The sequence below is a fragment of the Malus domestica genome, chromosome 11, assembly GCF_042453785.1.
Source record: "Malus domestica chromosome 11, GDT2T_hap1".
Lineage (NCBI taxonomy): Eukaryota > Viridiplantae > Streptophyta > Magnoliopsida > Rosales > Rosaceae > Malus > Malus domestica.
Genome location: NC_091671.1, coordinates 30,217,146 through 30,361,324, shown reverse-complemented (window position 1 = coordinate 30,361,324; position 144,179 = coordinate 30,217,146). Strand labels below are relative to the sequence as shown.

The 144,179-nt window shown below is 37.2% G+C and overlaps 6 protein-coding genes, 5 long non-coding RNA genes and 1 other non-coding gene across 23 annotated transcripts in view; 3 read left to right on the top strand and 9 right to left on the bottom strand.

The window, feature by feature from the left end:
* Positions 1–810, bottom strand: part of LOC103448408 (protein METABOLIC NETWORK MODULATOR 1) — a 4,196-nt gene extending 3,386 nt beyond the window's left edge. Inside the window, exons 1-2 of one of the 5 annotated variants that reach the window (XM_029088920.2) lie at positions 584–756; positions 15–100 (exon numbers count right to left, since the gene is read on the bottom strand). The gene's annotated coding sequence lies outside the window, so the exon portion shown is untranslated. Of the gene's footprint in view, positions 1–14; positions 101–583 lie in introns of all 5 variants that reach the window. The other 4 variants (XM_008387668.4, XM_008387669.4, XM_070808557.1 and 1 more) reach the window with 4 other exon arrangements.
* Positions 811–3,187: 2,377 nt separating this feature from the next.
* On the bottom strand, positions 3,188–4,789 carry LOC114819627 (uncharacterized). Its single transcript, XR_011573567.1, has 3 exons — positions 4,596–4,789; positions 3,852–4,474; positions 3,188–3,552 (listed from the first exon to the last, which is right to left on the bottom strand). It is a non-coding gene; the product is annotated as an uncharacterized lncRNA (long non-coding RNA).
* Positions 4,790–12,120: 7,331 nt separating this feature from the next.
* LOC114819626 (uncharacterized) lies at positions 12,121–13,821 on the bottom strand. The gene is made up of 2 exons (XR_003766917.2): positions 13,689–13,821; positions 12,121–12,834 (listed from the first exon to the last, which is right to left on the bottom strand). It is a non-coding gene; the product is annotated as an uncharacterized lncRNA (long non-coding RNA).
* A 1,257-nt stretch (positions 13,822–15,078) lies between these two features.
* On the top strand, positions 15,079–21,216 carry LOC103430042 (heat shock 70 kDa protein 16-like). Its single transcript, XM_008368177.4, has 10 exons — positions 15,079–15,333; positions 15,669–16,909; positions 17,420–17,632; positions 18,279–18,374; positions 18,502–18,660; positions 18,888–19,088; positions 19,625–19,771; positions 19,852–19,980; positions 20,061–20,191; positions 20,590–21,216. Exons 2-10 carry the CDS (start codon positions 15,740–15,742, stop codon positions 20,675–20,677), a joined length of 2,334 nt encoding a protein of 777 aa, XP_008366399.2. The 5' UTR covers positions 15,079–15,333; positions 15,669–15,739; the 3' UTR covers positions 20,678–21,216.
* A 51,454-nt stretch (positions 21,217–72,670) lies between these two features.
* LOC103413199 (protein MLP1) lies at positions 72,671–76,915 on the top strand. Its single transcript, XM_008351685.4, has 3 exons — positions 72,671–73,282; positions 73,985–74,107; positions 75,015–76,915. Exons 1-3 carry the CDS (start codon positions 72,881–72,883, stop codon positions 76,551–76,553), a joined length of 2,064 nt encoding a protein of 687 aa, XP_008349907.2. The 5' UTR covers positions 72,671–72,880; the 3' UTR covers positions 76,554–76,915.
* Positions 76,916–77,563: 648 nt separating this feature from the next.
* On the bottom strand, positions 77,564–81,867 carry LOC114819625 (OVARIAN TUMOR DOMAIN-containing deubiquitinating enzyme 2). Of its 3 annotated transcripts, none has more exons than XM_029088916.2 (9): positions 81,642–81,867; positions 80,650–80,734; positions 80,498–80,543; positions 80,234–80,342; positions 79,788–79,879; positions 79,629–79,691; positions 78,757–78,872; positions 77,995–78,070; positions 77,564–77,869 (listed from the first exon to the last, which is right to left on the bottom strand). In XM_029088916.2, exons 2-9 carry the CDS (start codon positions 80,712–80,714, stop codon positions 77,813–77,815), a joined length of 624 nt encoding a protein of 207 aa, XP_028944749.1. In that variant the 5' UTR covers positions 80,715–80,734; positions 81,642–81,867; the 3' UTR covers positions 77,564–77,812. The 3 variants fall into 3 exon arrangements, with proteins under 3 accessions (XP_028944749.1, XP_028944748.1, XP_028944750.1); XM_029088915.2 differs by having other exon boundaries at positions 81,363–81,664; XM_029088917.2 differs by lacking the exon at positions 81,642–81,867 and adding an exon at positions 81,496–81,630.
* A 13,618-nt stretch (positions 81,868–95,485) lies between these two features.
* LOC139189736 (uncharacterized) lies at positions 95,486–143,552 on the top strand. The gene is made up of 2 exons (XR_011573608.1): positions 95,486–95,746; positions 142,332–143,552. It is a non-coding gene; the product is annotated as an uncharacterized lncRNA (long non-coding RNA).
* Positions 96,391–100,448, bottom strand: LOC103448406 (uncharacterized). Its single transcript, XM_070808903.1, has 5 exons — positions 100,417–100,448; positions 99,263–99,497; positions 99,016–99,152; positions 98,836–98,868; positions 96,391–97,619 (listed from the first exon to the last, which is right to left on the bottom strand). The coding sequence occupies exons 2-5, from the start codon at positions 99,477–99,479 to the stop codon at positions 97,194–97,196; spliced, it is 813 nt and encodes a 270-aa protein (XP_070665004.1). The 5' UTR covers positions 99,480–99,497; positions 100,417–100,448; the 3' UTR covers positions 96,391–97,193.
* Positions 107,153–109,040, bottom strand: LOC139189737 (uncharacterized). The gene is made up of 3 exons (XR_011573610.1): positions 108,775–109,040; positions 108,228–108,665; positions 107,153–108,121 (listed from the first exon to the last, which is right to left on the bottom strand). It is a non-coding gene; the product is annotated as an uncharacterized lncRNA (long non-coding RNA).
* On the bottom strand, positions 120,424–122,750 carry LOC103413196 (reactive Intermediate Deaminase A, chloroplastic-like). 5 transcript variants are annotated; one of them, XR_011573606.1, is made up of 7 exons: positions 122,440–122,718; positions 122,146–122,261; positions 122,007–122,051; positions 121,674–121,761; positions 121,338–121,416; positions 121,181–121,230; positions 120,424–120,713 (listed from the first exon to the last, which is right to left on the bottom strand). XR_011573606.1 is itself a non-coding variant. In XM_008351682.4 (6 exons), the coding sequence occupies exons 1-6, from the start codon at positions 122,621–122,623 to the stop codon at positions 120,619–120,621; spliced, it is 564 nt and encodes a 187-aa protein (XP_008349904.2). In that variant the 5' UTR covers positions 122,624–122,740; the 3' UTR covers positions 120,424–120,618. The 5 variants fall into 5 exon arrangements, 3 of the variants coding, with proteins under 3 accessions (XP_008349904.2, XP_070665006.1, XP_070665005.1); XR_011573605.1 differs by having other exon boundaries at positions 121,343–121,416; XM_008351682.4 differs by lacking the exon at positions 121,674–121,761 and having other exon boundaries at positions 121,343–121,416; positions 122,440–122,740.
* LOC108172804 (uncharacterized) lies at positions 127,022–130,961 on the bottom strand. 2 transcript variants are annotated; one of them, XR_011573609.1, is made up of 5 exons: positions 130,531–130,961; positions 129,967–130,037; positions 129,449–129,533; positions 129,007–129,257; positions 127,022–127,334 (listed from the first exon to the last, which is right to left on the bottom strand). It is a non-coding gene; the product is annotated as an uncharacterized lncRNA (long non-coding RNA). The 2 variants fall into 2 exon arrangements; XR_001789381.3 differs by having other exon boundaries at positions 129,007–129,533.
* LOC114819856 (5S ribosomal RNA) lies at positions 136,791–136,910 on the bottom strand. The gene has a single exon (XR_003767156.1). It is a non-coding gene; the product is annotated as a 5S ribosomal RNA (ribosomal RNA).
* Positions 143,553–144,179: the final 627 nt, after the last annotated feature.

The window sequence follows — 144,179 nt, the reverse complement described above, 5'->3', positions numbered from 1 at the left end:
AAAAATAGACACACCTGAAGCAACAGACAAAATAAAATCCAGGCAACAGAAGCTTTTCGATCCTTATTATTCACCTTCAAATTTCAGCAACAAGTCCGAACTGAATACAGATGGTAATTTCAAAATAATACTGAAGATTCAACCAAAAAAAATCATAAATATTTTATTTTATCTTATTTATAAAAAAAAGCTAATATTCCACCTGGTTGCCGAGAAATGTTATAAATATTTCCTAACTTTTTCACAAATGGGGTCAACAAAAGCAAATAACTCCACTCACTCACCTGAACAACCACACTTTCGTATTTATTCTGCTTTATCTGTTTTCTTTTCTTCTTTTTTTCAGGTCAAATTTGAGCATAATAGCAACTTAGAATATAGATAAACCAAATTAAAATTTTTATCTTTATTTTTTACTTGATACCCAACAAAACTTGGATATTAACTTTGCTATTAAACCCAAGGAAAAGTTTTGAGCTTTGATTACATTTAAGTGAACCCAAGTAAAAAAAAAAAAAAAACAAACAAACAAACAAAGCTGAGGTAGGGGATTGAGAGAGGCTGGGGAAGAAACTGGCAGTACCTTCTCCAAGTGTTGCAACGACGTCGTGGAGCGGAGAACCAAAAGCTTCAATGGTTGATGCTATCTGGGAATTTTGAGGCCTTGGGTTTTGTTTTGTATGGGGCGGAAGGGACGAGGTGGGGAAACTAAGATTCTAGAGAAACACAAAAATTGAGTTCGGAGAAAATGTGGTTGTTTGGTTCACTTTCGATGCTGAAATTATATTATTAATTAATTAATTAATTACCGTGGGAGGATGGAAAGTTGACAGGTATGATATGTTACATTGTACGATGTAACAGTGCGGTGACACATAAAAGTGGGTTGTTACTTGTTCTTATCCTCCCTAATTCTCTCACTTTCTTTCACAAAGATAATGTGATGCTTATAAAGATCTGAATTTAAATTTGAATTCGATTAAAACTGTTGAATCGAGATAAATTTGCTAAGAAAAATTTAAATGGACAAGATTTAGCTCACTTACCATTAACATATAGTTTGGTCACTTATCTTGTACTCTCCTAATTTCACATTTTCATTCTAACCATAACAGTTCAATGAAATTCATTTATCGTAATTCAAATATATGTTTAAGTATGAAATGTATATTCGAACACATCTAGAGAGGCTAGTAATTGTGTGTCACCTATGACATCCAGATTGAATCTATAAATGTTATCATTAAGCAGCATGCCAAATTGATTATTAAGACCATATAACTAAAAGGTTTAAAAAAACTAGTCATAAGAATTAGGTTAGAAGCTGACTGAGTGCCCAACCGTGCCACGATTGAATATGTACTAGCAACAATTTAAAGAATTTGTCTTAGAACTTAACAAAGTCCGACTAAAACCGATTCGCTTTCTATAAAGTTTGGAAGGACCCACATGGTCCCTTGTGCACAAAACATTCAAGGCCCCAAGGAATGTGACGCTCACCTTCAACGCATCATTAACGCTTACCTTCTACGAGTTATTAGCGTTCATCTTTTACATCAATATCAAGAAGATCCAAAAAAGCATTAACCAAGAAAATGGTGAACATCTAATGTTAACATTCTTAAAATGACCGAGTCACGTTAAATGTTTTACTTTAAATGATCAAAAGTCAACCATTAAATCACAAGTTGTCGCATCAACACGAACCTATTTTTCCGGCATAAATGACCAGAAAAATAGGAAAGAATCTTTGAACCTAGATAAACCTTGATGTACTTTAGCATCCAACTTAACTTAAACTTGCTTCTTAAAGATGAATTTTGTTTGCCTTTGAATAAAATTCAAATTTAGGAATCAAAGAGCAGTTGACCGATATCACATCGAAACCATTATTCGATGGCCCTTTTGTCTCCTGTGAGGTGTCTACAAAGTAGAAGTTCAACTCAACCACTCTAAATTGGAAGGAAAAAGAAGACTCTTAAGTGATCCAACCGTACACGACACGCACAAGCATTCGTGCTTGGGCTACACTTTGGGGTACGAGAAAGTTCGAACTATAATCTTTGAGGACATATGTTTTCCACAACTCTTTAATTACAAATCTCCCAACATAAGCCTTCGTTATGTACAATATGTCAATTTGCAATGTACTTATTGGTCTACTTTTTAATACTCATATCAAGAAGCAGAAGACTTGTAACTCAAGTAATTAAACATTTACGTTTGCATTCAAGTTCATGTCTACTCTACCTTTTAATACTCATAAAAAAACAGAAGACTTGTAACTCAAGTAATTAAAAACATTTACATTTGCATTCAAGTTCATGTCTACTCAATTCTCTCTCTCTCTCTCTCTCTCTCTCTCTCTCTCTCTCCACCAAGATTCCAAAACTGTTACTGTTACACAACTGAGTTAATGGTGTCACCGTTGCATGTTTTCTTGATCTTCTGCTTCTCTAGTATCAAAATCTGCTTATATTTGTTGCTTGAGATCCCTCTGAAGCTCCTTTAAGTTCTTACTCTGCCCAGCTATACATTCTCACCAATAACGAATCCGAAAAATTGCTCAAATTAATGTCATGTGATGAAAATCAGAACACAATGGTAGGAGAGACAATTTCCTTACGTATGATAATGCCTTATCTATTCTTCCCTCAACAAACAGATACTTTTACATTTTAAAAATAATTCTATACAATCAATGTTGGGGGAGGGGGAGTCGAACTTAGGACCTTAGTGTCGGGTTATTGCTCTTAATCGATTGAGCTACAAGCCCCTCGCCATTTCGAAACTAATTGAGTTACAATTAATAGGGAATTGTAATTTAAAGAATGGATGATTACTAAAAAATGTACCACAGCCTCCACAACTACGACTTTGTACCATTCGTGAATTCTTCTAAGAGCAACTCCAGCCTTGCTGGTTGCTCGGGCGTCAGGCGAGGAGAAAGGGCCCTCGGGCCGGTGGGAGCAAATCCAGCGGGGAAGGGCCCGAGTGAGGGTGGGAGGTCGAGCGAAGGGGGGGTGGGGAGTCGACGGGCCTGTGGCCCGAGGGTTTTGTATTTTTTTATTTTTTTTGTGTCAGAGAGAGAGAGAGAGAGAGATAGCTTTTGTAATTTTTTATTATTTAAACAAACATAAAAAACTATTATTTTTATTGCTTATTGCCAGGGGGAGGGTTCTAAGGGTGGAGATGTAAATGGCAATTACTTTTCATTAATGATAATTACTATTCATTTAAGGCAGTTACTGTTCAATAGGGTGGATTGAATAGTGGATTGCCAGGGGGGAGGGCTCCATGGGTGGAGTTGCTCTAACACAAGAGGCTTCTGTGACTGTGGAAGGTGTATTGGACATACAAGTCATGTACCATTTTAATATGTTCGTCAATCTTGTCAGCTGTCCAACCATCAGTTTTTATCGGAGGAGGATACTTTACGCTTAGAGATGCTGGCCGAACATGTAAGCTACCCTTCCTCCATGCTTGATGGGTACCCGTCAGGACCATGGGAACTATTGGGAGACCTGTTTGCAATGCCAGATGAACAAAGCCCTGCAAAGAAAAGTTACAGAACTTATATTATATACTTGAATGCAGAAGACAAGTAAAGAAATTGAATTTCTGTACGAAAGTTAATGCCTAACGACGAACAAGATTATTCAAGAAGTATGATCAGTACATAAGAGTGATTGCAGAACACAATCCATTAGAGGTTACCCATGTTTCCTCAACTTTTTAAGTAAATGTGTTGCACCAAATGCATGAGATATCGACAAGGATAACTATCGAGGAGGCCAGGAGGTGTCATTCCACTCTATGACCGATCGGTATTAACAAGTTGTTGAAATTACCTTTTTGAAGGGGAGCAGTCGTCCATCTCTTGACCTGGTGCCCTCAGGAAATATGAGCAAAGAAACTAGAAAGAGATCATAGGTACAACCGTACAACGAGCTTGGCATGAATCACAGGCTGAAGGAGAGCTTACCATCAATCTACCAGTAACGTGTCCATAAACATTTCCTTGCTTAATCCTCTCATAAGGCCATGGTATGAGCACAACCATGATCACTGCCCATATCACAGTTAAAACCATCACCGTTATAAAACATGTGGCCATTCTACCACAAGATATCAGTGTGGATCCCCAACCGTCCTCACCGACACAAACATCATGCCTCAGCGTTTGTCCTACTTTTTTCACCGGAATTTTCGGTGTTCCTCTCACTCCTGGACCAGAGCTTGTGCTCAAAAAGCTCCCCAACCTTCTACTTCTTAAAAGAGGACTAGTTCCAGTGTTTTCCATTAACCAAAGGTTCATAGAAGTGAAAACAGAAGCTGTCTGGACAGATAGAACAGAATATGCAATCAAACTCAAAATATACTAGAAAACAAGTTGTTATTCAAAAATCTTCCCTTTATATATTTTTGCTTGTATCAATTTCTGAGCAACCAAACAAGTCCTGTAATCGGAACCCTGTCAAAACGAATAATTTTTTAAGGAATAATATTCTAGAAACAAAACAGATAGAAAAGTAATAATATGAAAACAAAACAATGCAGATGCAGATGCTTCAAAGAAACGTCTAAACTCTTACTAGTTCGAATCTGGGCAGATAACAAAACTGATTGAAAGTATAACAGCTTCAAAACAATCTGAAACTCCTCGAACTTTTATTCGGGCTGTGAGTGCTTAACATGCGTGCGTTTCATTTCAAAGAAAAATTGTTTTGTGTTGTCGTGGAAGCCAAACAGAGCACTCGGAGTTTAGACAAATACCCACCAAACGTTCTCACCAAAGAACTTGCTGCACACTTTTGTGGTCGAGAAATTGCTGCACAGAACGTGCAAGAAAAAAGGAGATGACGTAGAAAGATGTATGAAAATAAGATTTATGGGTCTGTGGATACAAGGACAAAAGAACATGACAATAAACTTGTGATGGTGGCGCTAACAATGGGAGAGGGAGAGAGAGACAGAGCATCTCAACTTCTTCTTTTTCTTTTCTTTTTTTTCTTTTTTTTTTAATTTTTTTTATTTTATATTTAAGTATGAGAATTAAAGTGGTGAGTCCAAAAAAACCCTTTTTGGGAAAAAAAAATTAAAATGTTAGAATCAAATTTTAAAAAGAGCATTCTCACACTCATTTTCACCTCCACACACTTATGTTAATTTTTTTCCACTAATCTTCTTCAATTCATTCGATTTGACGGTCGAAAAGTGAAAGTGTTATATGAGAAGTAAAAATACATGTGTGGGTAGCACTACCTTTTAAAAATTGATATGTTTAATACGAGCAGGGTAAGGATTACAATACTTGGGTCATGACTAGTCTTACTCATCATATTTCAGGAAGACATGTTGTAACTTACAACCACTACTTACAATATTTTGGTCGTTGGATATTGTGGTTGTTGGAGATCCAAAGGCCTATAGTGCACCACGTGTAATTTTGCATTGTAGTTGGAGATTCAACCAATTGCTCTCCTGGGCGTGTTTTTTATGCACTCAGTTGAAGAAAAAAAAATGTAACAACCCATCCCTAATTATTATGCTTTTTATAATTTTAATACGCAAATTTATGAAAATGCCCTTCAAGGCCAAACGTCGACTTTTGTTGACCGTCTCATCGTGTCACGTAAGATCCATTTCCTTGGCGTTTTCTTGTAGTACTTAGCGTTACGGACACGTGGGCACAAGCAGAGTCGAATTTGGAGTTATAACGAATGAAGTTAAGGGCAAAATGGTCATTTGACCATAAATCTAGAAGGCTCCAGATTTTATGGAAGCATCAAACTGGTGCCACGTGTGTGGCTATGATGGAAAGAAGAGGAGAGAAATAAGGGGGGTAGCTGCCCAATCGGGAAGAAAGGAGGAAAATGAACCAATGGGAGATGAGAGAAAGAAAGGAAAGGAGGGAACGGAGGAACTAGCCAACCCGAACCTCCTTTCGACCCAAACCCCTCAACCCGTTTCCAATCACAACCCGGTCTCTGACCCGATGTTTTGTTGCTTTTTTGATGCCTTTCACAGCGTTTTCCCAGCTTTTCATGGCCAGCCACCACCTGTAAACATCACCACGGTATCCCTCATGTGATTTCCACCCAAAACTCGACAAGTTTTGGCCACATTTCGTGGTGCACAATACCTACAGGTTCAAGAACCCTTCGTCGATGATCGACCATTTCTGAAGCTTATTCTTTCCACCACCACCACTAATGGACCTCCTTAAACCCCAAGAACAAGCCCGAAACAAGATTGGGGGCGTCAGAGTTCGTTTTGAGGCAAATCAACGAATACGCATTTCTAGGGTTCCAACGGATTAAGGGTGATTTGAGGTGTTTTTCGGCCGAATTGGACTTCGGCCCAGGTGCATCGCTGGAAAGTGACTCTATCCTCGCTAGCTCGAGCAGTTCCCAAGCAACAAAAAATTTGTGAATAGACCCCTTCTGAACTTGCATGTTTTTACAAAATATTAGGTTTGCATGCATTTCATATTTCATGGTTTGAGTATGTTTTCCATTATGTTTTATGGATTGCTATATTTATGCTTTACGGAGAATTTATGATTTATTCAAATAGCTTTTATGAAATATTTATGATTTATCGAATTTAAGAAAGATTATGAATCATTGGATTCTCGTATATGAAATTTTATGGCTTCCAAATATGATTTATATTACGAAATTATGAATATGGATTTATGAGATGAGATTTTGAGATATGATTTCGGTGCTTATCTAGCAGGTTATCATACAACACATCCACATAACACGGTTATGTAGACGTCTATGGCTATAAGACATAGTTGAGGATATCTATGTATATATTTCTTCTCCGGCGTAACCCAGAGTCGTACATGTAACATCCCACATCGACCAACGGAGAGGGGGTGATGTGTCTTATATGTACATGCCCACCTCCATATAGCACGAGGCATTTTGGGAGCTCACTGGCTTTAGGTTCCATCGGATCTCTGAAGTTAAACAAGTTCACGCGAGAGCATTCCCAGGATGGGTGACCCACTGGGAAGTTGCTCGTGAGTTCCCAAAAACAAAACCGAGAGGGTGTGACTGAGGCCCAAAGCAGACAATATCGTGTTACGGCAGAGTCAAGACTGGAATGTGACAGTACAGTTTCACCTTTGGGTAATGAGGCCTACCATGTTTCTTCACTAGCGTAACCCAGTGTTGTACAACTTCACCTTCGGGTGATGGACAAGTATTGCCTTCGGGCGAATGAGGAGTTAATGATATTGATGACATACCCCTAGCTTTACTGGCTAAACCAATGTCGGACAACTTCATTAGCCATGGCTAGTGTCAATGTGTAATGTTATATGTTTCTTCTCTGGCGTAACCCAGAGTCGTACAGCTTCACCTTAGGGTGATGGGGCATTCCTTATTTCTTTACTGGCGTAACCTAGTGTCGTACAACTTCATCTTCCAAGGATGGACAGGTACTGCCTCTGGGTGACTATGATACCCCTAGAGAGAGTACAATATTTATGAGATTTAAGATTTTCCCTCAGGCGGCGATAGCATCATTATTGAGCATGGTTTTGCATATACATGTTTTACGAACGTTTTCATTGCATGCTAGAGTTTTCTGAAAAACTATTAAGTAGTACTATATATGTTTTCAAAAGTAGAGGTTAGTATGTTCAGAAATATATCGGTTTTTCGTATTATTAGTATTATTATAAACTTTGGTCCACTCACATTTTCTGTTTTTGCGCCCCCTCAAGAGGTAGATTTGAGGCACACAGTCCCGACATCAGGACACTTCCGCTTTGGCATCTTCGAGTCTCCTATATGTAGAACCCATTCCTCGGCTCGTATCTTTCTATCATAATTCTTTCTCACTATTCTTGAGTAGTTGTATGCTTAGAACACCATTCTGCATTGGTTTATGTCTTTCTAGTTCCATATTTTTATTCGTATGCATGTTTTAAATGGCTTTGTCACCCTCGGGTGTCGACCAAAACATGCCTACCCTAATATTAGAGATATCGGAGTTGGGTCGTGTAAAAAAAAAATTTAATTAACATGGTTAACATCGTCCTCATGTCAGCCTGACATCAATCCACTTGGGTAGAAGCCCATGCAAGATATGCCTCGTCTCCAAGTCGAGCCAAGGCTGGCCTTCTCTTACCTAGGCTGTTTTTGACACAGCCTGAACATGATGTTCAATTGGCACTGAAATTAAGGCGTGCTATCCATCACCCAGATAGGTGACGAAGCCATGATATGCATAAAAAAATAACTAATGTTTTCAACTATTAACCGAAAATTCTGCAGAACTTCCCCTAAAATAAGGATAAGCCCAAATTAAGACACCTACAAGTAATCACAATTATTTCAACACATCTCTAAAAGACAACTCTAATGGGTCTCTAACTCTCTATTACATGTTTGACAATATGTTTAGAGCATAGTTGCCTAATACTAGTTCTACGGATAAATTGGAGTATATAACCTACTCGATAAAGTTATGTCAAAGCCTGAGAAGATGCCTCAATGCCAAATATGCTCACAGCAACTGCTACTGATTTCGATGGTATAGGATACAATATCATCCACTAGCCATAGCTAGTGGAAGCTGGATAATATAATCATGTCATTACTGAATAGTCTCGAAGTAATGACAAGCTAAGTATATGACCACATAATCATGTCATTACAGAGTACTCTCGACATAATGACGCGTTTGTAATAATGAGTACTATAAGAATATACTAATCCTTACGTCAAACGCGCCACGAAAGACAGTCAACAAAAGTCAATGCTCACCATTTTAGGGACATTTTGGTCATTTTCCACTAGTGAGAACAAAATTATACGAAAATTAGGGGCCGGTCGTAAAAATTTTGGATGGTGGGGATGGATTTTTGGTTTCTTAGGGTGGTTTTGTGAAGATCAGTGTTTTTAAAAATATGCATATTTCTTTTTATTAGAGTGATAGCGTTAGTGAGTTAATTAGTATTGTGGGATATATGTTTGTAACAGTAACGAAATTTGTTATAATGAAGGACTGTGCAAGACATCCTCAACTTGACAATGGTCATAATCTACCTTTCATGATTGTAGTATCCTTCACAATAAATCTTCATTGTCGGAAAACCCTAAACAAGATGGAATGAAAATGTGGCAACTCGATTTTGGAAGAGTAAGATGAGAGTAACTTTGTCACACCCCGATTTCGAGATACCTCAAAAACTGACATGTGATGTCGGGTTGTAACTGTACCACAACACGTTTCACTCCCAAGGTATAACCAAATCAACCCAATCGTTCAACAATGACTATAATTTCATGACGATCTAATGGTCGGATTGCTGCCTACTACAAAGGTCAAGTGGTGGCCACTTACGAAACTAGGTTCCTAAGGTCGAATCTTGTCAAACAATTATCAAAAACGGATTATAGGCATCAAAACCTAGAAAGACAAAGTAGGTCATCGAGGTTGCGTGCTGCCACACGCAACGACTAGCGGGCGGGATCTCGCTAGAAATTCGACAACACCAAATTGGCTCAAAATATACCACATTAAGAGTCACGAACATTGGAGCATTTTTTCATAAATTCACCAGAGTTCAAAACTGACCAGTTGACAGCAAAAATCGTCATGGAAGTCACTAATTGGTCGGAATTTCATGGCATGGCTGCACCTAAGAGTGATGGGATCCAGAGATTTATTATTGGGGTTAAGAGTTGTCTACTGTGGTGGTGGGTGGTGTCGGGGTGAACAAAAACAACAAGTTTGTCATTAGGGAGCTAGGAGTGTCGAGCTCCACCTCACCTAAAAATGTGGTCAAACGAGACAAAAATTGATTGAGTTATATTTGTTGGAATAGTGGTGGTGGCGATGAGGCTCATTGTCGAAGCTTGCTGAAAAAAACCATAAAAAAACTAGCCAGTCTCGAGTCGAGTTACAGACGAAACAAATTATAGAGTCGATCTCACTGGTCGGCCTTTCTAGAAATATAAAGCCGACTCCCACAATCTAGGATCTACTATATATAGATGTGTAGTTGACAAAAATGCCATTGCCTTTACTTGCTTATTTCTCCTTCGTTACGACTTTGATTTGCTAATGGTTTTCACATATATGCTTGTGAGATCGAGCTCTACTCAAAATACTAAGAGTGACCCCACAAGGTTTACAAGTTTTTAATGATAATTGTGACAAAACTAAACCTTAAATGAGAAATCCAAAATCTAAAATTAACAAAATTAAAATAATTTTAGAAGACGAAAAAGGAGAATATGGAGACGCCAAAACAAGAAAGAGAAAAACACGTGAATAAGAAGTTCACGAGATATAGATATCTCATTAATAAAATAACAGGTTTTTATCATAAATGTCGGTGAAATTGACCCACCTCATCAAGATGATCCCTGAAATTGAAAATTGATTAATGTAGTCCCTGAAATTGGTTGTCGCGTATTAATGTGGTATTTCCGTGTTGCGAAATTTAAACTAACCAAAATTAGCCCAACTTAGTTCCCAATTTTATGCTCGCAAGAGTACGAATCATTTGATAGTATAGAATGCAAGCACTTAATATCGTCCCTCATAAAATGATTTAATTCTTATCAACTAATTTAAATCCAATTACAACGAAGTAAAATTAGCAAAGATTGGTGAAAGATGGATTTGAGAATTGAAACTAATAGTAAAAACAAATGAAAACAAGAAAGTTTGATCACAATGCAAAAAGAGGCAGCCAAGTACATAAATTGTAATTCAGTCGAGTAAAACACTACAACATCTGACTCACCATAACCAATCAAACTTATCTTCTGCAGTGAACTATTAACAAGTACTCAACCTCATTGATAGTCAAATCTCCTTAATGCATGTAATATCTATGGCATCTAGACTATTACGTATATCCCAATTTGCAACCATCCATGGCATATGGAATAGTTTAACATCATGAAACTCATTACGATAAGTGGAAATTTATATAAAGACTACACAAATCCTAGAGTATGACATCTACTACTAGGTAATTCATGGTATCTGTTTGCACTCAAAATATACCCATTTTTACTTATTTGGGCAATTTGGGTAAAATATGGCATTTGGAGGATTAATATGCAAGAAAGCTGACTTGGAAAGATATTTAGATGCAAGTAGAGGGGTTGGACACTATAATATTGTTCTTCCAATTTGTTTTGGTGGTGGAGATTTGTCAAGCATTGTTTAATCAAGATACATGCATCCTTGCAAATGGATTGGAAGGCAACATAGGGGTGTGGATGCAAAGAAAATGTGAAAGAATCCAACTTGCTTATTTTAAATGTTAGTTTATTACAAGTGGGAAAACATGTGCTAAAAACATGTGGTGGAGATGCAAATTCCCCTTTTAATATTGTTTCTACATGCAAGTTGGCAAAAGCAATGCAAGCTACCCAAGTAAGGAAATGCAAGCTGCCCAAGCTTCTTTCGGGCAAGTACAAAACCTCAGCAGGAGGGTTTCATCCAGACCTCTATAAAAAGGAGCAGATGCACAAGGATTATGGACACTCAAACAAACAAACAAAAGCACAAACTCTGCTCAAACCAGATTTGCCAAAAGCCTTCTTTTATCTAGTTTATTAGCTCTGCTGCTCACTTGCGGTATCGATCTCATTTGTAGCTTTTATGTACTCATTTCCAGCTATATAAATTACAAGCAATCTGCAATTTTAGTCACTTTCCTCTGTCATTTATATTTCCAAGCAACCTTATCATTTACATATTGTTCTATCTCTCTATATAAGTAAAGTCCTTATTTTTAAGGCAAACAAAGAACCTTAATTTGAGCAACTCCCACTCAATGGCACAATCTCTTGGTTCGAAGTCAAACTCAGGCGCAACCTCAATCATTCAAAACTCGTCTACTAGCGGCATCTAGTAGTGGCACGCCCGCACCCACCAATCTCGTATGTGCAGTAAATCCCCGACTTGCCCGCAAGGCCCTATGGCGGATTTAGGGAGCAAACAGTATCTATTTGCAAGAAGCTCAAGTTGAAAACATGGCATTTGCACAACTTGCATCAAATTTACCAAGTAAAAGTTAAGATGGTAGCTAATCACCAAGACTAAAACCAAGCATATAAACACAACAAACGATACTCAATGAAACTGAAAACTTGAAATAATTCACTTGAGAATATAAGCATTCATAGTCATGGCTACATCGTAGCCCTAGTTAAGGAGTCCCAAAACATAATCGAAAATATTATTTAATTCATAACAAATGTGAGAAGAAAATTGAGTTTAGAAAAAACGCTGAAAAATCCTTGTGCTCTGCTGCTGCTGTTGTCTTTTGTATGTCCCTTGCTGCTTCTGTAGAATAATTGATTAGTCCCCTTTTCTTTTTCCTCTTCTATTTTATCTTGATTACTTTCTCCATTTGCCAACATTTTCCCTTGCTCTTTTGGTCTACTTGCTGCCGCAAACCCCCTCTGTGCCTTCTTTAATTATCCGCTCAATTCCAATCGAAGTCTCATCTCCAAATAGATATCCATCATAGCTGATCAGACTTACTCTGCAATTGAACAGATTGTGCAACCAAATATCCCAAATTTATGCTTTTGGCAAAGACCCATGAATTTGAAATTGCTTTGTGTAGGTGATTTACCATATTTCTCTCCAATTTAACTTCACTAAGATTTCTCTTTATTCTGGTTTCGTATGGAGGCTAACCTTGAAAAATGGGAGAGGAAATATGCAGCTTTCTTTTGTTTTTCTTTCTTTTCCTTGTCGGTTCAGTTTTGCATAGACTTGTGATCTATGAAATAAACACGTGGTGAAGGCTTCTCCAATTCCAACAAGTGACATGCACTGCACATAAATCAAAGGAAAATGAATGTAGACCACAAGTATATTATAAAGTCAAATAGGTAGACACTTAAATCATAACAGACCACTTGGTTTAATTAAAAATAAGGAATTATAACATGATATTTTCCTCCACCTCATTAATATAACTATAAAAGCACAACACTATGTACTTCCTTTCATTTAAGTCCAAAATATCACAAGAAAATGTAGCTTTCGGGAGAAAATAAATAGTAAAATATGCCCTCATCATCCCATCACAATTTTGTAAAAAAATTCGTTATGTGCTGATGTGGCACACAAATGGATCCTACAATGTAATTAAATATTGCCATGTGGATTAAAAATATTTAAAAAATTTATTTTATACAATTGAAAACAATAAAAAAAAGGAAAAAAAGAAGAAGATGATGACTGTTCATCATCTTCTTCCCCTCCTTCCCAGCGACCCGCCATTCTCCTCCAATTGAAACGGCACCGTCGCACCCGGTTCCTGCGGTCCTCGTGTTCGCAGGTGATGATAATTCGAAATGGAACCTCCCCGATGTTGATCGACCCGGATGTGCAGGCTGGGGGAGTGGGGCTGAGAATTGGTGACGACTCCGGCATCCCCTTCCCTTGCCGCGGCTTCCCACTCCCTTGCCGCCTGACCAATATTAACCAATCCAAGCCTTACCCTATTTCTATCGTCTCTTTTTTTTTTCAGTGACATTTTTTGTGAAGGTCGCTTTTTTCTCTTCAACCATTTTCTTATTATGCAGATTAATGGAAACCCAGATGTTAAAAATTGAAAATTACAGGTTAATTTGATTTGCGGACACGAAACTAAGGTATTTTACCAAGAGTTTTGGGCTCACCAGATGTGTATATGTAAAGATTGTCCCTATGCATTGTCACTCAGTGGAATGGTGGCCATATCAGGATTTTCAAGATCTGAAAACCTTTCAAGAGCATCATTTCTAATACCAGAAATTTCATCGCAGGTTTCCTTCACCGATTTGCAAGAGGATCCAACATGCTCTGTATCATTTTCTAGAGTACCTGAACATCTAAAATAATCACTTTGTCTGAGCTACAATTAAAGTGTGGATGAGGACATGAAATCTTGCCGAAATATGACAACAAGTGATTCCATTTGTAGTGGTTGCTCGGTGCGAGGCGAAGAAGAAGATGAACTGTCCATCTTCTTCTTGTTTTTTTCTTTTTTAAGTTATTTATTATATAAAAATAAAAATTGTTTTTTATTATTTAAATATCTTTAATCTATATAAAAATATTTAATTAGATTTATGGAACTCAATTATGTGATACGTCATCACATAACATAAATTTTAATAGAATTATGATGGAATGACTATATTAACTTGCCACACTGATTTTTAAGTACTACATTGATCTATTTTCGATTTTCAATAATCATTTGTGATAAAAATTCTAAAATAATTAATTAAGAAGATAAAGTAAACTATCGGTCAACATAATATGTTGAATTTAATCAATGGTCTAAGATAATCTTTAACTTTTATTGAAACAAATTGTATTTAACGATCACGACAATTCGTTAAACTTAATTAATGCTCTCAGGTAATTCTCAACTTTTATTAAATTAAACGGTACATAAAGGTACCGTAGAATCCTTAAAAAAAATATGAAATATATTCATTTTCATATATGTATGATAAAAAAATTGGAGCGTCCTTGATGCAGGATCTTGAACGGTTGGTAATTGCACTTGAAGTACTTGCTCTTGAGTAACTCCAACTTTGACAAGTTTCCCCTGAAAACGTGATATAGGTTAAAGGAATCTTAGCCCTGTTTCACCAAGAAGAAATTTCATCAGGCACTACTTCTTAGTCTCTTATTTTGTTTTTTTTTTGAGAATTTTAACGAAAAGTTTCTGGTACTGTTCATTTTAATGAAAAATCACATTTTTACATTAAAAAGTCAATCATGATACTATTCACTTTACTCTTTATTTTGTTCTTATCGATAAAACTCAAAGTTTTCAAACCATTTTCATTAGTTTTTTTTTTTTTTTTCTAAGCTTTTTTGGGCTATACATAGTTTGGTAGAAAACTAATTTTAATTTTATAGAAATCAGACTTCAGAATGTGCAAGAAATATTAAGTTAATGGTTATAACTCACATTTATCAAACTCGCACCAATATAATAATAATGTTATAGAAATTAAACTCAAAGTGTATAATTCCTACATATTGAAATCAAACACACACGAATTATTGTGAACGATAAAAGAACTTTGAGAAAAAAAAAGGAAATATAATGGTGGTGTTTTCAAAATACGAAAAATAGAAAGGCAGTCCGACAAATATTATTAATTTCAAACAGACCCCCGTAGAATGCAACAATTTTATGAAGGAGAAATATGACGCTGTATATTTTGCAGTGCGAGCAAAGGGCAGAGGTTTTCTCTCGACCAGACTCTTCCTCTCTTTGAAATTGTTCTTCGAATTGTTTCCGGAACGTCGTTTCTCAAACAGGTACTGCAATCACTTTCCTCACCTGCTTTATTGATCATCTTTTTATCAGATTTCGTTCAAGTACGGATTTGCTTTTGAAATATTGAACATTTGAATTTTGTTTGGTTTCTGGGAAAATCGAAGGAAATTAAATATCCTGGTGTGATTTTGAGTTTCTGGGTCCTCATATTTGAAAATTGAAATGTACCGATGGCTAAATTTAGCTGCGTTTAGGAATTTGATTAACGTATAACAGCAATTATTAAAAAATAAAAAAATTGATTAAGCATTTGTTAGTGAAAGCTTGTTTGAAGTAAATTGAATTCACATTTCTGTTTTTCTTTGCTTGTCTGCAGTTTTTGGATCAAATTATAGGTTTTGTGGAACTGAATTGGTGTGTTGGTTTGGTGTCGAAATTTTGTTAAAAATGAGTGTGGTGGGGTTTGATGTTGGAAATGAGAATTGTGTAATTGCGGTGGTGAAGCAACGGGGAGTTGATGTTTTGTTGAATGATGAATCGAAACGTGAAACCCCAGCTGTGGTTTGTTTTGGTGAGAAACAGAGGTTTCTGGGGTCTGCTGGTGCTGCTTCTGCAATGATGAACCCGAAATCTACGGTGTCTCAGGTGAAGAGACTGATTGGTAGAAAATTTACTGAGCCTGATGTTCAACGTGACCTTCGAATTTTGCCCTTTGAAACTTCTGAAGGCCCAGATGGTGGCATTTTGATTCATTTGAAGTACTTGGGTGTGACTCATACATTTACGCCGGTTCAAGTTACGGCAATGCTTTTTGCACATTTGAAAGATCTAATAGAGAAGAATCAGGAAATGCCTATTTCAGATTGTGTGATTAGTATTCCGTCGTACTTTGCAGACTTGCAAAGACGTACATATTTGGATGCTGCCACAGTTGCTGGGTTGAAGCCTTTGAGATTGATGCATGATTGTACTGCAACTGCTCTTAGTTATGGGATTTACAAAACAGATTTCTCAACTTCCGGTCCAACTTATGTGGCATTTGTTGACATTGGTCACTGTGATACACAGGTCTCTATTGCATCATTTGAGGCTGGGCAAATGAAGATCCTATCTCATACTTTTGACAGAAGCTTGGGAGGGAGAGACTTCGATGAGGTCTTGTTTAATCATTTTGCTGCACAGTTCAAGGAGCAGTACAGAATTGATGTATACTCTAATGTCAAGGCAAGTATCAGGCTACGGGCAGCATGTGAGAAGCTGAAGAAAGTTTTGAGTGCGAATGCTGAGGCACCTCTTAATATTGAGTGCTTAATGGATGAGAAAGATGTAAAGGGTTTCATTAAAAGGGAAGACTTTGAGATGCTGGCTTCAGGTTTATTGGAGAGGATTTGTGTTCCTTGTAGCGAAGCTCTAGCTGATGCAGGTTTGACCGCTGATAAGATTCATTCTGTGGAGCTTGTCGGGTCAGGGTCTAGGATCCCAGCGGTTGCTAGAATATTGGCTTCTGTGTTCAAGAATGAACCCCGCCGGACACTGAATGCAAGTGAGTGTGTAGCACGTGGATGCGCTCTTCAATGTGCAATGCTGAGTCCTGTTTTTCGAGTCAGAGAATATGAGGTTTGTATTTTGAAACAATTTTTCATATCTTAATCACAAAATACAGTGCTTTATTTCAGTTAAGAATACTATGACATATTGGTTCATATGCAATGCATCACTGTGCTGTTGTATGCAATGCCCTGTATACAACAAGAAATGAGTTTGTTTTCCCCCCCTTCCCTATTTCGGTTCGGGTTTTTGAAATTTGAGAGTATGAAAAGTCCTATCACAAAGCTTAAGCTTAGGGACCACCTTAAAAAAGGATTAATTTTCAGTTCTGTACATTAGTAGCACCTAAGAAGGAAGAAAGCATAATAATCCGTTAAAGATGTTTGCTTGATTTTGATTTTATTGGTTAAGGGTAACAACAGCACTTGCTGTGGATATGATGTGCATTCCGAAAATCCCTACTAGACTCAAAGGGATTAAAGCCTTTAATTATAAAATGTACATGCATATGTAACATGTCTTTCTTATCTGGATAGTTGCCCACAATGTGCGTAATGGTTTTCCCGGATCTATATGCAGGTTCAAGATTCAATTCCTTTCTCTATAGCATTCTTAATAGATGAGGCTCCAATTTGCCCAGGGACAAATGGCATCCTGTTTCCAAAAGGGCAACCCATTCCAAGTGTTAAAGTACTGACGTTTCGACGAAGCAGTTTATTTCATTTGAAAGCATTCTACGCTAATCCCACTGAAGTCCCTGCCGGTGTATCTTCTGATATTTGTTGTTTTACGGTAATATATTATGCTCTTCATTCCCCCTTTTCCCGTGGGTTGGGAGAGGGAATATGTGACACTGAGCACTGAGAATTTCATTGGTGGAGGTGCATGAAAAAATGTGAATAAAGGATGACTACATGGGAGAATTGAAGGTAGATCAAAGACAAACATGCTACCACTGAACACTAAGTTCAATGTCTAATCTTTGAGGGGAATATGTGACACTGAGAATTTTATTGGTGGAGGTGCATGAAAAAATGTGAATAAAGGATGACTACATGAGAGAAGTGAAGGTGAATCAAAGGCAAACCCACGTTACCACTGAACGCTAAGTTCAATGTCTAATCTCTGAAGTCTTGATAAGAATCTAGGATGATGCCATGATGGAAATCCCTTTTTTTTTTTTTTTGTTGGACAATTTATCGAACACTTGGGGGTGACAACCTCAGTTTTTGACATGTTAAACAATTCATCTGTTTAAAATTTAAATGTTTTTGTGTCGGCATGAGAGGGAAAGGAATGCCACCAAAAATGCTATTAAAAATATTTACTATGCAAATTCCAGTTAGATCCTTTTAGTTTTTAAGCTTACCTAGCAATGAAAATACCTGTTATTACTGGATTACTGTTACTTTGAAACTAATGACTGCTGTTTATGTAGATTGGCCCTTTCCAATGCTCCCATAGCAAAAAAACAAGGGTTAAAGTTAAAGTTGTTTTAAACCTCCACGGTGTTGTCTCTGTTGAATCAGCTATGGTAAGTAAATATTTTTTTTTCTGACACTACTAACTTTGTCATCTACTGGTTTCCTTCCTAGGATCTTTGTTTTGTGGCATTTTTTATGGTCAAAATTTTTGTGGTATAAATCTTATAATGGCTTCAGGTGATGGAAGAACACGGAGATGACTCTTCTACAAGGGGTCTTGCCGATTCAAAAATGGATCCAATGGACATTGATTATGTAACTGCTTCTGGTTCTACTGAGGCAGTTGCAGATGGATTTGAAAAAAGTAGTATACAGCACAACTCTTCACATACTAGTGTAAGTTTGTTTTCAACTCTTCCCTTATTTCATGCTGGAAGAACTAGAGATAAATCTGAGTCTTGAATAAATGCGATAATTCCCTTGTAATTAATCTACAGTAATCTTGTTGCTTGTACTTAATCTGCAATGCATACTTATTTGGTTTTGCAAAGTTCTTGTCAAATTCGGTTCTTTAAAGTTTCTGGAGCAGATGTAAACTTATTGAAAGGTATCCGCTTTTCCAGGGTGATCCTGAAAGAAACAATAAAGCTAGCAGGAGGCTAGAGATACCTGTTAGTGAAAGTATGTATGGTGGAATGACAAAGGCTGAACTTTCAGAAGCTCAAGACAAAGAGCTCCAATTAGCTCAACATGACAGAATTATGGAACAAACCAAAGACAAAAAGAATGCATTGGAGTCTTATGTCTATGAGATGCGGAATAAGGTATAGCCTGTATTATTGTTTCGTCACGTTTTCTTTGGCTTTGTGATTCAACCTCCTAAAACACTTTGCATTGTTTTGGCATTTACCTGTTCTGAAGCAGCATAAGGACTTAACACTAACATTCTACTTCCAGCATTGGAATCTGTATTTGTTTATGAGGCCAATTGTTTTAATCCCTACATAGCCTGGGTTTAATATATTGCAACTCAAGAGATTAGTTTTCATGTTGTATGCGATGAAGATCGAAATACATAATGTTGAGATTGCTGTCTAGAAACTTTAGGATTCATGCTTTGAGACTAAGAATTGCCTTTAAGCAAACAAATTTTTGAACTGTCTTATAGTATGGAATGATCGCCAGTTCTATGTATCATTGGGCCAAATATCAGCCTCTTATTGTTGTATCTCTATTCATCTCATCATCCATACCTGAGCATGTTTGACTGTAGCTTAGTCAGACTCTCGTAGATCTTTTAGTTCATGCTGCCACTTTTTGTCATAGGCTGGCTTTTAACATAAGATATGCATGTGAATAGCTCTTCAACACATATCGAAGCTTCGCAAGTGATCAAGAGAGGGAGGGCATTTCCAGGAGCCTACAGCAGACAGAGGAATGGCTTTATGATGATGGAGAAGATGAAACAGAAAATGCTTATACTTCAAAGCTGGAAGATCTTAAGAAGGTTTTCTCCACTTCCTGAAATTTGAGAATTTAAGTTCCCGTTACCTTTCTCCATTCTTGATGTCTATTTGATTATTCTAGCTGGTAGATCCAATTGAGAACCGATATAAGGATGAGGAAGCAAGAATGCAAGCTACAAGAGATCTATTAAAGTGCATTGGGGATTACCGGATGGCTGTGAATTCACTTCCACCCATGGATAGAGAATCCGTACGACAATTCAGTTAGTTACTTATGCCTCGTATAAATATGACTATTTTATTTTCAGCGATTGAATTTTCATGTTTCAGGTTGTTAATGAGTTCTATAAAGTGGAGCAGTGGCTTAGGGAAAAAACCCAACAACAAGACTCGTTGCCAAAGAATGTTGACCCAGTCTTATGGTCAAGTGATATAAAGAGCAGGAATGAGGAATTGAACTCGTAATTCTCTTGCACTTCCTAGTTTCCAACTTTACTATAAATATAATGCTCCATGTTCGTTTTAATGTTCTTTTTTTTTTCTGTCAACGTGGTATGTGAAGACCTTTTAAATGTAGGACTGCAAGTCCAATAAGTTGTTTGGCCAGCCAAATCAATCCTTTCTGAAAATTTATCTAAACAGGTGGTAGCATGTAATATATCACACCTTGATGGGTTAAATAAGAAACAAATGACATGGGGGGTAATTATTGTGATTGGAGTAACTCGCTCCCTTGTATGCACTACACGCATTTCCCTAGTTTCCTGCTGGTTTCTCGATTCACTTAATTCCATCTGTGTTGTTACTGTTACATTTGTTTTTCAATCTCTAGAATTTAATCATGCTCTAATCATTTCAGGATGTGCAAACACATATTCAGATCCAGGGCTCCTAATCGAGAGGACCACAAGGGATCTAACCAGCAGAACACTTCTGATTACAAATGAGTGCAACGATGCAGGATGCATGCTAAGTTTAAGGGCTTAGTTTCTTGTTTGTTCTGACAACTGTACATCTTTTGTAGTCACGTTTTACGCCTTTGAATGGATGGGCAGCGGGTCGCTACACAAGAACATGTTAGTCAATAATGGACCAAGTTTTTTGGCTTGTCCTTCCACCGAAGACCTATGTCATCGACTTGAGCAAACTGATGAGGTCTCACAAAGTGATACGGAGCATAGGTGCTGAAGCCTGTGAAGGAGTCATTGGAACGTTTTGTTGCAAACATTATCATCTGACCGTGTTGGAGAGTGAATTTGTTTTCGAGCATAAAATGTTGCGTAAGAGGTTGTCTTCGGGGGGCTGTTCGTTTTTCATTTCTGGGTTTTAACATTGTGGGAAATGACAGTATTCCGAAAGCGAGAACCGAAAATGATCTCCCTTGTACCGGATGAATTGTTTTTGTATGTGGTTTTGTTATGTAGCTAATAAATTACTTTGTACCTCCGTGATTGGAAAAGCTTGAGGTTGTGAATCTTTCATCAAATGTAGCCTGATACATTCTCATAACATCTTTGAACTTTCTTTAGGTTAGTTTTGATCGATTCTCGCGTAGTGAGTATGCAGCTGCGGACTTGGCGATCGAAGACGGTGATGGGTCCATTTTAGGGGCAGAAATGAGTAGGTTAGAAGGCTCTTCGAGTTTCAACATTGTAAAACGATTCACACCTTTTTTCCATCACACACTCCTGTTAATTTTTATTCGTTGATTCTTATTTTATTACTCAATCGTTGATTCTTATTGTATTACTCAAATTAAAGGTTGGAAATAAAGGTGTGCATATAAGAACAACGAAATTGCAACGAATATTAACCCTGGGTTAACGACATTCATACTATATAGATATTTCACTGATATTAGATAATTATTATTGATATGACGTTGATATTTAGTATCAATACGTTAAGATAATTATTATTCATGTCGTTTGCTTGTGCTGCTTACAAACAGCTAACAATCCCCACTATTTAACAAAACCCACTGCTCAACCAAAAATTTACCAAATTAAATCCCTATTTGTGCTGCTGTCCCTAAAAGTCCTCTCAATTCAACCAGAATTACCCATTTTCCCATCTCAAATTTCACACTGCACATAACTCTAATACCCAGATCACCAAAAAGTATTAGTTTTGCAAAATGGCCCCTTATCACATTAATAAACCCATGACATTATGCAAATCTAACAAAGAAAATACTACTTTCTTCTAGTTAACAACTTCCTAAATTACATTCCATGTTTGTTCCTTCGAAATCTATTTTTATTTTTTTTAACAAACGATATTTATCTATACTAGGAGAGGTGGTGGGCTTAACCTTATAATAGACAGCAATAATCTGGTTCAAATTCGTTTTAGGCAAGAAACGAAGCAATGACCTCCTATTTACAAGTGAAGAGGAAAACCACTAGACCGTAGTATTAAGTGGTCATTCGAAATCGATTTTGGGTCTTGAAATTTGGAGGGAGAGGGAAAATGAGCGAAACTAAAAGAGTGGGATTTATGGGGCGGGATTTGATTTGGAAAAACTGGAGGGATTCCAAAATAAAACTTCCTTTTTGTCTGTACAAGTTTTTGTTTTTGGCGGGCTGACAAGTTGTATTTTGAGCGGCGTGATGGGGGAGGAATCAGAAGATCATCACTTTTTGGGCTAGGGTTCTGACTGGGTCCTTTGAATATTTATTTGGGCCAATTTTATATGTTTACAAATCTTCATACTCAATCTGAGTTTTGAGATTTTAATTTTCTCGTACATAATGAGGTTTTTATAATGTATCAGTTTATGTTTTTTTGTATATTAAATTGTCTGGTCTGTTGTTTAATTAATGACGTGATAAGTATTTTACTTTTTTTTTTAAGTTTATAAACCACATTTGCACTACATGAATCATGACTAATATTCATAATGTTTCGGTTTCTTTTTAATCAATACTTCGTATCTCCAAATTATCAAAGCGATAGTGAATGGTATAGTTTGAGCGATGAGACAGTGGAAATAGAAGAAAATGTGGTACAGGCGACCGGATTGTAAGGGATGGTTGGTTCTTTTGATGAGTTTCGTGATTTTTTGTTGTTGGATAAATTGAACTAGCACTTAGCATTTCTAACAATCTCTTCAAATACAAGTTTGTTAACATACGTGATAGTTTGAAGGCTAAAATTTGCTACTTTACAATTTTGGAATTGTTATAAAATCGACGGCGTGTGTAGCGGAATAAATAAATAAGACACAAAATTTATGAGGCTCTTCTACAGTCAGTGTGACTGGAGTACGTCCTAGGGGCAGCAGTGGTGCTTTCATTATAATATGAAATAATAAGAGTACAAAGATAACTCTTTCTATTATCTCATCTCCTCTTCCTCTCTTTTCTCTCTTCCTTTCTTCCTTCCTATCTCTCCCATGAACCTCTCAATTTCATTTTTTTTTTTTTTGTTGTGTTCCATAAGACTTGCTTTTAGAGAAGCAAATCACAAGCAACATAGTGAAATGCTTACTATATGCATGTGAGTATTTACTATACACATGTGGTACTTTACTATACACATTACTATACACATGTGGGCAAACATACCTACTATTTACAACACTCCCCCTTTGATGCCCACATAAGTCTTCAATTGACTCGTTAAGATCTTGATCTGTTTTGGATGCTCCCCTTGATGAGTATCTCTCCTTAATTTCAAATTATTTAGGCTAATCGCTGATCATTCTGCTTTAGTCTCTTAGTAAGAAGAGTTGCCGAAAGAGATGTTTTACTTGTTGTTAACTTTCCACAGACTTGTTCTTGAACTGGGCTGGAGGGCTTTTTGCTAGACCTGGTCCAAAGGTCTTAATTTACTTCTTTTATTTGGAGCTAAATTTAATTCAAGGGTGGTGAACACTTGATCTTGAATCAAACTTGTGATTTCTTCAACGACCTTCGAGGCTTGATCTTGAATGAAGTTGTACTGTGAGGAGCTTCACGTGGCAAGTGATCTTCGGCTTTGTCGGGGATGAATCAGCACGTGTTTGTTGCGCTTGTCTCCACATGCTTCAATATATCATTTTCACTTGCCTTACTTGTTCCCCTTGCATAAGTGGTATTTTCCTTGGTTTTCCCCTTACATATGTGGCATCTTCTCTTGTAGGATTTGTCCCCTGATGCAGGAGTGGAATGTAAACCCTTGCATTTGAATGGTTCATCACTTCTGGGTGACTAGAGACCCAGCTCCAACAACAGTTGAAGATGACTACTCTTGCCCTCGTCCCTAAAGATATGAGATAATCTTGCTCTGGTGTGACTTGTTTGAAGATGTATTCTCGGAGATGAAGAAAAATGAGTATTTTGAGATGCTTTGTTGAAGATGCATTCTCGGAGATGAGGAAGAGTTGGACATTCTTGCAGGTTTGCCTTGTTATGGAGAATGGAGGTTGACATATATAGAGATTTCCCAATAACATGTAGTAGTGCTCTGCCTTTACTCTTGTCAGCAACTGTGGTGTAATTAGAATAGTAAGATTTACGTGTTTTCAACTTTGTCAAAGATCTTTGACAAAGTTGCACGCGATATCCAAAAAAGCTGATATTGCGTCTGAAAAACACCATCGAACTTTATTCAGGAAAATCTGGCTTTTGAAATTCAGAGAGCGGTGCCTTTTCGATCTCTGAACAAGTGGCTATGTTGCCTTTTCTTTTATAGAGACATCAATTGTGTTCAAGAGTATGCTCAGAAAGTTGTTGCCTGTAGAAATTTCCCCCATCTTGCACTTCTGAAATTTTATTTGACCTTTTTTTTTTCCTTTATCATTTCTGAAAATGACTTGCCCATCTAACATTTGCTTAGATTTGAGTCTTAGGAGTGATACAGACAAACAGCGTTAGGATAATATATGGCGTCCGTCATTCTTATCTTCTAATGGTCATTTTACAGTTGGGGACTTTGTGATGAAGAATAACATAACTGCTACTGTGGTAGCTAGGAATGTTCTTACTCCAAAGGATAACAGGATCCTTTCAAAACGGTCTGATGAGTCGGCCGTTCAAGACTCATTGGCTCTCAGTGTTCAATGTGCGGGCTCTGTATCCAACATGGGCCAACGTTTACTTGCTCAAACTTGCCAAGTTGAATCATGGATGGCTGAGGTGGCAAGTCTTAAACAAGAGATCAGAGGGCTCAAGCACGAGAATAGAGTGTTACACGTGCTTGCGAATAATTACTCTACGAGCATGAAAAGAAAGCTCAACCAGCTGCAGGAATTTGAAAGTTGGATTCAAAGTGATCACCAGATGTTCGTTGCTAGATTCCGAAAGCAACTGATGCCTTCCTCTTCTGGTGTTTTGCTAAGCACTAGGGTGCCACATGATCAATTTCCAGTGCCTCCCCCTTTTGGGGTACTTCCGAGTACTGAGGCTTCACATGAGTAACCTTTGTGAGGGCTCCATCCTATTTGATTATTTTAACTCATGTCATGGTATTAAATATCGTTAATATCGGCGATATTTCGCCGATATTATCGTTTTTCAGAGGCTTCGATATTTTCCCACATATCCGTCTCATTATCGTCAAAATATCGCGATATTATCGATAATATCGCGATATTTTCGATATTATCGAAAAAAGTCGTCGTGGATCCGTCGTCGGAAAGGCAGCCGAGGCTGCGTCGTCCCCCCAGCTGCCCAAATCTCTCTGCAATCCATGCTCAAACCTAAGATCTGCGCCTCAACGACGTCGATTCCCCCGCCGTTGTCGAAGTCGCGGCGAAAGAGCTCGCAGAACGGATTGAAGCAGCTCTTGGGTTGAAGCAGGCGTAGATCCACAACTCCAGAACGGATCGAGCTTGCAGTTGTAGATCCACAAATCGTGGTCTGTCCCCACGGTGAAGCAGGCATGGTCTTGGGTTGAAGCAAACGTGGAACAGAGACGGAGGCGAGCGCGGCGCCGGCGAGGCGGTCTCCGGGGGGAGGAAGAGAATGGGTGGTTGTTGTGGAGGTTGAGGTTGGGGTTTGGGGGCGATTGGGGGTCGTGGTGGTCGTCGCTGGAGTCAACGACAAAGGTGGGGTTGTTATCAGTGGGATCGGTGAAGAAAGCGGAGAAGGATCAAGAGAACTCAGAGTTCCTGGGTTCGTCGACGAGGCGGAATACGCGGACGAGGAGGAAGGCGATGGAGGAGGAGAATGCCATGTGGAAGAAGGATCGAGAAAGGTCTCTGTGCGTGTGTATGGGAAAAGGGAAAAGAGAGAAGGATCGAGAATTCGAGAGATCTGTCGATCTATGTGTGTGTTTGTGGGAGAAGGGAGAGGGAGAAGAGAGAAGGATCCAGAGACAAGTCGTGTGTGCGTGTGTGGTGGCGTGTGTGATCCCTGTGTGTGCGTGTGTGTGTGTGTCGGTGGCGTGTGTGTGTAGGTGGTGTGTGACGGTGTGAGAAAAGAAAAGCATGGTAAATAATTCAACTTTTACATCTTTTAGGAATGGTACAATGTATAAAGCGTAAAATATTGTACTAATTTATTATATATAAATGATTATGGTGTGTTTAAACTTTTTTCATTAATTACTACATATTTTCTACACTCACAATGTTTGCCAGCTCGCTATATAATCAACTTGATAATGTTAAATCCATCATGCAATGCATTTCCTTCCAATTTTTTATGATAAACTAATAGATAATTGACTAAATAAACATCCTGGAAAGTTTCAATAAAAATTTCCAAGTTTTTCTTACAATTTCCGTGGTTTCCATGTAATTTTTATCGGTATCGATATTATCCCGATATTTCCATCGATATTTCCGTGTTTTCGGACTACCGATATTTCCGATATTACCGATATTTTCTTCCTTGACTTATGTGTATGTACATATCTGTAATTTCTTGGAGATATTAATAGATAAGCTTTATTTCATTCAATGTATTGTGCAAAATACAATAAAGCATATACTTCACTAAGATGTCTTCTGGACCAAATATTAATTTATCTTTACCCTCACGAAGATAAATGATTATTCTTAGTGTCTACATTATTTGAGTATTCAACTCATAATCTTCAATCCATATGGTTCTTTTAATATCATAAACATCATGGATAAGATTCGTGTTGGTAGATTGTTCGATTTGCAGCTCGAGACAATAATTCTCTCAACACTTTATAATCTTTCTTGACTCTTCAGGAGTCTCAATTTAATATCATCAACTCTTCAAGAGTTCTAATTTAATTTCATTGACTCTTGCAAGAGATTTTAGTATGTTGCAACAATATCATAATGATAGTACTTACTAAGGTAATTTGTACCATCCATTGGTATTGAGTACATATTTTATGCTTTACCCTTCGGGGGCTTACCATTTGAATCCTTCAGGGATTTCTACACTTCATGACATATTTTCCTTTGGAATTTATACAGAGCAATTTGCTCCCATGTATACTTGAGAGATTTACTTATAGAGATATGATGTGGGCAACTCACAACCCTTCGTATATAATTCTCCATTTATATGAACTCTTTTACAAGAGTATAATTTCAGGTTTCAATTAGTAATCTTGTGTCATATCATATGAGTGTATTACACTGTATTACAAGTGCCCATATGTAACCTCCTTGGTTCAACATCTTTTGGCTATTTGTATTGTATTCAAATATATAGGTCCATTTTTTCACGTTCTTGCAAAATTGTAATGAAATTGCCTTTCTCCATTTTTGGCTAATAATTTTCCTTTTGTCGACGAACAAAAGAACGTGACTCAATATTAACACAACTCATTGATGAATTTAGTAGCTACTTGTAAAAACCAAAATTATTATTGGTTATCATCAATTCGTGATCCCATATTCTCATATGCATGCGCATGCATAAAAGCTTTTCATTTTTTGGATATCCATTGCCTCTTCAAAGGCATGACACTATCTCTTCCAGGATAGTCATAATTTAGAGAATATGGATCATAACATCATTTTGAGCGTTATAGAGCTTTGATTTTAATCTCCACTTCCGGGGAGTTGAGTCATTGGAACCTATACGTCTATCATGCTACATGCATGAGACATCAATATTCCCATGTCAGTGGATTGTTTTACCTAGGATGTGTATCCATGCAGCGACTGTCATGCAACAGTTATGCTTCGGGAACACAATAGTTTAGTAATGCCATATTCTTCTTCTTTCGAATGAATGAACCTTTTGAGTCTAAGGGTCTGCCACGCTTCAGGCATGCAACAGATAAATCATTTACTGCCATATTATTTTGTCCAACAGGGACATCAATTCTTCTAGGCACATGTGCTTGTCCAACAGGGATATCAATTCTTGTAGGCACATGTGCAGCAAGTATATATGATTTTATCACTTCCGTTGCATCATTCAATTATTCTTACTTCATTTTCATATTGATTACTTCGTGAATCAAAATAAGACAAATTCTCTTTGTTCTTCTGGAACGGTCTTTTCTCATCATTCTTCTGGAATGATATTTTCTCATTGTTCTTTTAGAACGATATTTTCTCCCTCTAACAGCGGGAAAATTGTCTTATCAAAATGACAGTCCGCAAACCATGCGGTAAATATATCCCTAGTGAAGGGTTCTAAATATTGAATGATAGATGGTGATCAACATCAATGCCCAATCAGCGATGATTCCTCATTTTAGTGCGTTGTGGCAGTGCAATAGGCACATAGATAACACAACCAAAAACTCGTAAATGTGTAATGTTGGCTAGTGCCTAAACACGAGTTGTACTGAAAAAAATATCGATGGTTGGTAACTGGTCTCAACCAAACTTAATAGTGAATTATGTAAAATGACATGTCCCCATGTCAAAACTGGCAATTTCGTTTTCATGAGCAGAGCGCGGGTAATCAATTTCATCCTCTTAATAAATGCTTCTGCTAAACCATTTTGAGTATGGACATAAAGAACTTCTGGTCCTTATTAAATAGTCTGTAGACTGAGACTCTTATGGCTTTTATTACAATTAAGTTGAGGCACTGCGGCACTTCAAACTTACGATACTCATCAAGTAATTTCATGTCCTGATCTTCAGGATTAAGGGACTTCATACTTGATTTTTTTTTGCATGATGGAACTTCCAATCATTTTATACGATGAGGATCAAGAAACTTCAGGTTCTGATCTGATCAAGGAAGTTCAATTCCAGTATGTACTTATAGTAACAAAAATACATATAATAAATAAATTAAAGCAATAGGCAGTAATTCCAGCCATAGTAAATAAATTGCATTTAAGTAAATAAAGCTTGTGACAAGGGCTTTAATTCAGCACCATTCACATAAATCAAAACTTAAAACAGTAGGCGGTAAAACCGTCCATGGTAAATTGCTTTAAAGTTGTTGATGCACAAAACCGGAGGGGTCTTGGAACAACGTAAATCCGACCATGAATCTGCAAGAAATGTAAATAACACAAGATGTATCATGGTTCACCCCAAGGTTTGGGCTACGCCCACACTGATATTGTATTTCTAAAAATGAGAGAGCTCTGAATATGAGAGTGAGAGCTTTGAGAGAGCTTGATGTGAGGAGGCTTAATAAATGGCATCTGAGGGTGAGAGTGAGGCCCTCTTAATGAGGAGAGTGAGGGGTCCTTTTATAGAATAAGGGCTCATTACTTATTACATATTTGCCCCTCCATTTATTACATAATTACATTTGAGTCCCCCGAGTATTTATACGAGGTCTAAATACGGAGGCCCTAAGTATGGTATAAACAGTAGTCCCCCAAGTCTTCAGTCGAGAGAGTCTTTTGGCTAGAGACTTGAAATTCAGTCTATATGTGGGCCGAAGTAACTAGGTGTAGTCTAGAATTGATACTCGATATGAGGCGGTGTTCAATCTGAAGTGATGCTCAACTAGAAGTAGCACATGTTGCGAGGCTGCTCGGTTTGTGGCTTATGTTGCCTTGGTTGGCTCGGCTTGTGGTGTTGAAGGTGAGGAAGTCCCTTTTATAGAATAAAGGCTCGCTCCTCAATACATAAATGGTGGGCTAGAGTTGATGCTCGCGGTGAGGCGGTTGCTCAGTAGGCGGCGATGCTCTCTAATGATGGTGAGGGAGTCCATTTTATAAGATAAGGGCTCGCTCTTCAATACATAAATATGGGCTAGAGTTGATGCTCGTTGATGCTCGTGGCGAGACGATTGCTCATTAGGCGACGATATTCTCTAATGATGGTGAGGGAATCCCTTTTATAAAATAAGGGATCGCTCATCAATACATGAATAATGGGCTAGAGTTGATGCTCTCTAATGATGGTGAGGGAGTCCCTTTTATAAAATAAGGGTTCGCTCCTCAATACATAAATATAGGCTAAGTCCCCTAAGTGTTTTTCATGAGGCCCAGTTGATGCCCAATATATGGTACCTAATGTAGTCCCCCAAGTCTTCAGTCAATAGAGTCTGTTGGCTGGAGATTTCAAATTCAAACCATGTACGGGCCGAAGTGGCGGTTTGTTCGAAGGCGGTATTTGTATATCCTGCACTGAAACTTTGTAGGTGAAGCTTTGCAAGTGAAGCTTTGAAGCTGAAGCTCTGTAAATGAAGCTTTTGAAGCTAGAGCTTTTGTAAATGAAGCTTTTGAAGATAGAGCTCTGTAAATGAAACTTTTGAAGCTAAAGCTTTTGTAAATGAAGCTTTTGAAGCTAGAGCTCTGTAAATGAAGCTTTTGAAGATAGAGCTTTTGTAAATGAAGTTTTTGAAGCTGGAGCTCTGTAAATGAAGCATTTGAAGCTAGAGCATTTATAAATGAAGCTTTTGAAGCTAGAGCTTTTGTAAATGAAGCTTTTGAAGCTAGAGCTCTGTAAATGAAGCTTTTGAAGCTGATTGACATGAGTGATGCTCATGAATGTTTATGTTGATTGACATGAGTGATGCTCATGGATGTTGACATGAGTGATGCTCATGAATGTTGACATGAGTGATGTTCATGAATGTTTATGTATGATTAACATGAGTAATGCTCATGTATAATTTGAAGTACTGAGCGTACTTTTGATCACCTGGTTGGTGATAATAGCGGCAGACTGCCGAATAATTTGCAGTACTGGGTGTACTTTTGATCACCTGGTTGGTGATAATAGCGGCAGGTTGCCGAATAATTTTGGGGTACTGGACGTACTTTTGATCACCTGGTTGGTGATAATAGCGGCAGGTTGCCGAATAATTTTGGAGTACTGGGCGTACTTTTGATCACCTGGTTGGTGATAATAACGGCAGGGTGCCGAATAATTATGGAGTCATAGGGCTTGGCTCTTTTGGGCATATGGGCCTTGATCCTCCACATAACATTCCAGCCCATTATTTTGGGCTTGCCCTTTTTTTATTTTTTTTAACCATCTGACGGGGTTTATACAGATGTCTTTGAAAGATAAGAAAAATAAATAACATCATTCAAAAACAAGAAAAGTAAATCACATCATTCTGGTGGGATGTTTATTCCTTGCTTTTGCAGTGTGGGTGTTTTTTCCTTACTTTTGCAGATTTACGTGCCTGCCCTCCATAGCTTTCCTGTGTGTGGTCGACAAAATAAAGAAAGCACCAACTGCTATTATTGAATTGCTTCGGCTTTCAACTAAAGATTTCTTTTCTCTTTTCCTTTTTGCTTTCCACTGCATCTCTTTCTCTATCCACCTCCACCCTCTCTGGCAGACTTGCTTTTGCTTTTGCAGACTTGTTTTGTTGCTGTTAGGACCTTGTAGTGGGATGGCATGTGAGGAAAGCCTCCATTTTCTTTTTCTTGCACTCCATGATTCATGAGTCATAACTTGTTATCTACATGCACTCTTGATTCAACAGTTGTTGCGCCAGATGCTAATTGCTCCTTAAAGGTGGAGAACAAATTGCTTTCAGTCCATTCAACATAACTTTGATCGATGGAATGCTGCAAAAGAAAAGGGTGAAGAGAGAGGTTTATATTCTCGATACTTTGTGTCTTCAAGCACGATGCACATGCTATCTGGTATGCATGGGCAGCTCCAAAAAGAGCTAATCGGCATGGGTTTATTCCCGAGGATGTATCAAGATGTAGCTTGAATGAAAGGAACCCAAGTATACTCCGTGGTGTTCTTGTGGCCGGTTTGTATCCAATGGTGGGTAGATTGCTTCCTCCAAATCAGCAGTCGAGTTTTTACATAGCTCAGCTTTCCTGATCGGCCAGCCCAGCATCGGCGGCGAAGATCGTTTTTTTCGCTTCAGTTCCTCACCGGGAGTCTCGGAGCTCGATTGGCTCGTATTGCTAGTCTCTCTCGAGTAACCGCTACTCAAATCGGTGAGCGACTCGCTTCCTCCGCCGCCATTGTTAGCTAAAGACTTGACGGACCCAGTTCTTTTCTTCTGCAAATTCTCCATTTTTCTTGTTAAAGACTTCATCTTTTGAACTTCTAAAAACGCCTGAGCTGCTGCATTTTACTGAAACCAGTAGCTTTCTCTTCTCTTCAGAAACAACATGAAATCATAGCAACTTCACAAATCTTCTTCAAATCCACACCGAACAGGAAACACATAGTGCGTTTGGCAGAAAATGGCGATTTCCCAAGAAACCCAAGCTTTGGATTGGCAATTTCCTTCTTACGGAGGCCATTGGATTGGTCGAGATTTGGGGCTGCCGCTGCTCAGTCGATTGGTAAGAGAAAGAGCGAGAGAGAGAAAGAGAGACCTATGGGCTAAGAGGAAGCAAAGGTGTTGTTCATGTCGACGTCTGCCTTCTTGCAGACAATGTTAGCGAAACGGCGGCCGATACCTTTGTTGGAGGTCAGGGCAAACATAATCTTCTGCTTCTTACTTTAAACTGGTAGGCCCAATCGGAGCCCATTGCTTGAAATGGCAGGCCCTGCCGTCGGTGGTAGCTCCGAATTTAACGGCGGATTTTAAAGCGACGACGTTTGATGCAGATACCGAAGCCATGGAAGCTCTGGAGAATTGAAAAATGTAAAAGGGAGAAATGAAAAGCTCGAAAAGCGAGGAATTGGCGATCAGCTTTTATAAAATGAAGGCGTTTTGGTAAGGTTATGCTCTGCGTTGAAATGCTTTGGGTTGTTGGGTTTTTGCAGATTCACAGTGGTGAGGTTTAATGAAAAAATGAAAGAGAACCGACATAGTTTTTTTGTGTCGATTCCCACAGACGGCGCCAAATGTTGATGCACAAAACCGAAAGGGTCTTGGAACAACGTAAATCCGACCGTGTATCTACAAGAAATGTAAATAACACAAGATGTATCGTGGTTCACCCCAAGGTTTGGGCTACGTCCACATTGATATTGTATTTCTGAAAGGGAGAGAGCTCTGAATATGAAAGTGTGAGCTTTGAGAGAGCTTAGAGCTTAGGGGATGTGAGAGGCTTAAGAAATGGCCTCTGAGGGTGAGAGTGAGGCCCTCTTAATGAGGAGAGTGATGGGTCATTTTATAGAATAAGGGCTCCTTACTTATTACATATTTCCCATCCATTTATTACATAATTACATTTGAGTCCCCCCAAGTATTTATACGAGGTCTAAATACGGAGGCCCTAAGTATGGTATAAACAAAAGTAAATAGAACTTGTGACATGGGCTTTAAACCAACACCATGCACATAAATATCAAAGCTTTAAAACAAAGGGTAATAATTCTACCCACTGTAAATAAATTGCTTTAAATAAATAGAACTTGTGAAAGTGTTTTAAGCCAACACCATTCACATAAATATATATATTTTTTCTTCTTTCTTTTCAGATGGTGTAACACCATCCAAAAACCTTTACCCTTTTTTTATTATTATTTTTCTTATTCATTCACATTCTACACCATTCCAAAAAAAAAAACTTTGCCTTTTTCTTTCATTTTACATGGTGCAACGCACCTTTCCAAATCTTTGGCCCCATTTCCTTTTTTATTCTTTTTTGTGCACAATTCCAACACATCAAAGGAACTCTTCTAGAGCTTCATGGCGCTGTCTTTTCTTTGCCCTGAGCAGAAACCATCCTACTTAATTATCTTTCAACTTCTTGTAGGTAACAGAGAGCTCTGAGGATTTTCAAGCTTAATTCAAACAGAGAGAGAATTATAGGGTCTGAAACACCAAGCCTTATTTCAGAGGACTACAACGCCATCAAAAGACGGTGGCCATGGGTGCCAGGCTGAGCAGTGTAAAACTCAAGGCTAGAATTATTGTGAGTCATCGAGATCCGTCGAGAATGACGCGATCTGGGTTTCCAAGTCTGATGAGATTCTTCTGGATCTTTGGAAACCAATTGTCAGGTACGAGTTTTCTTATCTCGTGACGACTTCAGGTCATTGTAAATTTCAATTCGCATCGGAATTCGATGGGGCGCTTCTGGCGTGGTGGGAAAGACGAAAAATGGACATACCTTTTATTCTGTGAGATTTTTGGCTAGCAGAGGTAGGAGGTAAGTAATGTTTCACCGGATTTATGGCGTGTGCTTTCCACTAACATGAGAGCTTCTCGTGCTGATAATGTGTTGTAAAATCGACGGCGTGTGCAGTGGAATAAATAAATAAGACACAAAATTTACGAGGTTCCTCTACAGTCAGTGTGACTGGAGTACGTCATCGGGGCAGCAATGGTGCTTTCATTATAATATGAAATAATAAGAGTACAAAGATAACTCTCTCTATTATCTCTTCTCCTCTTCCTCTCTTTTCTCTCTTCCTTTCTTCCTTCCTATCTCTCCCATGAACCTCTCAATTTCATTTTTTTTTTTTGTTCCATAAGACTTGCTTTTATAGAAGCAAATCACAAGCAACATAGTGAAAGGCTTACTATATATGCATGTGAGTATTTACTATACATATTACTATACACATGTGAGCAAACATACCCACTATTTACAACAGGAATCTAATAAATTCATAAGTTGAATTATAATATTATTTCCCATCCAATATGAGGCAAGTTGGTCCCATGTTTATTTTTTGTTATTGGATAAATGAAGGAGATTGTGGACAAGACACATTAATATAATAAAAGGAGTATTTGTGGGTGGTGTCGAGTCCATAGATATAGAGAGTGAACTCAAGATCCCAAATTTAATAAAGATTTTTTTTTATCTCAAATGATCTATGAGATTGACATAACTCTACACTTTAATAATTTATAATGAAAATCGATAGAAGTTCATGAGTTTGTCTATTGTAAATCGATTTGGTCCTTCCGTGAAATTTTTTGTTAATATCCTCGTTAAATTGTCATGGGAGCAATCATTGGGATCACCTTTTTCAACGTATTTTTGTCAAACCGACTCCTATCCTTTACAAGAATATTAATAGATTTTCATGGAATAACCAAAATGATTTACGATGGACAAACTTAGAGACCATTTCTATTGATTTCATTGTCACATAGCAAAATGAGGAGTTATGTCAATCTCAGGAATCGTTTTGGTTAGAATCTTTAATAATTTTGTTAATTGAGTCTGTTGAAACTAATTTATCTTATGTGGCTCTTTACATATCTAGCAACACATACCATTTGGCAAGTGTCGAGCTTGAGGAGCATCTTTGTCTAAAAACAATCAACAAAGCTTATACGTTAAATAAAACTTGAGGTCAATAAGCTAAAGAAAGTTTTTTCACATTAAACGATTGTGAACCCATTCAATGTAAGATTAGATTCATTTCTAACCGTTTCATTATATAAAAGAGGCTCCTCTTAATTATAAAAGGGACCCAACAACTACCTTTGCTACAAGAGCATTGTTGTTTCTTAATCAAATTAGTGTTTTCGTTGTACAAGTTTAGTAATAGGTTTGATAAGGAACCATATACTTGGTGTTGGGGATCATCTTGGGCCGTTTGGTACTCTTCGTTTTAAACAAGCTTCTTTAATCTTTTTTTGGGTTTTATCTTTACCAATCTGTTGAGGAGCTTTACCACATTAAGAAAATACTCACAGGTCGCAGCCACCAGCTCTTGTAGCAAAGGTAGTTGTTGGGTCCCTTTTATAATTAAGAGGAGGCTCTTTCTTAAAATAAAATGACTAGAAAAGTAATTATAGCTATATCTAGGGATGAGAATGATTTACAATGAATGAGTTCACCCTCATTGTGGTGTTTTGATATAATAATTCAATGTTATGTGTAAGTTTTCTTTAAATATTGTATTATTAGATCCGATGACCCTAATAATAATGAACTCGTTGCATGTAAGTGACTCTTCCATATTGAGGTAGAGCTTGAGAAGAGCGGACTGGGGCCACCCTCCTCCCTGTGTCACCAAGAGAGAGAGAGATCTAGAGAGAGGCAAAACAAAATTTGGGGCTTTTCTTTTCTTTCTGAACTCTAGAGTATGTACATTAATATTGAACAAAATATGTTTAGAAAGCTAATTACTCTTCCCCATATTAACAACAAAAACCCGATATATATAGAAAAGGAAAAATTAATTGACCTCAGGAATGCTTTGAAGAGCAGGCCTCCAAGACCTTTGCAACTGGGTCTCAAAGCCATCGCTAACCCTAATCAGCTGAGCCAAAACCTGCTGAGCTGACATTTGCTTATACTCCACCTTACCCAACAACTCCTCCAACTGCTTCTTTGTGATCTTGATCTTCACCTCTGTTGCTGCACCAACTTTACTACTACTACTTGTTGTTGCTGTTGTTGTAGAACAAAATGAATCCATCTGGCTTGCTTCTGCAATCTTCTTGTTGTTCTTCTTCATGATCTTTACGTCCGTTTGATCGCGATAATCGTCACCCTTCATTCCATCTGCTAGACAACCCCAATCATCTCCTGCCCATTTCATGGACGAATCATGCCTCATGCAATTTCCCATCTTTTCCTTGTTTTTCTTTTGTATGAACGGAATAATATTGGAGAGCAAATGCAGAGATGTAGTTTGTGTTATATATACACCGCAAGGGGGTGAGGATTGGAGAGGGAAATTAATTATTAACAGCGTCGTGAGGGGGAAGGTGGTAAGGTAATGGGAAAATGGAAAAGTTTTATGAGAGGAGAGTCAAACCTAATTTGTTGCCACGTCGGATGACATGTCCTACGTGGCTAGTAGTGGGAGTTTGACCTCTTCAGCATCATCATCCATCGGACGTGGGTCCTTTTTTGGGATCCGTTCCAACTGAAAGATATAGGCTGATACGATCACCAATCCGCGTCAATTAATAACAAACGAGTGATGCTATTCACACCCGTATTTATTTGTTTTTTTTGTTAATTTAAGTTCGTTGAAATTTTTAAATTCATCGATCTAATAATCGAAAATTAAATAAGATATATGAGAAGTAAAATTGAATGTGTGGATAGCTCACTCATAACAAACAATAGAATGTATTTACTTACAAAAGTAGATCAAAATTATGGTGCAATTCATTTGGCATTATCAGAGATAAGAATGGGGAGAGCGTTTAGTTCAATTGGTAGATCATTTGTTATATTTGTCATTTACTTATTGCACGATAAGAGTTTGATTCTGATTTATTTTTTTCTTAAATAAGTCAAAGATAAGATTAATCTTATTCATCGGCTTATCTTGCGCACGTCGGCAATATTGCTAATATTTATTTTAAGAGTCAATTTTAACAATTGTGGCAACATCGCTAATATATTAGTTAAACTTCAATTAAAACGTACATCAATTAGCTAGATTGTAAAGGTTAGATTTAACAATCAAATCTGTCATATGACCAAATAATGATTTTCCAAACTTGATATAACAAATCACTTGAAATTTAATTGATATGAAAAATTAAGAAAGAAGTATAAGTTCATTTTACATTTCAAAAACTTTCCATAGTAGTAAAATGTTACCATATAAATATCAAGTATAATTAGCATGCTATGTTACCTGTAATAATCATGAGCTTGAACTGCCACCAAACTAAATGAGAAAATCAGGTGTGAAAAGGATTTTGGATGGGATCTACCCATTAAAGTAGGTGTGAACACAAAGAGCTAAGGGAATCTTTTCAATCTAGGTGTTACCGCTCTTCCACGTGCACTTCCTTACTTTGATTATCTCCTTACTCTTTTAATCATTATCCAATTATTGACTAATTTAATCTTATCTGTAGAGAAAATTTTAATTGTGACGGAAACATAAGTGGTACATAAATGTGTTTTAATATAAGTAGTGGGAAATTTTATTTTTTAAGTTATTAACATTTTAGCACACATATCACACTATTTGTATAATGACACGTGATGTACCATCTCGTGTACTGAACACATTGAAAAATCTCTCTTATCTGTGAGCTTTGTTTACCTTTTCATGCAGGGAATTCAAAAATATAATACTATAATCACTTAGTACTAACGTCATTTAGCGTTATTTCTCTTTATTAGTAATGTTATGGCCTTTTTTATTTTATATACTTCCTCTACTTTTTCTATAGTTTTTGTTTCTTTCTTTAAAATGTTTCATTTAAATATGTGGATAGAGTTTGGCTCCTTAAGATTGAGAATAAGTTCCTCCTTGAGATACTTTGTGACCGATTCATGAAATTTCACACTTATAATCGAAACCGGTTATATTATAAATCATTCTATAAAGATTATCTAAGCAAAAAATCAATTAAAACTAAAGTTGTTTAGTCAGTCAATTATTGTAAATAGATAGACAATTCATAATACTTCTACTGATACTGACGAATTGGTTTTATACTATTCAATAATTAAGCAATCTTTTTTTAGAAATGATCTTTAGATAGTGATTAATGGTATGATCGGTTTTGATCATAAGCATGACATTCCGTAAATTAATCACAAGGTATCTTGAGGAGGAGTTTCTCATAAATTCTTGATGAGCCAAGACTTTTCCTAAATATATTCGAACTAGGGTTTTTTACTTTTTATTGCTAGGTTTTTCCTTTCTTGATCTTTGTCCTTATGATGATATAGAAACACCAGATGGCATGACAAACGGAAGTTCGTGTTGAGCTAACCCACATAGAATGATCCAGAAGTCTAACGTACTGAAAGATGTTAGACCGAGTTATCTATTGCTAATTAATTTTGAGACGGATGCTCACATTCAAATAAAAAATAGTTTCGTTGTAACTTCGTTTTTTTTTTTTTTAAATGGTGGACATGCTTGGGGTGAAAATACAGTCGTAAACCAAAACCAAAAAGGTCATTCTATGGCAATTTTTTAAATTTTAATTAGGTCAAATTATATGCTATACCTCAAATCATTCATCACTTGTCAACCTTATTAGTATTTTTAAATTTTAAACATACTCAAATACATTTGTATATTATCTTAAGCTAGTGTCTTACATTTGATACATGGTCACTTTGATGGGCTTAGGAAGAGGGTGGTACTCAAATCAGTTGAGCAGAAAATTTAATTATTATTACAAAATAGGCTTCAAAAGTTTCAAAATTAGTGCATGGCAGTACCAACGGTAGTTGTATATGGTTGGTTGGTGAGTCTAATAAAGTGGTTTTCTTGACCAACCCACTTCACGTTCAAAAAACAACCGCCTCTGTCGTCGCGTCCCCATGCTCCAAAACCCTAAAAAGCTCTTTGGCTCAACCACGAACGACTCACATGATTCCAGGGTTTTTTTTTTTTTTTTTTTTTTTTGGGGGGGTGGGGGGGTGTCTGCACTCAATCTGCAGTAGCACACCTAATATATATAAACTGTCATCGTCATCCACAGTAATATCTCCTCTCGTTACACCTCACAAGCAATTTTGATGGCTGAGAAGACCTAATAAAAAGGGACTGCTCGTACTGTTTAGTCATCTCACTTGACTTGAGTGCATGCGTAATTTGCAAATACTCATCAGTCATCACCAGAGTTATAAATGGGTCTTATAATGTCAATCATGGGTCACACTTGAATGAAGAATTGTGTTGGAAATGAAACATTTAGGCGATAACTACTTTGTTTTTATCTTTTGGTTTTTACTTTTTATGTTAGTGATAATGTGACAGAGGGGAAATACATACCCAAAAGAAGGGTGAAGAATAGTGTGTGAAGGTTGTGTTGAAGAACGTAATTTCACATTAGAAACTTCACAGGATATATTACAATTAATATGGTATTGTTCCCATCATTTTCGTAATAAAACCTAATAATTGTCGGACTATGTCGATGGTTAGGACATATCAGTGTGATTAGTAATAGACCATTGACTTGATACTGAAGTCTTGACATCATATGGTATCAGAGTGGTTCACTTTGACCTGAACCTGACGACCATTCCAATTGTGAGCAGGACCATAACCGCGACCATTTCAATTGTGAATAAGACCTTAGCTTGACGAAGAATCTTCCGTTAATTACTTAAAAGATCTTACGGATGTGGAATCAGTTGCACATGCGACCCATGAAAGACGTGGTCCCACATGAAGGGCAGTGTTGACATAATAAATTACAACTTAAATGAATTATTACACTCATAATGTGAAAGGCCCTTTATGATGAAACCTAACACCTACTAGGTGCATGCAGTGGCGAAGCTACATAGGAGTAAGGAGGGGGGGCTGCCCTTCCGGTCGTGGGAAATGGTCATTGAGAGTGAAGATTCTGCCCCTCCAATCTTATGAACCTGCTGGTATTTGGGGTTGGTGCATGTGCTACTGGGTTTTAATGTTTTCAAGGGAAGAAGACGACTTAAAACCAAACGGCGTCGTTTACTTTGTTTTGTGCTATTAGTTATAACTCTTTTCCTTTAAATGAAACGGTGTGGTTTGGTGGTTGGCTCCTTTAAGGTGCGTTTGTTACGCCGGACTATCTTAGACTAGACTAGGTTAAGAGACTAAGCTAGACTAGCTTAGACTAGACTAAACTGGACTAATTTAGTGTAGCGTTTGGTGCAAAGTCGGACTAATAAACAAAATAATTAAATAATAAAAAATAGTTCTCTTTTTTTTTTCCCCTTGTCTTTTTATTTTTCTTTCTCCTTTTTCTAGACAACTCCATTCCTTCTCTCGAAAACAAAGGAATATATAATTGTGCACCAAATGGATCAAAAAAAAAAAAAATATATATATATATATATATATATAATAAAAAAAAGAGATCATGCCCAAAAATTTCCCTATCTAGAACCTATATCTCTCTCTCGAAAGTTGCAGAAGGAATTTGGTTTGCAAAGCACCCTTAGTTTTAGTTATTTCCTTTTGAATTTGAGGCCACAAAATTTTCCTATCAAATATGGGTTTTGCAGAGCTTAAAACAAACTTGGTTTTGCAATTCGAATCTGGGATTTACAATTCGGGTCTGGGTTTTGCAATTCGAATATGGGTTTCGCAATCTCAACAAATCTGAGTTTTGTGATTCGAGCAGATTTGCGAAGATGTGCAGATGTGTGTAGAGAGAGGACTTTATGGTTGCATAGAAGATGAAGTTGTGGTCGCAGAGAAGATGAAGATGTGGTTGCAGAAAGGACACCAGCAGAGCAACGAGAGCATGATGAAGCAGGTTTTAGCTAGTCCTGTGGTTTTCAGGGACCTTTGCTAAGAACTGCTAGCGATGCCGTTAGTCTGGGCATAGTTCCAACTAATCTCATTAATATTAGTCCCTTGTGACAACAAACGTTGGACTACATTAAGAGTTAGTTCAGTCTAGTCAAGTGAAACTTAATAAAACCAAACAAACAGGCCCTTAGTTTCTTCTTTATTTTCTAATTTTACTGATGTGGGCTTCTTTTCCAATCGCACCATGGTTTAGTTGATTAAACATGATTTCTCAAAGAAACCATCCCACCATTTCAATTTTCTCTTCTCTCTCTCATTTGTTTAAGACTAAAGAAAAACAAAAGGTTGATGTTTGTTATTATTTTTTTCAATTCTTGATATTTTTCCATAATTTAAAATTATTTTATCTTATTTTCTTTTAATGTTTAGAGATGATGACTTTGATGACTAGTTTCTTCATGTACAAAAGTTTGTGAGGAAAATGATATTAATGTTTCTAACATGGAGGATTTTTATTTCGTACTCGAAAATCAGAGCATAAAGCTCTAAGACTCACAAATTTCCATTACTATCGTGTACCTCTATTTTTAAGTTCTTGATATACAACTCAAAGAATTGAATGATCGCTTCAATGAGGTAAACACCGAGTTGCTTCTTTGTATGTATTTTTGAGCCCAGTGAATAATTGTTGCACTTTTTTTACCAATAAAAATAGTTCATTTTGCCCAATTTTATTCTCAAGATTTTAATGGAGAGAGATATTTTTGCTTTTATTGATAACGAGCCTATTTGTGATGTTTCATGACATGAAACTTCGTCAACTACAATTGTAACTTGTTTGTATTGATAAATTATCAAAGATGTATAAAAGGTTGGCTACATTTTTTTGGGACCGTTTATGCTTTTAGATTTCGTCCCTTCTCCCGCCAATTCCTAGCTTCGCCACTGAATTCATGTAGTTTAGTTGAGACAACAATATTGATGTGATTAGTAGTGAATCACTAGCCTAACTCTAAAATCTTTACAGGTTTGTTTATAACATATTTAGGGCCTCGTATTTAGACCTCGTATAAATACTCGGGGAATTTAAATGTAATTATGTAATAAAGGAAGGGGCAAATATGTAATTAGGGGAGGAGCCCTTATTCTATAAAAGGGCCTCCTCACCCTCACAAACCCTAGGCCTCCTCACATCCCCTAAGCTCTAAGCTCTCTCTTTCTCCCTTTTCAACAGAGAAATACAATAATCAGTGTGGATGTAACCCAAATATTGGGGTGAACCACGATACATCTTGTGTTATTTACATTACTTGCAAATTCACGGTCGGATTTACGTTGTTCCAAGATCTCCGATTTTATGCATCAACATTTGGGGCCGTCTGTGGGAAACGATACTAAAAGTTATGTCGGTTCTCTTTCATTTTTTCACCTCAATCGTGAATTTGCAAAAACCCAAACTCAAAATATCTCGCGCTCTCTTTGTCTCTCTGTCTCTCTCTTACAGCCTACAGGCACTAGTCATGGCTGAAAACGGGCACAAACTACAACAAACAACAACTAGAAGAAAAAAAATATATATCATTCTGGAGAGAGAGAAAGCAGACGACGACGTATAAGACTGTCCAGAATGATCTCCTCTGTCACCTCCTCCTTGTCCTGCCAGACGACGACGTGTCGCACTCATCTCCAACCAACAGTTAATCCCATCATCATCACCTAGAGGAATTTCATCTCCCACACTAAACCATCATCTTTTCCCCTCAAACATTCAATCTCCATGAACAAGCAATATCTCTCTACCCTTTCCAACTCCAGGTCCGACAATGGAACATCCCTTGATCCTCCATATCCAAACAAAGATCGCTCAGAATTCTGATGTGAGCAACCTCATTGCCTCATCGCCTTCGTCTTCTCTGGATATTGCATCTGGGTTCAGACTCTCTTCTAGCACCCCAAAATCGATCAGGTCGAGCTCGTCCAGCAGAGCATGGTGGTTCGACGACGTGGCCGTTCTGCCACCAAATATCATTGCAAAACTACCCCAGATTTTAGGTGTTTACGGACCCAAAAACAACAGCCTGATCCTCACCAGATTCCTCCTCCACTCCGGCGTCCTCTTCAAAAACTCCGACTCCCAGCAGGAGCAAAAGCAAGAAGCCGAAGCACAAATCTCCGGCGGCTACTCCGACTTCGGATATGGCCAGCCCATCGATGCCAAAGGGACCAGATGCTTCATCCCCGATGCTTCGTCTTCGGGTCCTTTTACAGCAGCTGTAAGCTATTCTCAAATTGGCAGGCGTGGGTCTGCAGCTGCTCATCCTCTTTGTTTTGGAAGATTTACATATCAGCAGCTACTTTAGGAGCGCATTTGTTGCTGACCAGGGTTGCGAAACTATTTAATTTTTCTGCGAGCTAGAGTTTTTAAGAAATTGGGAAATTTGAGGAAGATCAGTGGGTCGGAGATGGCGGAGCTGTCGATGGAATTGTTGCCGTTAGGGTTCCGGTTCAGGCCCACGGACAATTAGCTCATCAACAACTACCTGCGGCTGAAGATCAATGGCCGTGATTCTAAGGTTCGAGTCATCCCGGAAATCGATGTTTGCAGATGGGAGCCTTGGGATTTGCCAAGCCATGGTGTTCTTCGGCTTGAAGTTTCCAAGTTATCCATAAACCTACAAAGCAGCAGAAAAAGAGAAAGGGCAAAAAGTGAAAAGAAAAAAGCAAAAGCAAGTTTGTGCAGGTGAAGATGTCTGTAGGTGGAAAAGAAAAAGAGACTCAGTGAGAGTGGTGCGGTGGAAAAGAGGAAAAAGCAAAAGGAAAAAGAAAAAGGAATAGGAAGAAGATCAAGATAAAGAAAAAGCAGACTAGTGATGGCATAGTTATGGGCGTGACCCATTGAGCAAGCCCTGCCCTTCGCAAGCACATGTTATCCCACTATCCAACCATCTGCCATACCCACATTTGGCAGCAACTTTTTTATTTTAGAATGATGTAATTTATTTTTCTTATCTTTCGGAAACATCTGTATAAACCCCATCAGAGGGTAATATGTATAAACCCCATCAGAGGGTAAAAAAAAATGCCCAAAATAATGGGTTGACATGTTGTGGAGAGCAAAGGCCCATAAACCCAAAATAGCACCAACTAGGTCATCAAAAGTACGCATAGTACTTCCTAATTATTCTGCAACCCGCCGCTATTACCACCAATCAGGTGATGAGATGTACAACCCGTACTCTAATTTGGTAACTAGCCATTCATGCCACCAACTAGGTGATCAAAAGTACGCCTAGTACTCCAAATTATACATGAGCATTACCCATGCCATTCATACATAAACATTCATGAGCATCACTCATGACAATCAGACACAAACATTCATGACCATCATTCATGTCAACATTCATGAGCATCACTCATGACAACATTCATGGGCATCACTCATGACAACATCCATGAGCATCACTCATGTCAATCAACATAAACATTCATAAGCATCACTCATGTCAATCAGCTTTAAAAGCTTCATTTACAGATCTCTAGCTTTAAAAGCTTCATTTACAAAAGCTCCAGCTTCAAAAGCTTCATTTACAGAACTCTAGCTTCAAAGCTTCACTTGCAAAGCTTCACCTACAAAGCTTCAGTGCAGGGTATACAAATACTGTCTCCGAACAACCGCCACTTCGGCCCATACATGGATTCAATTTGAAGTCTCCAGCCAACAAACTCTATTGACTGAAGACTTAGGGGACTACATTATGTATCATATATTGGGCCTCAACTGGGCCTCTTGAAAAATACTTGGGGGACTTAGCCCATTATTTATGTATTGAGGAACGAGCCCTTATTCTATAAAAGGGACTCCCTCACTTTCATTAGAGAGCACTCATTATTTATGTACTGAGGAGCGAGCCCTTATTCTATAAAAATGACTCCCTCACCTTCATTAGAGAGCAACGCCGCCAGCTGAGCAACCGTCTCGCCGCGAGCATCACTCATAACCCATCACTTATGTATTGAGGAGCGAGCCCTTATTCTATAAAAGGGACTCCCTCACCTTCATTAAAGAGCAACGCCGCCAGCTGGGCAATCGCCTCGCCGCGAGCATCACTCCTAACCCATCACTTATGTATTGAGGAGCAAGCCCTTATTCTATAAAAGGGACTCCCTCACCACCATTAGAGAGTATCGCCGCCTACTGAGCAACCGTCCCACCGCGAGCATCAACACTAGCCCATCATTTATGCATTGAGGAGCGAGCCCTTATTCTATAAAAGGGACTCCCTCACCTTCAACACCACAAGCCGAGCCAACCAAGGCAACATAAGCCATGAGCCGAGCAGCCTCGTAACGTGTGCTACTTCTGGTGGAGCATCATTTCATATTGAGCACTGCCTCATTTCGAACATCAGTTCAAGACAACATCTAGTTACTTCGGCCTACACATGGACTGAATTTCAAGTCTCCAACCAAAAGACTCTCTTGACTGAAGACTTGGAGGACTACTGTTTATACCATATTTAGGGCCTCATATTTAGAACTCGTATAAATACTTGGGGGATTTAAATGTAATTATGTAATAAAGGAAGGGGCAAATATGTAATTAGGGGAGGAGCCCTTATTCTATAAAAGGGCCTCCTCACCCTCACAAACCCTAGGCCTCCTCACATCCCCTAAGCTCTAAGCTCTCTCTCTCCCTATTCAACAGAGAAATACAATAATCAGTGTGGACGTAGCCCAAACATTGGGGTGAACCACGATACATCTTGTGTTATTTACATTACTTGCAGATTCACGGTCGAATTTACGTTGTTCCAAGATCTCCGGTTTTGTGCATCAACAAGGTTAAATGTAGAAGAAACATCCAAGGAAAGACAAAATAAAATCCACAAACTATCAAAGAATGACCGACGAACAACATAGTCAGAAGCAGCGAAAAGTCCTTTGTGAAACAATGCATGCATTGCAGTCACTACCTGGAATGTACAAAAGGCAAAATGAACTTGTAGCAGCATCATCATCCAAGTAGAGAAGTCTTTCAAACCTTGCTCACTCATATGTCTCACAAACTATTCACAGTTTATGATAAAACTAATGAGCTTGTGTGAGGAAAGAGATACAATGGAATATATACACAATTTGTTTCAAGGAAACTCCCTCACACTCCTTTCTCCCACATGACCTTAATTCTAACAAGAAAATTAAAATTAAAATGGTTATCAAATTAAGCATCACACATAACATTCAGTTGTTAATAAATATACTATTACTTCATTTAGACGTAGACAATATAATTGATTAATTTCTTCTCTCACATGACATCCTTGCCCACATTTCGGCTACTAATAAGTAAATTAAGAAGATGGAGAATGCTTCTTTCCCTAAATAAGTTATAATTAAGCTAGTTGGGATTAAGCTTCTTTAGACTAACTAGAAAGAAGATTGTGTCATATATAGAGGTTGCAATTGATGAGCTGAAATTGGAATATCAAATTGTGAATATACACATGTGCTTGTTTATTATTAATTTGACCGGCCAATATATAATTAGAGTATGGAACTTGCAAAGTCAATCAAAATAAGCCTACAAGAATAGATCATAGTTGAAAGTGTCTTCTTAGTTATAGAAGTATATTCTTTGTGGTACAGTGCTTAATTACTGTAGAAACATAATCTATAAGTGCTTTAGTACAGGAATATGCTTTAAAATTCTTAATTAGTAACAAGAGATTATATGCATTCTAACAAAAGCACTATCAAGTATCAACCAAAAATTATACTATAGATAAAAGTGCTTGTAATAAAAGCATTCCCAAATAAGTTGTGCGTTAGTGGTTACTGCATTTGTAAGCATACTGATTATCGTAAACTGTCATATCTGTCATTCTAATTCTTCTTCCTTCTGTATCAGTTTCGGTCATGACATCAAAATTCAGGGATGAACATCCTTCAAAGTGGCATCGATCTTCTGGAACTGTTTGGGAGTTAAAACTTTGTTCTTCAATTCCTACCAATACAGCCATCTCAGGTTCTGGTTTGACATGTTTCCTGGTTTTGGTACGTATGGATACACATGCAATCTGCTACCAGAAACTTAAAATTAGCTTCACTGGAAAAAGGGCCATAGTAGTGTTGCAAGTGGTTCTTTACCACAGTGGTAGAAAGGAGTTGAGCCCTTGCATGATGGGGTACGAATCCCGTCGTTGGCTAATTTAACATTTAATCTAACAAAATCTATCGTTTGACAAAAAAAAAAAGAAAAAAAAAAAGGGGGCCATGCTGTTGTCGTCCACCCAATCTCTATGGTGACAAGTTTATACTTTAATTAGGGTATAGTTTAAAAAATATGCACGGTTTATAACACTGATCGAATGATAGTACGCCAGTGAACAACCACTTTAAAACTTTGCTTGGACATGTTATTTCGTTATTTTTTTATTACCTTGGAATTGTTACAAATTAACCTTTTCGGAAATTATATTAATCAATGAGTAATCAAAATAAAATTAAGATTATAAAACTGATATCATTAATTAATTAGGAGAATCGTTTAGCAGTCCAAAATAATGATCATGCTCTCTATTGTTTTTTTTTTGCTGAAAATGAATGCATGAAGATTTTTTTCGTAGTTACAAATCTCTCAATTTATTGTACGTCAGTTAGTAGGATTAGGTCAATATCTATATATTTTTCATGATTATCCTTAAGATGTATAAAAAAAGATTATCCTGAAGATTATGATGATTAAGTACCAAAGTGACGATTAAGTTTGACATTGATACGACGATTTTTAAGTTAATTATGGGCCGGCTTCGTCTGTTGTATCTTTATCTAATAATTTGATGATTACATACGTGCGAACTTCATATTTGAAGAATTTCATTTCCTAAAATACTGATATCGACAGCTTAATTACAGAAAGTTCAAATTAGTGCAACATAAAAATAAGAAAACATAAATTTGCCGGCCTTCCATTTAGCACACTCGGTCGTCCAAAACATAAAAGTGGGCTAAATTTCAACAGATGTGTTATATGCCTTTCTAGGTTTTCTGGGCTTGACATTGAACTGCCAAAACATGCGGGAAATACAATATATGAAGTCATGATCAGAGGCGGCGTTGAGGGGGAGCGAAAGGTGCAATCGCATAGGGCCCCTAAATTTGAAGGGCCCCCAAAAAATTTTGGTATCTTATATTTATATGTAATAATGTTATATATTAAAAATATACTTTTATTAGCACTTTAAAATCTTATAGTGTACTTTTTATAAGTGTAAATTTTTTTTTCTTTCTAAATACAAAAATTTAGAGTGCACAATGAGATAGTAGGAGTCCCAATTGTTAAGCAAGAATGATCTGTTGTAGTAGAGAAGATGAATACAGAGACACAGAGAGAGAGAGAGAAAGAGAAAGAAAGAGAGAACTTAGAGAGAGAAGTAATCTTGTTTGTATTAATCTTTTTACACACATTACTCAGTACATTTACATTGTAGTATATATATGTGTAACTAAGGTAGCTTACAGACTAAGCTAACAGATATAACAAACCCTTAACTAATTACCTAATCTTATGACACATGTCAAGGGAATGTCCCTTAGATTGACTACTCCTTACATCTCCCCTCAAACTCAGGGACAGTGAAACTGAGTCTGAGATTGTCACAATGAGTCTTGAACAAAGGTGCAGACAAGCCTTTAGTGAATATGTCAGCAAACTGCTCAAGTGAAGAAACAAATTGGACCAACAACACCTGTTTTACCACCCGTTCCCACACAAAATGAACATCAATTTCAATATGTTTTGTGCTCTGATGTTGGACAGGATTACGTGTAAGAGCAATGGCTGAGAGATTATCACAGTATAGAGTAGATGGTCCAGAAACAGGAACGTGCAGAAACTGTAACAATTGTTTAATCTAATCAATCTCAACAGTCGTTGTAGACAGTGCGCGATATTCAGCTTCAGTAGAAGAGCGAGAGACAGTATGTTGTTTCTTGGAGGACCATGAAATGGGGTTTGAGCAAAAAAAAACAACTAGCCCTATCGTGGATCTCCTGTCATCGGGATCTCCTGCCCAATCAGCATCACTGAATGCTTGTAAATCCAATCCTCCTTTGATGTAATGAAGGCCGCACCCTTTAGTAGCCTTGAGATACCTCAGAATTCGTTTAACTGCCACAAAGTGAGCTTCCATAGGACACTGCATGAACTAACAAACCTGATGCATAGCGAATGCAATATCAGGTCGAGTAAAGGTGAGGTATTGGAGTGCGCCTACAAGGCTTCTATATAAAGCTGGATTATTGTAAGGTTTCCCATCATCCTTCAACAACCTATTGTAAGGTAGGCAAGGAGTAGCACACGATTTAGACAACTTCATTCCAAACTTAATAAGCAAATCAGTAACATATTTGTCCTGAGAAAGGAATAAACCATCATTCTTATGCACAACCTGAATACCAAGGAAGTAATGCAATGGTCCGAGGTCCTTGTTATCAAACTCTTGACTAAGAGCATGTATAACATCTGATATTGCTTAAGTTGCATTCCTCGTGATGATAATGTCATCCACATATAAGAGGAGAATCACAATTGTACCATTCACAGCTTTAACAAATAAAGAGGAATCACTATAGGTGGATTGAAAACCCAAAGTCAAACTAGTGAATCTGTCATTCCAAGCCCTTGGGGCTTGCTTGAGACCATATAGGGACTTATGTAACTTACAAACATAGTCACTATGAGTGGAATTAAGAAAACCAGGAGGTTGAGCCATATAGACTTCCTCTTGTAAGACACCATGCAGAAAAGCGTTTTTCACATCAAGTTGTCGAAGACCCCAATTAAAATGAGCAGCCAAAGCAAGCACTAACCTCACAGTGGTTGGTTTAACCACGGGACTAAATGTCTCGCCATAGTCTATACCTTCCTCTTGATTGAACCCCTTTGCAACCAAACGAGCCTTATACCTCCCTATAGAACCATCTGCATTCTTTTTAATCTTGAACACCCACTTACAGCCTACCAAGTTTTTATGAGGAGGAAGAGGTACAAGAGACCAGGTTCCTTGTGTATGAAGAGCACTCAACTCATCTTGCATTACTGCCAACCATACTGGAGATTTGAGTGCTGATTTATATGTGGCAGGTTCTACTTGGGTAAGATCAGTACCCCCATTTTCATGAACAAAAGCTAGTAGAGCAATCTTTTTAGAAATGCCATTCTTGGACCGAGTCTGCATAGGATGATTGTTTAATGGTGGTATGGACAAAACCACTTGAAGTTGTTCTCCCTGAAATTCAAGAACCACAGGTAGGGAATGAGATGATTGTTGTGCAGTGCCAGTCATGGGTGGAATGTCCGTAGATAAACTGGAGCTTGAATCATGTACCGTAACAGAACTGTGAACATGCAAATCTGTAGAACTAACAACAGCTGATAGAGGCACAGAGGCTAGGCTTGGTGTATGAGAGACTGATGGTATAGTAGGCACAGAGTTAGACTAAGGTGTGACAAGAACATTATTAAGATTTGGGGTGAACACAGGTGTGGATGTGAAACCGATGGGCAATGAAGTAGATACTTTGGAGTATTGAGAAACCAGAGTGATGTATGGAAATTCTGTCTCATCAAATAGAACATGACGAGATATAAACACTCTTCTTTTGTGAACCTCAAAACAGATATAACCCTTATACTTTGAAGCATACCCCAAGAAAATACATTTGGAAGTTCGAGGTTGCAGTTTAGTATGATTATAAGGTCTAAGCAAAGGATAGCATGAACAACCAAATACTCTAAGATGATTAATCTCAGGAATGGAATTAAACAAGACCTCAAAAGGTGATTTATTTTCCAAAGTTGAAGAAGGCATCCTATTAATGAGATAGACCGAAGCTTGACAAGCATAGGACCAAAATGAATGTGGTAAAGAAGCTGTTCGTAATAAGGTAATGGATGTCTCAATAATGTGTCTATTTTTCCTCTCGGCAAACCCGTTTTGCTCTGGGGTATGTGGACAAGACATGTGGTGAATAATGCCTTTGTCTACCAAAAAATTTTGAAAGGATTTGCCTATATATTCCCCTCCACCATCACTCTGAAACATTTTAATAGAAGCATTAAATTGGTTGACAACAAAGTGATAGAAAGAGACAAAAGTAGTGCTAACTTCACTTTTATTGCATATTGGGAAAATCCAACAAAACCTAGTACACTCATCTATAAAAGTAACATAGTATTTGAAGCCTTCAATAGAAATACAAGGAGCCGGGCCCCAAACATCACTATGTATTATCTCAAAAGGTTTTGCAGATTTGGATGAAGATACGGGAAAGGGAAGTTTACTAAATTTGCCTTCTAGACATGGAGAACAAACAATAGGTAAAGAATTAGGGGTATGAGAGACATTGGATTTTCTAAGAATCTGAGATACAATGGTATTAGAGGGATGACCTAATCGGTGATGCCAAAGTCTGGATGTAACTTGTTGTCCAAGATATGCGGCCACATAAGCCTTTTGTGTTGAAACTGGATTTGATGGAGAAATGATCGGATATAACCCATCACGGCACTGCCCTTTGTACAAAATCCTCCCTGTGGTTTTGTCCTGAATCTAGAAACAAAAGGCATAAAAAATTAACCAGCAATTATTATCCAAACATATGCTATGGACAGATAGCAAATTTTATGTCAACTTCGGAACATAGAGAACAAATTTTAATTGAAATGACTGCAGTGGAGTTTGAAGAGTGGAAGAGCCAATATAAGAGATGGATAAACCTTCACCATTGGCTGTGTGAATAGTCTTATGAGATGGATATGATGTAGCGAGAGAAAGATTATTCAAATCGGTGGTCATATGATTTGTAGCACCCGTATTAGTAATCCAAACTTGTGGAGGTGGGGCAGAGGGCAATGGAGTTGATATTGAATTCCCAGAAGCATTGTTGACATACATTGCAGTCATTGGAGAATATCCTTTCTGAAAACAGAACTCAGCACTATGATTTGGATTCCCACATATTTGACAACCATGAGATTGAGATGCATCTCTGAATCTACAAGTAGCAGCCATGTGATTGTTCTTGCCACAAATTTGACACCCTTGAGATACATTTCTGAATCGACAAGTATCAGCCAAATGATTTTTTTTCCCACAAATTTGACAAGGGATGACAGGAGGATGGCCAAACTGTGGAGCAGCACCAAGGATTCCAGAAGCAGGATTACCATTATTGAAAGCTTGCTTTGAGTGGTTGAACCTGTTATTCGAATTAAATCTGCCCTTGTTCTTATTGGTGAAAGATTTGTAACCAAAGTTGGAGTTATAGGAAGTGTATGGCCGACCAGATTGCGCCTGAGATTGAACATTGGAAGGTCTCTGAGTAAAATTAGGTGAATGAGCCACTAATGCATTAAGCATTTGAGCAGGATGAAGAGTCTCAATCATCACTTCTTCAGTAAGCAATTGTGACCAAAGATCTTTCAGAGAAATAACAGATTCAAGCCCCCTTATCACAGACCTGATTGTATTATACTCGGATGGTAGACCATTAAGTGTAAGGATCACAATATCATCATCTTCAAAATAGACACCAGCAGCAGACAAATAATCCCTAGCTTCTTTAATTCGTTAAAGATACACATTAATGGAATCAGTACCTTTCTTGATAGTTTGCAACTCAGATTTCATCTGAAATATGCTTGTCCGAGTAACAGTAGAAAATTGTTCCTTGAGACGAGTCCACAAATCCTGAGCACTTGTGCTTCCAATGGCACAGGAAATGGCTGGTGGTGATAGAGTAGCCGTGATAAGCTACATCAATGCTCTATCATGCATCCTCCAAACCATATATTCATCATATTCCTTGCAAGCACAAGACTGATCAAACTATTGTCCAGGAGAAAGTTCAGTATCACCAGAATTTGGAGTAAGAAACCGAGATGGACATGGTGTTGAACCACTGACAAACCCCATAATTCCATGACATTCCAGTAAAAGTTGCATTTGGAAATGCCAAGTCAAGTAATTGGTATTATCCAATTTCATGGTTACAGAGATTGAGACCGATGAAATTAGAGAAGTAATAGGATATTGCAATATCTGTAACTGATTGGCGGTCACCATTGTTGAATCTTCAAGAAAATGATGTATAGAGAACAAAACACAAACAGTTGGTGTGCACAACTTGCAACGAAGAAAATATCCTAAAATTAGAGATACAGAACCCTAAAGCAGAAAGAAAGAACCTGCGATCGAAGAACAAGAAGAGAACACGAGAAGATTGAAGTAATAGCGGAAGCAAAAATTCCAAGATCGAAGAACCGTCAAGTCTATACGCTTGTAAGGTGAGAGAGCTGATGAAGCTTAAATGGCGATTGATACCATGTTAAGCAAGAATGATCTGTTGTAGTAGAGAAGATGAATACAGAGACAGAGAGAGAGAGAAAGAGAGAACTTAGATAGAGAAGTAATCTTGTTTGTATTAATCTTTTTACACACATTACTCAGTACATTTACATTGTAGTATATATATGTGTAACTAAGGTAGCTTACAGACTAAGCTAACAGATATAACAAACCCTTAACTAATTGCCTAATCTTATGACACATGTCAAGAGAATATCCCTTAGATTGACTACTCCTTACACCAATAATAACACATTAAAAAACGATTTCTTTCAATTTTATTATATAATAATGCTATATATTCAAGGGAAACTTTAAAGTTAGAGTTTTTTTAGCTTTTTAATAATGCTATATCTTATAGTGTACTTTTTATAAGTGTAAATTTTTTTTTCTTTCTAAATACAAAAATTTAGAGTGCACAATGAGATAGTAGGAGTCCCAATAACAACACATTAAAAAACGATTTTCTTTTCAATTTTATTATATAATAATGCTATATATTCAAGTGAAACTTTAAAGTTAGAGTTTTTTTAGCTTTTTTTTCTTTATTTGGTTGCTTAAGATTACTGCTTTTGATTATTTAGTGAACATTATGACTGTAACTCTTTTTACTTATTTAATGACATTTGTAAACTTACAATCAGTGAGTCCTAAATGTTGTTTTGATTTAAGTTATTATTTTCTAGTACCAATATATTGTCCTACTTTTAAAAAAATAAAAACTATCTTAAAAAGGGGCATGTGGAGCCAAATATAATCACAAGCCGACATGTGGATTTTTGGTTAAAAGGACAAAGTTACCCTTAAGACACACCGGTTGTCCTACGTGCGAGCAGTGGACAATCATTCTTTAATCAAGCCAAGAGTGTCCAAAAAAGGTAACCAATTCCAAATTATCTCATCCATCCTCATCTTAGGTAATTACTTCATAACCTACAAATTATTCCATATAAATGGAGATTAATTGGCTAATTAATGGATTAATTCCTAATTAATCCATTAATCACCAATTAAATCACCCATTTTCACACAAAAAACCTCTAAGGGCCGGCCACCTCCATTCCCTATAAATATGACCCTATTTTTTTTTTCTAAAAAGGGAGGTCCACACTCTTGCAAAACTCCCAAAAACTCTCCAAACACTTTTCTCTCTAAATACTAACTTTGGCATTGGAGGTTTTTCAGCCAAAGCCCCCCCCATTCATCGTGGGCGCGTGAGGCTCTTAGCCTTGACCAAATGTGTTGATTGTTTTATAGGTGCAATTTTGTCAAAGAAGGAGAAGGCGAAAATTTGCATCCACATGGCCCTTTCATAAATTTCGCACAGGGCCCCAAAATCTCAGAGACAGCCCTGGTCATGATGCCATGGTAATTTGATCACGCGATTTCTAAAGTGCTCAGGAGTATTAGATACTATGATTTTTTTAACCATGAGATATTCGATAAAAAATCACAAACGTCAAGATCTAACTGTTGGAGAATTAGTTTATGATTTTAAGTGTATTTCTCTTAACTTTTTGGTTAACCAATTTTATTCATTTTAGTTCTGAATTTGGCCCTTCAAAGCATTTAGTATTAAAGGATTAATCCCACCATACCAAGAATTCAAAGAAAGTATTCTATATAATTAGTAAACTCTTATGTATATTATTTGTTATTGGTTTGGGATCTAAACATCATTTGAGTTGCTTGTAATTTCCTCTTTTGGTGGTAAATTCAGATATACTTGTAACCAGCTGCTGTCTCGACAGTGAGGCACTTCCAACCATATATATAAGAAGTCATGTTAAGCAGAAGAAAGAAAGAAAAGTTATGAGGCAAAAAAGAAAGTGGTTTTCATTAACTGAAGTCATATGTATAGTTGGGAAAGAAAAGAAAAAGATTCATCATATCTCAAAAGTTAAATCCACATGTGATAAGATAATCGCACTCTTATGAGATCATTTTCATATTCACCACGAAAAACATGCTCACGGAGATAACTGCCACTCTACATCAAGTTGTGATATTTTTCATGGACTTTGAATGAATTTTATATGAATTTCAATAAAGTTTGTGAGACGTTCGCTATATGTTTTAGCGGATTTTAATTAATTAATAGGCTTTCATGATTTTTCATGGACTTTTATTGGTTCATTTAAGTGGTTCCAAATTTCTAATATTTGAAATACTTATGGGACATCATGTGTAGTTGCATTGGAACTGAAATTTGCATATGCCTGCCCGTTGGGTTTTTGGTTCGCAAACTCATATATTCTGTTTACCATCATGAGTATGACAGGGTGTTGAAAAATTAGTTTTAGTATTATTGTTATTTTTATTGGTTTTCTACTGTGCTAAGAATTAGGATTATTTACCCGTTAAGTTTATGATTTCTTGTCAGTTAGAGATTAGGGTTTGCTAGTTTCCTCTGTAAATAGGCTGTTTTGTAACTTGTTGAACAACTAGTTAGTACAATGTAGTTCTCTACTTTGTAGCCGTCATGGCAATCTCTTTCCAGTTAATAAAATTATGATCGTTTATAATCGGTTGTTCTTTGGTTTATTAGTTTGTTCATTATGTGTAATCTGATTTTTGACTAATAATACTCTTGTGGTTACACTCATTGTCAAATTCAATCCAAATCAAACTTGTTTTGCAAATTTGGACATTAACCTTCCCTACTCATCATGCCCTCTCATTCTCTCAAGTAACTTCTTGCCTGCCGGCTTCTCATTAACGGTAACAGCAGCATCACCTCCTTCCTTCTCTTGATCCTGGTTGTTGGCTTGTTGCTATTGAGCATGCTATAGGTATCCCCTTGTAGGAGACTAAGATTTGGACTTTAAAAAGAACCTACAATTTACATTTTAAAAAACCTAAGGAATCTTCTTGTACTGTCTGGCATCAAATTGTTTAGTTTAACTCATTGATGTGTCCAAAACGACGGGTCTACTTGCAACGTTCAATGTCTCGGACAAAGGAATATATATAAAATCAAGTTTGATAGGAATGGCTCTTAGAAGATTACTGATCACAAACTACCTCTCGTCTTTTTATTATGTCGCAAGTAAAACATATTACATAAATATATAAATATATATATATATATATATGATTGATACGTTTATGTCTCTCCCATGAAATACCTTGTTCAAATTGTTTTTGAAAGCGTTATAAATTTTTTTTTATAACTGTATTTTTTTTTTTAACAAATGATATTATCTACACTATAATGTGGTTCTAACTCACCTATCAAGGACAAAGCTAGTGTAGGCCTAGGGGGCGGATGCCCCCACTCATTTAATAAAAATGTATGGTTGCATTCCAATTCTCAATAACCAACCGTAATTAAACTACAATTAAAAAAAGGGAACTTTAACGAAAAGTACCCGGTACTGTTCACTTTAACGAAAAATCACATTTTTACACTAAAAAGTCAATCCTGGTACTATTCACTTTACCCTTTATTTTGTCCTTATCATTAAAACTCAAAGTTTTCAAGCCCTTTTCATTAGTTTTCCTTTAAAAAAATTGGTAGGCAACTAAACTAGTCTACCGCTTTGGATCCCAAATGCACTACCTAATGACAATTTAATTAACTATTAATTTAATTGTGCCTCCCCGTTTTTCTAACCCTAGGTCGTTAATCCACACAAAACTCATCCCACCATGCACGGCAAAGCAATTTCAATCCTCAACTTCTTCAGATTTTTCCTCCCCTTTCATTCAATCAAAACTCATTGAATTTGGAGTGTTATAGATAGTCGGAGTTCAAGTAATCAATTATCAAAATTCAACACAAGAATTTTATTCCACAAGGTATTTTATACGACTTTACTTCATTAATTTGTTTTTGGCATTTCAATTTAGAATTTATCTTTCTAATTTAGAGATCAATTGATGAATGATAACATGATTATTTTTATATAAAGAGATATTTAATGGTATTGGTAATGATATTGTTATGCAACGCTTTCAAAACATGAAAACGATTCGAGGATGTAATATGTTGTATGAAAAACTTTATGGATTAATATTTTAGTGTTTTGTTCAATAAATTCTTGAGATTTTTAATTGTGACTTTGTTGTTTGAGGATGCCCCCGCTCATACAAATCTCTGGCTTCGTCCATGTCGCCTGTGCTGAGAATCGAATCTAAGATCTCTCACTTAGAGCAACTCCACCCATGGAGCCCTCCCCCTGGCAATCCACTATTCAATCCACCATATTGAACAGTAACTGCCTTAAATGAATAGTAACTACCATTAATGAACAGTAATTACCATTTACATCTCCACCCTTGGAACCTTCCCCCTGGCAATAAGTAATTAAAATAATAGTTTTTTTTGTTTGTTTAAATAATAAAAAAATTACAAAAGCTCTCTCTCCCTCTCTCTCTCTCTGACACAAAAAAAATAAAAAATTGCAAAGCCCTCGGGCCACAGGCCCGTCGACTCCCCACCCCACCTTCGCTCGAGCTCCCACCGTCGCTCAGCCTCCACACGGCTGGACCTCTCTCCACCGGCCCTCGGGCCCTTTGTCCTCGCCTGTCGCCCGAGCAACCAGCCTCCGCTGGAGTTGCTCTTACAAGTGAAGAAAAATATCACTAGAGTATAGTACTAAGTGGCTTTGATAATAGTTCTTAAATACTTATTTTGAAAACACTTCTAGGCGCTTTTCATAAAACTCCGATTTTCAATAAAAGTTGAATAAATTCTTAATAAAAGCAATTGTAAAAAAAATCTACCTTATTTTCACGGTATTATTGTCAAAGTGTCCATGGATAATCGACAATTGGGGCCGCACCAAACGTGGGCATCCTCACGTCTAAAAACATGCAAGCCACACACAGCCATTCCGGTAAAGATTGAGTATATATACAGGCGAACCCGGATCCTTTCCAGATCTCAAAAAATTGAGCTTAATGATCAAAGGATTTGGGCCGTTGAAATTTGATCCAATCGCTACAAACAAGGGTCCCCTCTAAAAGTTATAATAATTGTAGTTGTTGGATCAAATTTCAACGGCCCGGATCATTTGATCCTTAGGCTTAGTTTTTTGGGATCCAAAGAGGATCCGGGTTCTATACAGGCACTCTTGTAGAATGTACTTTTTTTTTAACAGTAAGATCAGCTAGTGACTACGCCACAACACTCTTTAGTCATTAAAAACGACTAATATGTCATAATTAATCCTTAAACAAGAAAAGAAAACAGTGTGTATAATGCTTTAGTTTGTCATGTTATATTGTCAATTAACTAATATTGCTTGGTAAAGAAATATACATCTAAATGTGTGCTATGATAACATGCGAGATTACGAGGTTGTAGAAAGACAAAGAATTTTTTTGAGCAATAGTCTCCGAACTTTGGTCTAATTGGAGTTTTGGTCCTTAATTTAAAAATTCATGAGTTTTGATCTTTGAGCTTGTTATAATGTGAAACAATTGTCATTTTGGCTAACTTTGTTAGAACTTCTATACAAGTTAAAGGGTCTAAAGAGGAAAAAATGGATGGAAATTCTAACAAAATTAGCCAAAATGGCTATTGCTCCACGTTATAACAAGTTCAAGACCAATACCCAAAAAGTTTTAGTTCAGAAACCAAAGCTCCAATTGAGCTAAAGTTCAGTGACCATAGCTCCAATTATCTCTAGAAAGAAAACATTGTATTGCAGCCCTATGCTAACATTTATGCATCATTCCTTTTTTGTGTACAAACAACATATAAAAAGAGAAGTGTGGATGCAAATATCGTACATTGCTGATGAGACGAAATTTTACCTACAAGATAACAAGCAATGTTAGTCTAATTGACGAACAACCAGAAAAAGAGGGGAGGGTATCCGCCAAAGGGTATTTGATGATTAAGTTTGATGCCTAAGTCAGAAAAGTAGTTTAAGAGAAAAAAGGTACTTGAGAAAGTTCTGAGTAGTCAGTGGTGATCTCTTTCTCTGTTTGACCTGACTATTTATGGAGAGATGAACCCTAGCAGGAAGCTGGGATGAGACGTTGCAGGCCATACTCGGCAGTGCTTGATAGTGTTCTTAACAAAAGTATATCAATTACAACATCTTTTGTAAGGATATCTAAAATTATCGGGGCCAACACCATTTGCAACCGCTTGATCCAAAAACAAATTAATTCCAGCTATATATGCTTCCACATTCCGGGATATCGTCAACCAACTCTTATCCATGTTTTACCACTTTACGAGGGCAAAATATTACGTTGACACTAAGATCCTTGCAATCTTTCAATCCCTATCATGTAGGCATAACTATTAGAATTTTCAATTTCTATCTTTCAACCCTCAAACTCTATCACGATTGCAATCTTTTAATTTCCAACACCTATTATAGCAAAAACAATTTAAAATAACAACAAAAAGTTATCAAGTTTTGTATATCCTCTTAACAATTAGAGTGCAGAAAAATTAAATTTAACATAATATATTCCGATATTACTAAATATTATCAGTTTATGTTATATTTAATATTGTTAATTTAACGTAAATGCTTATAAATATTATTCATTTACATTTTCTCATAACAATTCAAGTAACAAAATTAATTAAATTGACTAAATTGTTAATTTAACATAAATTGTAGAAATTTATCTAAATACTTAAATTTTAAATTTTAAATAAATAAACTTGTGTATTATACAATTTAAAAATTAAGGAATTTAGTGATAGAACCTGAATTATGGAAGAACTCCATCGTCGATTAATTCTTTATGTACTCAACCAGCTCAAATAAAATCCCTACAAAATTAAATTGTAAACAAAAATTAAAAATAAGACGAGAAAATAAAAATACTAGAAGCAAGAAAAACTTATTGTGAAGAAGAAGGAATTAATGAAGTTGGAAGAACAAATAAGAAAGCTGCGAGAGAGGAAGAAGAAAACATGGGGAAGGGTGTATAAATTGGAAGAACAAATAAGAAAGATGCGAAAAAGGTAGAAGAAAACACGAGGGAGGGTATATAAAGGCCACCACTCTGTCGCCTACAACCAACACCGGGTTTCAAAATATTTTAAAAAATTAAAATCTATGTCAGTTACAACTGACACCAACTTTCAAAATATTTAAAAACAATCATTAATGTCGAGTAGAAGCGACACCATTCTTCTTTTAATCGACATTAACTTTATGTTGGTTACAAGCGACATATTTTTCTTTTTATACAACACCACCATTTAAAAAAGATTAAAATATATGTCTATTATAAGCGACATTAACAATTTATCTCTCTTATAACCAACATGGACAATTTATGTCACTTATAACCAATAGTAATTCTGACACCATGTTAAGAAGGTGTCGGAAATATCTTATCCGTCAGTATGTTATATAAAACCGACACCAACCACCGACACAATAAGCCACTTTTGTAGTAGTGGTTAGTGCGGTTCTGAAGTTCCCTGTTAGTAGGAGCGCTAGTACACCAGAGACTCAAGGGGAAACTCCAAAGAGTCGATTTCTTGCCACCATTAGGTTGGGTAAGGCCTAATGGACTTAAAGCACCTGTGATATGTTAATGGCCCAAAAGCCTATTACTCACGGGGCAGATATGTCATGTTCCTTGGAGGTAGTTTGTGGTTTACTCACGATGGCGGATGCATTAAGGGGCAGGAAGGGCCATCTGACCCTCCTAACTTTGGCAAACCTTCATGGAACAACTCAGTGCTGCCCTTTTGATGTTCAGAGTTGTCCTTGAGATATTCCCTCCAACAGCTTGATGAAATGCCTCAATGAATTGAATGGGCAAGGCAGGGAATTGTATACAACATGGATGAAGGTTGCATCGTGCCTTTGGCTCCATTATACTACTAATACAGCAGAGTTTGGTGTTGCAGCCTCTATTTTTCTAATCTAGATTTCTTGAACTTGCCTCAATCCGCCAAGGAATTTCGTGAAAAAAAAAGTGGATAACAAGGAGATACATGTTTGATGCCTCGAAGAATGCTGCTCTCAAATCCAAAGTTGCCACTTCCACCGTTCCAAACCCTATTCGCGTTGAAGTAGTGCCATAGTGCCATCACTCATTTGGAAGTGTGCCTTTGAAGCAAAACCAAGTCATTTATATATTTTTTTAAAATAAGAACCAGCCACTTAAAAAAAAAAAAAACTTAAGCTTCTAATTAATCTAGACAATATAAACCCAAATCTTTAAAATCCTAATTTCTACCTAATCCCAACCCAAATTCCAGATTTATAAAATTCCAATATTCATTGTATTAACATTGAAACTATTGTAACAATTTTGTATCCCTTCCCCTTTCATTAATAATAGTAAAGTTAAATAATAATAATAATAACAACAACAACAACAATAACAATAATAATATAATAATGAAGTTATAGTGCAATGTTTTCAAAATATGAAACCCCGTGTTGTGAACAATTGTTGCTTGTAATGGACACTTGTAGTTTGTAATGTTATTTATTCATAAGTTATGGATGATGGAGTTATGATTTAATTTTTGTGGCTATTTATTGTCAAAAAATGTGTGTAAATTTTTACACTTGACCCCCAACCTGGATCCGCCATTGGTTGAATGTAAACTCGTCATAGTGAGCGTATAGTTCTCGTGTCCTTGTCCTATTAAATGTGATTAGTTTTCGTCTCCATAAGAAGAATCAAACACAAATGCTTGGATGTTGGCGAAAAAATGTTCTTAACCCTGCTCGAGTATAAACTCATTACTCATGGTTTTAGGGTTGACGAAAAGTGTTCTTAACCTAATCATTTTTTGTTTAAGTGCATCTTTATATCCGTTTATGTCTCTCTCTCGGCAAAGGGGGTGACAGAAGGTAAGAAAAAAAATCTCACACATGATTTTCATGTTTTAGCGTAGAAACAAATAATGCATTTAAAAAGTGTTGACATAACCATATTGAAACTGAACTATTGTATTTGTTGGTCCATGAATAAGTAGGTGCATAGGTGGTTCCAAAACTTAAACAACTTCAGACTACAACCAAATAATGCATTGTGCAACTCTCAAATTATCCAAGGAGTGGGCAAAGAGATTGAGAATTGGTTCTTGCATACCAGTTCATTGGTGAGGTCGCCACATCAATTATACCAATTACGATTGGCGGTAACCTAGGCCCATATGCCATTGGATTCATACGTATGTTTGTTTTAACACAAAGATATTAGAAGAGGTATTGTGGTGAAACTGCATAATCAGTCATGTTTAAGTATCGAATTCATCATTTATGATAGTCGAACTTGTAAATATTCTACTTACAAGTAAAAAAAAATACTATTGAACCATACTATGTAGTGTTTCTGATACAAATTAAAATGTTTATCATGCTAAACAAGATCATGTAAAATGAAATGAGTAAAATTTGTTTCAAAATGTTGTTTTTGTCATAGGAGAATTGTGAAAGGTAAAAGAGTCTCACATTGGGGAAAGGAGAAACCTTAGAGCTTATAAGAGGTTTGGCAACTCCCCATATTGCCGATTGGTTTTATGATAGAACCTCAACTTTCTTTAAGGTATCAGAGCATGTTGGCCCACATGTGGAGCCTAACGACTACACTTGCTCCACATTACCCAATTCGTGTTGTCCACGTGTTTGGCTTTAGAATTCGCCACACGTGTGGAGGCGTGTGAAAATGTGAAGATAAAAAAGTCTCACATTGGTGAAATAAGAAACATTGCAAGGGCTTATAAGAGGTTGGGCTACTCCCATATTGTCAATTGGTTTTATGGTGCAACCTCAACTTTCTTAAAGAATGAAAAAGTCACACTCTTTGTAGTTTCTTTACATACTCTAATTTAACCATGTTCGTTATTTTTGTTTGATTTCAAGAGTCATTTAATGAGGAAGTTGTGGCCAAAAAGTCTATCCTCGATGCTCTTCCTATACAAGAAGCTTTTGGCGAAATCATGCTTGAGTTAAATGACTTACTGAGGGTGATCGCATTTCTTTTTTTCCTATGCTTATGGCCGAGGTAGGCATCCTTCTTCAAGAATTACTACTCTTTTGGTTTGGTTTGAGAATTTAGGTTGATTAGGCAAGAGCACATTGTTTTTCTTTTCTTTTCAGCAATGTAACTCAATTACACTGCAAATTTTGTAGATTTTCATTCTTCAGAACTTGCATTTGTCCATTTTTCAAATTTGACATTCATGTGAAATGGCACATCAAAATATTGAAAATTTTGAAATTAACAAACTCATCAAATGTTTCTTATTTCTTATAATCTTCTAAAGTCAAAATCATCAATTTAAACTACAAATTTCATTATCATTTGGTATGTAAGAAGAAAATTAAATTACGTAGCAGTAAATGGTTATAACTAATAAAAAAAGTAAAGTATAAAATAAATATATCATATTAGGCAGTTTGGTTTGGTTTAAGTGGTTTGAAAAGCGAAGTTAATTAAACCAAACTAGTTGTTGCATATTTTTTTTTTAATGATATGAATAGGGATGGCAATTCTAACTGTTAAAACCCGATAACCGCCCAAATGGATTGGATTTGGATATGAGAATTCGTATATATTTTGGATATGGTTATAGGGATCCCCAATCCATATCCATCCCCGAATCAGAACCGAATAATATATAATATAATTATTCATAATATTAAAGTATTAAAATACACACACATTCACATGTATATTCATTATTCGCCAAATCCCTTACTTTGAGTGTAAATACAAAAATTGCATTATGTGAGTTGAATTTTGTGGGAAAGTTCATAAGTTTTGATATGAATCAAAATCTATGATATTCAATGGTACTTATGGGAGATATTAAAGATCAGCCAACATTATCAATGTTTAACTTTAATTTTTATGCTCCACAAAATATGTTCATTAAATCATTTTATACATCAAATATTTAATGACAAAATTAATATTTACTAAATTATCATGCGTTAATTGAACGAATATATTTTTTGCATTGACAAAGATGGATATAATTTTTAACCGATGGGGAATCCGTTATCCGGTGAGTATGGTTATGGATCATACTGGATGGTTAATTTGCAGTTATGGATATGATTAATTCTCGCGGTTATGAGGATGGATATAGCATTTTTGTCCTCAAACCAAACCGTTGTCATCCCTAGATATGAAAGTATAAGATTACAAAGAAAAACCCCAAAGACAATCGAAATTACAAAATTTCAAAGCCAATGCCCAAGCTGATCCCGCCTTCGATAAAAGAGTCTACCACCGAACCACACTAGATGAAGTAACCCGACTGATGCTAACAAATGCATCCGTTACAAAATTAACTTCTCAATAGATACGACAAAAAAAGATGCCTTGAAATTAATCTACAGAACCAAGCTAGTTGTTGTGCATTTAAATTTAGTCCAAACTTATACATTTTTTCAGTATAAAACCTAACTAATTTAAAACCTTAATTTAATTTGAAAACATCATATCATTATATTTAGATGAGTGTTGTAAACTTTTTATTAAAGTGTGATTGTGTAAATCTTAGATTAGATTTGATTCTAGTTATCATTTCCTATTATGACTTGTATTCCTTAGGGATGAATGATTTCTTCTCTCCCTTATTATTATAAATAAAGGCACTATGTAGGAGGGATAACACACGCATTCCCCCACAATTCTACAAAGACATCTCTCTCTCTCTCTCAATCTCTATCCTTGTCACCAACCCCCTTCCTTTTGTTAGATAAAATAGGCTACAAAACGTTATCAGTACGCTCCTACCGCTGCGCTTAAGAATCTGACGTGGAAGCTCTCTACATCAAACCAGTTCATCCATATCATCACGCAATCAGGTTCTTTCAAAACAACGATTTTTATCTCAATATTTTTGTAGCCCTGATAGCATGAACATTCACCATAATGCATGACCCAACTTTATGTTTTTCGAATTTTAGATTCTACATAAATTGTGTATGCATTATATTCATAATTATTGAATTATGTGAATTTGATATTTGCCATGAATTGCATCAAATCTATATACATGCATTAAATTATTGAATTTCATAATCTGAAAAAAAAAATTAAAATTAAAATCACAAGTCACTAGGGTTCCTCGAACCCACGACCTTCACCCTGCAAGTCGCCAATTGTACAGTCTATGTGTCGATTTCACCGCCCTTACCTACAACAATTGGGCCTTAGCAAAGGATGAGAATCTATTTTGGATATGATTCTCCTTCGATTATTCGTTACTTAGAACCTTTGACAGGTGATCTGTTTACCGCTCGTTTCGCGGATTATCACTCATATAAGATAGTTTTCCCGTCATTAAGGGGAGATCAGAACGTCAACGTTCACTTTGTCTCATTTGGATCCTCGCACCGCTCAGTCTGAAACTGAAATGCAGCACATATTAGGTCTTCAAAGCATAGCTCAGAGCATGCCAAATGCTTTCACCAATCTAGCGTGAGTGACAAGATCACATATTCTAGCTGCGAATACGCCTGCAAAGATGGATGTACCAAATGTATGATGGACTTCCCTCCTGGAGGCCTGGGACACCACTTTGGCTAATCCACATACATTAGCGGCTAGCCAATCATTTGCCTCTACACATAAGCGTGGCAGACCTCTTGGTTCAAAGGATCCACACCCTTGGAAGAGGAAACCCATGACACATGCCCTTGAAGAACCTATCAAGAATCCGACTATTGCTTACTCATTCTATCCAACTCATAAGGAAATTCTAGATTACAGAAGTGTCCTAGAAGAGATGAATCCTCCTCCCGAGAATCGTGAGATTTCGGTCTATTATGCTAGCTTAGATGATGTATGGTGTAGAAATGAGATGATTGTCGACGATGCATTAGCATATGCAGTAGCTACTGAGATCATGTTGAGCGATATCATTGAACCTCATTTTGTTGACTAATGTTGATGTAGAACCGATTGATCAAATTGGAAACAAGCAATCCAAGTTAAACTCGATTTGCTTACGAAACGTAAGGTGTTTGGACTTGTAGCTCCTACTCCTCCACATGTGAAGCTCGTTGGCTACAAGTGGGTTTTCATTCTGAAGCGTAATGAGAAGAATGAAATTGTGCGTTATAAAGCTTGTCATGTTGCGCAAGGCTTCTCACAATGCCCTGGGATTGACTATGATGAAACTTATTCACCCATTATGGATGTGATTACTCTTCGTTACCTTATCAGTTTAGTAGTTTTTGAAAAACTGAGTATGCAACTGATGGATGTAGTAACTACGTATCTCTATCTTGATACGGAAATTTATATGAAAGTTCTCGAATGACTTACATTGACTGGATCAAATATTTCTAAACCCTAGAACATGCTCTCAATTCGGTTGAGGCATTCACTCTACGATTTGAAGCAATCTGGAAGAATGTGGCATAATCATCTAAGTGAGTATTTGACTAGTTAGGGATATGTGAACAATGAACTATGCCTTTGTGTGTTCATTAAGAAGTCACATTCTGGTTTTGTGATAGTTGCAATATATGTCGATGATATGAATCTCATCGGAACTCCTGAAGAGTTCGCGAGAACTGTTGGGCACCTGAAGTCGGAATTTGAGATGACAGATCTTGTAAAGACTTAATATTGTCTCGGTCTCGAGATAGAGCATCGTTCAGATGGAATCTTAGTACATCAATCGAACTATACCTAAAAGGTGTTGCGCCGCTTTAATGAGGATAAAGTGAAGCCTTCGAGTACTTCTATGGTCGTTCAATTGCTAGATGCAAAACGAGATCCCTTTCATCTGAAGGAGGAGGATCAAGAGATTTTAGATCCTAAAGTTCCTTATCTAAATGTGATAGGCACTTTATTGTACTTAGCTCAATGCACTAGACCTGATATCTCCTTCACTGTTAATCTTTTGGCAAGATATAGTAATGCACTAACATGTAGACACTGGGCTGGCGTTAAAGACATCTTCCGCTAACTTAATGGTACTACAGATTTGGGCTTGTTCTATCCCTATGGATCCTCGAGTGATGTCGTACCTTTTGCTTCTCGAGTCGATTCTCGCCTTGTTGGTTATGCCGACGCATGATATTTATCTGATCCACACAAGGTGCGTTCTCATACGGGTTATGTCTTTACCGTTAGAGGCACCGCAATCTCTTGAAGGTCAACTAAACAGACCTTAGTTGCCATTTCGTCTAACCATGTTGAAATTCTCGTCTTACATGAATCAACTTGGGAAAACTTTTGGTTGAGAGCAGTTGTGGGCCATATTCAAAGCTTCTACGATCTTTGTCCCGTCGTTGATGTCTTTACGACAATCTATGAAGACAATACAACATGCATCAAACATCTTAAGAAGGGTTACATCAAAGGAGACAACACCAAGCACATTGCACCAAAGTTCTTCTTCTCGCATCAACAACAAGAGCATCAGAAGATTAAAGTCACGCAAATCCGTTCACAAGACAATATGGTTGACCTCTTCACCAAATCACTATCGAAGACAACGTTTTAGAAACTTGTTCAAGAAATAGGTATGCGTAAACTTTCTGAGTTGTAACATTGCTAGTTCTTTTTGGAATTGTGTCAAACTCAGGGAAGTATTTTGAAGTATACTTGCTTGATCTTAATGTACTCTTTTTCCTACGATTAGGAGCATTTTTCCCACTGGGTTTTTGCTACCTTACTAGGTTTTAACTAGGCACTCACCTTTGGCTGATCATATCCCTGATGACGTCCCTTGACATTTCTTTTGACTTTGCATTGCTCATGCATTTTTCCTTAGACTATGGATTTTGTCCCTACTCGGGTTTTTGCCATAGCCTTAGTTTTTTTTTTTTTTATGTGAGATTTACCTCAACTTCTACATGATGCTGAATCTTCCTTGAGTATCTACACACTCAAGGGGGAGTGTTGTAAACTTCCTATTAAAGTGTGATTGTGTAAATCCTAGATTAGATTTGATTCTAGTTATCCTTTCCTATTATGACTTGTATTCCTTGCGGATGAAGGATTTCCTCTCCCTTATTATCATAAATAAAAGCATTACATAGGAGGGATAACACATACATTCCCCTACAATTTTACAAACACATTTCTCTCTCAATCTTTCTCCTTGCCGCCGGCCCCTTTCCCTTATCAGATAAAATAGGCTACAACAATGAGAATGATAGATTTTGCTTGATCGGCCAATATCCAAAGCCCTAACAATTGTCCAAGAGATGAGACGATGTTCTTTGGATTCCCGATTTCCAACTGCCTAAGTATATAGTTGACCTAAATTAAAAGGTTGAGGATTATCTATTAGGGTTGAAAATTAAAATAAAAGAAAACTAATAAAAATGGCTTGAAAATTTTGAGTTCTAATTAAAATGACAAAAATGTGTTGTAAGTAAATAGTATTATAAGTGACTTTTTAAAGTAAAAATATTCTTAACGTTAAAAATGAATAGTACCATAAGTGTTTCGTTAAGACTCCCTTAAAATAATTGGGTTTTAGATCGAAAACCATGGCAGTGATCACCGTGAGTCCACCCCCATGCAAAGTTTAATTTAGAGAGTTTTAACGAAAAGCTCACGGTACAGTTCACTTTAACGAAAAATCATATTTTTACATTAAAAAATCAATCCTAGTACTATTCACTTTACCCTTTATTTTGTCCTTATCGTTAAAATTTAAAGTTTTCAAATTCTTTTCATTAGTTTTTCTTTTAATTTATGGTGCTTTGGTTCGGAACCCCAGTTAAAACTTGAACCTTCCTTCCTGCCCACGTGCGTGCATTCGGTCGCCTCGCAAATTTTTGCATGGGATGCAATGCAAGTGTAAGTTTGGATTGGTCATGTCGCCACGTGTAATGTGCTGAAGCGGCCACGTGGTGATGCCCTCGGATCCCTTTTCTGGACTAAATGATACGGGGGAACCATAACAAGTAGATCTGTGACTGTCTCACCAAGAAAGCAAAACGTAAACCATTTCTTCACGACTTTCTCACTTACATCGCAGGAATACACCTGTACGGTGTATTTAGTGCAAAACGAAATTAAAAAAAATGTATAATTTTTTGTTTTATATATTCTTATTTTTATTGGAATTATACACCATGTACAAGTGTAGTCATGCTATGTAAGTTATTTTCTATATCATCACACTCAACAGAAGGTTATTTTGCACCCTTAAGAGAGTATTTCCCTATCCAATTACGTTAAATTATTTTTTTGAATTATCAATAACAACTTAGAAGAAAACTAAGCTAACTACTAGAGAATAATATTGTGTGCTACTGAGTTTGGATATAAGCATTGGTGAAGCGGTAACATAATTACACGCAACCAATTTATCGTTATCGTGATATTTTAGTCTAGTAGTAAAATATTATGTATACACTTGTTATTGTGGTGTTTCAATCCAATAGTACAATGTTATGGTACCTTTTTTTTTTCTATATAACATTGAATTTTTTTAATTAAAACTACCCAAAAATCAAACTTTTGTCCAAAATATATATATGAAGAAAACAAATTAAATGGAAAGGGAGCCAACCCTAGTCCGCTACTAGATATTTACTCAAGAACATGTAATGATTCATAGGGAGCTTTGGTAAAGGAAGCTCTACATAATCAGTCCATTTTTATCGTTAGCATTTAATGAACAAAAATATAAATACAAAACTTTAACTTCTAGACATTACTAAAAGAAGAATTACAATATCTTGTGGGCAATGGACTTATTTTATTACATGCTATTTGTCATGCATGGATATAATGCTTTTCTACAAGAGGGTTATATTATATGATATGAATTCACATCATTTGCTTTCCCTATCAATCCCATCAAGGATTTCTCTATCAATCCCTATTTGGTAGGAAATAACTTGTGGTAGCGTGTACGTGTGTGAATTTATAAATCTACTTCAAAAAGACAATGCATAAAATGATATATAAAAACAACATACTTGTCATGAAAGAAAAATGATACAGTTAGGGTTAGAAACAAGTTAATGTTTGAAAAATTCTAGCCGCTCTCTCCTCTCTCCTTCCTCTTACCAAACCCTAAATCTATAACATAGTTGTCGGTTCCTTGTTCCGGCTTGAGGCCGGTGGCATCATTTCTCTCCCCATTTTTCTAGCCTTTCTCCTTTTTTTTTTCTCATGAATTGTTGTGCATCTATTTTTCATCTTATTATTTTCGTCAATAAGTGCCTCATTGGTGAGGTTATTTGTGAGTCTTTCTTAGTGAGTATTTGGCTTTTGTATTGGTGTGTTATCGGCTCCTACTAGGGCTAATTTGTTTAAAACGGTGCCTTTACTGATGGTGCTGCTCACAAAATTCATGTTGGTATGGACACTAGTTGGTCGTTGTCAGTTCTACTTTGAAGTTGGTGTTGCTCATTGTCAAAGAGTATCTTCATATTCATTATATTCAAGGTTTTGTGCACAGAAGTTCTCACATGCTATTCATAAATTGCTTGACCCTTTCATAAATAATGGAGTTTCTTTGGCTTTGGAGTGTCATTTCAGTCCTCTAAGTTTATGTGTGGATGATTTCAGAACTTGGATGCATTCCTTTACTTATTCTCATGCCTCTCTCGCCCTTAAATCCACTAGTACGGTGACAACTAGTTTGACCAAGTTGGCATTTTATGTTTTGTTAAAGTTTCTGAATTGAGAACATTTTGGATGGTATCTCGAATGTCCTCTGTGTATTTATATTAGTCTTAAATAAGGTCTAAAATATCGATATTTTCATCGAAATTTTCGTGTTTTTGGACTACCGATATTTCCGATATCATTGATATTTTAGACCTTGATAGAAACTCTATGTGGTACTAAGTCACTCATGTATCTTACCATGCAATGTATAAAGTGTAAAATATTGTACTAATTCATTATATATAAATGATTATGGTGTGTCTAAACTTCTTTCATTAATTACTACATATTTTCTACACTCACAATATTTGTCAGCTCGCTATATAATCAACTTAAATCAGTTAAATCCATCATGCAATGCATTTCCTTCCAATTTTTTGTGATAAACTAATAGATAATTGACTAAATAAACATCTTGCAAAGTTTCAATAAAAATTTCCAAGTTTTTCTTACAATTTCTATGGTTTTTATTCAATTTTTATCGATATCGATAATATCTCAATATTTCCATCGAAATTTCTATGTTTTTGGACTATCGATATTTCCGATATCATCGATATTTTAGACCTTGGTCTTAAAATTATAATATAAAAAACAAACGTTTCGTATCAAAAAAATAAAAATAAAAATACCAATAGTGTTAAAAAAATTGAGATATGAAATAATATTCCGGGTGTCTCTAATGAAAAAAAAATGTATTCACTTTATAATCATGTGGTATTTTGATCGGAATAAATCTAGATTTACGTTTTTTTGATTTAGTGGACCATAAACGAGAATTAGTGAGAAAAATATAATAGTTAATACTACTCACATTTACATGTTTTATTTTCTTACTCAATACGAGCTTGAGATGTGATTATTAGTCTCTTGAATTAAACAAAATGTGATCATTTCAGACACAAAAGAAAAAATTGAATATTTTAGCTCAACATAATTTTTTTTATAATGATTATTTTAATTTTGAATAATGCTTGTGCCCGAACATCACAATTGAAACATTTGATGTTCCTCACTTACAATTAACAAATTTTTACCGTCTGAATATCATAATTAAAATTGTTCATTATTTTTATTATCATCTAAAAAATTATTTATTGTCCAAATATCATAATCGAAACCGTTTATTCTCTTTATTATTATCTAAAGATCATATTGCAAGAATCATTTAATTTGGAGATCGTTTAGTCATTCATGAGTATTGAACTAATCAACGTTTTTTTGTAACAATTAGCATCATCATGATATAAATATAAGTAGCGATTGGGGTTTGCTACACACTATCACATATGGGTGTACACTACTAACTCAAAGGCTCGGGTCGTGCTTTGATGTAACCTCAAAATTGAAGTGATAATGAATCTCTCTGCATTTTGACTTAATTTTTCATTGAATAACTTTAATATTATATTTAATTACAAGCCCAAGATACAAGTCTTAAAACTAGTATCCTTATGATAAATCGTTTATTTGTTTTGCACATATCAATGACTCCCTTTAAATCACAACGTCTATTTTTGTTAACGACGTGGTGCATTAGCTGTCCATGTCATCAACCTCGAAATCTCAGGAGTAAGATACGTAGTTGACCGTAGAAATACATACATGGAAAATACCTAAAATACCTCCTCTGTACATGTCTGTGTGCTTGTGTGCATCTCTGTCTGTGTCTCAGTCTCTCTGTCTCTAACTCTTACTCTCTCTCTCTCTCTCTCTCTCTCTCTCTCTACTTCCTACCCATTTCACAGTACACCCACATTGCGCACACACCAGAAGACCCTTACTTTCTCTTTCTAAATGGCTGAATCTCACTCGAGAAGATGAAGATACCCAGCAAGCCCCGGCACCTCTCGCCAACGTTCCCACCGCCGGACTCGGATCTTCACCTCCACAGACCCCCCACCACCCGTAAGAAGACCCGGGCACCCGGTTCGGCCAGGTTGAAGCGGGCCGGACTTCCGACCGGAAAGCGGAGCCGACCGGAGACGCCTTTGCTCAAGTGGAAGATTGACGAAGGCCCAAAAGAGCGCCAGGGACATCGGGAGAGGCGAAAGGACCAAAATGCCCGTGAGGAGGAAAGAGAGGACGGAGTGAGGAGAAAGGGCAGGAAGGGAAGAGAGGCCCCCTTGTCGGCCAGGAAGCTTGCGGCTGGTCTGTGGCGGCTACAGTTACCGGAGACGGGTTCCAGTGTACCTGGACGTAATGGGAAGCTAGGGTTTCAGGTGAGCTTGGTCTCAAAGATCTGTAATTTTATGGTCAAATGGGTCTTCTTTGCAACCTCGGTTGAATCGCATTTGATTGGAGGTTGACCTTTTTATGTTAAAAAAAAGTTGTTTAATTTTCTCGTTAATTCATTGGAAGATGTTAAATCTGGTGTTATTTTGGTTTGATAAATACTAATGTTGGTGTTGATATCTATGGTACTGTTGTTGTCTTTGTGTTTCGTTTCGATTTTTCGAAATGAGGCTTAAGAAACCAGGCGTTGTGATTTCAACTCTGATCGATCTTACTGAGAAAATGTGTTCTTAAATTAGCATGAAATCTTTACTAATGCGGTAATGCTTGTAAGTTTCCATCAATTTCCTGCTAAGTATCTCTTATTTTGGTAATTAATTGACCGTTGATATCTTTCATTCGTCCTGTATTGTTTTCTTAATTAAAACTAGTGGTGTCATGTTTATCTGAATGTATTAACATGGAACTGTGATATGCAAGATATGATGGTAACGGCATTTATGCAATGCTTTGATGATTTCTGAAAATTCTGGGTCATTACGCTTTCCTTTATTGTGTTCTGGGATCCCCGGGTCCTTGCGTGCTGTTTTAATACATCTTATCATATCATGCCTTACCCTCAACCAGCCAGTATTAATGATGTTGTATTCTCTGGAGCTTGATATTCATTGCTGTTGTCTTCTTTGCAGCCTGACGTTGGCCATATTGGGGTACCATTTCTCCGTAATCGTAACAGCAAAGGATATGCTTCTGAAGCAAATGATCTTTTACAAAGCCCTAGGTCCACCTCAAGGAATGGGTTCTTGTCCAAGGTACAGCTCTTCCTTAAATTCATACAATGACCTGTAAATTCTGAATGAACATCTTTTATGAACTTAAGTACAATACGATACAGATTTTTTTTTTATTTTTTTAAAAGCAAGTATAATAAGATACCTTCATCGTCTTGTGCATGTGTCACACATGCCGAGCAGTCCTTTAAGGCAAGCTATTTGGCATGAACCTTGGCAGATGATTTGCTTTGCAAGGATTGGTGTTATGCATACTCATTAAGAATCGTCGGTTTTGGAAGAAAAATAGATGTTTCATCAAGTAGTCATCTGTTTTGCTGTCCTCAGAAATTGAATATTATGTTATAAGGTTAAAGCAGTGTTACTCTTAGGATTTCTCATGGGTGAATTTAAATATTTAATTTGAATTACTCATATACGCTACGAAATAGACAGTAATGATCATATTTGGATGAAAAATAAAGTAGAAATTTGGTGTAAATGGGACGTATAGTTAATTCTTTAATTGGATTAAAAGATATAGCTGTCTAAAAAGCAGCATTAGCAATCCCAGAAAGCTCTAGCGAACAGATGGAAATTTGTGAGAGGGAGAATCATGAGGTAATTTCAGATTATGCAACAACCAAGGCTTGGCCGTTTTCCAAATAAAGAGAAAAGGCTACAATATGAAAATTTGTTATTATATGCATATGTACATGTACGGATTGTTGGAACAAATATGGAATGCTGAAATGCTTTCAGGTGCAGCTTAGCTGGCTAAGAAACATGTCACTTGTATATTTTCTCTGAAATTATATAACATACAGTCTTGTCCTTTTAACTTTTTCTTCTTTAAATTTGTTTCTCAACATCAATTTTCCCCGAAGCAGTTTAAGGTCTGTTTTTCCTGTGGTATTACCTCTAATTTTAGCTTCAACCTTCATTTCAGTTATCCAACTCTGTCATGGAGGGGCAAACAAAATGGGATCCAGTCTGCTTGAAAACATCGGATGAGATACGGCAAATTTACAGCCAAATGAAGCTTCTTGACCAACAAGTGAGTGCTGTATCAGTTGTATCTGTACTTGAAGCTGAGCTAGAGCAGGCACGAGCTCGCATTCAGGAGCTTGAGATGGAACGGTGTTCCTCAAAAAAGAAACTTGAGCACTTCTTAAGGAATGTCAGTGAGGAAAGAGTTTCATGGAGGAGCCGAGAGCATGAGAAAGTCCGCGCATTTATTGATGATATCAAGTCTGAATTGAACCGGGAAAGGAAGAGTCGCCAGAGAACTGAGATACTCAATTCCAAATTGGTTAATGAGCTTGCTGATGTCAAGTTATCAGCAAAGCGATACATGCAGGAGTACGAGAAAGAAAGAAAGGCCAGAGAATTGATTGAGGAAGTTTGTGATGAGCTTGCTAAGGAAATTGGAGAAGACAAAGCTGAAGTTGAAGCACTGAAGAGAGAATCCATGAAACTCAGAGAGGAAGTGGACGAGGAAAGGAAGATGTTGCAGATGGCAGAAGTCTGGCGTGAGGAACGTGTCCAAATGAAGCTGGTTGATGCAAAGGTGGCAGTTGAGGAGAAGTATTCTCTGATGAACAAGATTGTGGCAGATCTGGAGAATTTTCTGACGTCAAGAAGTGCAACGCCAGATGTGAAGGAAATGAGAGAAGTAGAATATCTGCGACAGGCTGCTGCTGCTGTAAATATTCAAGACATCAAGGACTTTTTTTATGAACCCCCCAATCCTGATGATATCTTTTCTGTGTTCGAAGAAGTTAATTTCGGTGAGCCTAATGAGAGGGAGATTGAGCAGTGTGTTGCTTACAGTCCTGCTAGCCATGGTTCAAAAATTCGTACGGTGAGTCCTGAAGGCAATGGAATCATTAAGGACCGGATCCAGAGACATCCAGTTGCATTTGTTGGTCATAATGGTGATATAGAAGAAGATGAGAGTGGTTGGGAAACTGTGAGCCATCTCGAGGATCAGGGCTCAAGCTATTCGCCAGACGGGAGTGCCCCATCTGTCAATAAGAATCGCCGAGAGAGTAATGTCTCAGAGAGTGGAACAGAATGGGAAGAAGAAGTTGAGGGAACACCAATTACTGAAATCAGCGAGGTTTGCTCGGTACCAACAAAGCAGACGAAGAAGGTATCATCAATAGCAAGGCTTTGGAGGTCTGGCCAAAACAACGGGGAAAACTACAAGATAATCTCGCTAGAGGGAATACACGGTAGGCTTTCGAATGGAAGGATATCCACTAGGGGTCTGGTATCCCCTGATCGGGGTTCGGGTAAAGGCGGGCTTAGCCCCTCTGATTTAGTGGGGCAGTGGAATTCTCCTGAGACGGGGCATCACATTCGGGGTATGAAAGGGTGCATTCCACTGGGCGCCCAGAAGCATAGTTTGAAGGCAAAGCTTTTGGAGGCAAGGTTGGACAGTCATAAGGTCCAACTGCGTCATGTGCTTAAACAGAAGATCTAGTAGTGAGGCAGAGTTTGCTCATAAAACGAAACTGATAAACCCAGGCAAGAATAAGTAGTTCCATTTCTCACCGCGCAAGGTACAACTTCCTGCCACTAGGAAATGCTCTAAGGCGGTCGCAAGGAGTCTCTGAATAAAATGCAGATGATCATGGACTCCCACGTTTGGTTTCGGGGGTCTTTGCAAGCGATTCAGAAAGCGCGAGTCATTATTTGTATCATTTCAAGTACAGAGGACACCATTTGTTGAAAATGGTAGACGAAGAACGATAACATTTCCTCCGTCTGTAATATGATGTATTTTGTTATGAGAAATGTTTCATTTTAGTTTCTTATAGGAAATGGCAAATCTGTGGTCCAAAACTTATCTTTCCCTTAATCAGAACCGGAAAAGAAGAAAAAAAAGCAGATGTTAGAAAATTTCAAATTAAGAAGCGGGATTTTCAACGGTACTTGGAGTATCTCATGCTTCGGAGCACTCTAGAATAATGTAGAATTTGTTGAAAATCTATGAAATTTTGGAAACCTGTGGGGTCGGTACGAGGTGATGGGGAAGATCGTACGTGAAGCCAGAAGAGATCAACTGAGTGAAATGGTGTTACATTGTTACCGTTAGATTTTAGATTGGTCCCCGGCGTTGTGGTCCCGCTCCGAAGTCCCATGTCCGGTCCCGAGTGCCGGATCTAGGATCTTAGATTTGGGTTTCAGGTGCCAAGTAGTTGGATTAACTGATCACATGATTCACATTCTCGTCACTTCGACACCAAATTAACCACACCTATCAGGTGACTTAACTCAAATTTTCTTCTTTTTAATGTAAATATATCTTACAAAATTGCAGAGATGAGATTATTTTATACTGTTCATATTCTTTTCTAATACCAGTTGACTGGATTTAATAAATTAAAAAAAAAAAAAAGAACATGTGTAAATAGAAGTGTGTAGAAGGAGAAAAAGAACAAGCGAAAAATAATTGGAAATTGGTAGAAACTCGAGAGACAATCAACCATATAAAATGAAGAGGACTCAAATAATAAATAAAGTAAGGATAATGGCTGATACAACAGGTTGCATGAGACCCCATAAAATGATATGGGAAACCCACCACAAGTCTAGTTTTCCTTGTTTTTCTTCCTTTTGACGGTACAATACTACAATACAGCATTTCGAGACTGAATATTATCACACGGTGGCCCTTCGACAGCCCTACGTTGTACTTATTTGACACAGCATGAAACAAATGAGTGGATAGCGATTCTGTTATCTGTATTCTTGAAAGTTGACATGCCCTGTCGCCCGTGCATGCTCCACAGCCTCCTGAATATATACATAGAAGATTATTCGGTAACATAAGAACTTAAGAAATTTCATGTGCACAACCACACACGGTAAGAAACACCAAGGAGGCAAGGCAAACAGAATTTGTATTGTGGGGAACTAACCTTCTGGCCGACCAGTCCAAGTTGGCACACCCCACAGCGCAAAGTGAAGTTGGCAGTGTCCGTGTATCTCCTCTTACTGCAAAGACGTATCATGGTATTAAGGTATGCTCATGTATTAAGAGTTAATGCAGATACATATGCATATATCTCAGCTACATACGTAGTAGGAGCAATGGAAAAATGGACACCTAACAGGATGATGCACTCAATCATTGTAACCAAGATAGTTACGCGAAACACACATTACCTCAAGAATTTTGACAATTTAGCCACACAAACTTAATATTTTTATTCCCTTTTTTTTTTTTTGGTAGGGTACGAATTGAAAGCATAACGTACAGGCAACACACATTTGGCATTTGTCATAAAGTTCTTAATCATCTGAAGTTGACAACAAATTTATTCATTATAATTTAATGTTACTGTTAGTACAATACAGGTTCCACTGGTATGTCCTCAACACATAGAGATCCGGAAAATTGAAGACACTGTATTTGTAGTAAATTTGAAAACAATTGCTCAAGTTGTATAGGTTTGTAACTAGGTTGTGTAGGGAACTAGGAAACTTTGTCACACAGACTTACAATCTTAGCGTGAAATGTCAGAAAGGAGTCCCTAATTCAGATACTATGTATATGGTAACATCCGAATATGCTAGTCACAGACTAAAACCCCAAGGGATATGTATAATGATTTAACATATTATGTGTCATAGTTTTTGTGCGTGTGCACTGAAATTAGAAGCCATCATGAAAGTAATACCTTTGTTGCTCTTTGACAAGGTTAAGAGCGAGCCCCTCAACTGGCCCAATGGAACTGTTATGGACTGCAAATATTGTCTGATCAAACTCCTCTGGAGCTCCCTCGAAGGGAGACATCTGATACAACAGAATAAAGAATTCAGCCATCATTTAAGTGGAAAAATCAAGTGCAACCTCCATCACGAACGGGGGATAGCAAAAACAGTGAACCAAATAAGAAGCATGCTAGGTGAATAAACAGACTGTAATTACCAAATGCACAACAAAGACCACTTATTCTTGAATAAGTAAAAACTATCCCACAGAAGTATAAAAATTTGCCCAGCTCATGGTTGGCTTTTCTTCCCCTCTCCCCCTCCCAGTTTTTTACATGCTCAAACCCATACAAGAGAACAGAAGAGTAAATCATCTGGTTCGTACAGTTGGCAAGATGTCTCATGAGGGAAGAATATTTATTTTGTGTTTGGATAAGGTATTACCAAGTACCAAGGGATTTAGGCATACATTAGCAAGAAATGCACAACAGAACAATAGATCAATGGATTTGAAATGACTAGACGCAATGCACTTAGAGGGATTTGTAAATGACTACTTGAAAGAGTCATTTGAAAATCCTTTGTTTAGCCATTTAGTGGCTTCATAATGCTCATGTTACATGTGGTGCATTTTCGATCCCTCTGCTCTATCTAATGTTTTGTAGTGCATTTCCACCTACTTTAGCCTAAATCCCTGTCCTTGGAAATCCCTCAGCCAACCACATCATTAACTCCAACTTGATGCCATATCGAAGCCACTTGTTAACGGTCCATCCACATTGACAACCAGAAAAATTCGTAAACAGAAAATTAACAAAAAATAATCAGAGCCACATACAGCTAAAGCATCGTAATGAAGTCCATCATAGATCAACATAACCCTTTCTGAATACTTCTTCTCCTGTAAAACAGCACCGCATACAAAAATGGGCATAAACATTCAGAAATGGTAAGTGGGCAAAATTAATATACATGAGAATTCGCTGCAAATGCTAACCTGACCATACAAATCACAACGTGTAGTCTGGATATCATACGCTGCGATTTCACGTCCATAATAATCTGCTAATATAGATAGCTCTATGGCACCTGCACACAAGATTGCAAATTAACAGTGTGCAAAACAAATCTAATAGTATCCCAGTTATTGATAGGGACAGAGACCTCAACGAAGGAAAAGAAAGATTTGAACTTTATCTTATAGACAAGTGGCCGCACAAACTATTTCTTGAACATTCAAGACGCAAAACTTCTGTCAAATATGAAATTCAATAATCCTCAATACCCTAGAAGAAGATCTAAGTCAGTCATGTACAATTAAGGTTTGGCTACTTAGTTGTGTATAAGAAATAACCAAACTATTATGAGAAAAACTTTTTATTGTGCATTTTGTTTGGTAACCAAGATTCAGATGCATAAGAACAGGAAGTTTTCTTAACAAACCTCCCCACTTCTCTGAGTCAAGAATCCAAGCACAATACTCTTCGTTCGATTTACCAAGAAATGCTTCAGAATACTTAGTTGGATCACTTGCTACCGTTGCAGCTATAACCTTCACATTGTGGATGATCACAAAATGTAAGTATCAGAGAGTGATCAGTAAGTATCGCACTTATGCATGCTCAATGCAAATCGGGGGCTATATATGCACAAGCACCCATGATTTATCTATTGTTGCATGCTTTTAAGCCTTGAATGTTCATATACCTGTCTCAATTCAGGAGCTTTTTTCTGGTCATGATCCATCACATACCTGTAAACGAAGGGCAACAATTGAACAGAAAATTCGACCTTAAATGGCGCAGTTCACTTCATTGCAATGGACAATGGATAAAATAGAGGGCTGTACTGGAGCTCACCCGACCGCATTGAAGAGGCAACTATTGTCTGAGGGAATAACCCTTCTTACTACGATACCTTCCATATTGTAAATTATTTATACACCTGAAGCATTATAACAAAATGAAATTTCGAACAGTGATGGTTTTATCTATCCAATTACATGTTTAAGAACATTTACTCAAGAAACAAGGACACGAAAAGCATTAAACTGCGTAGAAACGGTTCATTCAAAGAACGAACCTTTTGAGATAATAATGGAAAACGGAACAAAGATTATTACAAATACATACAAAAATTAGGATTCCATTCAAACTAAGCATCGACAGAGACATAAAAGACATTTTATGTTAAGACTGCATCCTAAACTTAAATAAGAGACAATACGAAAAGGCGGCCGAGGAATTGAACAAAACCCAGCTTCCCATACTCAGTTGATGATGACCAACCAGATTCAATTACTGGCAGCAGTCCATGATTGAACACATAAATGTAAAAAGGAACAAATATAGTGAACAGAAACAAAATTTACAAACTTTTACAAATTTTAATGAGGAAATAAATCTACAAAAAAGAATCAGATAATCCAAGCTCATATCACTTTCTTCAAGGAGATAATTATCTCCAAAGCCTACCCGCAAAATTACCCAGTTATATGAAAAAATAAAAATATATATCTCTATGTATGTATTCCTCCAATAAATCAGAATATAATTCCAGAAACGAGACCAACCTTCGGATTCTGAAACAAAGTGATATAACAAATCCAGCTTGAAATCAACAAACCCAAAAGCAGAAATGATAGGAACTTGATAAATAAATGCAAAAGAAAAAAAGAAAGAAATTTCCAGATCTAGTAATGGTACCAAGAGTAGCTTTACAGTAAAGAAATTGGAGGAGACAAAAACAGAAAATAATGAGGACCCATTTGCATAATCAAATAAATATAAATGTCCAACAAACAAAGGAACACAAAGAAAAAAAAAAAAAAAAAAGGAGAAAAGAAACCCACTCTGGTCTATTAATAATTTGGTATGAAGGGGGTGTCGTGTCGTGGCTTTTCTCCTGGTTTTGGGTACGGCACTGTGTTTTGTTGACACAATTTAAAAGGCGGGCGCCGAACGTAACTTTTTGATGTTTTTCTTTTCTTTTTTCTCTTTATCCTTTGGGAGGGTGGTGAAGGTGGGATTAGGAATTACAACAAAGTGCGGACGAAGACATATTGCCACTAGTGTGGGGTCCAACCCAAACGGAATATCATAATGCTTAATTTTAATTTATTTAAAGAAAAGTACTAAGAAAACTCTTCTAAAATGAGATTTTTGACGAATTCTTTATTACTTTATAATTTAGAGAATTTTAATGAAAATAGCTTCTCAAAACTTTTAATTAATCAAAAATCATCTACAAACTTTATTTAATAAAAATAGCTTAAACTTTAATAAAAATGATTCAAATTTTAATGAAAAAGACAAAAGTTTTACATAATAAAAAAAAAAACAGCCAACACATACTGACGCGCGGAACCACGCGTCACATCACACACATTCACATACTCTCCCTCACTCAACCGTTTTTTTCTCTCATTTCACCTCACCCATCCACATCAACTTTTTTTTTCACCTCTCCCCACTCTTCTCTCTCCTTTCACCTCACTCCATAAACAATTTATTTTTTATTTTTATTTTATTATTTGTTTATTTGACTATTCTTTTAATTTTTTGAGAACAAACTAAGTAATAATATTACAAGATCAAAAATAAAGAAAACTTTCATTATTCAGTTTTATGAACACTAATATTATCACTATTTATTACACAGAATATTGACTACTTCTTAAATTTGAACACTATTTCTTAAACTGAACATTGACTACTTCTTAAATTGAACAATATTTCTTAAACTAAACACTGACTATTTCTTAAATGAAACACTAATACTATCACTACTTCTTAAACTGAACACTGACTATTTCGTAAACTGAACACTAACTATTTCTTAAACTGAACACTAGTACTATTACTATTTCGTAAACTAAACACTAACTATTTCTTAAACTGAAAATCTTGTAAACTAAACACTGATTATTTCTTAAACCTAACACTAGTACTATCACTATTTCGTAAACTAAATAGACTAGTTATTAAACCAGGTAATAGTACTGTCACTATTTTGTAAACTAAGCACTGACTATTTCTTAAACCAAACACTAGTATTATCACTATTTTGTAAACTAGTACTGTCACTATTTCGTAAACTAAACACTGACTATTTCTTAAGCCAAAAACTAACTATTTCGTAAACTAAACACTGACTATTTCTTAAAATCGAACACTAGCACTATCACTGTTTTTTAAACTGAACAATGACTATTTTATAAACTGAACACTAAAAGGTTCAAAATTTGAAGCTCTCTTCTCATTATCATATGAATCACTGACAATAATATTTATATTCTTATAGAGTTAGAATAATGATTTTCACATTCCTATTTGTACTTTAACATTTATTCGAACAATTTATTTTACTTCCCTTTAATGTATTCAATACAAAATTAACAACAAAAGCACAAATGAAAGATCAGAAAAGTTAATGTGCTTTCATTGAGGATCGTAATCTAATATTTTTTTTATTTTTATGTTTTAGCTGGTTGGGGTTAAAATTAATAAAGAATTCCATGATTTGAACATGTATTGATATCAGCAATATATTTTTTTATCTCAAATTTCTCTCTCTCTCTAAAATTTTTGGGTTTGTTGATGTCAGTTTGAATGAATTTGGTTGGCATTCTCTTTTCTCTACCCTCACAGTCTCTCTCTCTGTGAACCTTTTCCTTCCTGATGGAATATTTAAAAAGTAATTTGTGTGTTGCTTTTGCACTGTTGCTTTTCTATTGAATTGATAGATGCTTGCTTTCGCACTGCTAACGTGCACACGCGCTTTGGGTTGAATAAGTTTTTGTTTCTTTTTTTTGTTTTTTATCTCTTAACCTTATCATTAAATAAAAGTTATTTTGTGACTTTTGGTTAAAACTCAAAGTTTTAAAGCTCTTTTCATTAGTTTTCCTTATAATTTAATACCAAATTTTGTGTCAATATTATAAAGAATTGTGGCAAAAACATGAGGTGCCATGTTCCATTGTCGCCTGAAGGGCCTAAAAAGGAGTTAGAACATGAGTTTAGTGGTCATGTAATAGGGTTGGGTTGGACACAAAATTCATGGAGAGTCTCACATTCGAGAGAATCTCCTTAGCATATCTCATTGGTATTATTGCTTAAGTGAAAGTCAAGGGCTTGTTTGGTATCTTTCTTGAATCTGATTTTTTTTTTCTTTTCAAAATAATGAATGTAGCTAAATTACTTAATATTCATTAATTTAAAAACAAAAATTTGATTCAATAAAACAAGCCCAAAAAAAATCCACATCACAACAAACAATAAAAAAGATAACATTAATGTTTTTCAACCAAAATATTAATTCTATGTGGCATGATGTGAATTGGCAGCAAAGGTGAATTTGACAACAACCTCAAATCCATTTTAATTAATTAATAAATGTTTTTGTATCATTTTTATTATTGTTTTTTGCTCCAAAAATATTTATTAGAATTATGAAAATAAATAATGTAATGAATAATAGTTTAAATTTGACATTTCGGATGGAGAACAAACTTCAAAAAGATCAAAGTGCCTATAAGATTCAATTTTAAATTTTATGTTTAAAATTTGACATCTCCTACATCTCCTTTGGAGATGCTCTAAATTATTCTTTCAAAAAATAGGGACACTCAAGCCACCATCAAACAAACAAAACAAAACAAAAAAAAAAAATTCTTAAAGTCATCCGAAATCATCAATTCTTCCTACCATATGAGCAAGTTTAGTGGAAACAAAATGGGCTAGAGGTGACAGATTAACCCTTTAGATTGTTAATAGGTACCTATTATGACTCATTTAGTTTAATTTTACCTTACACCATCACTACCACTACCAATCTCATATCTATATTATGTTGAGATCAAATTAAATGGGTCTTAAAGGGTACCCATTACCAACTCAACGGGTTGATTTGCCACCTCTAGACTAGGAAGTATAGGCTTTATTTGGCTTTTCAAACTGTTGTTATTCATGAACACTCTCTAAATTTTGGTTCTAAAGGTGTGAGAGGCTAGGGGCTAAATAGTGTTGGGTGGCTAGTTTTCATTGGCTATTAGAACCTTCCTAAGTTGACCATCCAAGAACCTTGAGCAAGAATTGGGGCTAAACTGGCCCCTTGAAGAGCCTTACGCTCTTTAAGCCTAGACTAGATATGTTCCATACTTCCATTAGAAACTGAATTTTGTTATCGAAGCTAAATAACACTTTTGCTTAGGTTAGTTTGCATGGATTAGTTATGCTATAAGAATTAAAGCTAATCTACTCAATTTTCAGTTTAAGTCACATGACTTGCACTTGATACGTTTTATACACTATTCATGTGCGTGTATTTCTTTTCATTGGTTTTGGTATTGATTATGGGTTACTTAAAGTCATGCTTTTCTTCTAGTAACTTAGGAGGCAAGAGAAGGGATTTGAGGTATTCTATTGGTAATGTTTATCAAAGGAGATGAGAGCAAGATTGGTTTCTAGCTTTATGGGAGCAAGATTGCACTATGCTTTATTTTTAGCTATTTTTCATTTGGTTTAGTCAACTTAAAATCCTTATACTATGTTTAGATGAGGGAAATAAACTTGAAATTTAGACAAAATATAGAATTTATAAATTGACATGCACAAATTCTCTTGTTTTCTTTTTCATCAAAAGTAACGTTCATTAGCAGGAAAACAAATTTATACAAACGAAGGCCCATTTACAAGGGAAGTAGAACGCATAATATGGACCTCCAAAGCAGTATAAGAAAAAAAATCCCATTCCAACTTAAAGTTTGGAGCCCAAAATAGCAAAACACACTACATAAGAACCTAGCAGCCACCTAGCACGACATCATGTTCCGCCGCCAAAGCACCAACCACCTAGCGTGAGACCCCACCTCTTGAAGACACCGAAGATCAAGGCACACAAAGCCCTCAGATAGAGGGATGAAGAAAGCTCCATCATCCTCCAACAACCCCCAACAAAAACCTAGCAATAGTTTTGAGAACGACAAACCCCAACACGAAACCATGGAAGCACACGAGAAGAAAGCTCCCACAAGCAACATTGCCGACAAGGGCGAGCAGCGGGAAGGCCCAACAAGGGCGAGCAGCGGCAAGGGCCAACAAGGGCCATCAAAGGTGGTGGTGCAAACATCTGAGCCAAGCTCTACACACCCTCCCACAGATGTGCGTTTTGTCGCAGTGCACGTGAGCCAAGAGGTGATGGATCCAATGGAAGAAGGGGAAATGATGTCGGATGGAGGACACAAAGGGATGGGAAAGCCAAAAAGGAAAGGAAGAAAATGGATTGCTTGGAAACATGGAAGTGAACAAACAATGTGAAGAATAGAAAAGGGAAAGTCGGAATTGGGGACTTTCCAATGTAGGATGAAGGAGTTGAGGTTTAAGGAGCACAAGAGGAAAAGTAGGTTGACAAACACACAAAGAAAAGAAATCGAAAGGGAACCAGGATTGCCACCGACCCTTGCCAAGGCAACGGCCGGCAACTACTAATTTACGGATCTGTTAACTCACACAAGCAGTGAGAAATAAATCTCAGGAGGAGAGAAAAACACTCAGAATGAGAAAGTTCACCAATTCTCTTGTTTGGTCAACTTAAAATCGTTACACTATGTTTAGACGAGAGAAATAATCTTGAAATTTAGACAAAAAAAAAAGAATTTATAAATTGAAATGCATCAATTCTCTTGTTTGAATTTACAAGGCTTTGGAGAAGGCACTAGAACCACGACCTAACCATGGTTTGGAGAGGAAGACGTGACCAAAAATGAGGAACAAAGAGGTAACCTTAAGTTTAAGGAAAAGTTTAGCTAAAAGTGTCCTACGACGATGAACGAAGAAACCTTGCAAGAACTTATAAGAGGTTGAACTACTTCTTATATTTTCAATTAGTTTTATGGTGAAATCTCAATTTCTTCTTGGTATCAAAGCTAGGTTGGCCTACGTGTTAAGGTCAACAGTCACACGGATACCCAATTTGTGTTGTCCATGTGTTTGGTTTGAAAATCCGCTGAGAAGAGTCTCACGTCAATGAATGGAGAAATCTTGCAAGAGGTTATACTCCCTATTTTGCTAATTGATTTTATGGTAGAACCTCAAATTTCTTCAAAAACTCATTAGACATGTTATTTTTCTCTGAAATTTTTATAGGAGATAGTTAACATGATGGTTTAGTTACTGTACATATTTCCATGAAAAATAAGATCGTTTGATTGGACAAATAAATCAGAGAAACCAGTTCAGCATGCGAGGGTTAAAACCTAACTTTGCCATTTCCACTATTGTCCTATTCTTCCCCTCTACAACACCATTTTGCTATGGGGAGTAGGCAGCAATGAGTTGTTTCTTAAGTCCATAGTCTTCACAGAACTTCACAAATTCACATGGGTGTATTCTCCACCTTTGTCACTGCTCATCTTCTTGATCTGGAATCCAAATTGTAGTTCAACCATTGCTTTGAATTTTTTGAAAACATTGAACACCTTAGGGTTGAGATTGAGAAAGTAAATCCAACAAGTTCTCGTGCAGTCATCAATGAATGTGAGAAAATACATATTTCCTCCCATTGTAGTGATCTGCATAGGGCCACAAACATCATTGTGAACTAACTCAAGAGGATATTAGCCATCCAAGTACTTCTCTAATAAAAGCCTCTCTATGTTGCTTTCCAATGGCACAACTTGCACATACCTTACTGTGTTCTGTCAATTCAAGTAACCAATCGCCATTTCCTTTTGTTTCAGCATCTGTAAACTCTTGACATTTAAGCATTCTTTTATGTGCAACCCCCATACATCTTCTTGAATTATAACTTTTCTTGCAGTAGGGATAACATTTCCCATAAATAAGGCAAAACATCTACTACCACCGATTTGAACAGTTGCCACTAAGCACTCTAGCTTCCTGCCTTCAAATATACCAACCATATTGTCACCAAATAACAGAAAGCGTCCATGATGAACCAATTGACCAACACTCCTTATTGTCACTAAATATATAACAGAAAGTATCCATGTTGAACCATTTGACTAACACTCAATAGATTTTCAACCAATCCAGACACTAACCTTACTTCTTTGATATACCTGGTTCCATGTTTGGTTTCAATCACCAAATTTGCCTTTCTCGTAGGTTGAACCAGTTCTCCATTTCCTATTTCACTCTAAGTGTCACAGTCTTGTCAATATTGATCAACAAGGTTTCCTCAGATGTCATATAGTTGCTACACCCACTGCTAATGTACTAGACACTAAACTTGTTCATCACGACCTCAGCAGCATGACAAGCATAGAACATAGATGCTTCTTCCTCCACATGCTTAGCATGGTGAACAAGTTGATTCAACTTGCTGTTGCAGTCCTTAGCTATGTGATCAAATTTAATTACTACACTTATGGCATTTTGGTTTATCTTTGAACCAACAACTGCCATAGCGTAATTTATCTCAGTATTTGGATATTTCATTAGCATTCTGTAAATTCCCATGCTACTTCGCAAGTGGAACACTTCTATCATTAGCTTTAAAACCTCCCTTCTTCTGGTTATTATCCATTGTTCCTTTCCTTTGAAATTGCTTCCTTGAGATCCATCTGGAACTAATATGCAGGCTACTAAATGCCTTCTCATCAGTCACTTCATTCTCCTCAGCATGTCTAAGCCATCTTTGCTTAAACCCTTTCAAGGTAGCAACAACCTCAGTGGGATTGATTTCATCCAATTTCTTTATTCCCTCAATCACATAGACTATATTATCATAGCAAGGAGTCAAGCTAATCAACAATTTTTCAACTACTTTCTTGTTTGATAGCTCTTCTCCATACATTTTCATTTTGTTAATCAAATCAAATAGTCTAGTCAAATAATTAGACAACAATTCATCATTCTTCGTGCCAGCATACTCAAAATATCTCCTAATGCCTTGTAACTTCACAGCTCTTACCTGTGAATCACCTATATATACTCTTGCTTCAAGGTATCCTAAGCTTCCTTGGCTGTTTCTTGGTTTGCAGTTCTTGGAAAAATTTCATCTGAGACTGCATTTTCAATCAAACCAAGAGCTCTAGCATCTCGAGCAATTAGATCTTGAGCTACGATTTGCATCTTCTCAGCTTGCTCACCTTCACGAGCTTCTGGGAATGCGTAGATCAACATTCTCCCACAAATTGTGAGATTTGAAGATTGTCTTCATTTTAATACACCAGAAATCATAGTTGATTCCTGTAAATACTGGAGCTCGAAGATGGGCTCCCGATTCAGCCATTCTTCAGCTAGATCCATCTGACTCTTCGTCGGAGCTCAGCTAAAACGCCAAAGCACAGTACATGCCCCTTGATTCAAGACAAACCAATCTCTGCGGCCATGTTGTTTTCAATAAATTGAATGATTTTGTGAATGAGGTGTAAGCTTGAGAGTACGTTGCTCCCTTGTAGTCCTCTTGGATCCGATTACGGAAGCATGAGGATTCACACATACATATGCTCAACTCATGCGAGAGTGCTCACGTGCTACGCACGAGACCAGTGAGTAAAAGTATCCACTTTGACCAAGTAGCCTACGAAATAAATATAGGAAAGCTCAATTATTATTTTTGTTTTAAAAATTAAATGGCGTTTTTATTAACTCTTAAAGAGAAAGCTTCTCTCTTTAATGCGCTCTTTAAATCATTTTATTTTCAAGGAACAACTACTTGTTGTTTTAACATAGTTATGAGTTTATACATGCATAAATCAAAGTTTATTTAAAAAAACAAACTATGGTTTTAATTTTTTCAACTTTTATAAAAACGATATCATTAGTGAGTTAAATTATTAGTTGATTTCTTATGGCCCGTTTACTAATCCGTAATCAGAATAGGAGGAATTAAATTGAGGAGGAATTGAATTAAGGAGGAGATGGAACGAGGTGGAATCAAAATTGGATTCATGGCGAAACTGTTTCCTAAACTATCTGGAATCAGAGTAAAAATGATGTTGATTACATAAAAGTTGTTTACTAACTCACATGCATCGGAATTGAAACATATTTGATTACTAAAATGCCCTTCTTATAAATAATATTTTTATATGCTAGTTAATGTTTAATTTTGATAACCATATATGCTTGTAAAATCCAATTAGCTACATGAAAACAGAACTATTTAACAAAATAAATAATTAACAAATTTATTAAAAATATAAAATAACATTAAAAAAAAAACTCAAAAAAAACAAAAAGCTGCGGTGCCATTTTCTATCCCCTACATCCCCAAACCCAGCTCATCTCCACCTTTATCACAACCCTCCCCCACCCCCTGTTCTTAGATGACCATGCGGCCACGCCACACATTTTCCCCTCTCTTTGTGAGTTCATGCATGGGTTTTGGATAGTCTGCTAGTCTGCGACAACGGGGCAAGGAGAAAGGGGTCGTGATTTCATTGAAGTCGAAGCTCCTCCGTTAGGAAATGGTGGGATTGGGGAGAAGAGAGATGGGTCTATAGATTGGTCATGGAACTGGGGAGGTGAAATTGTGAGGGGTATTTCGGTTTACCAAAAAAACATGAGGATAGTATTGGTAGAAAACTTGGATCCCTGATGAATCTATTTTCCAGGAACTCAATTCCCACCTCCAAGTCGAGAATCCAATTCCAGGAATTAGCGCAACATGAACCACGTGCACTGCAACCTCAACATAGATGAGCAAGACATGCCGAAGAGCAACATGGACCAGCAAGTCAACATCGAGGGCAGCTGGAGGCTCCACTGCCCCACCAGGTGCAAATCCAGAAGGAAGTACAAAGGCTCGTAGCAGAGTAGCTGTGTGGATTCCAGTGCATTGACATTACCGACGATGCCCTCCGTAAAGACGTGGCTAACCTAAGCAGGTCACCCTTTACAGACGAGATCGAGTAGACGGAGCCACCGCGGAAGTTCAACCCGCTACATTTCACCTTATTCAAAGGAGATGGAGATCCGGTCAGGCACTTAATGCACTAGCGAAGTGTCATGACCTTTTACGCCAACAATGACGCGCTCATGTACAAAATCTTTGTTGTGACGCTCCAAGGTGAAGCGCAAGACTGGTTCCACACCCTGCTACCATGCTCAATCCTGAACTTCAACAAACTTTCTTTGGTTTTCACTAAGGAATATTCATTCCGCTCGATAAAAAAAGAAGTCTGACCATCTTTTCAACATGAAGAAGGACCCGAATGAGTCGCTCTGCACATATGTTAAAAGGTTTAAGGCGAAGACAACGAAGATCGTCAGATACGATGACAACATTGCATGTTCAGCTTTCCGGAAGGGGCTCCTGGCAGAACACCCTTTATTCGGAAAATTGATCATAGGAGGATAGCTGACCTTGGCAGCCTCGTATGCTTTGGCAGAGAAGCACGCACTACGGGACGAAGCCAAGCAGTCATGCGGGAGCAAGCAAAAAAATAAGCGCATGGACCATTCCCCAAACAGAGATGACTCAGCGCCTAAGGCATTCACCAAGTTCACGGTTCCGATTGGCCAAATTCTCTGTAAGCTTAAGAATGAACCATGGTTCGAACTACCGCCACCCATGAAGGGTGATCTTACCAAACTGAACCAGACAAAGTATTGCGCATTCCACCAAGGGTCGAGGCACACTACCAAAGGCTGCATGAAATGGAAGCAGTACCTCGAGGAGCTGATGAATGAAGGCTGGTGCGACGAATATCTCGACAAGCCAGTTGATCGGCCTACGCAAGAAGCGGAAGCCAACACTAAACCTCCATTAAAGATGATGCGGATTAATGGCATATTTGCCAGGTCAAAGCATTCTCAGTCCACAATTAGCAATGTGAATGAATGCTTGGAGAAATCCCCCATTACCTCCTAAACTCCGTTAAGGTCTATCCAAATAAGTTCGAAGCCTCAGCCAGTTCAACGAACCCCGTAAGCCGAGGATTATCCCAGTTGTTATGCAATTTCTACCTTCCAGCATAGTTGATACATTTCTTTATTCTCAATAAAGATCCAAGAAGTTATTCACAATCCTAGTTCAACTGCTGCCTACAACAACTGCTCAAAGCCTCATATGGGTATGCTCTCAAATGCGATAGGTTAAATTAATTCCCTGACACCCATCTGGGTCTGCTCTCCAGTACGAGAGGGTAAACTAATTTCCCGACACCCATCTAGGGTCTGCTCTCCAGTGCGAAAGGGTAAACTAATTTCCTGACACTCATCTATGGTATGCTCTCTAGTGTGAGAGGGTAAACTAATTCCTTGACACCCATCTAGGGTCTATTCTCCAGCGTGAGAGGGTAAACTACTCTGGAATATCCAGACGTGGATGGGTTTTACGACTGCTCAGTTCCCCCTGAATGGATCGATTACTTGCGCTGGACGACTCCTCGAATTGGCCACGATAGTCCTTCCCCTGGAATAAACTTAGCCAACTGAAGGATTCAATTATGCGGGATCCTGGGTCTCTAACCGGAAGAGACACTAAGTGTAGGACCCCTGCCTATGAAAAAGTTCATGTGACAAGATGGTCCGTCCTCGACGTGCAAGTCTTCATGAAGCGGCTTGGTTTTAAAGTGTTGCAATACTAGTTAAGCGACATGCGAGATCAAAGTTGCGACTCGGAAGGATATGGCCTCTGAGGAGCGACTTCGCCTACACCTCACGCCAAAAAATGCATCTGAGAACTAGGGATGATGCCTGAAGTGGTTACGCGGGTCGTCTACTTTTGTAAGTAAGGCACCTGGCCGATAACCCGACGGCTAAAAGCCCAAGGTAGCCCGTAAGCCAAAACTTACACCTGCCATGACTACGCGGACTTGCTTGCTTATTTACAAGCAGCGCTTCCGGCCAACAGTCTATGGTTTAAGTTTTGCTAGGACAAAGTCGAGTGTCACGACTATAGCAGCTACGTGGACCTCATCTGCTTCATACAAGAAGCACGAGTTCGGTCGATGTCTCTATGAGTAAAAAATCTCGCAACATGTCCAGGGAAGGCCAAAGCTCAAGAAGCCACTAAATTCGAGTGTCACGACTATAGCAGCTACGTGGACCTCCTCCATTTCCTACGAGAAGCATGAGTCCGGCTGACGACATGTTTATATATTCCTGCAGGTTTAATTTTGCATGAAAAACTTCGGGTTTTCATGGGTGATGTTTTTAAAAAAACTTCAACAAATTAAAGTGTGGGTGAAAAAATATAAAAACCCATTGGGCCTAAAAGAATTAGGCAAATAAAGCTCAAGGCCCAAAAGAAAAAAAAAGAAAAAAAAGCCTATGGGTGGCTTAAAAAAATTGTGCTGTGTATCCCAGGCCCAAGAATTGGGCTGGGGGTCTCGGGTAGGACTGTAGGCCCACGAAGAGGTATGGGCTGTTGCGGGTAGACCTAAAAGTTAAAAAAAAAGTTCACGGGCCGAAAGAATAGGCTATTGCAGGCAAGCCCAAAGGCTAAAAAAAAATTCATATGGGCCGCTTCAAGCGAGCCCAAAAATAAAAATAAAATTGTTTTTTTTCTTTGTTTTCTTTGCAGGCGGGGGAAACGGGTGGGTCAAAAACAGGTTTTTGGGTCATTGCAGGTGAGCCCAAGGCGAAAAAACGGGCCAAGAAGGGTTCGGGTTTTGGAACCAAGAACACCCCAACGTGTGCTGGGTGCGTTTCGCCGGAGAGGGTGATCGGCGCCGCCACTTCAGGTGGCTAATTCTAGGGCAAGGGGAACTTGGGGCACCCTTGTTGGGTGTATTTGACCACAATTGTGAATCAGAGATTGGGAAATCTCAATGATTCAACCAAAAACCTAGAAATTAAAATCGGAATTTCAAGAAATCCGATGAGATTCGATGGAATCTTCAACCAAAGGACACCATGGATGAACTTCAGGTCGTTAGGGAGGTAGCCGAGATGGATGGGCAAGGCTGCATGCCGTGCAGCACGGTGGCGACTAGGGCTGGGCACGGGTTGGGCCAGGCCCGATTTTGAAAGGACCAGATTGAACCTGGGCTTAAAAGAAACGGGGCAGGCCGGGTCGGGTACAAGAAATTCTAATACAGGAACCAAACCTAACTCGGCCCGTTTGAAACGGGCCGGGTCCACGGGTCCCTTTTTTTTTTTCTTTTCCTCTTCTTCTTTAGCTCTCTCAAATTCTGATTGTTCCAGGAGATATCGGACCACCACGTTCTCCTACGCGAGACCGAGATCGATATCGGTGACCTCGTCGTTTACCCAAAGCTTGATTTCCTGCAGTTCCTATCCTCACCGGAGACCCGCCAGCGAATCCCTATCACTGGCAAGGTCAACTTGAGCGCGATTTCCCACACTGGACCGCCGCCGTTACTCCGTTGCACCTATGCACCTCAAGACTGCCGCTGCCTAACCCGTGTGTGTTCAGATTTGACTAAGACCTTGACCAACCACCATCTTGTGCCTGTCTTGAACCTCTGCTACTGCTTGTTGTATGGTCCTTATGAACCTCCCGCCCAGATCGTCATCGCATAATGCGTGTTTGAAGCCTGTATTCCACACTCGTTGCTCCCTTTCGCCGCATCTTTTCCGTTCAGCCGAGAACCTGCATAGACGAACACCGCGCCAGATGGATTGTGGGATTTAATAAAAAATGGAGATTAAATTTCCACATATTAGATAGCAGATATGGTCCGGGCTGGGGGCCTGTTTTCTTAGCAATTTGGACCCGCCCCGCCCCGTTTTAGATTTATACAAATTAGACTCGCCCTGTACCTGCCTCGATCCGCTTGTACCTGCCCCTACCTGCGGGTCCAAGACCCGTTTGACCACCCCTAGTGGCGACACCTTCTGGGTGTCGGGTTCAAGGTTTTGGGTTGGGAGCAGAAGCTCCAGCTGAGTTCTTGGCTCAGGGGCCCATCGGCAGGGATGGGAGAGGGCACGGGTTCGAATGAACCCTAGGTTTCCTGATTGCAAAAAAAAAATTGTTTTTTATTATTATTTTTTCAATTCAATTCATATACAATTCAATTAAAAACATATTGAATTTGATGCATATACAAATATATTTGATGCAATTCATAACCAATATCAAATTCACATAATTCAACAATTATGATTATGGGGGCATAGACAATTTATGTAGAATCTAAAATTCGTAAAACGTAAAGTTGGGTCATGCATCATGGTGAATGTTCGTGCTACCAGGGCTGCAAAAATATCAAGTTAAAAACCGTTGTTCTGAAAGAACCTAATTACGTAATGATATGGATGAACTGGTTTGATGCTGAAAAATTCTTCAATGTCAGATTCCTAAGCGCAATGGTAGGAACGTGCTGATAATGTGTTGTAGCCTATTTTTTTTTACAAGTTTTGGGTGGTCGGCGACAAGGAGAAGAGAGAGTGAGAGATATGTGTTTGTAGGATTGCAGGGGAATATGTGTTGTTATCTTTCTTACATTGTACCTTTATTTATAGTAATAAAAGAGAGAAGATATTCCTTCTTTCTCAAGTAATACAAGTTGTAATAGGAAATAATAATTAGAATCAAATCAAATCTAGAATTTACAACAACACACTATGTACAAGCTAATATGATATTTCAAAAACAAATCGGAAACAATAGTAATGTAATTCCAAATAAACGCGTTGCAGATGCGGAGAAGAAGGAGCGAGAAAAGAGGAGGGTAATAAAGTAATTTTGAATAATGTGTTGCAGGTAGAGGGACGAAAGAGCGAGGAAACTTTGGGTTGGGATGGGGGTGGTGGTGGTTGTGAAATCCAAAATGCTATATGAGGTAGACAGACCATAAGCACCAAATGTACCGACTATAGAAACCAAAATCCCGAATTGCTATATGACATTCTGCTCTCCGTGAGAAAACGCCAGTGTCGTCCCGAGCAAAACGCCCAAATGCCTTATTTGCCAAATGCTCATCTCCTCTCCGTGAGAAAACCCCAGCGTCGTCCCGAGCAAAACCCTAGAACCTTGTCTCTTTTCAGCTTTTCTGCTGCTTCGAAGCCCAAAGTTGAGGTTCAATCCTCTGCCAAAATATCGAACCCGAAACAGGGAAGCCCAAAGTTGTGATACGCGATCTGTAAATATAGTCCCTGCAAGAAGATGGATGCTCAATTGAGATCCCTCCCCACCTCATTTCCCTCATGCCGTGGCCTAAACCTTATGTGGTAGGTATTTATTTGTTTAATTGTTTACCTCAACTTCTTTTTCTATTTCATTTTGCAGATCGTCGGGAATATATGTATATCAAGTTCTATTACTAATCTTGATTTTTTTTTATATGTTTTACATTAAGGAAGGAGGAGTTTGGTTAAGATACGCAATGAAGAATCTTATTTGATATCAAATTCAATATCTACAAAATTCGAAGTCAACTAAGTATGATTACTAACAGTGGAACAATGGCAACCTCTCTTTTTAATTCTTTTTATATTTTTGGTCGAAGCCTCTTTTTTTTATTTTTTTAATAAATAACATTATTTATATTAAAAAAATAAAGGGTAGATTTAACTTTACAATGAACTAGGAACACCATCCTATCGTACTATTAAATGATTTATTAGTTTATTTTTAGATCATCAGGATTGATTGAGAAGACCTACGAGAATTCCGTTTAAGGCAATCATCTCAATTTGTAGGACTAGGATGTGATCGGATAATTGTAGAATTCAAAGCCTTCTGCAGAATTTGATTAATTCTCCCAACAATTAATACTGCTAAACATAAAAGAAAATGCCAATTTTCCACTTAGTGGAAAAATACTTTGTTGTTGTTGAACAATGATCTATTTATACACAGAAGCTATCCTGGCTGAAAAAATAATTCTGTTGTAAAACAAAAAAAAACCAAACAACTTGCATCCTCCGCCGCTGCTGCCATCCGAAGGACCTCCAGACTCCAACCAGTTGCCAGAAAGCAAGCCAAATCGAGCCCCCAAAGTGGAGAAAAAGAAGGCGTCAACAACCGCCAAAAGCACATCGAAGATCGGCACCACAAATCGTAGGAAGCTCGCAGGAAACAACCCACGAGCAACAGAGGCAACAAGGAAGTCAAGGGAAGAAGGTGGTGAGAACAACCGAGCATCGAAAAAATCCGAAGCTCTACACATCTCCCTCCTAAACGGGCGTTCACGGTGTGGATTAGTGGAAGCCGATCTAGAGGATAAGGGCACTGGAGGAGTGAGCCAAGTGGAAAGGGTAGGGTGTGGAGGGATGAAAACGAAGTAGGTGGAGGGAAAAGGAAAGGAAGAAAGGGGAGTTGAGGAAGGGAAACCAGAGGCAGCAGAGAGAAGAGGAGAAGGTCGAACCAGGTAGAGGACAAAACAAGCAGGACAAAAGTAAAGAAAAGGAAAACAAGAGGAGCAAGCGGCTACCACCAACCCTAGCCATAGCTAGGATCAGTGGCAGCGAGGAGGAGAACAGAAGCTGAAGAAGCACTCACACGCAGGCGGTGAGAAGAACTCTCACGAAGGAGAGAGACTCTTAACTAATTTTGAAACAACCAAACTGAAAGCGAATACGACAGGAGAAGGGGACATTTGTAGAGGATTAGGAACATGGCGACGGTGGAAATGATACTGCACTGCTGACCAAATGCATTGAACAATGGCCTGACCTAGTCCATAAATTTGAGGGAATGTACCAAAAAGCATGTTTTTGGGATGTGGATAGTGAAAACACGGTAGCATTCCCGGCCTCCTCAATTCAACCCCTTCCTTTATAGCATTTTGAAGGAGCTCGCACATGAAAAGAAGTACAGCCACAATTGTCAACAACATGCTAATTAATGCGTAGTGAGGACTTCTTGGGGAGGAAAACTGATCGAAAGCCGATGCCAGAATCTCGATGCCGCAGCCAGTGAGTAACAGGATCCACTGTGATGAAGTAACCTGCAGTACAAGTTCTAGTGAGTAATAGGATCCACATTAAGTTCTAATTGTTTCATTAAAACCTGGGGTAGGATTAGATATTTGATCTTTAGCTTAAATGTCAAAATAGTCTCCGTATTATAGCCATATGACCAATTTAGTTTCCGTGTTTTTGATTTGGCTAATTTAGTTCTCGTGTTTGTCTTCTTGAGCCAATTAAGAACATTTCATTCAATTTCTTTTAAAAATTGATAAGAAAAATTATATGCGATATAATTAGCCTTTATCTTTATATATATATATATATGTATATATATATATATATGTATATATATGTAAATGATTAAGGTTGTGACATAGAAAAATGATTAAGAGATAATACTTCCAAATTGAAATATGATTAAGGTTGTGACATAGAAAAGAGAGGGGACAATGTTAGGGCGGAGGTCCGGAAGTTTTGAGGAGAATAATTTTTTTTTTAATTTTTATTTAATATTATTTTTAAATCATTTAAAAATAAGTTTATAATAATTTATAAATATTTTACAGAAATTTGATGAAAATGTCCTTAATTGGCTAACTAAGATAAACACAAGAACTAAATTGCCCAAATTAAAAATACAGAGATTAAATTGATCCAATAACTAAAATACAAGGATGACTTTAACATTTAAGCCTCTATCTTATTCCCCCATGTCATCATGATTATTATAACTCATATTTTGTTGTTTTTAAACTCTTTAATGGCTCTTTTTGTTCCCATTGTGCCCCTATAATTAATTATTCCACCTTCTTGGTATGTCCACATTATTAGGAACTAATTTTGACTTTGATTATTTTATGCTTGATTTCTTCCATGATAGATTTTTCATATCATCATGCCTAAATTACAAGATGAAAAAAGTCAAGGTATCCTTTGAAGTTGCATCCTAAATGGCTGATGCTCATTTTGAATTTTAAAAAAAAAAATCAGAAACCATTTAATAGCAATATTTAGGGGTAATACAGGAAGACAAAACATAGTAAATTACATAAAGGAAATTAAATATGACGTGAAATATAAATGTTGATTTGGACAGGTGTCAAACAATTAAAATTAGTTTTTAATCTTATTTACTGTATTTATTTAAAAGTAATCATTTTTTAGGACTAAAAGTTTTCTATTTTTTTATTAGAAAACATAGTATCTTCCGATCCCATGGATAAAAACAAGCGGACAAAAGCTCAAGACCAATACTCGCTTCATATGGCGTTGCTCGTCAACGAGGCCCTGCAATCAAGAGTTGTAATCGCCCAAATTACTTCAAAGTTCATTTGATGATAAACGAATACGAGAAGAAAATATTTGTTTTAAGAGCTAAGAGTCTAAGACAAGGAAAGTTTGATCAAAGGATAAGTTAAAATTAATGGTGCGCACCTCTCGATCTGAAGCACTTTCAGAAAGCTCAGATTCGACATGCACAGTGACCACATGACGACACTTGTGGCAGTAGTACCTAGTTGGAATTGCTTCCTCCGTTGTATTTATCTCGTTCATCTCCCAACTACCTTTTGCTGCACAACCGGATATGGACTAGAATCATAAAGAAATAACTGTAACATAACGAAAAAAACAGCCAACCAACAGGCAACAGCCTTGCGTTTTTTAGAGCAACCGTACGCACGTTCCATAAATTGATGTGCAGCTTTGATAATCAAGGCTGCGATCCGCAACTTGAGCAAGGGCTGGGAAGGGAGAACCTGAGCAGCAAGTTCGTGATTGGCAGTGCCATTGGGCGTCACTACTCCTCCGACTTTGACATTGCTGTCGGTGGGCGTCACTACTCCGACGACGGCACCAACATTGCTGTCTTTCGGGTAACTTTTCCTCTGCATCTCCATCACCAAGGCCTCCTCCCGCTGTTGAGGCTATCAATTAATATGTTTATCCTTTATAAATCTGGTGATCTATCTATATATGAAATCTTTAAGGAAATGAATCCTATTTTTTAATAAAAATAAGAATTAGTTGTGGGATTCATACCACATCGATTTTTAACAATCCAAACTGTCTATTTTCCAAATTGCACCTCATAGATCATATATATCTATATTAAGCCAACACAAATGATGAATAGTATTTTTGGTGTCACTAAGCTTCAACAAAAATTTTGAACAAAAATGCTCCTAAAACAAAAAACTTCAAAGCCATATCAAAACAATGCAGGAATATTTTGTCATTTTAAAAATATTTTTTTAATAATTAATAATTTTTTATTTTTTTAATTAGTAACTCACAATAGGCTAGTCATAATATAATTCAATCAGCTCTTCATTCAATATTATTTTCTTTATTTTTAATCACGTTCAAAGCATTTTAAAAAATCTTTCGCACGCAGATAATAATGTGGATTTAGTCGTTCATTCAATATTATTTTTTCTACAGACACCGATTTTATTATGTGGATTCAGCTGCTTTAATTCTTCTATATGTAAAGCCAACACAAAAGATGAATAATATTTTTGGTGTCACCAAATTGGACAAAAATACCTCAAAGACAAAAAACTTCAAAAGCATTCCAAAATAATGCAGAGGTATTTTCGTCATTTAACAATGTTTTTTTTAATAATTAATAATTTGTATTTTTTTTAATTAGTATCTCACAATAATATGATTAAATTAGTTATTTATTCAATATTATTTTCTCTATTTTTAAACACATTTAAAACATCTTAAGAGGGATGTAATACCGATTATAAAAAAAGTATTTCACATACGATTAAATTAGTTGTCAAATACTTATTTTTTTTAACAAAAAAGAAATGAATGTGAGCTTACCTCAAAATAAATTGGATTGGAACGGTGCAGTTCTCCGAGCATTTTTCTGGTGGGTTTTCTGGTGGTTTATATTTTCCTTTTGGGGTTCTCTCTTATCTCACAAGAGGTGCAGTTCTCCGAGCATCTTTCTGGTGTCTTATTTATACTTTTTCTGGTTCCGTCCTTCCTTTTTCTGGTGGGTCCTTTACTTTCCGTCATTTTTCTGGTGGGTCCTTTACTGGGTGAACCCGGCCTTTTTCTGCCTTTTTCTGGTAGGTGGGTCCTTTAAGATCCTTCCTTTTTCTAACCCAAAACCCGGTGTTCCTAAAAGTTGTCTTTTAGGTTCTAAACCCCCTCCTGGGTGAACAAAAACCCGGTGTTCATTAACGGTGTTCATAAAAATAATTTTTTTTTCCTTTTTTGCGCCACAAACTATGTGGCTGGATTTAACTCCTATAATCATTTGTTTCTATTTGTTTATCATTTTTTTGTCCAAAAACTAATGTGTTTATCCACGGGGTAAAACAATTGGTGATTGTTTTGTTTATTATATATATATAATTGTTTTTCTGATGAACTCTCACTGACTGTTGCAACTTCTCTCTCTGAAAGTGGGTTTTCTTTTTTATGCATGTTATTATTTTATTTCTCTCTCACTGTTTCTTATATCTACCTGTCCATTATCCGTACTTGTTACATACAAGATTCTAAGAGCTTTCCCTTTAGTTAAGGTGTGGTTTTTCTAATTTTGCTCTTTCCTCCGTCAAGTTTGCTTCGATCATTTTAATTTTGAATTCTGTTGATAATTGCAAGTGTACAATATCGTCCAAGTAATATAGTGATAAATAGAGTGTCGTTCAAAACCCTTTACGCTAAATGGATAATTTCCCAATACTACAAAAATCATAACCAATATGTCTACTCAATTATGTAATTCATGGTAATTGTTATGAGAAACAGTCCACTAAACTCAACCTGTCAGTCACAATTTAGTTATTCACACAAATAATGGACAGTTATTTGATAACGATAAAGCACAATAACAATTACTCCACATGGAAAACAACCGAGATCAATATAAAATAACAAGAATTAGAAGTTCATGATGAGAGTACACCCTAGTCCTAGCAAAAGGACTGAAAAGCAAAGGTGTTACAGTTATCACTTCCATCGATTAATGAAAACCAATGCATGCCAATCACACTTCCAAAACTAAAGTTATGCCCTTATAAGTCAATGCATCACAATGGAAAGTATGTAGCCAACATCCCAAGCACTCGGGCTTAAAAACATCCACACTTTGGCGTGTGTACAAATTCGCTTCGACTCTAAGCCTCACTAGATATCACTCCATTTTCTCACAGAACCTAGGCTTTCTCTCTTAAACAAGCATATGTGATGAGTTTACGCAAAGGGAATCAATATATAATCACATATGATCAACATTGAAAAACAGCAATTTATGAAAATAGATCTCATGAAAGGAATCAAATACTAAGAACATAGGTATCAACCTTCACCAAATAAGCTAGACTTCCCTATAAATCCGTTAGGTCTTTGAAACGGTTGTAACGTAAGGCTAGGTATTTGGGCTAAGAAAGAAAGGATAAGGAAAAACATGAACTTGAGAAACACCAAAACTTCTTTGTATGTATGTAGGCTAGCACCCCTTTGAAATTTGATGCGATCCATGGCGTCCAGGACTCATGTTATAATGAATGGTACAATTTCTCTTCTTTTTCTTTTTCTTTTTCTCGACTCTTTTTTCACTTTTTTTCTTTTGTGGAAAACAACTACAAGAAATATTAATAAGACACATGGTACCTCGGTACACGCCACTATTTTGATGTAGTACTCAACCCTGATTTCTTTTGGTATCACCTTGGTATCTCTCAAGCTATATGGTATGGCTAATATAGGGTAGGAAATAGGCTAAGTGTTTGGCTTCAATGGGGTTAATGGAGCATACAAAAGGGTAGGAAATAGGCCTTTTAGTAGTGGAAAACACACATAGCCTAACATCGTTTTTATAGTTCCGTCTAACCCAATGACAAAAATACCCAACATATATTAAAGTTCTTTAGTACCCAATGCAAATTAATGTTAAAGAGATCATAAAGAAAGAAATTGAAAAGTGTTTTAAGAGTAGAAACAAATTAACCCTCTCAAGAAAAGCATAGGCTCAACAACTCACATGGGTAGTCTCCACTATTTCTCCACATCATCCAAACATGGACAATTTGTCCACCAAAGTACTTGAGACATGGCAAAATGAATGGTAAATCTCAATGATTCAACCAAAAACCTAGAAATTAAAATCGGAATTTCAAGAAATCCGGTGAGATTCAATGGAATCTTCAACCAAAGGACACCATGGATGAACTTCAGGTCATCAGGGAGGTAGCGGAGATGGATGGGCAAGGCTGCATGCCGTGCAGCACGGTGGCGACTAGGGTTGGGCACGGGTCGGGCTGGGCCCGATTTTGAAAAGACCAGATTGAACCTGGGCTTAAAAGAAAAAGGGCGGGCCGGGTCAGGTACAAGAAATTCTAATACAGGAACCGAACCTAACTCGGCCCGTTTGAAACGGGCTGGGTCCACGGGTCCCTTTTTTTTTTTCTTTTCCTCTTCTTCTTTAGCTCTCTCAAATTCTGATTGTTCCAGGAGATATCGGACCACCACGTTCTCCTACGTGAGACCGAGATCAATATCGGCGACCTCATCGTTTACCCAAAGCTTGATTTCCTGCAGTTCTTGTCGTTTCTGAGCCACAAGATCGGAATCTTGTCGAGGCAGTTCACTGTTTTCCTATCCTTGCCGGAGACCCACCAGCGAATCCCTATCACTGGCAAGGTCAACTTGAGCGCGATTTCCCACACTGGACCGTCGCCGTTACTCCGTTGCACCTATGCACCTTAAGACTGCTGCTGCCTGACCCGTGTGTGTTCAGATTTGACTGAGACCTTGACCAACCACCATCTCCTGCATGTCTTGAACCTCTGTTACTACTTGTTGTAGGGTCCTTATGAACCTCCCGCCCAGATTGTCATCGCATAGTGCGTGTTTGAAGCCTGTATTCCACACTCGTTGCTCCATTTCGCCGCATCTTTTCCGTTCAGCCTAGAACCTGCATAGACGAACACCGCGCCAGATGGATTGTGGGATTTAATCAAAAAATGGAGATTAAATCTCCACATATTGGATAGCAAATATGGTCCGGGCTGGGGGCTTGTTTTCTTAGCAATTTGGACCCGTCCCGCCCTGTTTTAGATTTATACAAATTAGACTCGCCCCGTACCTGCCTCGATCCGCTTGTACCCGCCCCTACCTACGGGTCCAAGACCCGTTTGACCACCCCTAGTGGCGACACCTTCTGGGTGTCGGGTTCAAGGTTTTGGGTTGGGAGCAGAAGCTCCAGCTGAGTTCTTGGCTCAGGGGCCCATCGGTAGGGGGGAGAGGGCACGGTTTGAATGAACCCTAGGTTTCCTTAATTGCAAAAAAAAAAAAAATATTTATTATTATTTTTCAATTGAATTCATATACAATTCAATTAAAAACATATTGAATTTGATGCAATTCATAACCAATATCAAATTCACATAATTCAACAATTATGATTATGGGGGCATAGACAATTTATGTAGAATCTAAAATTCATAAAACGTAAAGTTGGGTCATGCATCATGGTGAATGTTCATGCTACCAGGGCTGCAAAAATATCGAGTTAAAAACTGTTGTTTTGAAAGAACCTAATTGCGTAATGATATGGATGAACTGGTTTGATGTTGAAAAATTCTTCAATGTTAGATTCCTAAGCGCAATGGTAGGAACGTGTTGATAACGTGTTGTAGCCTATTTTTTTTGACAAGTTTTGGGTGGTCGGCGACAAGGAGAAGAGAGAGTGAGAGATATGTGTTATGCAGCAAACAATTTGAGATATGGTATCATATAACATTATGGTCGATTTGGACAAAGGAGAGGAATTAGACGATGATGGCTAAAAGTTGACACTCTTAAGATGCAGTAACATACTCTGCTTATATTTTCAATGCTGATGTTGTGATCAAGTGTGCAAAACTACGTTCTTCCTGATATAAACTTATAAAAACACTAACCTCTAAGCCCAACAGGCTAAACTAAACTTTAAAATGAGGGTAAATTACATTTTACTCTCTCAAGTTTGGATGTAATTGCAACCTTATACAACATCTTTAAGACATTTTAATCACATACATTTGCTTGTTATTTATTTCAATTTCATAGTTTTGTTAAAAAAACTGTTAACTTTTGCGTTAGGTGCCTACGTGGACATCGCGAATCCCGCAATATATGTGCCATGTGGATTAATTTAAAAGAAATTATAAAAAATCTCAATTAAAAAATAAAGTTAAAAATAAATTTATTTTAAAACTTAAATCCTTCTCTCCAACCCAGATTCTCCAGCCCCTTCGTCCGCGACTCCCATGGCCGCAAGCATTGGTGGAAGACACCCACATCGACATTGACCTCCACGAACCTATCACCACACCATTCATTACAGAGATAGAGGTCGAGGATTATGGCGAGCTCAGCGCATGTGGTGGATCAGCCATCGAGCAAAACAGATCTTGTGGAGCTGCCCGATTTACATCAGATACGGATTGATTGATCAGCCATTCATAGGTTCAGATCTAGTATCCTCCGTATTGTGTCTTGGCTGCTGGTGCAGCGGGAAAAAGAGAGAAGAAGGGACCAAAACCCAGTGCGATGAAAAGAAATCAAGCAGATCAAAACCCATTATAGATTTCGAGAAAACAAGAAAAACCCATGAATCAAAAAGCTTAGAGCAGTTCTACCCCTAACACAAATGAGCCAGCACCAGTGCATTTATCCACCTATTAAACAATGATCGACCCTAATAAACAATAATATGCCAAATGCATCGTTATCCCTAAAACTAAATAGCCTAATCAATTTTATTAAAATATTATTAATTTGTATTATAAAATAATAAAAATTAATAATTTGATTTTTAATTTCTAACTTTACAGTTTCTGAACTTCCCAAAAATGCTCATCCAATGAAGCAGACCAGAGCACGCCAACCCACCACCTATGCCGTTAATCCCCACTCCCTTCTATGATGAAACGACCCTTTTCCTCCCTTACCACCGCCAAAATTAACAAAAGCATTGAAAGACACGGCGAGAGCAGCTTGAGCGACGAAGTGGTGGAGGCTGGGGCCACCGGACTGGCTGGAGAGAGAAGCATTGGTGTTGGAATTCGAGAAGTTTCTAGAGATACTGCGGCCAAGACTCCTCCTTTGTGGCTGGGGCGGCAGCTTTTGGCGGTGGTGGTAGCATTGGAAACTGGACTTCTCCGATCCCTAATCGAGGAACCTCAGAATGAAGCGGCACGGCCTCTAGAGCTTGAGATGCAGAGCGCAGTGCGGCTGGTTCAGGATCGAGGACAGGGATGACGACAACGACGATGCCATAGGTGAGATTCTAGCACCTCATGCCTTTGGTTTCGGCTCCACCCTTGCCTCCGACGCCACGCTAGCGTCAGCATGACGTCATACAGGCCGGCCCAAGCCTATGTCGATTTTGGGCTGGCCTGGAGACCAGCTTGGGCTGGGCTGGAGTGGATAGCCTGGGTGCTGGCCTATCAGTTCCCCGGTGGAACTGCTCTTAAAGAGTCAAAGAAATGGGAAATTCTGCAGAAGGATGACTGACCTCTTTGACTTCAGTGGAACACTTCGAAGGGTCGGAGAACTATCTTTTCAGGCAGGCCGATTCACCCATCTTAGTGTTCTTGCTTTCTCTAGTAAAATCCCTCTACTTAGGGGTCGTTGAATATATGGCTAGAAATTTGAATTGTGAATTGGAATCCAAGAAATGCGGCTTATTGTGTCCATTCCATGTTTGGTTTTACACTTTTTACCCAAAAATGTGCAGAAAAAATGGAGCTTTTTAGAGAGAAAGAGGGCCTCTGGTTTTTTGTTTGCCTTTAATGTTTGGGTTTTTAGTTTGCTTGTTGATTTTCTTGGATGGAGAGTTGGAAGAAGACTAGGGATGGGAGTTGGTGGGGGTGGGGCCCACATTTTTTAATAAAAAGTTTAAATTATTTTACTACTTAATGAATTTTTTTTTAATTTTAGTTTTTTTAGTTTTTGGTGTTTTTTGGCTTATGGGACATCTATGTCAGCACAAAAATAAGTTTTAGATTTGTCACACTGGATTCTTTTTCAGGGATTTTAGGGATTCCGTGATCGTCATCGTTTATCGTATATCGTGCGGTCAGAAATCATTTCAAAATTTAAAATTTAAAGTTAAATATAAATAATACATAACGAAAATTGACATCACGATATACGATGAACGATCACGATTATCCGCACAAGGATCCTTTTCCTGTCACATCACCACTTAACAGTCAAGTTAACCAATGGACTAACGGTTGTATTATATTGAAATAAAATAGTAATAAATGTATGATATTGAAATGTTTTAAAGATATTATGTGAAGTTGCAATTGGACACAAATGTAAGGGGTACCCTTAAAATGATTTTGGTTCTGTTATAACATCTTGAGGATCTTGAGACCTACAAAAATGGGTAGATAAGGATTGGTATCGGTGCTTCACCAATGAATGGCATACATAATGATTTTCTTCACGATTTTGAGCACATACTGTATTGCTCAAGAGATGTGAAATAACCGAATATCATGTATATATTTTGTGGCGTTATTTACTTAGGACTAGAGTGGTACAAATGTAAAATATCAATAAGACCATTGATTTATGAATATAGAAATTCTTGGAAGAAGAAGAGTTATATATATTACGGAGTTACAGGGTCATTTTCTCATATACATACTTTACATTAAATGGGTGGGGGATTAAGGCTAAGCCCCACAATAGGCCAACAAAGAAATTGGGATAGAACTCACTATTCATGAATCGAACATAAGAGCTCTCACTAACAAGTGAAGATGAATACCACTAGATTGTAGTAACTTGTATTTCATAAAATCTCCACGGCGATCATCTCAATTTGTAGGACTAGGATGTGATCGGACAATTGTAGAATTCGAGCCTTCTACTTAACATTGACAAACTTGATAATTTATTGAACAATGATCTTCTATTTCTACAGAGAAGCTGTATACGAGCTTTCATAATAGTTGAAGGTGACAACTTCAAGGCATGTTTCCCTGCTAAGAAAAATTTCTGCTGGTCGATCGTATTCTCTAAGAATCATTTTCTATGTTCACTTGAATCTAGCCTTTGCTTAAGTACCATTCTGAAGGTTGTCATCAGCGGTGTACCTCCGATTCTTAACTAATTTTAAAACAACCAAACCGAAAAAGAATACGGCAGGCACAGGGGACAGTTTTATAGGATTAGTAGCGTGGCGATGGAGGAAATAATACTTCACTGCCGAGTAAATATGTTGAACAATGGCAAGACCTAATCCAAAAATTTCAGGGAAAGTACCAAAAAGGAAGTTATTTGGAGGTGGGTAGTAAAAACACCATAGCATTCCCCTTCTCCTCAGTACAACTCTTTCCCTTATACCATTGTGAAGGAGCTCTGAGATGCAAGCAAGTACAGCCACAATTGCCAACAGCATACCAATTATTGCATAGTGAGGCTTACGTGGGGAGGAAACCTGATCAAAAGCAGCAGACAAAATCTCGAGGCCAAGGTTAGCGAGTAACAGGATCCACTCTGAGGAAGTAGCCTGCAGAAGACGTTACACCAACTTCAATTAAGTTCTTATTTTTTATGAGAAAGCAGAGAAGCTTTTGCTAGATAAAAATCAGCTGACAGAATCTCTAGACTAATACCCTTATCTCGTGGCGTTGCTCGTCAACCTCATTATTTACATCTTGGGAACCAATGCCAAGTGTAACAAAACCACTGGGATTTGAATCGTAGATACCCTGCAATTATGAGTTGTAATCAACCAAGTTACTTCAAAGTTCATTTGAAATTATAAATGATAAACCAATACGAGCAGAAAAAGTTGTTCTAAGAGCTAAGACAAGGAAAGTTGGTCAAAGGACAAATTACAATGGTGCTCTCAACATCTGAACCACTTTCGGATGCCATGGCTACGTAGAGTAAGGCAACACCCTCACATGCTTGTATGAAGCCGCCTTGGCAGAAAGGGCATTTCATTTCGACATCCACGGTGACCACATGACGGCACCTGTAGCAGTAGTACCTAGTTGGAATTGCTTCCTCCGTTCTATTTACCTCGTTCATCTCCCAACTACCTTTTGCTGCACAACCGTATATGGACTAGAATCATAAAAAATAACTGTAACATAACGAAAAATATGGCCAACCAACAGGCAACGGCCTTGCGTTGTTTAGAGTAACCGCACACACCTTCCATAAATTGATATGCAGCTTTAAAAATCAAGGCTGCGATCCCCAACTTCAGAAAGCCCTGGAAGTTGAAATAGAATACGAAAAAAGAGTTGGTAACCATGCATATAGAAATTTGGCATAGGGGGAGGGGAAGGAAGGAGCTTGTGATTGGCAGTGTCAGTGGGCGTCACTACTCCTCGAACGACGACGCCAACACCAACACCATCACCAACATTGCTTTGTCCATCTCCATCACTAAGGTCTCCTTTTCTTCTTCCGCTGTTGATGCTGTCAATTATGGCCTTACAGTTTACAAAATTCTTTGGTATGTATTTATATGAGCGAGAAATGCACGAGAGCCCATGGCCTGTGAAAATAAGGAGAGAGTTGATGACATGTAAAAAGATAAAAGTGCAATCTGAGAAGAAATTCGCGAAATTAGAATGGAGAAATGCACTTAGTGCGACACTTGGTACTACAATTTAGTGGTATTCCTCTTTACTTGTAAGTGAACGGTCTTAAATTCGATTCTCGCTGAAGGTAAATTTGAACCCATTATTACTTGTCCATCGTGAGCCTTAACCCACCTCCTACCCTTAATGTAGATAATATCGTTTATTAAAAATTAAGAGTGCTACTAAACCCATCTCATTGTCTTATTTTCCCACCCACATTATAAATTCACCCACTATGAAATATTAAAAAAATTAACATGTTATTTCTACACCTACCATTATTCCTAAAATAACCTTTAATATAATATCTAAATTCTTTTTTGATTTAAAAAAAAATATTAAAAAGAAACAATCGACCTCTCGTACTCGCCATCGAAGAGAGCAAAACGGGAGGGGGACGAGGAGAAAGAAGCAGGGGAGAGACAGAGAAACGGGGGACTAACAAACTAAATGATCGGAGAGAGATGTGAGAAATAGGTCGGAGGTTGGATGTCCTTCTCCTAGTACTCTCCTTCGTGTGGGTGCATGTGTTGTTGGATCTGGTCATCTCCAGGTTGACCGACACGTAAGTCTCGGCCCCTCCCTCCCTCCTTTGCAATTCACAGTCTTAGTCCATTCCCAGAATCCCTAATTCCATGAGTTGAATTGTGGCTTTTTTTATTTTTTATTTTTTATATTTTTTATCAATGTTGTTGGAGATCTCCAACTTCCCTGATTCAATGTTGATGGAGACAGGGGATAGAGAAACAAGGTGGGGAGGGGAAAAGTTTGCTGGGCCAATTTTAGTTTTTATTTTTTATTCTTTTTATTATAACTATAAGAACATTATAATGAATTTATAAATAGGGGTCTAAAAGTCTTTTTAATAAGAGTAAATATGTCATTAAATTTTTTATAAAAAGGTGGGTGAAGAAATAAAACATTGGGGTGGGCTTAGTACCACTCAAAATTAAAAAAAAAAACAAACAAAAAAACAAAAACAATTAAGTTTTAATCATATAAAAACCATTAATTTTAGAATAATGCTAGGACAAACTTTCAACTAAATTATGTAAACTAAATAATGTGATTGTTAATGATTAAATTATTAATTTTTTTTTTGTTGAAGAAAGTACGATATTCATTGAACATTGAAGAAACGTACAAATTAGGAATAGGGTGTGTCTATCTCCTATTAATAATATATTATTTGATTGATAAATTTGATTTAAAATTTTGACCTCTTTAACATCATTCTTAATTTTATATATTATTTTTCAAAAGGTAGTAATCTTCGCCTTCTGGCAGCATAGTAGGTTGGGTATAGTCCAACGTTAGCAATGAATTTATTTTGGGCATCAACAAAATTCAAAGTCATCAGTGACAAAAATGAAGCATGTGTCCCACGGTAGCAATGAATTCCGATTCTACAATAATGATTGTGACAAGGTCTGTTCCCAGACCTATTATGCTAGTGGCCGCATGACGACACTTGTAACAGTCGTACCTAGTTGCAATTGCTTCCTCCGACCAATTTACCAAATGAAAACATTAATCAACATTTAAGTAATAATTCAATCATTAATAATTACATCGTATAATTTATAAAATTTGGTTTAAAAAGTTTGTTTCCCTAACATTACTCTTATCTTATTCATCTTTCAACCAATAGGCAATAGCCTTGCGCTTTTTTAAGTAACCAGAGAGGATAGAGATTGAAGGGAGAGAGAGAGGGGGAGGAAGAGAGAATATTATTCAAACCATCTATTAACAACTCCATATTATGTAGTATTAGATATTATGTAATCATTTTATATTAATTAATTAGTAAAAGGTTAAGTTTTATTCATTCATGAGTTTGGCTTTATATTATAGAGACAATGTACTATGGATGAGTTCATAAGACGATGGTATGGAAGCAATGTTCTAAAGGAGGTTAGGGCAAAGAGACTTGTATTTCATAGTCATTTAGTCCTTAAATAAAGTTTCTAGCCGTTTTGGAAAGTTAATTGGACATTGACCATTCAGAAAGGTCAGTGCATATCGCATTAAGGTTCGCATGGTCTCGTACCACGCATGTTGGACACATGATGAGTGTACAAGTGCTTGTCTGTTGGACAAGTTCAATCAACACTCATTGTCCAAAAAGCTTAAGCATGTGGATGCTTACCACATGTTAAACGTTGCAAAGGTTGTAGTATGCAAATAGTTCTTAGACCTAAGACATCATAGCTATCGTATATTGAACCTTGATTTCACCTTAAAGCCCTCAATGAGATTGTAAGGCCCAATAAATATTCCTTGTGTTTCTCTCAGTACACACAATGCATGTTGATCAGTTTTGTCCCTCGATGAAAAGAGAAAAAAACCAAGCCAAAACAATTTAGTGTCGGTCATTCTATATTGATCCAAGCGCAAAATATTGCTAGGATATTTAAATCAATTACTTCATCGTTTGTTGTTAGATTCATCAGTGTGGATGACGCTCAACACTTGAGAAACTTAGCATGATCAATCATGAAGAGGAAGATTGCAAACATAGGGATAATTCACTCATGCATCATGCACATTCAAGTAAGTTAATCTCTTCTATTTCTTTGTTTGTTGTTTTATCAATTACAACCAATCAGATATACAATTGGGATAACTTGTATGTTGTTTATAATTTATGTTGCGTATTTAATTATTCGAATCAAATTAATCCGACTAATATGTCCGAAAATGGTGCTTTTGCAAAATGTAAGTGAATATTGTATTTCATTAAGGTTTTAGTTTGGAAGTTGATATTACTTGTACCCCTATTTTTTGCAAATCATGTGAGTAGGGGCATCCGTCCCCAGTGAGGCTATGCTGGCTCCATCCCTATCCTCACTCCCACGTTCTCTTTCTCTCCCTCTCCTTCCTATTTAACAACAAAAACAAAAACAAAAAATGTTTACATACATAAAGTGTGTAGGTATATGCTAGTTTTTAATTATAATTGTCTTTCAATGATATTAAAGGGGATCCATATTAGACATTCAATTGTAGATGGCATTTTACCATAGTACTATGCGAACCAGACAAAGCAAGTTAATCAGCAAGAGCATTAACGACCTATCCCAAAATCAATAATAGAGAGATCACGACGGAAATTCATTAACTCACCACGAAGTTGAAGCACACGATTATGCGATGAAGAAGCACATCGTCCCTGGGGCGTCTTCCAAGCATCAGCAGCAGAAACTTTGTTCACGATAACAGACAACACATTGGGAGTGAGGGAACTGGCCAGCCACGACAAGACCAGTTGGTGGTGTTGAACATACGTTGGCGCTACAAGTAGCAAACATCGTTGGTGGGGGTACATTCGTTATAGGGAGGTGAACCGTTGACATCAACATTTCCGGAGGTGGAACACGACCCAGTTCGAAGTAGACCTACTAGAAAGTATGAAGGGACACTTTGATAATCATATTATACACTGGACGGATCAGTGGCATCATATTTTTTACACAAGTTTTAACACAAGTTATAGGCCATTAGATTTGTAGTCTTAATAGTTGAGATGTAATCTAATTAATTCTATTAATTTTCTTTATTAAATCCAAATTATTTAAACAAATTATTAAAGGAAACATTCCTCCCCTCTATTTCCTCATCACGTTTTCTCTCTCTCTCTCTCTCTCTCTCTCTCTCTCTCTCTCTATCTCTGCAGTGCAAACATTCATCAAATTCTTTCTTCCTAGATTAGAATATGACTTAAGAATAAACTCGAGATGAACTTTAAAAGAAAGAAAAGAGAAGAAACTTCACGTTCTGCATAAACCGCGAGGAATGAAATTTATATGGAATGGAATTCTTGTTTTGTGTTCAAAAAATTCCAAGGGATAAGAGATTCAAAAACATTTTATGGAGACGAAATTTAAAAACAAAACCAAAAACATGGAAAAGAGCATGGCCCTCAGAGGATGAATGGAGAAGAAACAGAAAGGGAAATATTTGTGTAGATTAGGTATAGGATGAATGATGAAGAAGGAGAACAGAGAAGAAAGAGTCAAAGAAGAAAGGGAGAAAATTAATGAAAAACAATTAATGAGATGGAGAGGAGAATTTATCATTTATAGCGAAAATTTAGCTCTTCAATTCATAAATGTCAATTTTTATAAAAACTTTCAAATCTACCCAAAACCTTACATTAATATACCAAAATACCCGCCGACTAAAAAACCACACACCAAAGAGAGGTGTATTTTCTGTTCGTTTTATTTTTTATTCTTTTTCAATTTAGAGTTCCATATTATAATTCGAAAATATAGAAAGAAATATGGCATCTGTTCTGATGGAATTGAGCCCATTTCAAATTCAATTCATAATTGACAAACTTACAACCAAGACCATGAAGAAAATTACACAAAAATACAATTTATGTATGTTTTTGTGTAAGTTTCAATTGGTATTTTGCAGAAATTTTCATGGAAATCGCCATTACACGTAGGGCTGGGTTCAATTTTTAGCCAAAACCGAAACCGAACCAAAATTTTGGTTCGGTTTGGTTCAATTTTTTTCGGTTTCGATTTTTTTTTTTGTTCGATTTCAGTCTGGTTCAATTTTTTCCATGAATTTTTTTTTAATCTGGAACAAATCTGCAACAATTGATTGAGGATACTGAAGATGCAGAAACTTCTGCATAAAATGAATACGAACTGGGACGATCGGCCATGGATCCGACATTATTGGGTGTCGGTGCGTCTTTCTTGTTGTGGATCTAAAAGCTCTCGCAAAGAAAAAAAACACATGCATGTGTTAATTCTTTGATTTTTCCATGAAAATAAACCCAATAGAACTAAATAGCAACCAGCCACCTATGCATATGCTGCCAAATTGGAAGATTATAATATGCAAAATCCCAACAAAATAATTAAAAGAAAACCCCATTTTACGTGGACATTAGTTGTGCACATAATAATTTATAAATACAAATCCAATATTTGTTGGTTTCATGGAATTTACAAAACCAATTATTAACCAGGGTTGTATTTTCAAAGGTTTCTGAAAAAACCGTGGGAAACAAATTAGGAGTTGCTGATACATATATGAACAAATGAGAAATCATTGATTAATCATATAGTCTATTAATTTAGTAAATCACAATATAAAATTATAAATCATATTTGTTTCGATTCGAAAATTACCTATGAGAGATCGGAAAACCCGGATTAGAATCTTCCAATTTGGAGGGGGTTCCGATTTGAAAGGGGCGAGGGAAAATCATGGTTTGGTAGAAGGGAAAATCATGGTTTGGAAGAAGAGGAGGAGGACAGGAGAAGACTGGAGACTGGAGACTGGAGAGAGAGTGATTTGGAGGAAGAGAGGAAGGAGAGAGGGAGAGAAATGGAGACTGAGGAAGCAGCAAAGGCAGAGAGGAAGCAGCGGAGGGGAGAGAGAGAGTGAATGTTTGAGATCTGAAATGGGAAATGGGATGGGAGTGAGACGGCTAAGGTTTGTAAAGTTAAGAAATTTTGTAAAGCATTAAATTTAAGAAACCTATAAATAACTTACTGGTGCAATTATAACAATTCAAAGCCTACAGTCAAGTTAGCTTGTAGCAATTAACCCCAACTTGCAGGGAAGGGGTTCAAACCTTGATGCCAACATGTTTTTAGTATTTATATATGATTTTTTTTTCGGTTTGGTTTGGTCCGGTTTGGTTTCAGGACCTCAAAAATCGAAACCGAACCAGCCAAATTCGATTCGGTTCGGTTTGGTAGTTTGGGTTCGGTTTTTTTCGGCTTCGGTTCGGTTTGGTTTTTGGTTTTTTTCGGTTTTCGGTTTTTTGAACCCATCCCTAATTACACGTTCTCATGGCATTCTGCATATTTGTTGGATCCCCGAAATTAGATTAGCTATTTAATTAAGAGATGGATATTGAGCATGAAAGGCATGCCCAGTCCAGCAATTATAACGTGTTTGGATTCTTTTGATTTAATGGTCGTTTCCATGGCTCCCATCTGTTCTAATAATATAATTTGAACTCTATATTTGTGGTAGAGTTCTTCAAATTTTATACTTAGGGTAGATAAGTAGAATGCATTTCCATGTTCGCAATGGTGCAGCTGGCGTACTTTCATGGTGTCTTCCTTGTTCAACCATGGTTGTAACTAATATACATGTGTGTCCAGTTGACCACTCCCAAAATCTCATCAACAATGACACAAGATTTGAAAGCATTTTTATGTAATTAGGTGTAGATTTTAAGGGCAATTAGGTCTATTCAAGTGGAGTTTTGGCTATATTTGAAATATTTTATAATTTGTATGTTAAATTTTGGCTATATACGATAAATTCTTGATGGAGAGAGAATATAAAATCTAATTAAAAGGCTTTTGATGGTATTACGGTCTAGTGATAACCCTCTTTCAAGTGAAATATCTTAGGTTCAATTCTTGCCAAAGATGAATTTGAACCACATTGTTGATAGCTCATTGCAAGGATAAGCCCACCCTCTTTCTTTTTGTTCAAAAAAAAAAAACTTCAAAATTTCATTCCTAATTTATAATTTGTTGCTGCACAAAACCAGAGGTCTTGGAACAACGTAAATCCGACCGTGAATCTGCAAGAAATGTAAATAACACAATATGTATCGTGGTTCACCCCAAGGTTTGGGCTACATCCACACTAATATTGTATTTCTGAGGGAGAGAGAGAGCTTGAGGGGGTGAGGAGCCTTAGGAATTGGCCTTTTTCAATTGCGAGGGTGAGGGGTCCTTTTATAGAATAAGAACTCCTCAATTATTACATATTTGCCCATTCCTTTATTACATAATTACATTTAAGTCCCCCGAGTATTTATACGAGGTCTAAATACTAGGCCCTAAATATAGTATAAACAGTAGTCCCCCAAGTCTTCAGTCACGAAAGCCTTTTGGCTGGAGACTTGAAATTCAGTCCATGTGTGGGCCAAAGTAACTAGATGTTGTCTTGAACTGATGCTCGATATGAGGCGGTGCTTAATCTGAAATGATGCTCAACTAGAACTAGCACACGCTGCGAGGCTGCTCGGCTCGGGGCTTATGTTGCCTTGGTTGGCTCGGCTTGTGGTGTTTGAAGGTAAGGGAGTCCCTTTTATAGAATAAGGGCTCACTCCTCAATACATAAGTGATGGGCTAAGTCCCCCAAGTATTTTTCATGAGTGCTCTCTAATGAAAGTGAGGGAGTCCATTTTATAGAATAAGGGTTCGCTCCTCAGTACATATATAATGGGCTAAGTCCCCCAAGTATTTTCATGAAGCCTAGTTGAGGCCCAATATATAGTACATAATGTAGTCCCCCAAGTCTTCGGTCAATAGAGTCTGTTGGCTGGAGACTTCAAATTGAATCCATGTATGGGCCGAAGTGGAGGTTGTTCAGAGGCGGTATTTGTATACCCTGCACTGAAGCTTTGTAGGTGAAGCTTTGTAAGTGAAGCTTTGAAGCTAGAGCTTTGTAAATGAAGCTTTCAAAGCTGGAGCTTTTGTAAATGAAGCTTTTGAAGCTGATTGACATGAATGATGCTCATGAATGTTTATGTTGATTGACATGAGTGATGCTCATGGATGTTGTCATGAGTGATGCTCATGAATGTTAACATGAGTGATGCTCATGAATATTGACATGAATGATGGTCATGAATGTTTATGTATGATTGTCATGAGTGATGCTCATGAATGTTTATGTATGAATGATATGAGTAATGCTCATGTATAATTTGGAGTACTGGGCGTACTTTTGATCACCTGGTTGGTAGCATGAAAGAGAGTACGGGTTGTACATTTCATCACCTGGTTGATGGCATGAATGACTAGTTGCCAAATGATATTAGAGTACGGGTTGTACATTTCATCACCTAGTTGGTGGTAATTGCGGTGGGTTCCCGAATAATTTTGGAGTACTGGGCGTACTTTTGATCACCTGGTTGGTGCTAATAGCGCCAGGTTGCCGAATAATTTTGGAGTACTAGGCGTACTTTTAGTCACCTGGTTGGTGCTATTTTGGGCTTATGGGTCTTCGCTCTCCACACAACATTACAACCTATTTATTTTGGGCTTTGCCGTGTTTTTATTTTTTATTTTTTTTACCCTCTGATGGGGTTTATACAAATGTCTCCGAAGGATAAGAAAAATAAATCACATCATACAAAAACAAGAAAAGTAAATCACATCATTCTGGTGGGGTGTTTATTCCTTGCTTTTGCTTTCTTTTTTGCTTTCTGCTTTTCTTTCTACTTTTCTTTGTGCTTTCTGCTTTGGATATGTCGCTTGATGACATGATTAACGGCAACAGGGGTAATCGTGACAGAAATAGAAAACATCGTGGTAGGGGCTCTCGAGGCCTCGGTGGAGCACGTGGCTCCTTTAATGCTGAAGGGATGACCTGATTGCTTTGCTTTTGCTTTTGCTCCTGTCACTAATCCCACTGCCAACACTATTGAAATCGCGCACTCCTTGATCGAGAATGACTTCCCTTTCTGTTGGTGACTGAACAAGAAGTGAAGGGTATAGTGTTTCCCTCATTCTCTTGACAAGAAGCATATTTGCAATGCCGAAACAGCATCCTCATATACCAAAGATTTTGACCTGCAAATTCCCGAAACAACACAAAGAAGCACCAACAACCTCTCATCACAATAACCCCTCGTAAACTCCGTCATTTCACCTCCGCAACCCGAACCACCACCTTCAACCTTCGCCTTTCTCTCTCCACCCATTCTTTAAATTCCACACGCTTCCATTTCTCTCCCCCAAAATCGACCTCCTTCAACGGCTACGCGACCACCGAAGAGTACAAAAACGACGCCGAAGAAGCCGATGTCCAGCTGTCAGAGACGCTCCGGCAACTCTTCGCGTTTCTTCGATGAGGCGGAGATTAGAATCTTCGCGAAGCTGGCGACTGTTGCGCGCGCTCTCACTCAGATGTGGGGCTTGGTTGCTCGTGACCGTTGGGTCATTTTTGCCGCTTTCTCTGTCCTAATTGTCGCTACGCTTTCGGAGATATCCATACCGCATTACTTGACGACGTTAATCTTCATTGAAAAAGCGGCGAAGTCGCGGTGTTCCGTCAAAATGTGCGGGATTTGGAGAGTTCCTCGTTTGAAACGACCACCTCCATCATCATGTCCCGACTGCCTTCCTTCTTGTAGAAATCGATTGGTTGAGGCTTCTCTGAGTACATGTCGTGGGTGTGGAAATTAAAAATATGAGTTTGCCATTTTTGTTACTTTTTGCAGTCGGTGAGTTTTAGGATTCTCTTCAGCCTAGAGACAGAAAGAGCACTTTAGAGAGAGAAGGGAGAGAGAAGCTAGAGAGAGGAAGAAAAAGAGAGAAAGATCTAGATCTTTTCTGTTTCTGGGTTTTTGTGATTTTGCATATTCACGGTGGAAGTGAAAAAATGCAAGAGAACCGACACAACTTTTCATATCGTTTCCCACAGACCGCGCCAAATGTTACTGTACAAAATCGGAGGTCTTGGAACAACGTAAATCCGATCGTGAATCTGCAAGAAATGTAAATAACACAAGATGTATTGTGGTTTACCCCAAGGTTTGGGCTACGTCCATACTGATATTGTATTTCTGAGAGGGAGAGAGAGAGCTTGAGGGGGTGAGGAGCCTTAGGAATTGGCCTCCCTCAATTGTGAGGGTGATGGGTCATTTTATAGAATAAGAACTCCTCACTTATTACATATTTTCCTCACTCCCCTCCCGAGCCCTTCACTCCTATGATCAGCCATTGGCCCTTCGTCCAGAAGAGTTTCCCACCAACCAGGTGATGAAATGTACAACCCGTACTCTAATATCATTTGGCAACTAGCCATTCATGCCTCATGGAAAATACTTAGGGGACTTAGCCCATTATTTATGTATTGAAGAGCGAGCCCTTATTCTATAAAAGGGACTCCCTCACCATCATTAGAGAGCATCAACTCTAGCCCATCATTTATATACTGAGGAGCGAGCCCTTATTCTATTAAAAGGACTCCCTCACCACCATTAGAGAGCAACGCTGCTAGCTGAGCAACCGTCTCGCCGCGAGCATCAGTCCTAACCCATCACTTATGTATTGAGGAGCAAGCCTTTATTCTATAAAAAGGACTCCCTCACCACCATTAGAGAGCATCGTCGCCTACTGAGCAACAGCCTCGCCGCGAGCATCAACTCTAACACATCACTTATGTATTAAGAAACGAGCCCTTATTCTATAAAAGGGACTCCCTCACCACCATTAGAGAGCATCGCCGCCTACTGAGTAACCGCCTCGCCGCGAGCATCAACTTTAGCCCATCATTTATATATTGAGGAGCGAGCCCTTATTCTATAAAAGGGACTCCCTCACCTTCAACGCCACAAGCCGAGCCAACCAAGGCAACATAAGCCACAAGCCGAGCAGCCTCGCAACATGTGATAGTTGAGCATCATTTCGGATTGGACACCGCCTCATATCGAGTATCAGTCCTAGATGACATCTAGTTATTTCAGCCTACACTTGGACTGAATTTCAAGTCTCCAACCAAAAGACTCTTTTGACTGAAGACTTGGGGGACTATTGTTTATACCATATTTAGGGCCTTGTATTTAGATTTCGTACAAATACTCGGGGACTTAAATGTAATTATGTGATAAAGGAAGGGGCAAAAATGTAATAGATGAGGAATTCTTATTCTATAGAAGGACCCCTCACCTTCACAATTAGGGAGGGCCAATTCCTAGGCCCTCTCACCCCCTCTCAAAGCTCTCACTCTCAGAGCTCTCTCTTATTCGACAATAAAAAAAATTAGGGAAAAACAAATGGAAAAGAAACATGAGACGTCTCTAACTCCGATTGAAGCAAATGGAGGAAAGTCAAGTTTCTATGTTCCTCAAACTAGAGGAATCGCCATCCTCCTAAAACGACGCCCACCATTGTAGCGGCTTTTCGACGCTGGTTTCGTCATCCCCTCCCTGATTTCTCCATTGGCGACACGACTTGGCTCCCTGATTTCTCCTCTAGAAACAGCGTCAATCCAACTTCTGTGCTATCAATTGGGCTCTTTCGAATTTCAATTTTCTTCTTGTTTCTTTGATTATTGTCCGGGTTAAAAATCTGAGAAAGAGCCCTTCACATTCCTCTAACAAAATATAAACACAAAGTGAAATATAAACACAAATATAATTACAACGGAAAGGAAGGCATAGTATCATAAAGTGAAATATAAACACAAATATAATTACTCAACTTCATAAGGAAAGGCAAGGAAAGTTCCATTTCAATAACGTTGCTGGACTCGATCTTTAGTTTTCGGATACAAAAACAATGTTACAATAACATCAACGAGGAGGAGGCCAGGGAGGAAATTAAAATGTGAAACCCAACACAAAGATGTCACCTCTAACATTATTATCTAAGTTGCTGTGAAGAAGATGTATATTAGGAGGTTACAATGCCGCAATGCACCCAGTTTCAATCTTAGCATCCAATGGCAGAGCTGCTATCTGAAATATTGAACGTGCTGGGGCCGGAGATGGCAAATCTGCAACACAAAACCATATAACGTAAGTCAAGTTAAATGAACAAGTAAATGGTTGTCACCACAGTGTTGCACATAACATATTGAATCAAAAGTCATGGACCAGCTGAACAAAATAAAGGATTGTGTGTTCAAGGAAGGAGTAGAGTTAAAGGAAAATGACATCCCCTTCAGGAAGAGAACAAGATCCAACCACTCATCACGCTTCAAGCAATTTGTACTAAAAATTAAGCAGAGCCAAATCTGTTTCTACAAACTTTAACAGGTAATTTGAGCATCAAATTGTGCTAAATGAGATTAGCTCAAATAAACCGAACATTGAAGAGCTAAAGTCAGCTCCATTCTCTCTACCTGGAAGTCCTATCAATACCTCGATACCCTTATGTCTCACAGTTTTGGACAGATAGAAACCAAACAGTGTAATTAAGAATTCAATCTCAAATGTCAAATTTATCTCCAATAAAACTCACATTTAGCATAGATTTCATTGATTTTCTTGAAGTCATTCCAATCCGCCAACCTGTATGGACATAAGAGACAATTAATTTCCTCTCCAACACTAAAGTCTCCAATCAAGATTGTGCAAAGATTTAAAAAAAATAAAAATAAAAAATAAAAAAAACCAACCGTACAGAATAGTTGTTTCAACCACAGAGGAATAGCTGGCCCCGCTTGCTTTCAGTATTTCCCCCATATTTTTCAGAACCTGCAATAGTTTCATTAGCCCAAATCTTTCAAAAGTAGTCACACAGCAATGCTATCAACTATACACTTTTGCAAAGACGACAACTCTAAAAACCAACAATTATGTTAACAAATTCAACTTCTCCTTGATGAAGATTTGCAAGATTACTCTACTTTATGATATAGTGTCGGAGATTACTAATTGGCGAATTGGATTAGATACCTTAAAGAGATATAATTTAAGTTCTATAGTAAACATCTAATTGCAGTAACACTAACCCCTATTTAGTAATCTCTTGAACACTTGGATTGGTGTCATCATCACTTTTGCAAAGATACGAAACAGGATTCTCGATAATTTAAGATCCTGCAACCGCCAAAATCTCAAACAGTACCGATTTCGAACAACTGTCACTTACTTCTAACTCATAGCAAAGGTTATCAGTTTCGAAGGTTATAGCTTTGACAACAAACCAGTTAAAAATCAAGGACATTTCACCAACCAAATGTGTAAAAATAAAATCACAAAATCGATTAACATATGACCATCTCAAATCCAAATAAACCACACAAGTATGAAGTATAGTCAACACATGAGAGCATCAACAGTACCTGCTCTGTCTGATCTACAACATTATCCGACACAAACTTCCCTGTCTGCATTTAAATAACATAAGTTCATATCACCCACTTCATACCAACATTAATGGATTTAAGTGGCAAAACAAAAACAAAAATCCAAGACACAAACCTCTGGAATCAGACCAAGACAACCGGACACATGGACAAAGTTGTCGACTTTGATTGCCTGAGAATACGGTCCCAATGCAGCCGGAGCCTTGTCTGTGTGAACAGCTTCCTTAATTCCTAAAATCCAACCGTACAAAAACTGCCCGTGTTAAATTCACACGCAAAGTACAGACCTTTATCCAGAATTGATCAAAAGGGATTCCTATTATGCAACCAAACAGAGGAACCGGATTTCTAATCAAGTAACCAACCAGAAATTAAAATAAACGAGAGAGATTAAAAAGTTGGAATTTACGAGCGTCGGTGGAAATGGCTGAGCAAGCGAAGCGAGAGGAGGGCTTCGATGAAGCCAAAGATCGAAAGAAAGTGGAGCCAGCTACCGAGGAAAAGCCCGCGACGGCAGCTAACGGAGCACGGGTGCGCAATGCGCCCATGTCGACCGCCGGAATGTGAAAGCTCCTCACCGCACACCAAACCATCTCTCTCTCTCTCTCTCTCTCTCTCTCTCTCTCGGGGAGTCTGCGTCTCAGTTGGACTTGTTGCCACTACTCGCAGTTTACATGTTTTGTTTTTTATGTTCAGATACTCTATTTTCCCTTTTTTCTTGGACTTTACTTTAATTTTGCTATTGGGCTTCTATTTTCCCTTTTTTTAACTTAACAATATTATCTCTGGTTCAAAAAAATAAAAATTTAAAAAAATAAAAACCTAACAATATTATCTATATTAAGAGAGAGAGGGGTGTGGGCTAGTAATAATATGGTTTAAATTCTCGTTTGGCGAAATTTGACCCTAAAACATCTCATGAAGAGGAATACAACTAGATAGTAGTATGAAATGACTCTAACCATCGTATTATTAATCAATGAAAATGCACAATTTTTCTTTATGGGTGATATGATGAATTTTAACTAATTTTAGTTTAATGTATTTAACTAATTGAGATTTAACTAAATCTCTACAATTCATCCGTGAAAGAAAAATATGTGAGTGAATAAGATTTATCATTGGCACATGTATCTACGAATCAATTTGGGATTGTTGTACTTTAAAAAAAAATGCTTCTGCTGAGCTTTAAAATACTTGGCTGTAAAATAAAACAGTTGAGTGGTTGTTAAACTGTATTTTAAAAGTATTGTGAGCGTAAAAAACAGTGTAAAAACGTTTGGTAAATTTCATTGTAAAAGTGATATAATTGTATATAATGACAAAAATAGATCCAATAGTGGGGGTGGTGGCAACAACAATGGTGTCGAAGGTAGTGGTGGTGATGGGAGCAACAATGGTGGTGGTGTGGTGTTGGTGCTAATAATAGGGTGTGGTGGTCAGGGTTTTGAGGTAGCAGTGGTGGCAGCGGTAGTGGTGGCAATTACAGTGGTATTGCCGATGGCAATGATAGTGGTGGTGATGGCAACAGTGGTGTAATGCTAGTAGTTGCAGTCGTAAGTGATGGGGCTGACAATATTGGTGATGGTGATGGTGATGGCAATGACAACAACAATTGTAAAGGTATGGTGGTGGTGCCAATAATGGAATGTGGTAGTTGGGTTGTCACGCCCCGATTCCGATATACGTTTAGGATCAACACAACATCACCAAGTATCCGTAAATCCAACATACCTTGCCTCCGGGATATGTACAAAGCATAATTCAAGATTTGAATTGCGTAGTAATTTTCGTATACTTTATGGCTACATCTAACCTCTTCGTTAGACTACCTACGTACTTTAAATAGAGATCAAGTCATTCGTAGTTTACCATTCACTACAGTTCGACATATATCATAGTTCGTTCAAGCTGAAAGGCATAACTTTCCTCAATGAATCATTAGAACTTGACAAGCATGAAATTACTAGACTCAGGGCTACATAAAAAACCCACATGACAATCAAGATTTCCAATTCATCCATCATATAAATCACTATGTTTCGCATAATACCGCAATTCATAGTATGCAACATCTTAAAGAACAATCAACGAAGCACAATGTTATTCTCTAGCCACATTGGTTAATGAGTCTAATCATAATAATAACAATCATATCCAACATCATTCCACAATCACTCCAATTAATCAGTCATAAGAATCAGAGATGTACTATATTAACATTTAACTACATTAATCAATCAGTAAGATCGCATTTCAATACACGAAATTTAATAAAGGAATTCTACATAATTCCCTACATGGTTTCCAAGTAATAATATGATAATTCTAATTTATAAACATAACGTCTACGGTGAGCAATTCCTACTGACTCAAATTTAGGATCAGACTAACTTTATGAAAATGAACAAGAGTCGGGATTCCGATCACTCAACGGTATCCAACCAAAATATGATCTCCTATCGAAATGTACCAAGTACAACTAATCCTCATCACCCCTAGTATGTGTATGGTCCCCCATCGCGGATATACCAAGCAGAACCATAGGCATAATCTACACTTGCAGGCAATGATCACCCATCGCAGATATACCAAGCATGATCACCCCTGAAATACGTATGGTCCCCCATCGCGAATATACCACGCATGACCATATCCTAACTCTAGGTGGTGATCACCCATCGTGGATATATCAAGCATGATCACTCTCAGAATGCGTATGGTCCCCCATCACGAATATACCAAGCATGAGTACTCCCAGAATGCGTATGGTCCCCCATTGCGGATAAACCATGCAGGACCATCCATGTACCACTGCTACACATCAACCATAAGCCAAACAACAATTATCATCTTGCCATGCACACAGGCATGCCATCCACACACGTATGCTTTCCAACACCATTCCATAATCACATCAATCAATAACACATACAATGGATCAAGTGCAGAGCTAGAGTGACATAGTTCGGCCGAAGCCTACATCTCTGAAGAATGGGATTTCAGACCACTCAACGAAATTCATCAACATCAGGTTCCGGACCACTCAACAGAATCAAAATACCAAACGGGATTCCGGACCACTCAAAGGAATCCAAAACTAGAATACGATTCTAGACCACTCAACGGAATGACCAAAATAATGGATGTGGACAATCTTAGGGATCATTTCTATTAATTTTCAATCTCAAAGACCAAAATGATGTGTTATGCAAATCTCAAGGACTATTTTGGCTAAAAAGTCATTTTGAAGTAAAAGACATATGTGTGTTGTACTTTTCATCCCTTCGATTAAGTTTTTGTCCCACTAAATTTTACCTAGCACTTTATCAATGATTTTGAAGAATGTTGCACTCTTTTTCCTTTTGTTTAGGGTTTTGTATTATTGGGTTTTCCAAGCTAAGTTTTTAGTGAAGCAACTATATCATCATTGTACGGTGGACATACAAGGGGGAGTATTGAAAATGTATGACATGTTGAGTTAAAATCCTATTTATTGTAAGCCTATAAATAGGGAGGCCTTTAAGGGAAGAGATCCTCATTTTTTTAATGGGGATTTGTTGTGAGGGTCACACCACATTAAACTTCAAGATCCGAATCATTTATTTTTCAAGTTGCATCTCTTAGATCATCTTTGCAAAATATTAGACAAATCAGAAATATTTGATTAAGACATCTAATTGAGTTTAAAGAAATTGACGATCACTCTGTTCTATAAGAAAAGGGAAATTTCATTGTGATTATTAACTAGACAAATCATTTTGGATTGAATTGAATTTTTGCAAGAATGATTAATGAATCGAGACTTACAAAATAAATGATTGGAATCGTTGAAGTTCGATGTAGAGTGAATCCCACAACTAATTCCCATTTTCTGAAAAAACTAAGGATCCCTTCTCCTAAAAGGCCTGCTATGGATTGATGCTTACAAAGACCGAAGACACAAGTTTGAAGAATGTTTTTCTAATGTCTTTCTTTACTCTCTATTTCTCATTTCCCTATACTATTTTCATTAGTTTTATAACAGGTATTACATTTTCCTCCAAACCTCAATTGGGCTATAACGGAACCGGATCCCCTCCGAACCCAAAGGAACTGAGCCCACTCATCAAATAATCCGGGCCATTGAAATTTAATCCAACGGCTACAAACAACGGGCCTCTCTAAAAGTTATAAAAATTGTAATCGTTAGATCAAATTTCAATAGTTCAGATCGTTTGATTATTGGGCTCAGTTTGTTTTGGTCCGAAGGAAAACTGTTTCGAGTATTACCCAACCCAGCCATGGTTGGTAGGATCCGTATCTACTGAACGGGCAACACAACTAATACTATATCGTGGTTGCAACAAAGAATCTCTCCTCACTTACTTTGGCTCTCTCAATGAACCAAAAAATTTAGGGGAAAAAACAAAAATGAAACATCAGCTGTCTCTAACTCCGATTGAAGTAAATAGAGGAAAGTCAAGCGTACTCTCTGTTCCTCAAACTGGAGAAATCACCATCCTCCTAACACGGCACCATTGTAGGCAGGCTTTTCAACTCTGGTTTCGTCTTGCCTCCCCTGATTTCTCCATCCGCGACACACTTGGCTTCCTGATTTCTCCCTCTATAAAAAGGCATCAATCTAACTTCTGTGCTATCAATTTGGGTCTATCAAATTTCAATTTTCTTGTTGTTTCTTTGATTATTGTCCTAGTTAAAAATCTTAGTTAAGAGCCCTGCACATTCCTATAACAAAACAAGACGAGTTAAAAATTTAAGGAAAATTAATGAAAATGGCTTGAAAACTTTAAGTTTTAACGATAAAGACAAAATAAAGGGTAAAGTAAATAGTACATGATTGACTTTTAGTGAAAAAAATGTGATTTTTCGTTAAAGTAAACAGTACCGGGAGCTTTATGTTAAAGTTCTTAATAATATAAGAGAAGGGCATAAAGCACAAAGGAAAGGAGGGCATATTATCATAAAGTGAAATATAAACACAATTATAATTACTCAAGACTTCCGCAAGGAAAAGCAGGGAAAGGTCCATTTCAATAACGTCGGTTGGTCTCTCTCTTTAGTTTTTAGATACAAAAGCGATGTTATAATAACCTCGAGCAGGAGGCCAAGGAGGAAATACAAATGTGAAACTCAAAACTCAAAGATGCCACCTCCTAGTTCCTACATTATTTTCTAAGTTGCTGAGAAGAAGCTGTATATTAGGAGGTTACACTGCTGCGATGCACTCAATTTCAATCTTGGCATCCAAAGGCAGCGCCGCTACCTGAAATGTTGGACGCGCTGGGGTTGGAGATGGAAAATCTGCAACACAAAACCGTATAGTATAAGCCAAGTTAAATGAACAAGTAATGGTTGTCACTGCAGTTAAACAAAATAAAGGATTGTGTGTTCAGGGAAGGAGCGGCTTTAAAAGAATTTGACATCCCCTTCAGAAAGAGAACAAGATCCAACCATTCATCATGCTTCAAGCAATCTAGATTAAAAATTAAAAATCTGTTTTGTAAGAACTTTAACAGGTAATTTGAGCATATAAGAACGTGCGAATGAGATTAGCTCAAACAACCTGAAAATTGAAGAGTTAAAGCCATCCCCATTCTATCTACGTGGAAGTCCTATCAATGCTTCAGTACCCTTACATCTTACAGTTTTGGGCAGATCGAAAACCTATAGTGTAATTAAGGATTCAATCCCAATATCAAATTTATACAGTATCTGTTAGAATATGTGTAGGTGTAAAATTTGGCCATATGTTTGAGTTCAAATTGGTTTAGAAAAGTCTCATTGAACGAGGTTTGGATGTCCTAGTTTATATATGAATGAAACAAATAATTGATCATATAATTACTCACTTATTCTATTATATATAAAGCCAATGGTGAGATGAACAGTGGCTTGGGTCACGCATGGGACAAAAATTTTGGTGTCACCCCCTTTGAAAAGAATTGGACCAAACTGCCCCTCAGCCAAAAAAATTCAAAACCTACCTAAAATAATATATCAAATCATGCAAGGGTAAGTTGGTAATTTGGTCATCATAAAATATAATATAAATATAAATGGGGAGAGAGAAAATAATAAAAAATGAAAGGGAAAAGAGAAGAATAAACAAATGACAAAGTTGATGATGCCCAAGTGATGGGGAAGAAAAATATAATAAAAATAAGAAAAATCATGAATGTTGTGTTCAAAATATCTTAAAAAGTATGTAGCGTCGGTGATAAAAAAAAAGAAAATAACAAAATAAAAAAAAATATTGAAGCAATTCAAGCACATAAATACATTTAAAATCTCTAAGTCACGCGTAGCGCGCTGTGATTCAAAAAATGCATTTTGCACGCGGTTGTTTATTAAGTATTATTTCTCAATTTTTAAACACTAAAGAGGTGTGTAGTGCCAGTTATAAAAATAAAAAAAAAAATAAAAAAAATCTCTAGCACATGCATAATAATGTAATTCAATTAGTTGTCAAATGATCATTTTTTTAAACAAACGATGTTATCTACACTAAGGGGAGGGAGTGAACTTAGTCTCACAATGGGCAAACAATCAGTTATTTATTAAATATCTAATAGAATGTAGATGAAAATCAAAATATTGCTTTTATTAATATGGATTCAGCTGCTTTGATTAGTTAAAATACCGCTTTTATTAAATGTAAATTTATTATTCATTTCTATCTATTTTGATAAATACATTTAAAACATGTAAATCACACGTAACACGTCGTGATTCAAAAAATGTCTTCTGCACGTGCATGAGCGCGTGCATGGAGGCTAGTATATAAAAATTGGGAAACAATATTGTTGGATTCCTGCAAGTATTTTAACAGGAGAATAAAAGAGATTGTTTGTCAATAAAAAAAGTGGCCACTGATCTCACATAAAAAAAGAAAAGAAAAAAAGAGGCGCTTATTATTGGGCTTAGACCTATTGTAAGTCAACCATATTATTTCTGCAAGAGATGAGAAGCTTACCATTGACGTCGACTATTACTTCATCTTCTTCATTTGCTAAAGGTCAGATTGTTTCTTATAGTATCCGTAGATCTTACAGTTTGCATAGATTTCAGTGGCCTTCTTAAGTCTTTCAAATCAGCCAACCTGCATGGACTTAACAAACATCCAATTTCACCTCCAACACCAAATCCGTATAGAATAGTCGTTTTAACCACAGAGGAATAGTTGGCCCCATTTGCTTTAAGCATTTCCCCCATTTTGTTAAGAACCTGCAATAGAAGCACACCAGGTGAAAAAAAACAGATTTTAACCATCAGCTACGCAACTAATAGTCTAATACTACTTATTAATCTAACAACTGCAATCTGAGGCATGGCAGTTGGAAGAAGATGATGTCTCATGTGGACCATCCATCCAGTCCACATTGACAACAATTCAAGAAAAAGGATCAGAATCAGACATTTCAGCTAAAGCATCGTAGTAAAGCCAATAATAGATCAGCATAACCCATTCAAAACATTTCCTCTGCAGTCGAATAGCAGCTCCTACGAAAATCGGCAGAAACAGTCAGTAATGGCATTGTTGAGAAGACGAAATATGCATTAGAAGTAGAAACAATCAGTAAATGACCATAATAACCTGCTTATACTGTAAGCTCTCGAGAACCGCAAGAGATTACGCCATAACATTCAGTAGATGACACAACAAACTTTATTTTAAACATTTAGATTTACAGTAGAGAAATTTTCACTTATACATAATTATAAGCATAGTGATTCTTCAATGTTGCAACTTTGGTAGCTTTTAAAGCAAACCTTTATGCAGCAAACAATTTGAGATATGGTATCATATAACATTATGGCTAAAAGTTGACACTCTTTAGATGCAGTACATACTCTGCTTATATTTTCAATGCTGATGTTGTGATCAAGTGCAAAACTATGTTCTTCCTAATATAAACTCTAAAAAAAGACTAACCTGTAAGCCCTACAGGCTAAGCTAATCTTTTTGATCTTGTTTCTGTTATAACATCTTCAGGATCTCGAGACCTACAAAAATGGGTAGATAAGGATTGGTATCGGTGCTTCACCATTGAATGGCATACATAATGACTTTCTTAACGATTTTGATTACATGCTGTATTGCTCAACAGATGTGAAATAACCGAATATCATGTATATATTCTGTGGCGTTATTTACTTAGGACTAGAGTGGTACAAATGTAAAATATCAGTAAGACCATTTGAAAGTTCTAGGATGGGTACTAGTTTAACCTAGAGGGGGTGAATAGGTTCCAATTTAAAAATCCAATTCAATTTTCAATTTAATTTTCAGTTCTCAAATTAAATCCACATTCATATCACATATCAAACTATCATACTCATATGGAATTAAAACGATAAATAAAAAGTGCACACATGATGTAGGATTTTACGAGGCAAAACCCACCACTGGGAAAATCCTCGGGCTACCAAGCCAGGAAGCACTAAGAAAGAAAGAATACATAAAGACTTACAAAACTCATCAACTAGACACTCATACCAGTTGGCAGCTTTGTCTCCACGCTTTGCTACTCGATCTTTCTTCAGTCTTCGAGTTGAAGTGGCACGACACTAACGCAGCCGTCAATCACCTTTCCCTCGAACTTTGCAGGATACTAACTCGATCATGCAGAATGTTTATATGATGAAGTGTTTGTTTGGAAAACAATCAATTACGAAAATCACAAGGCTCATTTCCATAATTGATATTCAATTTAAAATCTCAAAGAAAAACAGCATGAAAAATAATATCTTCTCTTAAAAACCCATGCTGTTGGAACCATACGAAAACAGCAATACTCAAACCATTTGTTCACGCACACACAAACCCAAGCTTTTGCTTTTGAAAAAGTTTTTGAATAAAATCAGTTTATTATGCATATATGGCTCAAACTTTCACTTTCCTGACTTCCAATATATATATGCAAAAGCATCGACTCAATTCCTTATCTGATACTACAATCCATGTAGCTTTATAATTCTACCAACACCCAAACACGTTTTGATAACACGGTTTGAAAAGTCTCAATACCATCAGATTAGTCCTAATGCAATTAAACTATTTTGCATGCTTTAAAATCTCGAATATAAAGGAATAAGATATTTTAAAGAGATAAACCACACAATGGTTAAGAGTCCTATATCAAAAACAATACCATGAGATATAGATGAATGTAGTTGGATGTATGCATGCAAACGTACCTGAATATTTATCGCGTGTAGGTAACATATTTGCATCGAAAGTGTGAGAACCCTTCCTAGACTTAAACTATTACAATTGAAAATGTATAACAAGTCTAAGCTATTACAGACTCAGGCATTTTGTCAGGGATTGCCAATTTTACCCTAACAATCTCCCCCTTTGGCATTTCCTAGACAAAATCCTCTATCACAGTATTACAGACAACTAATAATCTTAACGACCATGCATAACATTGAAGTCTGTAACCTGCACACACTCAAACAAGAAAACCTGTGACGTACAAAAGATATATGCTGCTGTAAATGAAAGCATTTATCTATAATAGCAAGCAACCAAAAACAACCAGGTTTTCGAAATTCTACTTCTCCCCCTAAATATAGGCTTCCTACTTCTCCCCCTTTTTGTCTAGAAAGGTCAAAGGCCTTAGAGTTAACCATCAGGTGCAGTCAGCGGAAGATAAGTGGAACAAAACAAAATGTGATAAAATAAAAGTGGGGACGAAATTGGGAGGAAAAGAATATCAAAGTAATGATCAAAAGAATAACATGGAAAGAAACGAACATCTTTCATATTGTTAAGCTCCCCCTAAACAAATGCTTTAAAAAATATAATGAAATGCAGCACGCAAATGATATGATATATATATATATAGATATATATATATATATATATATATATATATATATATATATATATATATTTTATGAGAAGCATATAATTGTTCCAACAAGAGTGAAAGAGTGAAAAAAAAATCACATGTAGTTCTGAATCCTCATTCACAACCTAACATTGTCCCTAAAACATAACATGTATGAGTGTAGTTGCAAGTATAGCCGAAAGTTGATACTACACAAATGTAATTAAGTTTTACACGACCAACTTAACTTTAACCCTTAAGCTCACAAGATATACGCTCGAATTTTCATTCAAAGTGTTTGGGGGTAAGTGTATACGCTCAAAAGATCATTACATGAATGTTCTACCATAGGCTTGCTGATTGATCTCATCTCCACACATCAAAAATTACCTTCTTTGGATCAAGTAGGTCTTTGTGAAGGGTTGTAATGGGGCTTCAGGTACTCGGTTAAAGAAATGAAGGATATAGGAAACACAAAGTCTAAGAAACTAATAGAGTAGTTGGAAATGAAACCAAGAGAGAAATACAACAACGAACCAGGTAACTTAGCACTCAATTGAGCGGTTGGATTTAAGACATGAACGACATACAACCGCACAATTCATTTCAGATGATTCTTGCTCTTCATTTAGACCAACACACTTGATTTCTTATAATGCTGGCAGCTCACTTATGATTCATAGTGACTTCTTTTCCTCTTTTCTTCTTTTGCTTTTCATGTGTTGTTGGCTTTCTTCACAAAATTTTGCATCTTCAACTTTTAAATAACATCGAACTCTCTCCTTTGAAAAACGTACTCTACTAGCTTCTTAGTAGGGTAGGGAATTTTTAATGTAAGAGGCTAGGTAAGGGAAATGGAGGTTTAAGAACAAAAGGCTTACATATAGGCTCAAAAGGGTTAACTAGGGGAAAACATGTAAGGCACTGGCATATATGGCAATGATGGTAAGTCCTAATGCCTACTATCATTTCCAAAATAGAATAATATATGATACAAAGTTTTGAGAGGTCTCAAAGCAAGTTCTAGAGCAGCAAAACACATAAGATCACACACATGAAAAAAATAAGAGTGTATGAAAAATGCACACACTATATTTTGGCACAAAAGCTCACATGGGTGCGGGTTTTACTCAAGTTAAACATGTTCAACTCATTAACATTGATATATTATCAACAAGAGGCTATTGTCCACAACAGAGTCAAACATATCATGCTAGGGTCATGTTATCAAGTGAACAAAGCTAGAACTCATATGAAATCATACTTTTCCATTTTTCCTCATACATTTTTTTTTTAATTTTTATTTATTTTTATAAATTTTAAATTTTAAATTTTTTATTTTTTTTAACAAGAAGAAAGACAAAAAATGCATTATTTATGCTATATGAACATGCAAGCATGCATTAATGAAAACATTTGCAAAGAGAGAGCTTAGTCAATATAAACAACTTGAAAGTAGAGATAAATTGACAAGTACACCACTTTGATTCTCTTTTCTTCTCCAAACTTGTCTTACTTTTGGAACTACCGTACTTGGAACAGATATAATTCTTGCAATCCGATTAATCTCTTTCAAATAAGTCACAAATTTTTCCTTAAGATTTTCTTTTTCAAAGTTCCTTGAAACTTTTTCTTGAGAAGAATTTTTCTTTCTAAGCTTATTGCACATAGGTCGGATGTGACCAGGAATCCCACAAAGATGACATATAGGAATGAACTTCCTAGATTGTTTGGGTTTGTTAAGATTAATTGAAGTCTTGACAGGATTTGACACATGTGCAAAGTTTGTAGATGTTTCGGGAGTAAGACCTAAACATTTATCGTCACCTACTTTCAAACTAGGAATATCAGAGGCTTTGACAAATCTGGTGACAGAAGAAGAACTTGCAGTCTTTGTAGACTCGAATCCTAGACCTCCTTTGTCTCCAAAACTTTTTCCATAGCTAAGCATCTTGTCAATTTTTCCCGAACCTATGCTCAACTCCTGAACTTTTCTTCTCATCTCAACCACTTCGTCCTCAAGAGCTTTCTTATCAGACGAGAGAGTGTTAATTGTGGTTTGTAGAATGTGAATCTTTTCTAAAAGCGACTCTCGCAGTTTCTCTCCATTGTCCAACTGAGATTGATGCTCAACTTCAGCTTCTTTCTTTTCACTTTCAACAAATGCAAGTTTCTTCTTCAAGTTAGAGTTATCCTTCTTTACTTGCACACTGATGTCATAGAGATCATAATATTTTCTCAAGACTTCTTCCAAGTCAGGTTCTTCAACAAATGAACCTTCTGTGTCATATCCATCAACAGTTCCTATAAACGCAATCGTATCCTTCTCAGATTCCGACGTAGATGCATCCCCTGAATCACTATCGCTCCAAGTGACCTTCATTGCCCTATTCTTTTTCTCTTTTCTCTTGATAGTGTTTGCACACTCATAAGCAATGTGTCCATAGCCTTGACACTCATGGCACTGAACCCTATTGTTATAGCTCCTATGTTCACTATTTCTAGATGATTTAGAGGCTTTGTCATGTGAGACATCTAGAGAACGAAAGTTTTTTGAGTTCGAACCTGAGTTGGTTCGTTGCTCACGACCCTTGGAATTTTGAGACTTGAGAAACCTTCTAATTTGCATGGTTAATTCAACCAATTCATCTTCGGACAAGTCTTCAATTGAGCCATCACTTTCTTCTTCTTTGACAGCTTTGAGAGTAATGCTTTTCATCTTCTTGGAATCAGGAAGCTCTAACTCGTACGTTTGCAGAGACCCAATCAATTGCTCAAGCTTGTAGGTGTTTAGATCTTTTGATTCCTCAATCGCTGTCCTCTTAGCATGAAACCTCATAGGAAGTGATCTTAAGATCTTTTTCACAATCCTATGCTCAGGAATACTGTCACCAAGATTGTGACAGTCATTGACAATTACACTAAGCTTAGCATAAAAGTCAGAGAAACTTTCATCATCAGACATTGTGATATTTTCGAATTTTGTGATGAGATGTTGAAGTTTGGATTCTTTAACAGTTGAGTTACCCTCATGAGTAACTTCAAGAATGTCCCAAGCTTCTTTTGCCGTTGTACACTTACTTATGTAATTGAATTGTTCAGGCGAAACGGCTGTGAATAAAGAATTCAAAGCCCTTTGGTTAAAAGTGCTAGAGCTACGCTCATCATTGCTCCATTCTTTCCTAGGCTTAAGCTTAGATATAGACACAGAGGACTCTCCTTTATCTTTAGTTTATTCAATCGTTGGAGGTTCCCAACCTTCTTCAACAGCAAGCCACACCTTGTCATCTTGCGCCCATAAAAACGATTTCATTTTTGACTTCCACGCAGCATAGTTGTCGCCATCAAAATGTGGTGGATGAGAAACTGAACCCATAGCACGATTCATCCTAGACTACCCACGGATCTCACTAGGTGTTTTTAGTGACCTGCTCTGGTGCCAATTGAAAGTTCTAGGATGGGTACTAGTTTAACCTAGAGGGGGTGAATAGGTTCCAATTTAAAAATCCAATTCAATTTTCAATTTAATTTTCAGTTCTCAAATTAAATCCACATTCATATCACATATCAAACTATCATACTCATATGGAATTAAAACGATAAATAAAAAGTGCACACATGATGTGGGATTTTACGAGGCAAAACCCACCACTGGGAAAATCCTCGGGCTACCAAGCCAGGAAGCACTAAGAAAGAAAGAATACATAAAGACTTACAAAACTCATCAACTAGACACTCATACCAGTTGGCAGCTTTGTCTCCACGCTTTGCTACTCGATCTTTCTTCAGTCTTCGAGTTGAAGTGGCACGACACTAACGCAGCCGTCAATCACCTTTCCCTCGAACTTTGCAGGATACTAACTCGATCATGCAGAATGTTTATATGATGAAGTGTTTGTTTGGAAAACAATCAATTACGAAAATCACAAGGCTCATTTCCATAATTGATATTCAATTTAAAATCTCAAAGAAAAACAGCATGAAAAATAATATCTTCTCTTAAAAACCCATGCTGTTGGAACCACACGAAAACAGCAATACTCAAACCATTTGTTCACGCACACACAAACCCAAGCTTTTGCTTTTGAAAAAGTTTTTGAATAAAATCAGTTTATTATGCATATATGGCTCAAACTTTCACTTTCCTGACTTCCAATATATATATGCAAAAGCATCGACTCAATTCCTTATCTGATACTACAATCCATGTAGCTTTATAATTCTACCAACACCCAAACACGTTTTGATAACACGGTTTGAAAAGTCTCAATACCATCAGATTAGTCCTAATGCAATTAAACTATTTTGCATGCTTTAAAATCTCGAATATAAAGGAATAAGATATTTTAAAGAGATAAACCACACAATGGTTAAGAGTCCTATATCAAAAACAATACCATGAGATATAGATGAATGTAGTTGGATGTATGCATGCAAACGTACCTGAATATTTATCGCGTGTAGGTAACATATTTGCATCGAAAGTGTGAGAACCCTTCCTAGACTTAAACTATTACAATTGAAAATGTATAACAAGTCTAAGCTATTACAGACTCAGGCATTTTGTCAGGGATTGCCAATTTTACCCTAACACCATTGATTTATGAATAAAGAACTTCTTGGAAGAAGAAGAGTTCTATATATTACAGAATTACAGGGTCATTTTCTCATATACATACTTTACATTAAATGGGTGGGAGATTAAGTCTAAGCCCCATAATAGGCCAACAAAGAAATTGGGATAGAACTCACTATTCATAAGTCGAACATAAGACCTCTCATTAACATTGACAAACTTGATAATTTATTGCACAATGATCTTCTATTTCTACAGAGAAGCTGTATATGAGCTTTCATAATAGTTGAAGGTGACATCTTCAAGGCATGTTTCCTTCTTCTTCTTCAAAGCCTTGGGGTCGGCTAGATGCAACACGAGGACTTCCCAGGAGGTCATCCATTCTAGTACTACTCTCGCCCAAACTCGTTTAACTTCGGAGTTCGGATGAGATCTGATGCATGTAAGTTGGTATGAGTCGCATCCTAAAGATTCAATGTAAGATAGGAGTGTCAACTGGTCGATCGTATTCTCTAAGAATCATTCTCTATGTTCACTTGAATCTAGCCTTTGCTTAAGTACCATTCTGAAGGTTGTCATCAGCGGTGTACCTCCGATTCTTAACTAATTTTAAAACAACCAGACCTAAAAGAAAACGGCAAGCACAGGGGACAGTTTTACAGGATTAATAGCATGGCGATGGAGGAAATAATACTGCACTGCAGAGCAAATACATTGAACAATGGCAAGACATAATCCAAAAATTTCAGGGAAAGTACCAAAAAGCATGTTAACACCATAGCATTCCGCTCCTCCTCAATACAACTCTTTCCTTTATACCATTGTGAAGGAGCTCTGAGATGCAAGCAAGTACAGCCACAATTGCCAACAGCATATTAATTAGGGCTGTTTATACCATACTTAGGGCCTTCATATTTAGATTTCGTATAAATACTCGGGGGACTTAAAGTGTAATTAAGTAATAAAGGAAGGGGTAAATATGTAATAAGTGATGAGCCCTTATTCTATAAAAGGACTCCTCACCCTCACAATTGGGAGAGGTCATTTCTTAAGGCCCCTTCATCCTCTCAAAGCTCTCACTCTCATTCAGACCTCTCTCTCCTTCATAAATACAATATCAGTGTGGACATAGCCCAAACCTTGGGGTGAACCATGATACATCTTGTGTTATTTACATTTATGCAAATTCACAGTCGGATTTACGTTGTTCCAAGACATCCGGTTTTGTGCATCAACAAGGGCATAGTGAAGTTTAGGCGTGGAGGAAACCTGATCAAAAGCAGCTGACAGAATCTCGAGGCCAAGGTTAGTGAATAACAGGACAAGATCCACTCTGATGAAGTAGCCTGCAGAAAAAGTTACACCACCTTCAATTAAGTTCTTATTTTTTATGAGAAAACAGAGAAACTTTCCCTAGATAAAAATCAGCTGGCAACCCGTACAATAGTGTCAGAGTTGCTTAAAACATTATCTAGTCATGCCATAACTCAATTATTTCAACTAATACCATAAACTCACATGAACTTACCTGGACATCCTGTGTTCACCTTTGTGCTTCAAGCGTTCATAATAATTATGTGCAGGTAATATACATATAGATAAGCCATGATGCAATCTAATACTCAAGCATGTTATAGCATTTTCAATTATATACATATACATATATATATATATATATATATATATATATATATAATGGCATCAAAATGTATAAGCTGTAACGCCCTACTTCCGAGCTATTTATTTTAGGGAATAATTATCGGTGATAAGCCCAACTAAACACTAGTTTAATTAACTATCATTAATTACATTTCTGTACTTCAAATTCTTGATTCTTCACACATTGATTTATGACTCACATTTAAATCACTAATTCATAAGGTTAAATCTCACATTTTCCACCAATGTCCCTCACATTACCCAATCCCCTAAACAAGGCTATTGTCTCAATTATCTAGTCTCATTTAGTGTATGGCTGCATCTAACGTCCCGCTAGACTGCCTACATACCCTAAACAGGGATCAAGTCATTCGTAGTTCACAATAAGTATTTCAAAGTATTCACAGTAATTATATGCAATAATTAAATTTATAAACGTTTATGGAATTGTTAATCATATATATATATAATATACGATAGAAAAGAAAAGACCCACTCACATGAGGTCCGCACTACGACTCCCCAGCATGCATATCGAGACATCACGAACCATCGTCACCTATGACCAATTATCAAATCACATCTCAGAGTTCTAATCGATAAAATACATAATTTACATAAAACGCATCCCTATGTAAATCAATTTGGAAGATCCGCATCACAGATTTCTAATCCGTTTCTTCCAAAGACCCACATTATACTTCTAGAACAACATCCTAAAATTTTATTACGATTCAATGGTCGGATCTCCGCCAATTGCCAAAAACCAAGTGGCGGCCAACATTTTATTTTATGAACTTACAAATCCAATTCGGGAAGATCCGTATCTCAGATTCCCAATCCGTAAGTTTCTTTGGTCCTTAAATATTATGTACTATAATTTATTAAAGTTTGGTGACGATCCAACGATTAGATCGTTGATTCACATTTTTACTAAGTAACATATCATAAAGAATTTAGGTTCCAACGATCAACCAATGTCATACTAACATCAAAACTGAACTCAATACATCTAATTTAGGCTAAAAATAGCATCGATGGCCCTCCAGCGACGCACCGTCGCACGCACCACCGCGGGTGGCGGTCGGCCGCCCCAACTCGCAGGAAAAATCAACTATTTCTAAAAATTCTCAAACTTCATAGAAATCAAGATCTCATTGAGTGGAACAACTTTCATACCTGTGACTAAGGCCAATTTGGCCGTGAAGAGCTCCAATTTCACTCAAATCCGCCGGAAACCCTAGAATAGGTATTCTTCGATTCTCCTTTCTCGGCGTTCCAACGTCCTTACAACTGGTTAGGTCTTGTTCCTGGGTCCAAGGGGAGTTGATTAAGGGTGGTAATGGGTGGTGAAACTCGTTGGAAAGGAGGAATCGCCGTCGAAACTCCACAGGTCACCCGCACGATTTTTACACGGTTTTGGACCTAAAACCCTTCAATCTTGGGTGAGAAAGGTAGAGGGGAGGTAGTGGAAGAGATTTTAGGTAGTATATGGTGGTTGTTCAACGAAAAAATGGCAGGAGGGGCCGGAATTAAACCGGGTTTTGTTGGGGTTGCACGGGTTAGCATGAAGGGGAAGTTCCCTCTTTCCTATTGCTTTCTGATTGGTCCCCTTCCCACTTAGTGGGAGTTCAATTTATTTAATAACTTTAGTTTAGTAACACCACTTCAAATGTCCGTAACTATCCTGTTATAATCCGGATTCTCAAACGGTTTTCGCCTATGTGTTCGTACTAACGAGTACTACACATCTGGACTAAAGGAATAAGTTATACGTTTCTCTAGACGATGCTCCAAGGAAGTCAAAGTTTGTGTCTCTAGAGGCATTTTCGTCAATTCTCTCGATTAAAATAAATAAGAATGTAAAATTAAGGACGGGTTGTCACAATGATTGTAACATCCCACATCGTCCAGGGGAGTGGATCTTGGAAGCCTTATATGTATATTCTCATCTCTACCTAGCACGAGGCATTTTAGGAGCTCACTGGCTGTGGATTCCATCGGAACTCCGAAGTTAAGCGAGTTCGCGCGAGAGCCATCCTATGATGGGTGACCCACTGAGAAGTTCTTGTGTAAATTCCTAGAAACAAAACCGTGAAGGTGTGGTCGGGGCCCAAATCGGACAATATCGTGCTATGACAGAGTCAAGCCCGGGATGTGGTGGGGGCCCGGGCCGGGATGTGACAAGAAGAGCTCAAAGTTTGGAGCGATTAAGTAAACTCACAACTTCCATCAGAATTCCATTGACCTCCCCTTTTTATGTAAATGGGCTTTGAATTTTGAGGGTATTTAAGTCTATTCATGTGAGTTTTTTGTTATATTTAAATTTTTTTTTTAAAGTGACATTTATGAAATGAAATGTTAAATTTTGGTTATTAATGATAAATATTTGTACAAATGTATGTTTCGAATTGAAGATGGCACAACAATATAAAGACACTGGGGACCCTTAAATCTATGAATCGGAAAATGATCCTCATCAGATCCTTTTCCTAGGGATCATGTGATCATGATTGTTTATCGTACATCGTGCAATCATAAATTATTTAAAATTTAAAATTTAAAATTAAATATAAATCGTACCTAACGAAAATGGCCACACGATGTACAATGAACGGTCATGATCACATGATCCTCAGGATTCCCAAGAAAAAGATCTGGCGATGATCCTATTCCCTATGAATTATTGTGAGGAGCTTAAGCGAAGAAATCATGGCAGTACAATTTGGTGAAGACTGAAATGGAAGGAGGAAGGCTTAGGTTTCAAAGGTTGTATGTGTGCTTTTTACACTATTGAAAAATGAAAGCCTTTTGGAGGGTTGAAGGCCAATGGTGGGATCGGATGGATGTCACGTTAAAGGTCCACATCCAGGCCAATTGCTTGCTGCTATAGGTATAAATGCCAACAATGGCATCAATGCAATAGCATATGCAATTGTTGAAATTAAAAATAGATCTTGGACTTGGTTTCTGGAGCTACTGATCACTGATTTGCTTATATGGGTATTGAATATGCACTTGCTTGGGTCATTATGTCAGACAAACAAAAGGGAGTCAATAAAAGTTGTGAATGACCTTATTCAAACTATGGAACACAAATAATGTATTGGACCCTTATATATCAATTTCAAGTAAAGAAAAGAGTAAGGTTATTTATACCATGTTTTTGTACCATATTTTCATACCACCTTAGGTGGCATTTGATGTGCACAGTCACATCATTTGAATTAATCAGATTTTTAAATTTAGTTCATTATTTAATAAACTAATAATTAAGAAAAACTAGTTAATTAAATAATTATTATGTTATACGAAGAGTCTTTCTCCTTCATTTCCTTGAGTTTTGCAAATTTTTTAAATAATGTGGTTGCACACATCAAATGTCATTTAAGGTGGTATAAAAATATGATATAAAAATATTGCATGAATAGCATTATTCTAAATAAATAAAAAAACACATTGGCATTGCGAAATAAATTCTTTGGTCACCAGCTAGGGGTTAATAAAAGATATTAAAATGACAGAAATAATCCTAAACATAAATTATATTTGAATCAAAGCACATAATTTATTTTAAATGAAAATTTTAAGAGGAGTTATGATAAGATGACAAATTAATAATTTTAAAAAATTAGTATAACAAATTACTAAAAAATTTCATTTATATGACAAATTAAAAAAATATGTAAGTTAATATGACATTTTAAAAATTTTGTGAAAACAATAATAAAGTAATTCCAAATAACGCGGTGCAGATGCGGAGAAGACAGAAAGAGCGAGGAAATCTCGCCGGGAAGGGTGAGAGAGGAGTTCCACGTGGGTGGATCCCAACGGCATAGAGTCAACAAAACAATATTAGTAAGCCTTCCAAATAACGTGTTGCAGAAGGGCGGACGAAAGAGCGAGGAAACTGGAAGGACGGACGAAAGAGCGAGGAAACTGAAGGAGTCGCACATGGGGGCGGGTCCCACGGCACAGACTCAACAAAAACAAGTAATAAAATAATTCAAATAAAAGACCATCCTCTAGACAAATAAATAAAGAAAAAGTAAAATCATCAAAGACGACAAAACGCCGACACACGTAGACTTGACGGAGGACCAAATGTACAAACTATAAAAGCCAAAATGTCTCAAATGCTCTTCTCCTCTCCCTGAGAAACCCCAGCGTCGTCCCGTTCCACATGCTCTTTTCAGCTTTTCTGCTGCTTCGAAGCCCAAAGTTCAGGGAGCAAGACTCAACGGCCAGCCACGGAGCAAGACTGAAAAGGTATAAAATTGCTTCTCTTTGTCAATATAGTCCCTGGAAGAAGATGGATGCTCAATTGGGTCTAATGGGGTAGATATTTATTTGGATAATTATTTTTATCAACTTCTTTTTCTAGATCATCGGGAATTTATGTACATCAGGTTCTATTCATTTTCAGACCATTTAAGGCAATCATCTCAATTTTGTAGGACTAGGATGTGTTTGGACAGTTCTAGAATTCTATGCTTTGTGCAGAATTTAATCAACACTGCTAAACATAAAAAAAATGTGATTAAAAGAAACAGGCATGTAATCTTTTGAAGAGTGATCTTCTTTTTCTACAGAATCTAATCTCCATATGAGCTTTCATGGTAATGTAAAGGTAACAACTTGGAGGAATGTTTCCCCGTAAAAAAAAAGAAAGAACCTTTCTAGTGTCTGTCTTTTTATAAAAATAATAAAATGTTAACGTAGTTTAACTGTAACCACACAAAACAAAAGGCGATGGGAAGAGTATGAAAATGGGAGGGCAGACAATTTACCTCCGAAAAAAAAAGAACCTTTCTAGTGTCTGTCTTTTTCTCTAAGAACTTTTTTATGATCCCTTGACTCCAGTCGTTGCTCAAGTACCATTCTGAAGCGTGTCATCAACGGTGAACCGCTGATTCTGAACTAATTTTGAAACAACCAAACCCAAAAAGAATACGGCAGCCAAAGGGGACAGTTTCATAGGATTAGTAGCATGACGACGGATGAAATGATACTGCACTGCCGAGCAAATGCATTGAGCAGTGGCAAGGCATAATCCAGTAATTTCAGCGAATGTACCAAAAAGCGTGTTGTTTGGAGGTGGATAGTAAAAACACCATAGTATTCCCCTCCTCCTCAATACAATTCTTTCCTTTTTACCATTGTGAACGAGCTCCCAGATGCAAACAAGCACAGCCACGATTGCCAATAGCATGCCAATTAATTAGTGCATAGTGAGGCTTACGTGGGGAGGAAGCCTGATCAAAAACAGCAGACAGAATCTCGATGACAAGGCTAGTCAATAACATGATCCACTCTGATGAAGTAGCCTGCACAAATTATACCAACTTCAATTCAGTTCTTTTTTTTTAGAAAATGGATGCATTGCTTTTTTACCTTTTAACTCAATTACAGTCTCTCAATTTAAAATTTAAGGATATTTATTTCTTTAACTCATTAAAACGTATAATTATAAATTTTTTTATCAACTCTATTAAAACTTCATTAACATGAGTCATTTCAAAAAATTGAAGGATGATTACTCTAATTGCGATAAAATGAGTCATGTCGAATAAGCCGAAAAGGATGATGGCATGAAACAGCTATGGGTTCTGATTTGGGAAATAAATAGGGGCACACAAAATTTTTAATAAAATTAATATTTTAAGAGATTCTTGACTATTGTTGGATTGTTAAAAGAAAATTTATTGTTAAAAAATGCACGTGGCAGACATAGTGTCCACCTAAATTATTTTTGCTCACCATCTTTAAGAGTATCTTCAAAAGAGATGTCAAAATGTATACATAAACTATAACAGTAATACAAGACCAAACTAATATTCTCTAATCGAAATGTCAAATCCGACATGGCGCTAACATGGATTGATAGCAAAGAGGTTGCTGGCAAATTTGACAGCATCTTCAAATATTTTTAGTTAATTATTAAATGTCTTTTATTAATTTAATCATTACTATAATTAATGTTGAATGTTGACCGTGCATTTGTTTAGATCCTATCTCTCCTCCTGGTGGCAATTTAATAATGAATTAAATGTCATTTATTAATTTTTTTTATTC

Bases quoted from the DNA above. Each gene is read 5' to 3' on its own strand.
- LOC103430042 (XM_008368177.4), top strand. From the start codon at position 15,740: ATGAGTGTGGTGGGGTTTGATGTTGGAAATGAGAATTGTGTAATTGCG. The intron at 17,633-18,278 runs GTAATATATTAT...CTGTTTATGTAG, and splicing joins CTGATATTTGTTGTTTTACG to ATTGGCCCTTTCCAATGCTC. The intron at 19,981-20,060 runs GTACGACAATTC...TTCATGTTTCAG, and splicing joins CACCCATGGATAGAGAATCC to GTTGTTAATGAGTTCTATAA.
- LOC103413199 (XM_008351685.4), top strand. From the start codon at position 72,881: ATGAAGATACCCAGCAAGCCCCGGCACCTCTCGCCAACGTTCCCACCG. The intron at 73,283-73,984 runs GTGAGCTTGGTC...TCTTCTTTGCAG, and splicing joins ATGGGAAGCTAGGGTTTCAG to CCTGACGTTGGCCATATTGG. The intron at 74,108-75,014 runs GTACAGCTCTTC...CCTTCATTTCAG, and splicing joins GGAATGGGTTCTTGTCCAAG to TTATCCAACTCTGTCATGGA.
- LOC114819625 (XM_029088916.2), bottom strand. From the start codon at position 80,714: ATGGAAGGTATCGTAGTAAGAAGGGTTATTCCCTCAGACAATAGTTGC. The intron at 78,873-79,628 runs GTATGTGGCTCT...CTGTTGTATCAG, and splicing joins TTCATTACGATGCTTTAGCT to ATGTCTCCCTTCGAGGGAGC. The intron at 77,870-77,994 runs GTTAGTTCCCCA...GTATATATTCAG, and splicing joins TTGGACTGGTCGGCCAGAAG to GAGGCTGTGGAGCATGCACG.
- LOC103448406 (XM_070808903.1), bottom strand. From the start codon at position 99,479: ATGGAGATGCAGAGGAAAAGTTACCCGAAAGACAGCAATGTTGGTGCC. The intron at 99,153-99,262 runs GTGCGTACGGTT...CCGGTTGTGCAG, and splicing joins TGCACATCAATTTATGGAAC to CAAAAGGTAGTTGGGAGATG. The intron at 97,620-98,835 runs GTATTGGTCTTG...CTTGTACTGCAG, and splicing joins AGCAACGCCATATGAAGCGA to GTTACTTCATCACAGTGGAT.
- LOC103413196 (XM_008351682.4), bottom strand. From the start codon at position 122,623: ATGGTTTGGTGTGCGGTGAGGAGCTTTCACATTCCGGCGGTCGACATG. The intron at 122,262-122,439 runs GTAAATTCCAAC...GTTGGATTTTAG, and splicing joins AGCCATTTCCACCGACGCTC to GAATTAAGGAAGCTGTTCAC. The intron at 122,052-122,145 runs GTTTGTGTCTTG...ATTTAAATGCAG, and splicing joins GTCTTGGTCTGATTCCAGAG to ACAGGGAAGTTTGTGTCGGA.